This window comes from Chamaea fasciata, unplaced genomic scaffold (assembly GCF_029207755.1).
Source record: "Chamaea fasciata isolate MVZ Bird 193981 ecotype frontalis unplaced genomic scaffold, bChaFas1.0.hap1 SCAF_3, whole genome shotgun sequence".
In the NCBI taxonomy this organism is placed as follows: Eukaryota; Metazoa; Chordata; class Aves; order Passeriformes; family Sylviidae; genus Chamaea; species Chamaea fasciata.
The window spans coordinates 78771804-78915982 of NW_027094088.1; the positions used below are offsets into that span (position 1 = coordinate 78771804).

Here is a 144179-nt window from a genome sequence, read left to right on the forward strand (position 1 = left end):
CCCTGGGTTCTGGAGTCCACAGGATTCAGCAGCCAACCTTTTATCTTTAACATATATTATCCAAATACATTTTTTGGTCATTGTAGCTGTCAGAATGAGGTCAGAATGTGTTTTTTTACATTTGAAAGTAAGAGCGAAAATCCAGGCCATGGTTGAATGAGTGACAATGGTAGATCAGTGGTTCCACTTACAGTCAGGACTAGGAGAAACAATGCTGCATGTTATTAGGAAGTTAATACAGTGGACCATCATAGAGAATAAATGGGATATGAATAGGAATACTGGAAGACTATCTAGATTATATTTGTAGGAATTAAATACCGTATTTGCAGTAAAAAAGAAAAACGGGAAAAAAAGCACTATACAGTTTCCTTGCATTATAAAATGGCTGAAATAGAGGCTCAATTGGTCACATATATATTCAAGAGGGCATGGACAGACAGTGCCATAAAATCAGAAGAAAAACGAATCCCTTGTTTACACATAGCCAATGTACATCTTCTGTATTTTAGGAACAGGGTATTTGTGCATGGAGATAAAATGAAGTCTTTGTCAGTGTGGTTTATAAGTAACAATGAATCAGTCAGACTGATACTGTGGATTAAAAATGCTGAAGATCAAGCAGACTGAAGATAAAAATGATATATTTTTGCTGTCACAGTGACCTATATAAACTTACATCACCGCAGTTCTAATAACAAATTCATTCTGTGAGCAGAGGGACTAGTGAAGCTTGATTTCCTGACTATCTGTGCCATGTCTCATTGAAAATCCATTTTGCCATGTCCTCAGCAAACCCCTCTCCCTTCTGCTTGGTGGTCCCATCAGGTGCCCTCCCGAGCAGCTGCAGAGCTGTTAGCCAGAGCCAGAGCTGCTGTTTGTACATCCAGCATGTTTTCTTAGGGGTGCTACCAACTTCTTTTCAGTCAGATCTCAATTTTTATATTTTGCCATTAGTAGATGTTGATTTTCACAGAGCTGCTAAGACCTTCCAAGGGCCGAGGTCATTACCCTTTATCCAAAAATACTCAAAACTGACCAGAGGCTTAAACAGCTGCTGAGAAGTAGCTGTCAGACACCTGTGTGGATAAACAGACACTGTAGGTGCCTTGCTGCCTCCAGGTGCCAGGCAGAAAAACCTTTCAAAGATTCTTAGGTACTGTGATTTCCAGTCCACAGCTGGTGACGGCAGGAAGGGTGTCTTCTTGGCAGAAAGATAAAGCTCTTGGGCTGTAAGGATTTTAATGAATTGACATTTCAGACCAGATCTCTTACTCCTAGCAAGGCTGAGAAGCTCCTAGTGAGCAGTCCTTTTCCCTCCCTTTCACCCTGCCTAAACAGTTTTTTAATAGTGGTGCAGGGGAAAGGGGTTATCCCTGTGCTTGTTCTGGAAAAGCACAGGTTACATATCTCCCTTTTACAGCTGGGTAAAAGCTCCTTACTGACTTGGAGTTCACTTAAATATATCCATATATAGCAGGAGTCTCTTGCAGTGGAGGGCAGGGCATCCATGAAGATTTCCATGAAAAAAGATTGATTTGAAGATGACGCCAGGAAACTTGTAAACTCATTTGGTGATGAAATAAAACTAACAGTTAATCAGGTGTCTGTTATAACAGGTGACTGGAGGATTTCACCACTTGAGGGTTTTCCCTGTTGCTCTGCATTTTCCCATGTCTCTGACATATGTTAACCCAGCACCTGGCCAGTTGTCAGGTTGGAGGAAGATGCCATCTCATTATCTGCACACGTGTTAGCAGTAAGTCTAACAGTTACTGCTCTGCCAAACCATTCTGGGTCTGGGGGTATGAGAGAAACCACTATTCTTTTGGTTGAGGGAAACAAAAGGCCAGGAAATTTGCTCTGGGTGAGAACTTCAGCTCAGTGCTAATTTCTTGAGAATTTGGGGTTTATTGATTTTATAATTTGCTTTTAAAATAATCTTTCTCCACAACTTTGATGGTCTAAAAGCATAAGAAACATCTTTCAAGTCAAATCTAGCCCAAGCACTCGATTTCTGACTCTGGCAGTATCAGATGCTGTTTATGGAATCATAAGACTGGCCATTTCTAGCAGTTGCTTTCCCTGGTGCCACTCCCACAGTATCACAGAATCACACCCACATGTGCCAGTACCAACACTGATTTACTGGGGGCTGCTGGGGGTTATATCACTGCTTTGTTCTTTTTGTACCTACCCATGCACTTCTTTTGTATTAATTTATCCACTCTCTCTAGTTTGAACCTGCTGTTAATATGTGCTTTCATTGCTTCCTGTCACAATAAGTTAGAGAAGTATAAAAATTACTTATTCTAATTTAAACTAATTTTCTAGATACTCCCTTAATTATTTCACAATACTCAGCTGTTCCTGTTCTTATCATTGGCCTCTCTATCACAAAGACGCCAGCATTTTTAGGGTTTTCCTTGTAAGGCAGCTGCTTGATCATTTTGGTTGGTTTTCTCCATACCTGTTTTAACTCTACTTCACCCTTCCTGAGATGCAGAGAGCAGATCCTGACCTCTATTCCAATGTGGTAATACCAAAGTTACATGTAGCAGCAAAATAATGCCCTCTGTCTTGTTCTGGTACTCTTTTTCATGATACTGTTTTAGCTTGTATTGCTTCCCAGAGACTTGTACGACCAGAGACTTGTACATAATGACTCTTAATATCTTCTTTTTTGACATGCCACTTCCAGCTCTGCATTCAGCATCATCTGTGGTTTGGCTTATTCTTCCCTAAATGCATTAACTTTTATTTATATGCTCTGAAGTTTATCTGACACCTGTTTGACCATTTTGGTTTGTCTGGTCTTTCTGGGGCTCTTCACCTTCAGCCTAAGTGTTGGCTGTCTGAACAAGGGTTTAATACAATCTATGAATTTGGAAATGTCACAGAGGATTTCCTTCTCTAGTTTTCTGATTAATATGTTGAGTAAAACTGATTCTTGAAAGTAAAAGGTCCAAGTTAGCCTTACCCTTTGTTTCCTATCCTTTAGCTAGCTTTTACTTTGTAAAAGAAACTTTTTCTCCAATGTTGTGGCAACTTAAGCTTCTCTAAAAACACTCTTTAGACATTATTTTGGCATGTCTCCATTTTCCGCAGTATTATAATAGTAAAACACCCCAAGTCTCAGCATCCAGTTCAAGCTGTCTCAAGCTGCTGCTTGATAGAGATTGAACAATCCCCTGGTGATTGCTAAGACTGCCTTTACCCTGCCTGCAGGGTTTGGAGTCAGGCCTCCTTACTGCAGAGTCAGTTTTCATTTCTTGAAAATTTTGTTAGGGTATTTTCTTTTGGAGCAAGCCCAGCTATAGTTTGGCTCAGAGACAGCAAGGTTTGAACTTCCTACACTTCTGCATGGAGACAGCCAGGAGAAGAGTCAGTCTAGAAACAAAACCACCATTCTAATCACAGCTCCTATCCCTGTTTCTCCTACTTCCAGAAATTACTATAGTAAGTCACTGCTAGCCTGTATGAACATGGTAACTTCTACCACGCAGTCACAGCTAAGGGAATCAGTGTTCAAAGAAGAAAAGCTAACATGCTCTATTTCTCTGTTTGTTTGCTATTTTTTTTTATTTCCACTTTATCCTTCAACATTATTTTCTGCCCACTTTCTTCATTGTTATACTCTAGTGAGAGCAAAGGCCCATCAGGCGTCATCCTCAGCAGACAGGGATAGAGGATGTTATTCCTTTTTCTCACTCCTTAACAGAAGTGTACACTTATTAATTTAAGTAAGGTAAGGCCAGATGAAGGCATGAAGGGAGAATGACTTTTTTTTTCCCCTGCAGGTTTTTGAGTTAACTTGATTTGGAATAACTATGTTTTTACATGTGTTTGTCATTTCACTTCTTTTAAGTTTTTATACTAAGTGGTTCGTAATGTTCCTTTCATGTAAATATACTCCCAGAGGAGGATACAACAGCAAAGCAGGTCGGAAAAGTCACAAAATAAATAAAAGGGCAAAACACTGAGCCATGTATTATTGGAAGATGTAAGGGTGCACAGTTGCCTGAGAGCCCAGGGGAAACAGCTCCAGCTGAGAGGCCCTCCAAGCACAGAGCTGGAGGTAGAAGTCTGAAAGAGCTCTAAGTTAATGTTTAAAAGAGATGGGTAATTGCATAGCCATTAGTAACATTTACAGCCATAAATGCAAAGATAATGGGAAGCATAAACAAATCCATTGCTCAAGATATTTGCCCTGTAGGCATTAGAAGGAATTTTTTTATTGCTTTTTGGTCAGATCAAATACTTGTTTGTGATAGGTTTTATTAATTTTTTTCCCTTTCCTTGGGCATGAGGCATTAACCATTGCTGGGGCAATGATACAGGGTTTCATAATGCAACTGCATTCCTAATAAGGATCTCTTCTAGTTTTTTAGCATTACTGAGTATTTTCTGTCCCAAGCAGAAGAAAAAACCATAATTTTGCTCTAGATGTGTGGCCTAGCAGTGGGGAGACTGAAAACCAGCAGAGTGTTCAGAATAATAAACCTGGAGACAGCATGACACTACTTTCTATTTACTACAACCACTTGCCTTTCTGTGGTCTTCTTTTTCTCCATCCTTGGGCAGCATCAGCCCAAGGCTTTTTGCTGGTGCCATGCATGCAATAGATTTCTGTGAAGTGTGTGGGAAGAGAAAGCTGGTGAGAATACGAATGAGTCCGGTGGTCATGGCCTGGATCCATCCAGTGGTTGTGTTGCAGACCACCTCAAGAAGGAATTGAGTTCCTGGCTGTTGGTCTGGGTATAAGGGCTCCACAGGCATAAGATGATGACCATAGAACAACAGAACTTAGTGACTGATGTGATTCTGGGTGTCCATATGACTGTGAGCAGTAGTGTAGGTAAGACTGCTTCCTTTTCAGCTGCTTTGCATGGGGCAAACGTAGTGCTGGGATTCTTACATGAGGAATGTGTTAGATAGAACACAATGCCTTTGTTGTATACATAATCTCTGTTGAGAAATTATTATGTATTTGAACTGTGCTTTGTAGTTTCTAAAACCCAATCCACAGTCAGTGTTTTGATACTTAGAGTTAAAAGTCTGCCCTTGATGTTTCCTATTTCTTCTGTTTTACATTACACTGTACTACTGAGTGTCAAAAACATTGTTACTGTTTTCTTCCACAGGAAGAAAAAAAGTTGTTCCGCTTCTGTTATTTTAAAGCCTCATTTCAATAGGCTGGGTAGAAAATCTTGTGCACGGTTGATAGTAGTTTAAGACTGATAACCACTCCACCTGCTTCCACCTCTTCAGGTAAGATAAAATAGGCCTTACGGGAAGAGGTTTTTAGACAAGGTCTGTATCTGATAAGAATCTTCTGAGCAGACTGCTATGAAAGAAGACCAGAAGTTTGCTACCTGGAAGCCTCTCCCTGCCCTCAAGCCCTGGTTTGAACAACAGTGCTCAGGCTGGGAGAACAAGGTTGTACAGGCAAGGCTGTTGTAACTCTTCTATTTTCGTTTTAGGCCTCATTAGCTACATTAGAGAGATAATTACATGTTATCATATCAGATCCAGGGACCCACGTGAGCCTCTCCAGACAACCAGCAACCAAGCACCCCTAAAAGCTGTCTGTAGCTGGGTACTAAGACTCCACCAGGCTGTTGTTAGGACTGTACCCCACATGCTGCTGGGGATCTTCTCTGAACAAAGGACACATCCCTAGGGACATGAATATTTATATATATAACATATAATATAAAAATATATAACATCATATTTATATGCTTATTAAATACTATGTATTTATCATAAAGTATATATATATTGAATGGGATAATTGAATCCTACAGACACATTAACTGCAATAGGAAGATTAAGCCACATCAACTTCCTTTTCCTGTGAAGCGCCCTGTATAACAGCTGGAGAAGATCACATTTTAACTTAGGTATTCTCAGACCTCCCCCCTTTTTACCTGCAGGCACCTGTCCCCTGAGTTAAATCCTCACCAGAAGGAAACACATCCTGTTGCTATCATACCCCAAATGGAACTAAACCGCAGCAAAGAGTCCTGAGCACATCACCACAAACAGTGACCAGCACTCCGGGCAGCACAGCTTCAGAAACGCAAACACCTTTGGGCAAGCAAGGCCAGAACACCACCACCAGCCACACTCTCAGCAAGTGGCAGCAGCACTGGTTTCCCAAGACAGACTTAAAAAAATTAAAGAGGGAACTAAAATTCATAGCTAGACTTCATAGCAAAAACTACAGACTTGGCAGCAACACTGGCTGCCCAGAATATCACAGCTTTTCCTGATGAGTTTTTTTGTTGCTTGTACTCAAACCTTCACGCAGCAGAGGCCATGACTCTGTCATCTCTCCCCTTCCAAACTTTCCTTTGTACCACAGAAGCGCAAACTGTCTATTCCTTTAAAGCTGTTAACTGGTGAAACTCAGCGAATAGTGCCTGCCTGAAGCGTGCTGCGTTCTTTCAGACCTGCGGAGATGATACTCGTGTGCTGCCGCGCTCACCCTTCTCTCCCGGCCACACCAGCCGGTGTGGAACAGCAGTTGTCTCTCTGTAAACCCAACCCCGCTCGCACTCCCAGACCCTTACAGCTACACCCCCACAAGCACTGCTACCGCTGTGGGGGGCTCTTCTTATCTGTGAGAAATGTCAATCTGTCTTTTTTCTTAATGAGAGGCTGGAAGCGCAGGGCGGCTCAGGAGGGAAGGGGCCCCAGGTGGGCTCCAGCCCAGCCTCCTGTCAGGCGCTCAGCTGTGAGATGGGGTGGATTTAATGATACTGCCTGGCGGTAGGACGGGGCTGAGCTTTAGAGAAGGAATACAAAGGCAGAAATGCTTTAAAGAGCTTTTTGTGTGTGCAGGTGTTGCACGACCAGGGCGTCGTGTCTGTGTAGACCCAAGGTCAAATTAATACATTTCACTTTTTCTCTCCCTGGTGGGTCCATATTGGGTAGGAAAAACACAAGACTCATCGAATTGTTTCCTGCCAACCTGTGTTAATGTTGATGTGGACTGAGATGCCGAGATATGACTGTTAGATTCTCCTAATTGGAATGCTGCTTTCAGATCTCCTGTCCCACATCCTACATGCATATTCAGTTTCGTCTCAGAGGAAAGCTTCTTTCTCCTCTGAAACTGTTTTTTTTTAATCTTTCCAGATTTATTTCCTAAGAACCTTGAAAGCACGAATATATTACAGAAGCATTACCAAGAATCCAAAGGCTTTGGACGCTTTGTGTTTTAATTTTCTTTTGCTGCAGTTCCCAATGTGAGTATTTATGGCCCTTGAATGCCATCCAGTGGTGGAAAAGCAGGGCATCTCCCAGCCTGCTGAGAAACCGCCTCCAGACACGGCAACTTCACACGGAAAATTATTTTTACATTAACAGCTTATCATTCTCATGCCCTATTTGTAGTGAGATCAGAAACCATAAAAATATATTTTATATGGCAGGGCACAGCGACAGAAAAGCCATCTGGCGTTTCACAGTTCTTTAAAATGTGAGACAGAAATAGACCGTATTTATAATTTGAATTATAATTGGCTTAAAAGCTCAAACTTCAAACAACTGCAAGGGCTGACTTTTTCATCTTCATCATGATTTTTTAAGGCAGAATTTTCTCTTGGGATTTGCTTGCTCAAGAGAGCTAAAGTGTGAGCTGCCATGGAGAGAGACAGCTTTGTTAACTATTTCCATGCAGGGCTTTGGAACAGCTGGGTGTTCTGGAAACCTAACAAGCAGAGATTACAAGATACGCCTTGTTGAGAGTACTTTGTTACTTAAGTGAAAGCACTTTCTGCTTTTCCTATGATGTGGATTCAGTAAGTATTTGATTCTATGTAATTACAAAAACACAGACTGCAGATAACAACAAAGACTGGATCCATCAACAAAGACAGTTCAGCCTGCCAAATAAACACCAGGTTTGTTCGGAAATCAGAAATATATTTTAAACATATAAAATAAGTGCAAAAAACACATAGAATAGGGGCAGTTCTTCAAGCAGTCATCATGGCTCAACTCTTAAACCACAATTTAAAGTCACATTTTCACTGTTTTCTCTCCTCACACAGTTTCTGCTTTGTCCCAGCACTGCCATTTAATGAAGGCAATATAGAATGAACAAAGAGGAAATGGATGGAAAAACAGAAGAAAAAAGTTTCAAAAAGCCACTCTAAAACAACAAGAAAACCTCACCAAATCCTAATTTTCTTATTTATTCTGACATGGAAGAGCATCTTCTTTTTTCTGTCTCCACAAAACTGAATTTTCATTCCTTTAAAATTCATTACATTTTGGGGGTTTTTTTTTCCAACACTCTCTGCCCAGTCACTTCTGATTTTCAGTGATATTATTACCCAAATTTCTTGCTCTCCAGTGGGATTCCCCATTTGCACCCTGAGGTGTGACCAGTTATGGTGCCTGGTGCTAAACCACCAATTCAACAGTGAAGGTCAGCCCTTGTTCTGAAGCCTCAGGCTTTTATGTCTACCTTCCTCACAGATTGCCTTCCGAGGATTTGGGGTGCAGAGATGAGTGGATATTCATGGTCTTCCACTTAACAATTCCCTTCTCCCTGTCTACTATCAGATAGTACCAGCGCAGATTCCAGTTACTTGGACATTCATACTGCTGGCCTGTTGGGACACCCAGGACACTGTGTCAGTTTGTGCCACATAGCATGAATGCCAGATCTGGTTCAAGAGAGAACTCTTGGGACTGTTTCAGTATGGGTCCTGTTTTGGAGGGAAAGTTTGGAGATGGACAGAGAACTCCTGAGCTCACCTTAGGAGCTGGAAGCAAGGACTAGTGGTGGTAGTTGGCTGGGTGTCTGTACTTTCTGTGTACAGGTCCTGAGCTTCTAGAATATAGTACTCAAATATCTCCTGAATCCCAGACACTGTTTATAGTTATGTTTGGCATTGACCTTAATGGCTACTCAGTCCTTAGCTGTTGTAGTGAGGCACAAAATAAATTTTCATTTCATCCTGAGTGTTTAAAACGATTTGCATGTTTGTGAGGCTTGCTATGGGTTGGGGACTGTGAAATCAGAAATGCCACTGAATTCCCTAGATAAAAATTTCAGGAAAACTCTTGCAGGAACAGTGGCATACCTTTTGGGATTCAGACTCCAAGTATGCCTGTCACTAAACACTAAGCCCAGGAAAGAGGTATCACTCAGCTCTGTTGGTGTTACTCTTCTTCACTCTTTGCTCTGACAGACATATTCCCAATGCCTTTTCCATTAGGATCTTGCATATACGTCTCTTGATGAGGTAAATCACATCTCTCTTTTATCTGCCACATCTCTCAAGGAACAAAGTGCTCTTAGAAACCAGGATTCATAGCAGTTTTCCAAGCGCTGAAAAATAAGCACAGATCAAGCCTCAAAATTTAAGAATGTAGTGTAAAAGTAATTAAATTATTAACAACAATAGTTTGTAAGTTTATTTATTTGCTAGCTTTACAGCCCTTAGTGGTACCATACTTTTAAGCTTCCCTGCCTTCCTTGTACCCTTGCACCCAGGTGGAGAGAGACAAGCAGAGACTGGCAGGGCTGCCTGTGGTTCTTCCACCATCTCCCTCGGCTCCTCACTTCAGGCTGTCCAGGGGGTTCAGTATCTTACTCCAGTTTCGGGGTTAGCCACTGATTCCAAGCAGAAGGGTAAAGGAAGGTGATTCAGGAAGCAGGGAGGGAATGTGACTGCTACACTGAGTTAATTCTGACACAGGTACCATGTGTGTGGTGTTTGTGCCTGCCTGGACACTGCCCTGCAGCCATTGCCACACGTCCTGCTGGTGCTCAGGATGGTGGCAATACCAGCAGGCAGCACAGATCTCCAGTCCTTGCAGCTGGTGCCAAACATGGGTTTTTCATTCAGTCCTGCACAGTCTGAGGCTGTGGTTCTCGTGTCTGATGAGGCTGACAGATACATTGCGCAGCTGTATCAAGACCCATGCTATTCTACTGCCACACAGGTGTGTTTTCTGCCTTTCAGCTGGGCTTCAGCCTGGAGCCTCTCCTGCGATTTCTTACTCTGGGTAGTGTTGTGCTGCTTCAAGTGTTCCTCTCTATTTGCATGTAGTACAGTGAAAGTCTTGTTTTCAGCAGCACAGAAACAAGTTTGGGTGCTGGAAGGAGATAATTTCTTCACAAGACATCATGATTTTCACCAGGACTTATCCTTTCAGTTCTGTCTTTGGTTTCTGTCATGGGGGTGCACATACTCCTGTTGACAGTCTGTGTCTGTCTGCTGGCTCCTCTCTGCTTTGCAGTGGCATAGCCTGTGTCTGCCAGCAGGTGCCATCAAAACTAATCAAACATGAGAGACTGCCTAAAATCATAGAACATCCTGATTTGGAAGGGACCCACAAGAATCATCAAAGGCTGACTCCTGTCCCAGCATAGGACCATCCCGAAGAGTCACACCATGTACCTGAGAACATTCTCCAAATGTTTCTTGAACTCTGTGAGGCTTGGTGCTGTGACCACTTTCTTGAGGAGCCAGTTCTAGTGCCCAAACACCCTCTGAGTGACAAACCTTTTCCTAGTACCCAGCCTAAGCCTCCCCTGACACAGCTTGAGGCCATTCCCTCATGTCCTTGTCACTGGTCACCAGAGAGATCAGTGCCTGCCTCTCCTCTTCCCCTCATGAGGAAGGACATATTTGTGGGGGGAGGCCAGTCCCGATTCTTTTGCACTTTCTCTGCTTTTTTCCACATCAAGGTCAGAAAGGGGAAGAAGTGATCAAGGATAGACTAAAAATGATTGAAAGAATGGGTAAAGAACATGTAAGTTTGACGTCAAGCTGAACATGTCTGATTGAACAAGTATGGAAAGAACTAGTCAAAGCCACCTCTGTGTAATTAGCAACTATCTCAAATGAGAAGGGCTGTCACTATTGTACCAGTTAGCCCTAGACCTGCTGCCTGTCTGGATTGCCACCCATCTGCTAGCTGAGCAGGGAGTCACTTGTGCTCTCTTTTCCTAGTCAGTGCCTGCCAGGGATATTTGAGAATACCACCTGAGGATAAGTGGTTATTTTTTGTGCAGGGCTTATGTACTTCACCAAAAAGCAACTTTTTCATGCATATATGTGAGGCATATGAAAAACAATTGGCTGTAAAGCCTGGAGCTCAGACTTTTCTTGCTGCTAAAGGTATTTTCTTTTTTCTGATAATCACATCCTTTCTTAAGTTGTGTGCTTCCCATAATACTTATCTCCAGAAATAAGAGCTGTTGAAGAGTGCTCTGATAGTTAAGTGTAGGCTGTGTGGGGCATTTCAAACTTGTAAGTACTTCTTGTAATAGGCACCCAGCTGCAAAGGAATAATAAGAAAGCATGTCATTCTGAACTGTTTACTGAATGTAGACTGATTTATTGTCTTCTATTCCTGTTGACTTGAGGTGAAATTGATGGTCTTTTTCACTTTCAACTCATGGGCCTCAGGCTCCCTGTGCACTGCGATCCACAGAAAAGCAGGCATCTGAAGAAAATGTAATTGTCTGTGCAGTAAGGCTTTGATGCTGACATTGACCTTTCCATTGTTAGGTGTGAGACAGTAGCATTTTCTTCAAACACTGGTCCTTGTTTGAATTTTGCTAGAAACTGCGTGAAGTCCAATGACTTCGGCCCTGATGAAGGAAACTATTTCTCTTCACTAGGAGCGGAATTTTTTTAATCGCCTCTATAACCAGTACAGAGAGACATGTCCTTGTACAGGGGGTCATTTGTGCCTTCCTGTTGTGAACAAGATTACATGAGTAGCTCAGGTGCCTCTTTTCTGGGTGGCCAAAACTAGGTGAAATAAATTCCACCTGAGTGTTGATTAACTGGTGAGATGAACCTGGAAGTGTTGTCATCATTACATATCATGATGGTAGAGCAGCATCTGTTCTGCTGAGTTTGGCCTGTGCAGTGGCACTACTTGGGGCCTGAGGCACAGAGAAGGATACTGAAGAAGGTGAGGTTGTTGATGGTGCCTCAAGGAGAAGGCTGATGGGTCAGGAGATGGAGATTACTGAGAATCTCAGGAGACAGACCCAGGATGAGGGTGCAGGTAAGAAGTGACAATGAAAACTGCTGTTAAATACCTTCTTTTATAGTGTATGGTTTCCTTCAGTGAACAGCAAGTATCTGTCTACAGACAACTTTTCTGTCTTGTTTTCCATATAGTTTTGTGCAGCCAAAGTTTACTCAGCAATTATTAATATTAAGCAAATTTGAAGTTTGCTGTCAGCAAACACTCTCAGCAGAGACTGGAGTATTAGTGCCTCCTTCTGTGGCTGAGCTGAGAAGAAGGGGTCTCAGGAGGTCTGTGAAGCAAATGCAGCAGAGCAGAAGTTTGCACAGTGGAAGCTTTTAAAATGCATGACATTTTGAGGGAAGTTTTTCAGATTGTAATATTCAAATAGCTGTAATCTGCTTATGGGCAAGACATAACCAGAATATGAAGGAAGATTTGTCAGATGGTAAGGGTTCAGAGGCTGTTGCAAAGAATAGGGCATTTTTTTTTTCTCTTTATTGGTGGTAGCTGGGATGAAAAGCAACATGAGCCAGTTGTAGCAAATGAGGAGATTCAGGTTAGATAGTGAATAAAGCTTTCTGTTGCTGAAGGAAATGAAGCAGGGAAATTGGCTGTCTGAGGAAGATGAGGTATCTCCATCACTGGAGAGCTCTGAGAACAGATTGAACAAATATTTGTCAGAAGTGACACAGCTGTAGGTGACCCTGCCTTGAGGCTAGGGAACGGATGAAGCCCTTCCAGCCTTATGATCTGCTCCTTCTGAGATGGATTATCTAACTCAGACAAGTCTGTTGGAATAAACACCACAACAATGTGTTTGTCAGACTTTTGGACCACTGTGAGTACAAATAGTCAGCCTAATGGACATGAGTTAAAACTTCACATTTAAGTGAAGTTTATTTCCTAAAATGAAGGAAGGGATGGAGGAATCTATTTAGGAAGCCTATTCTAAAAAGTCTGAGTGTAACACTTGCTACTTCTAATATTACAGACTGGCTCATACAGCACTAGAGTTTTTAAAGAACTGAGCAGGAGAGGGGAGGGTTGGTTATTTTTCAAGTGTGAGTTACTCTATTCAGGACCTGAGTGGTGTACAAGAGACCTGTGTGAATTACAGCATCTTCCTGATACTGCTGGTGCACAATGCCTCTTCCCTGCATGCTGCTTGTCCTTCCCTTGCTGTCTCACCTTCTCTCACTAGATTTTTGAACAGAGCCTAAGGTGACATGATGTCTTTTTACAGAAGCCTCCTGGACCAAAGCTGTGTTCAGGGTGGTCAGCTGGCTGGGCAAGTGTCATTCCCAGTATCCAGTCAGCTTCCACCCACTCAGCATCTGCTCCCCACAGTTTCCCATGGTGTGTGTGCTGCAGTTTGGTCACAGTGATCTAGGCAGCCTCCTCAGTTCTCTGTGGTTTTGTAGTCAGTGCCAGATGGCCTTTGGCCACCAAAATCTGTGCTTGACAGCATCAGCTGGGAAGTGACAACAAGGCTGGTCTCCCAGGGAAAACGATGGTTGCTGGGATGGCAGAAATGCTGGTAAAATCGGCAAGTGTCATCATCACTACACCCTAGGTGTCAGTATAGGTACATGTGTTGGAGGAAGAGCGGGGTTCCAGACTATGCCAGCACCATATCCTGTGAAAGATTTTGTGAGTGAATTTGGCAGTGACTGGTGAGGCCTCGGCCTAAGAAGAAATTGTGATTGCAATAATCACTGCTTCACTTGGAGGGATGCCCACTCCCAACAGCTCCAAAACAGTCAGACACACCGCTTACATGGGAGGGGTGGTGGGGTATGCAAGGATCACCTGCTGCTTTTCTCTCCCTTTTTGGGTGGGTGGGGAGGCCAACAAAGCAAGATCAGGAGCCTGTGGAGATCAGAGCACAAGCTTCTGACTGGAGATGAGACAAGGATGGGAACTAACTAGAATGTTAAAAACATCTGTGAGGATGCTTCTGTGACTGACATTACCGTGTCTGTGGTAGTGCATGGTCACATCATGCATTCATGACCACATCAATGTCGATGCAGTCCTGAAGACCTGACAGAGCCAGGTGAAGCCATAGATCTGGAGACAAATCCCCAAACCCTGCTGCTCCCCAAAGTGCTGGTGTTCCTCTCTTGGGCAACTGAGGAAACTGGGCTGCCCTGGAGGGCAGCAGGCTGGAGCTCACACATGGATTCCTGGCTATTGTCAAGCTAAGGAGTTCCACCATGTTTGCATTTCCTGCCTCTGCCTATAGACCAAAAGATCGTTAACAAATATTTCAACAACACAGTCACACTGTCAGATAAAAAAATACCCTCGATAAAAACTGTGTTAGCACAGCCCCACATGTATCACATGAGCTTGTGAGCAGAAAAACTGTACTGTCTTACCTTTCAACAATTATTTTTAAGCCTCTCTTTTTGTGTGTGTGTGTGCAGAAACTCATTCTTATCTCCAAGTTTTGGAATTAGGTGACCTGAAAGATTGGCCTCGTTTGCATCCCTTTTCTCCAACATGCTCATGTATTCATTACAAAAAGGTGGCTATTTCCTTCATCTGAATGTATTTTTTCACCTTTATTTCCTTGGATAGCCTTGCTGTTTCCAGCACCCTGTTGAGTTACACGTGACAAACTTGAAAATGTGCAGTACAAAATTCTTTTATGTGATTCAAAGATAGACCAAAGCAAGTGCTTAGTTGGAAAAAGAAGAGAAATTCCCTTTCCCTAAGAAATGGTCTTTTCACAGAGACTGTGGGGTATTTTTAAAAGACTTTGTTTTTAAAAGGTCAAAATAGAAAACTTATTCTTGCATGACCGTGTTTCAGTGTTCAAATGTAGTTGATGTGCAGTTGCCTGCAGGAGTCCAAGCTTCCTTTGGAGATATTGAAAATCTAGGGCTTAACTCCACTGCCCACAGGTAGGGATCTACTGATACCTGAGGTGCCCTAAGGTATCCTGCTGTTGTTTGCAGGTCTATGAGGCCTGTGTCATGCCTGGGTGCAGGTGTGTCTTCCAGGATGAAGTGAATCACAGCCCCTGAATCCAAAGGCTGTGTTGGACAAATCCCTCTTGGATGTAAAGAGAGCAGATGAACCCAGCACACATATAGGCGTTTCTATATATCTAGAGTTTGTGTTTTCATAAGCAGCCACATCCTGTCCCATCTGTCTCCATTCCAGACAGTCTCTGATATCTCTCTTGTGCTCCCAATCTCAGCCTCATTAAGCTGGGGTTATGATGAGGCCTTGACAATTTGGTATTTCAATACATTTTGTATCACTGGTAAAGAGCAACTGAGCTTTCTTCTTTTCAGGCAGAAGGGTAAGTGAAATGATCATAACTCTCTTTTTTGTCCTTAGAAAACAAAGCGTTCATCAATTGGACACCAAAAAGCTTTGAATCCCAAGAAAGCCAAGTACTACATTTCCTGTGCTAGCAAGAAAATGAGCTTCTTGTAAGGCAAAATGTAGCAATTATGTTGGCAGGAATTTGAAAGATAAGTGGCAAAGCTACTTTGGAGCCAAAGAGAGGTCTTACATCTATGGACGTATTTGATTTTGGCTTTTAATTAACATAGGTTCTCAAGATGCTTACTTGTCAATCACCTTAAATCTAATTGTAGATAGGTTAAAAAGATCATGAAATGGTGAGTTACCAGGAAAAATGGAAAGACTTACGTGAAGAAATGTGAGACTAGCAGACCTGATGAGCTATGGAAACAACTTGTGTTTTAAGTTGGTTAAAAGCCAGAAAACTACCATTGGAAAGTATTCAGTGTAAGGTAACGGGACAATAGAGCATGGAGGCAGTCCATCAGCTTAAGTGAAAACCTGTAGGAGAGATTCATCTCTGGAACACCCCTGGCTGTTTCCTTCTACTTAGCTCAAAATTCCCTTTAAAAATAATGGTTTTCAGGATCTGTTTGTTTATTAGGCTTGTGCATGTTCATTTTTGATAACACAGTGGCAAGTTACATATCTAACAAATGAGGTTTGAAGTCTGTCTGTGAAATACACCCTCCAAACAAACAGAACTTAACTAGTTAACTTAATAAACAGTAAGTTAACTTAATAAACAGTCCTTTTTCAGACAAAACTCCCTCAGGGAGGAGGGAGTCTGTAGCTCTGACACAGACACTTGTCTGCACTACAAAGCAAGCTGGGTGTTTAAGGAGTATTTCTGAAGATGGCTGGCTCATGGCCACCCTGAGAAATGGAATTCGAGGTGCGAGTGCTGGGCATGAAGCTGCTGCCTTCCCACTGCCTGCCGCAGCTCAGAGAGGTGACATCCATGACACCAACATGTATGGGGGGCTGACAGCTGTTCTTTTGAACCTAGGGATTGTGCCTGGTGGAGTTGGTCGCTGGCTGCCTCTTCAAATCAAACTCTTCAGTGATGCTGTTAAAAATATGTGATGTCAGTTACAATTGGGAAAACAAAGTCAAACTCAGTATAGGTAAAAGTGCTTTTTCTCTACCTTATAGCACATGAGACAACTGGATGCACAGACTGTACTCAACTTCCTGGGGATCCACAGTCCCAAGGCAAAGTCCATCGCAGCTGGATGAATGTGGAACAGTCTTTGGCAGGGGGTTCACTTCCATACCTTTGTTTTCCCTGCAGCATGTTGTCTCCACCCTGCAATCACGCTCTTGTGCAGAGGAAGGCAATACTCAGCAACGGTGAATTCAATCCAGACCTGAGCTGTGTCATTGTTCAATCAGAGCATCCCCGGCGAGTGCTGTGGGGGTGGCAGTGCAGTACTCCTCTGTTCCCTGACTGCCAAGGACCAGGGCTGGGGCCAGGGCCGGGCAGCCCTCCCTGCCTTCTGCACTGAGGGTCTGTGCGGGGGCGTGACATTCCCTCTGCCCCCAGCTGCTGGCCTGCCAAGGAGGCAAGACTTTTTATTAGGAAAGCACTCCTTTTAGCTCGGATGACAGCAGCCTGTGGGTTTCATGCTGGTGATGGAAGTTGTGTCCCTCATGGTGCACATATATATGTGAAAGCGTAATACGTTTCACTTGTCGCTTCTTCAGTTTGCTTGACGTTTTCCCCTGTCATCATCATGACAGAAGGGTTGGTCTCAGAGTGCCACCAAGTGCAGAATGCCTTGCAGAGATACAAAATTGTTGAGAAATACACTGTGGACATGTAAGGAGCACATTAGAGGGCACATCACCCCTCATCCAAGGTATGCTCTACCTCTGCTGCTGTTCAACACCCTGCTTCTTAAGTTAGTTGTGGCTTTTGGTTAAAGTTTGAGGAATGCACATTCTAATCTCTCTGTTGCTGCCAAAGTCAAACTGACCCACTGGACTGAAGATAATGGTTTACAGTAAAATATTAATCCAACAGTATAATGGGGGAATGTGTGGAAGAGGGAGAACACAGAGAGGACCAAGAAAAAGCCACTCATCTAAGGTAATCAGCATCCATACATTACTGGTTATTGTAACTCCAAAATGCAGATTATAAGGCAAGTTTTCAAACAGCCTTCAAAAATATCTCAGAATTCTGCACACCAAGAGACTCATTCAAAGATAGTTGAGGACAGTACTAGAACCTCTCAGTACTTTGTCCTCTCAAAAGCATTCTCCTTCAGAAGATACCTTACAAGCTGTTCTTTTATTATGGAAATATCTGTAATCTCCAAAGAGAGTGCAGCTGGCCCATAGGACCTCCACACCTTGTGTGCTGTTAGTCATTACCATTCACTTGGGGTGTCAGTGTCAGACTGTTGTCCCAAATGTAGGCTCCTTTCCTGATGCACTGCACCAATTCACACACCAAGGTGAGGTATTTCCACTTTTCATTCTAGTTTGTGCAAAGTAGGGAGCTGGGTGGTGACCCTCAAAAGGCTGGTTCACTGGGCATCAAAACTTTGCACTATTACATTTTAATAACAAAGGCATCAGCATTCATTGGTTAGAGATTACATAATTTTTTTTAAAATTAGCACTCAAATCCCTATTTGCTATTTAAATCTCTTGTTTCTCATGCTAATTAGCCGGCCCGTGCAGTTTTCCCCACCATTTGAGTCTGGGGTCTGTTTTAAGTAGGTGGTCAATGAGTCAGTGATTGCAATCTCCCACTGCCAGAATTACCTTTCCCCCAGTTAATGCTCAGTTCTGCTGACTTCACTCCCGGTGGCTCCCAGACAGACAGCCCATTCGTCTTGGGATTGTCTTCCCTCTTCTTTAAAACAAAAGATTAGCCAAGCATACAGTGTTCACAATGCTGTTGTTTAATCACAACTGTCCCACTTTAGCTACTTAAAAAAAATTGCAAAGTTTGATTCAAACCTTGAGGGGTTTGATATTAAGACTGCCAGGCTTATGTGTCAGTGTCAGACTGTGCTGACTATCAGGATCCATCAATAATGACTGATTTTCAGAAGGGGGAGAGGAAAAGGAAAAACTTAGATGTGGAAGGAGGCAAGAGGATGTCAATCAGCCAGGAGAGTCAGTGGGAGCTGCTCAGTGCTCTCTGTGCCCCACGAGCTTTAACATGCCAGACTGTTGCTGAGTGCCAACGCTGCTCTTCGTGGTTGCCACATGGTGCATTTAAGAGTGAACTAAACTATCAGTTTTGGGTACCAAAACTACCTTATTCCATACTTGTGCCCATCCTGAGGGTAGAGAGCAGCAAAGCCACAAGTTTGTGGTTGCTCTTGGGCTGCAGTGGCTGCAGCTTGTTGTTCCCCAGCCTGGGGAAAAAAGAAAAAAAAAAGAAAAAAAAAGAAGAAAAAAAAAAAAAAAAAAAAAAAAAGAAAAAAAAAAAAAGAAAAGCATTTGGTGTCCTCCATTGCAATTCCTCAGCTGTCCAAGCTGGGCACTGAACTGAGAAGTTGCTGTCTCCTCAACAGGCTCTCAAAGACTGGTAAGGCCTTAGCAGTTGTTGCTTTTGGGATCATTGGTGGCAGCTGTGTGAGGTGTCAGGAATTCCAGCCAAGGAGCTTGGGGGTTAATGCTGTCACTGGATGGTGGGTTTTATCAGCCCTTCCTTTGGTTTTACCCACTCAACCTTTCAGTTGTCTCGATGCCAAGTAATGGCTGTCTTTGTGTGCCTTGTCTGTCTTTGTGTGCCTTGGCTGTTTTTGTGTGTGAGCTAGGTTTGGTCTCAGTAACACTGTTGGCACTTGTCAGCCAAAGCAGTCACTGCAGTATCTGTAGGAGAGACATAGCTTGTTTCCAGCCAGGATCTCTGAATGTGGAGGGCAGCAATGCTTCCTTTTACAGGAGGGTTGAATCTCCTGCTTGGGACTGTTTTGATCTGTAGACTGTCAGAACTTGTGAGTCTTCTTTAGGGAACGAGGAGGTTTAGAAACTCCCTCCTGTGACTGTTTTAGCCTGTGAATTGATTTGGTCTTGCCCTAGTGGTGTGTGCCTGCCTGCCATACAAAGGTTCAGCAGGGGAAAGCAGCCCAGCTGAGCAAGGTGGAGGCTTCCCTGTAACCTGTGATGTGTCTTTTCTGCAGTAGCTGGGGTACTGTTGATCAGCATGCTGCCTCCCAAGTTTTTGCAAGGCTGACACACAAGCATAACCCCACTGAGGGACGCTTCCTCAGCCCTGGCTGCCGTGTGCCTTGCTGTAATGTGCTAGAAGGGCTTGATGAATGTGGCAGCATGTGCTTGCTCCAGGCAGGTCTGCTCTCCTTGGAGGCCCTGCTGCAGGTCTGAATGGAGCTGCTGGTATGGAGCACATTTGGTGTGCTAGACCATGGAGAGGGACAGCGGCTGCTTTAGGGACAGTGCCTTGCTGAGAGGTGCCCAGGGTGTGGTGGTTGTGCAGGTGGTTTATTTGCAGTCTGTCACTGCCCAGATGCCTGTCCTGCTCTGGTTTGATGGTACTGGGGGACACAATTCCAGCCAAGTACTTAGTGCACAGCCCAGGAGGAAATGTGGGTCAGTCCTTCACAGTTCTCACTTTTATTTAGTCAGAGGTGCTCTGAATCCCCTGGGTGAAGGTGGAAGCCGTGGTTTGTGTGGGGGAAGACAGGACTCTGAGGAATACAGGGAACAGCAGGGATACCATGTCCCCAGTGTACAGTCTCTGCCAGCCATAAAGCCCCAGGTCTCAGCCCCCTTCCTGCCCGTGGGCTCTGCATGCAAGGTGGGAAAGGGTACAGCCTCCTACTGATCCTAATTAAAACCACAGATAACCTGCTCTTCAGCAAGTAGCAAAACTGTTGTACTGAAAAATTAAAGGATTTTGATCTGTGACTTGTGTGTATATGCAAGCAGCAGACCAAGACAACCACGCTTAATTTTGCAATCCTAGATTAACTTCTGTGAATCTAATTGGATTAATTTTTTCTTTCTGCCAGCTTCAAAATGACTGCCCAGTCATAATACAGAAATGTTCTGAAATTGGAAAAATAAGAGAGAGTATTTTCTTGTTATTCTGAATTCAAAAAGTGATTATTTTCTCATATGCAGGCTTAGCAATAAACAAATGAGGAATTGCACTAGAATATGTATGAACAAAAGGAGAACTCTAGCTGATAGACTTTATTTTAGTGGTCAATTCAATTTAAAACCCTCAAGTTGGAGGTGTTAGCCTCATTTTTTATTTATTGAAGAAATAAGCTTGTTGAGGCTTAACCCAGCAGTCTAGCAGCTTGGCAGGCTGTTCCTTCTATAAAGGACTGAGATAATATTTCTAGTGGCATTACAAAGGTGAAAGTCATTTGTGTGGAACTTTCTATTCCCTTGGAAAGGTCACTGTAGAAAGATTTGGAGAGAAACATCTTTTTATTGTAAAATCCACTGGAGGGTCACTCTGCTTGTTGCAAGTTCAGGCACGCACATGTGATTTTGTGTTTTGTTTCTTTGTGCTCTTTTAAAATTAATATCCAGAAGTCATTTCAAACTGCGTGCAAAACAATTTACAAAGGAATAGGAATTCTGTCCCACCTCTTCCCGAAAGTTATGTTTTGTATCTTAATTGACAAAACATGCTTCTTTTATAAAGTGTAGTTGCAAGGAGACAGTGCTTTATGCCTCACCTCATAGAAATGCATGCCATTTGCAGTCATGCAGTGTAAAAAATGAATATGTGAGATGCAGTGCGTTAGAAGATTTGAGTACCCCAGTGACAAGGGATCTTGCACCAGATAGAGACGAGGCTCAGAATTTGTCATGCAGGAAATTAACCCACAAAAACTTCAGAAAGCTGCTCTATATGCTAATGTGTTTTAAGTAGGCAGCGGAAGCATGTGGAAGACCGTGAAATATGAGGGGCAGTGGGAGGAGTGGGGTGGGCATATCCAGCACCACTAATTGCATCTGGAAATCAGGCTAGCTGTGGCTTTAGTTTTTATTGGTAGAAGCCCCATGGGTGAGGAGAAGAAAGGGGGAACTATTAAAAAGATATCTTCAAAAATTGTGACACATGGGAAGAAACCATGGTTTAATACAAGCATTTTTCACTTGGAAGAATCTCGATGCACATTAGAAATATGATTTTTAAATCAGTTTACAATTTGCACTGATTTTAAACTGCAGTGAAGCTGAAGTAGAGGCTGTGCAGAACAGAGCCATGGATCAGAGCCTGGAAATTTAGGAAATCAGGTTCACAACCTGATTTCCTAAAACTAAGAGCAGAGGCTTAGGTGATGTGTGTCAACATTGCACAATGTGGCCTTACTTCTTGCTACAGGTTACTAGATGCTGCTGTGGTGCTGAGGAAGGCTGCTGAGGAAAAGAGGAAGAGAAAGATAAACCGGGGGGGAAAATTAATGAACAGGATTCACAGACCAGGAAATAGTGAAATGAGGAGGAAAGAAAAGTGATTAAGAAGGTAAAAAGTTGAAATGAGTCTCTCTCCCTTAGGTCTTTAAGAAGATGTTAATATAATTTTCTAATCATGATTTTTTTTTCCCACAGCTCATTCATGGTTACATCTTCTACTCACAGCAGCAACATCAAAAATTTATATTTAAGCACTGATTCATAGAAGCATAGAAATTAGCTGAGTAGGAAGGAGTAATTTAATCATATAACATCATCTATAGGTAATCACCTGCATGGGATTAATGAGGAAGTAAAGATCCCCTGGCAGTGTAACAGAGGAAGGGAGCAATGTTTGCAAATGTACATAGAGTAAAATAGAGAATGCTGAAGAACAATTTTACAGCGGATGAACCTGCAATTTATCCAAAGTCAGATAATTAAAAAAAAAAAATTTTTTTTTGGCCCCAAGTGAAAAATAGATAGCAATTAGAAAGGGTGACTATGTATTGCATAGGATTTTTATGAAATACTACTTGAACAATAAAAGATACCACAAGATTTAATGTGTCTACTTAAGCAATAAAGCAATTTGAGATAACTCTTCATAGAAATCATTTGGGTGTGTAAAGGATGGACATAAACCAGCTTGTCTCTTATTGATATTTTCAATGGTTAAACAATACCCAGGCACCAGGGTGTCTCTGCACTTAAGCTGGAAGCTTGTATTTCCCCTCAACACTCCAATGCTCTTTACTTTTTGATAACTGGAACTCAAAAGAGAGAAGTGGAAATAAGAGTCCTTAGAAAAGATTCCTTTATTCTTTTAATATCTTGTCTTGGATAAGCCCAAAATTTTTAAGTTAGTTTTTTGTTTGGTTGGTTTTGTTGTTGCTGTTGTTTTGTTCCTTCTTGGCACATGCAAATGGCAAAGAAATAAGAAGTGCTAACTGTGGAAAACTGGACAGTTCAGGTGCACGACAGTGAAGTCTGAATAGTGACAGCCTTTTATGTAAAGTTGGTGAGGCAGGGGCTTTGTTTTAAACCGTCTGAGAAGTTCAATCCCATCATCTTTCTCTATTCAGGAAGATCAACAAAATTAACTTTGTGTTGTAAACGATTTGGTACATCATTGTGGTGAGGAACCCACAACTTTAAAGTACTGTGCATGAGCCAAATCCAAGTGGCTCAGGGCATATGCAACTCTTAATGTGTTTTTGCTGTGTCTATGTATGCTGTGCACTAGAGAGAGATAGCTCACCTCAGAAGAGGATGTAGTCTGTATGGGAAAGGTGGAGAAAAAAAGATAGGCAATGCACACACACACACAAATTCCTCCACTGCCCACAGTGATTGCTTTTCTTTCAGGAATTTTACCATATCAGAAGTGGTTTTGAGAAGGAAAAAACCCATCAGTTGCAAGGAACAGGAAAGATGTGGAAAGATCATGGAGGTGGTAAGGACGAAGCTTGCAGAGAAGAGAGTTGTGGTTGGCACAGGCAGAAGAGCAGGAGCTGAGTGAAACCTAAGTCACCTGTGCAGGGACAGGTCCCTCAAAGCAAAAACAGGTCCATAAAATGATAATACGAGGGTCAAATTTAATGTGGAAGAAAGGGAACAAAAGGATAGAGTACAGTGAAAGGCAACAAGATAAAAAAGTAGGTAAAATAGCATTTGAAGAGTCTGTCTTTTGTGGAGGACAGCTAGTTGATTGGTGCAATCTTCAGGGATGTATGAACTCACTCCAAAGCACTGGCTGCTTACAGAGAGCAAAAATCTTCTGGATATGGCCTGGACACATGTAAAATCTTGAAGACTTGAACAGCCACAATCATGGGAATTCTGATAACTGCTGAGAGGGGGAGGGAACAGGGGCGTGCTCTAGTAGGACCACAATAAATATAGGGATTAGAGAGTCAGAAACCCAAAGGCAGGACAACCTTGCAAGGGCACCATTAGACAAAATAAGGCTTTGCATTTGCAGGATGGTTTAGAGAGGTTAAAGAAGATGGAGGTAGTCTATAGGTCTTGAATACATCTCTAAGAGTTTGTTGGGAAGACCTTGTATTGCAGAACATGGTGTAGGTGGACCTGATCCAGGATAGGTGTGAATAGGGACTTGCCACAGACAGGTCAAGAAATGTCTCCAATCTCATTGTAAAAGCAGCAAAAACTTAACACAGAAAAAAAAAAAAAAAGATGTTGTCAAACAATGGTGTCAGACTAGCAAAAGTTTTTATTTTCATGAGAAGACTGGTAATTTCTGATCAAGTTGAGTTGTTTTAAGTAGCTAATCCTTTACATTGTTCCTTTGATTCTGAGCATGGGGAAAACATACATCTTCATCAATCTAGTGGCATTTGTTGGAAAACATTCTCTGTGTTTAGCTAATGACTTAATTAGAAAATCAGTAGTCAGCTGGCAGTGAATGGTGAGTCTTTATTTCACAGGAAAGCACGGAAATTAGCCATCCATCTGTTTTTTCCTGTTAATTACCTCTAAATATTAAAATTGAATACAGCCTTCAACCTGATTGGTAGTTTGAGTGGTAATAGTGGTGCTCACATACTAAAAGGAAGCCATTAGTAGAAATAAAGATGATGCAGCTCCTGTATTTTACAGCTTTCACCCATGTTTCTGAAGCACTTGCTACCTGCCTATGACAGCTGCTGTGGAGGTCACACTCAGCATTTCCAGCCCTTTAGCCACACTTATGGCTTCAAGTGAGCATCTGTCTTGGCAACAGAGTTACATGAGCTGCTGTTTTTCCATGAGAAACATGACTGCATACAGCATGTCAGAGCAGTGTTGAGCTTTGAGGCTGGTCCCACTTTGAGGTTTGTTGTTTGTAGGGGGCTTGGACTGGTTGGCCTCCAGAGATCCCATCCTACCTAAACTACTCTGTGTGCCATGTGCCCTTAGGAGCAGCAGTCAGAGCTGGAAGCATCTCTTGTTTTGTTGAAACACCTTTCACCAGCACTGTCACTCCCACCCCTTCCCTTCTCCTGTACAGCCCACCCCAAGGCTGAGCCAGAGCCCCAGAGACAGCCCCAAAGAGCCTGGCTGGGGTGCAGCTTCTGCCTTAGCTGAGTTCCTTGGTGGGGCTCAGACAGTCTGCTGGGGCAGTCTTGCACATTTACCCTTCCCTTTCTGGTTATCACCGCAGCTGGGCACCCTTGTGCACCCAAGGGACACCAAAATCTTCTCACTTCTAGCCATAACCACTTGTGTGTCCTGTTTTTTCTGCCACAGTCAACCTCTTTCAGAAATTGTGCCAAGTCCTTGTTCTTTAATAATAAGTTCTATTGCACTTTCTGAAAGAAAAAAATCTGCAGCACTTCTTACAAATACTACATTTTTATTATAACTCGCAGTTGGTTTTAATTTTCCTTTTTTTTCTTTTTTTTTTTTTTTTTCTTTTGTTTTCTTTTTTTTTTTTTTTTTTCTTCTTAATAGCACATGTACTCTAGGGACCTGCTTTGGAAGTTTTATTGATAGGCAGGGTCAGGACACACTTCCCTGATTTCAGTCAACAATTTCCACCTCCAACAAGCTGCAAAAAGGAGAAGTCATAATGGATATTTGTCCTTGCTCACTAGAAGAAATTTTCAGTGGCTGAGAAAATTTTCCTCTCTTTTTAGGTATTAATGTTTGCTAGTAGGGAACCCAACGGCCTCTGGAGGAGGCAACTGCAACAGTAGCTTCAGAAGGACAGCTGGAGATGAAGCACCCAACCTCAGGCAGGAGGTCCTGAAGGAAGAATCCCACTGCATGTGGGTAAGCAGCAGGTCGCACTTTTGTCACCTTCAGACTTGGGTTACACTCAGCTTGTGGCACTGCATCTTTCCAGCCAAATGCTTTATTTCACCAATAAGGATGTAATATCTCAGTTCCATTTGCAGTTTATAGCTCACATATTACTTACACTTCCTTGAATCTTGATAAGAAAAATGATTGTCATCTTGTAAATTTTCAAAACATTTTTAATAGATGGCTTCCAGTGCTGTTGCAACTCCTTGGCTACCTCTGGTATTTGTTTTGATGGATTTGGAGCTGCCATAGTGTAGTTTTCACTGTTACTGCATGTCAGGTTGACATATGTGGTATTTCCTCTGTTGTGTATTGGTGTAATTCAAAAAGAATTTGTCCAGAAAAAATGGACAGGGAAGAGAAGGGTGCAAGGCGAGTCATAAATATTTAAATGGTGCTAAGGATTTGCTAATGGACAATACCAAATTCTCAGCTTTGATTTTACCCCTTCCTAGACTGATTTCCACAATATTTGAATCTGAAAATTTTCACTTCCATAAGCACAAAAGGCAGGATACAAAGGACTCTTTGTCTCTTGGGACAGGAAAAGTAGGTCTGTGAAGGAGTCCCAGAGCAAGAAATCCTACCAGAGCACCAGACCATAGGTTAAGTGGGCAAGATTGCCATTGCAAATTGTGAGATGACCACAAGGCATACATGCAGACTGCTATTTAAAATAAATTATTTTACTGATTTTTTAATGATATTTAGAAATAATTAGGTTTTAGCTGATGTTTTTAAATTTCTACATATTGCTGGCCTGCTGAGAAGATATCCAGTTGTCTGAATTGGTGGGGGTAAGATCCATAGATCCTTGGGACTGTGCACCTCAAGATTCCGGTGAAGTGTGGCACAAGTGAATAATACCACCCCAGAACTGACTAAGGCACAAAGCCTGAAGAAATAGGCTTAGTGGTATTAAAAGTGTGTCCACTCAGATGTGCAGTTAGCTTCACAAGTATGACATTGCTAGCTGCATCCTCTCAATTGCCAAACAATCTGCACAGGTGTCTGCCCAACACCTTGAATGCAGATCTGGAATATTACACAAAAAGAGCCATTTAAATAACCCCTTTAGGTTATGAAACGGGGTAATTTCTAGGTGCAATGAACTGAACTTAACTTTCTGTTTTGGGAGCGTATTCCTGAAGAAAGGAATAGTTTACTCTGCCTCAACCCAAGGTGGAAATGGTGGTAATTTTCCTCCTAAATGGCTGTTACAGCTTTCTCAGAATGCCACAGTAAAGAGGTACTGTCATAACCATGAAGTGTTTATTAATTTTTGAATAGGTATTTATGGGGTTCAGATTATACAGTACATAATTTAGATGTTTGATTCTTAAATGGAAAAAGTATAAAAGTGAATATTGTTTTTTGCTTCTTGAATCATTGATTACACAAAATGTCTTAGACATGAGTACCTAATACTAGTAATATTTCTTTTGTTGTTTCATTTCTAAAAAATCTTTTTCTTTGTAGAATAAATTTATTTCAAACCCTTTACCATGAATAACACTAGAGATAAAAAAATGGCATAATGAATTACAGGCTGAAGAACAGTCAAGCAAATAGGCAAACACAAAAATCCCCTTTATCAAGGGAAACAGTGGCAGAGTCAAATAATTTTGCTCATTTTTAAGGCCAGGAGTCACGCCAGCATCATCATCTCTTAGTACTTTTAAGTATGCTCTCGACACCTGATGAGCTTTCTAAAGGCCAGTTTGAAATCCTCGTTAAAGCTCGTGTACAGCAAAGGGTTGATGAGCGAGTTGACATACCCAAGCCAGGTCAAAAAGTCTGCTACTTCTGGAGAGACAGTGCAAATGTGGAGGCCCACAAGCAGTTCCTTGATGAAAAAGGGCAACCAGGACAAAATGAAAGCACCTAAAATCAGCCCCAAAATGCGAGCAGCCTTTCGTTCTCGTGTTGTGGAGATCTGCTGCCGGTCACCAGCCGGGTCCAAGTCATTCTCGAAAGGAGGGATCCTCACGGATGCATTGATTTTATCAAACTCTGTGGTTGGGTCAGATGTGGAGAAGTCTGAGACACAGAATGTCTGTGTGAGCTTGCAGCTGGCAAAAGAGTTCTGGCTGTCGGTGCTCCTGTTGCTGAGGTGGCGGCTTGAACCCCGCTTTTGGTAAAGGCTCTTTGCAGCGTGGTAAATTCTGTAGTACAGGATCAGGATCAAAGTCAAGGGGATGTAAAATGCCCCGAATGTGGAATAAATAGTGTAGATGACATGGTCATGCTGAATGCGACATTCACTGGGAATACTGATGCTGTGGTGGTTTCTCCAGAACAAGGGGGGCATTGATATGAAAATGGAGATAGTCCACACGGTGGCTATCATCAGCCCAGCCCTTTTCGCCGTTCTTTTCCGGGCATATTCGATAGCGTCTGTGATGGCCCAGTACCTGTCCAGAGCAATGACACACAGATGAAGGATTGAACACGTGCAACAGGTCATGTCGACGCTCAGCCAGATCTCACAGATGAAGTAGCCCAAAGTCCATTTATCTATCATTATGTAAGTGATGCTCAAGGGCATGACGAGAACAGCAACAAGGAGATCTGTCACAGCCAGTGAACATATGAGATAATTTGCTGGCTGGTGGAGCTTCTTGGTTGTGGAGATTGCTGCAATTACAGCAGAATTCAGCAGCATAGTCAAGGTTGTGATTGTGGCCAAGGTCAGGGTAACGAGCATCTTTTCAGTTACTGTTTTTGGCTTTGTAGCCACACTGGCTTCAGTGGTGCAATTTGTGAAATTCATTTTCCCCCCCAGGATGCAAGAAGTTGGTAATGAAGGGTTCCAGGTTCAGAAGTTATCCATTTTAAAGAGATGCTCTGTGTGCAATTGAAAAAAATTTTTTTTTATAATCCCATATTCAACAGTGCAGCAAAAAAGCTTCCAGTTTTCTTCCTGTTCATTGTTTGTCTAGAAGATAAAAACACATCTGTTAGTCAAGCTAGGATAATCCCACCTTTTGGTAAAAAAGTTTTGCATTTCTAATATTATCATCTGAAATAAAATGCTGGTCTGTTTTTTCCTTCTCTTCTCTTGCCTTTTCTCTCGCCTTTTCTCTGCATTCATCATTCTTTTTTTTTTTTTTCCTTCTCTAAAGGGCAATTTGGGCCAGATTTCCTGCTGATGTGAAATGGTTATTCCTTCTTTGGTTTTGGAGATTTTACTTAAAGTAGGAGGCTGGACTAAGGGACCTCCAGAGGTCCCTTTTCACAAACATGTCTATGATCTTTGTGATACTGATACCAGGAGCTAGTCATTTTCCTGCTTGTTAAAATACACTCCAGCAGATGAAGAGCTGAGGGAATTTGCCTTTTCATTTTAATTGCTATACGAGAGGCATAAATTACTTTTATATATCACCTTTGGAAAAAAAGCAGCAGAGCAGCCTATCTCAGCAAAGGCATGCCAGTATTTCACAGCTTTCTATTCTGCTTTTTCATATCCATGTCTGTATTAATATGTCAGAAACTGTATTTAAAAATTACTTGGGTTACTTTTATCATGCAGGTTTTCAACAATGTTTAAAGCTTTATGGCAAATGCTTGGTTTTACACAGCACATCAGTGTTGCTAGGAGCTCATATAGTGTTGTCTAATTATTCCTGACATTTCACATATCCCACTGTGAGTGTCTTTAGAGGAGACAGACAAAAAGCTCCTGCCCTTGCTTTGAGATTTCCATCTAATTGTGCTCCCTGTCAGGGAGTCCAGTGTGATGCAAGGAGCAATAACTTAAAAAAAGTTTAATTTTGTTTCAGAATTTCACATGTCTTTTCCATACATCCCAAAAGCTAACTGAAGACAGAATTAACAGTCCATGAGATGCAGCTTGGGATAACCTCTGGGACCTTGCTTACTCATTTGTAATTTTTCTTGGCATAAAGGATGTGGAAAACTGAAAGTCTGAATCATTTTCCATTGAAATAAACAGAAAGATTCCTTCCCCTGGCTTCGTTTATTAGAGTAAAGAGGCTTCTAGGTTAGTTGTACAGGCTCCCTTTACAAGCAGGGGAAAAAGACAGTGGCTGCTGGAAACACACTTGTCCCCTCTCAAGACAAGCCTTTAAGGAAGATGCTATGAATCATATCCTGGAAATGCTGATCTTTCTCTATTCTCACTACACGTGGCTCCTCCACAGTTGCATTTAGAATACATGCCTGATTTCTAGATGGCTAAATCTGAGAGGTAAAACCCATTTTCACTGACACCAGTGGGACTTGGATTAGGTTCTGGGTTTGCACATGCAAGCTAATGAGGAATTAAGAAATTGAATGAGGAATTATGCATTTAAAGCTAGTTGGCTGCTTAGCTCTGTGTACATATGCTCTTCTTCAGAAATTGGAGTGCCATCTTCAGAATGAGCTGAATGAGGAAAAATTAAAAATAGAAACTTTAGATAAAAACTCCTATTTGTGGATAGGCTCTAGGAAAGCAGATCCTTACTGCCGTAGTCTCTGGGTTAACAAAATGTGCGTTTTAATTCTGCCCAAGGAACAGCAGAACTGCCTTCCCCCCAAAGCATACTCTACTCTTAAGAAACTACTTTAAACACCTTTAAACTACAAATAGCCTTGGAGGAAATATTAGGCCTGCTTATTGAAAATTGACTGGAGAAGTCAGATGGAAATCTATCCATCAGTCTTCATGTGGTTACTGCACATGGAAATGTCAATTTGATTGTTTAGGCCTAGAGCCAAAATATCAGCTCAAACCTTCTTCCTAAATTGTTCATGGGAGTCTTTTCTGTCAAGCCAGATTCTGATTTCCTTAGCTTGCACCCTTATTATGTCTGATGCTTTGATCAGAGGATAAAGCAAAGAGGCTTTCTCTCCCTCTCTGCACTCCTGGAGCACACACCAAAACCAATTGTAATCCATACCTTTTCTTCAGCACTATCATTTAGTGAATGTACCCCAGTCCACAAGCATACTCAAAGATACCGGAAGACACCATGGAATTCACATCTCCTCCATAACCGCTTATTGATCTGGTGCACACACAGGAGATCTTGTGATGCTTCTTGATGTAAGCTGCACTTTTTGCTGCTTGTCCTTCACTCATCTGGGGTCCTGAAGTTTCATGGCCCTGGGACATCTCCCCACCCTTTGTGGTCCCCACCATTTTCTCTGCTGAGCACTGCCTATATACATATTTAATCCAGTAAGACCTGAATTGCTGTGATTCTCCCCCCAGAAGGCCTACACTGATGTATCCTAAGGAAAATCCTTTCTCAGCTTTACCTGTTCCCTGTACCACTAGGATACTCTGAAAAATAAATCCCTGCTTTTCTTAATTAACTTGTATTTAAACAAACTTAATCAGATCCAAACATGAGGTTTCCTTCAGGACAAAGGATACTGCAGATAACACGGGAGTTTTATGAGTCTGTTACTGCTCAGGAGGGACAACTTTTTTTTGCCTGGAAAACACTGCAATAATTGAAGACAGGGAAAAATATGAACAAAGCATCATCCTTTCCTGCAGGTACCTCAGAGCCTGCATGCCCATTGTTTCATGTCCGAACCCATCAATGGAAAGTTAATTCAGTTTTAATTCCTGTGTTCCTTGTAGGAAGTGAGCCCTTAGCAATTCAGACAATATAAATACCTCATAAGAGAATTGCACAAAACCAGTATTATCAAGGAAGTATATTTAAATGCTGAAAAGTCATTTCAGCTTTTGAGAGCTGAAGGTTTCTTCTAACGGCTTACGTCTGTGCCTCTTGTCCTCCCTTACCCACATGATGAGGTTGAGTGCACGACACACCGGCATTATAACTAGTTAGTTATAATTAGTGGACTGTAGCCCAGGCTGTTCACCTCCCAGCTCACTTCCTGTGCCAGAGCAGCCTGAGACTCTCCTGAGCTGCTGGTGCCATCTCAGCACTGCCTCTGGGGGCTCAGCCAGGGCTCATGTCCACTCCCCTGCAGTGCCTTCTCCCCAGCCACTCTCCCACTGTCCTTGCTTGTCCAACTGTTTTCTCTCTACTTTTGAATTAGAAGACACAGATGGAGAGTACTTTGGCCCAGGAAAGAAATGATGTTTTAAACTGGGAAATGATTTACAAAGAGATGCCAGTGATTGACCTTGCTTATTAATACAGGGCAGGATTTAAATGCTATTTATCATCAATCTTTTAAAAATGCAGGTGTGTTTGTGGTCATAACATGAGTTAACAAGGAGAATTTTACTATGTCTAAGCAATAATAGCTGGTTTCCAGCATCTCTATCACTTGCATACAATTGCTATATATAGTATTGCTATCACTATAGTAATTGATTGTGGTTTTCTAAGTGACATCTTGGAAGGGACATTAATAACAGTTATTTAAAGTGCTCTCACTAAAAGCACTGCTGTGTTTATGTTTTGCAGCTGTATCGCTTTAGGCTGTCAGTCATTTCCTACAGAGAGAATTTTACACACACAGGCTAATTTCCTGCATTTGGTGCATGAAACTCATCTGGCTTCCACCAAATGGGAATCAATCATGTTTAATATTAGGTGATTATTGGTAATGGCTTTGAGTGCTGTTTAGGAGGAAGAAAGGGGAAAGAGACTGATTAATTGTTCCTTAAAAGGAACTGGACAACTTTAGGCTGTGAGATGGCAACGTCCATGTGTGCTCTTGCTAAAAAAATTTCTCCCTCTTCTCAACAGAGGACAACAGTGTAGCAGAATACTCTGAATTTCTGCTGGACAGATTGACTTCCACTCCTTGGCCACTGAAATTTCCACCATTCCATAACAAATGGAGCAACATCACCTGGAACAAATGTGGAACTGGCATTGCACATGTGTATGTACAAGGCAGGTTAGTTCCTTTACATCCATGGTTTTGCATTTCCTCTAAGCAATTATTGGACTGTACGACCACTACATCTTTGTGCCCTTGACAGCAATCAATCAGTTTTACTCTGTTAAACTTGAATTGGTCTCAGTGCTTTTCACTTTCAATATTTCCACAGTTGGAGCTCTGAAGGGCAAGAATCTGTGCCATGATCTGTGAGACAGTTTATGGAAAATATGACTCAGCACATTTATGATAATGCTAATATTTCAAACTATGAAAAGATGCTAAAATTCCAGTGCTCTTCCTCTTCCTTCAAAAAAGTTTTCCAAGTTTATCTACAAAGGCATGAAATTCAGGCCTTTCACTTGCAACTTTCTAGTGTTGCTTTCGTAAAGTCAATAAATCTTTGACTTCATGGCTCCTTGGCAATCAGATGATGCAGCTGAGTTAAACTGAAGACTATAGGTTTCCAGATACTAAGTATTGTACTCTGGCATGCTGCTGTTGCTTTGGGTTTCTAAGGATGCCAGTGCTGCGGAGGCCACGTTATGGATTTATATAGGCACTGATGCTGTTTGTAATATCTCATATTTGGAAAAGAAGCATGCAAAAGCTGAGAAAGTGGAGATGGTCAGAATCACACCAACCTGTGGCAAGATTGTCAGCAAAACAAATCTTGTCAACAGGTAGCTCATATTCACAGCCACAGCATGAGATTTTGATGCCAGCCGTAGGCAAAATGAAGGCAAACTATTAGAAGGTGCATTGGGGTTGCCTTACAGAAGCATAAACTGGGGTAGGACAATAAAGGGAATCACTATTTTTGTGTGAAACCCAAAATTTTATAAGAACCTGCCTGAGGAATTCCTATAGCTGCATTATGGGACCATACATATAGGGATGCAACCTTTTCCTACACAGACTGAATGAGGCCAGGAATGGCATTACTATGAAATTTGTACAAATTAACCTATAAAATTGACCTTCAGGTTAATATTTACCCTGATTTACACTGAAACAAGCAGCATGATGGAAAGACAGGTTGGAAGGACTCAGCAGTAAACAAGGTGTGTGGAGGCATAGTTGTATGTTTGCATCTGTGGGTATCCTACTAACATTCGTACATGTAGTGACCCTGTCATAAATAACCAAAGCACAGTATGTTTTAATCAAGGATATAATGGCCTGTGGCCTGTCTTTGTGTAATGTAGATTTCTAGGGACACGGGGATATCCGTGCTTCAGCTCAGTCCTGGCCAGAGAGGATGGGCTGAGTGAAAAGCACTGGAGACGCTGCTGGGCACAACAGAGAACATGGCAGATATGGCAGGTACCAGCACAGGCACCTGGCACAAGTCACAGATGATGCCCCAAAGGATGGCTGGGTTTTGCAGCTGGAGTTACATGAGAAGTGGTTGAAATTCACAGAAGAGTGGAGGGAAGCACTGGGGACTTTTTGGGAGCCCAGCCTTGCAAAACCCACAGCACCTCAGTCACTCCAGCAGTAATTGAATATAAAGCTGAGCGTGCCTGTATCAACTCTATCAGAAACCAGATTTCACTGGTTGTTGCAAAACTGGGACCGATGGGTGGCCAGAAATGTTCTTTTGGGAGGAGGCTGAGATGGAAAAAGGGAGTGTCAAGTCTGGTGAAAAGAACGAGAAGTGGAAGAAGAGATAACAAGGGAAACAGTGAGTATGCCTTGCTCATCCACAGCCAAAATCAGGGCAATAACCCAACTTGTTCAGACCAGAGCACGAGTCAAACCTGATACCACTGTTGGGAGCCTGGGAGGACTGGGTAATTCCCAGCCAGCACAGGACCCAGGGGACAGAGGGATGCAGCACTCCGGAGCTGCTGTGTCGATGCCTGCACCAGGCCTGATGGCTTTGGAAGCTAGTCATCACCTCCTCAGCGCAAAGAGGTGACTCTGTGTCCTCTTGTCCTCTTACAAGAGCAAAACCAAGTGTTTGCGCAGACAGCTGTGTGTGCGTGCAGAAACCCTCACAGTTCTGCTTATTTTCCATTGAAAACTAAATTCTGACAAGGAAGTTGCTAAAATGTCAAGCTGCGAAGCGGCGCTCAGGCACTGTTATTTGTGTCTTGTCGCATACTGTGATGTTGCTCTCTGTCTCTTTTGCTGAAGAGCCCACGATAAATGCCAGGGTGACCACAATGTTTTAACTCCCTCAGTATCAGAAAGGGGATCTCCACTTGCGTATCTGGAAGACTTTACCTTCCTTCCCAGTGAACCTTGCCAGCCCAGAGGATTTCCTTCCCAAGCTAGAAACCTGGGAGAAAACTGATGGGAGAGGGGAGGTGCTGCCTCCAAAACCGCTTGGAGCAGTTTTGCAGGTTTTTAAAAAAATAATTCCACCAGCATTACACTACAGAGGTAAGCTTTTGTGGTGCAGATCTTGGCACATGCAAATGAGAAACAATAATTAGTGATGATCTTCAAACCATGCTCCCTCCCACAAGCAGTGGTATAATTATCATTCACAGATGATTACTCATTTTTATCTACTTTCAATATGAAAGTTAGTAAATCTTAGGCAGTGAAAGCTCACAAGATGCTGCTGAGCTACAATCTGATACAAACTAGGACTCAATGCAGATTTAATCCTGGTTTTCGTCAGACATAAATAAAATTCTCTGGGGTAGTAAAACAAACAGATTTCTCATAAGAAAACTAGAGTAGCACCCTACTCAAGTTGCAGTATTTTGTAATAAATAACATTCTACATTTATAATAATTTGCTTTCAAGAGACTATCAAATGAAAAAATAACTTTAAAACTCATCCTCACATCCCTTTGGACCCTTAGCATTGTACATGTAAAAAGTCCCTTTTATTTTACACTACACAAAATACCCATGTAAACTTCAGCTCATTGCTGGTAGTTCATTTGACTGTACTCTTTTCATGCCCTACCTCATATCCTTAGATGTTTAACTGATGTACACCAGAGGCTCTAATTTCCCATACTATAGAGCCAAGAGACATGGGTAGCTGGATCTTGCAAAATCTTTTGGAATTTATAGTAATCAGTTGTACAACCCTGCACTGCCAAAATCTGTAAGTGCTGCCTCTTCCACCACATTGTGGAAGAAAGAACTTCTCCCTGTACCTATTCTTCCTTCAGAAATGACTTCTTTCACTATAAATCTGTGCCTGAAAGAACAGAAAATAAAAAGATGTTTTGATTTGTCTGTATTTGTTTTGCAGACTGCATTCATATAAGTGCTGAAAAATGGGCTAGCTTGGGTACAGAAACATCATATTACATTAGCATGGAGTGCTGAATGGGTTAATTCACCCAGCCAAGAAACTGTAAATTCTCAGTCATGGAATTCCTGATCCCCACAGCTAGACAGCCCTGTTACATGAGTTAACCTGATTAAAGTTAGCTGACATGCTTTCCACCTGGTACGTACATGACATCTGTATTAACAGAGCGAGCAAGCTTGTTTGATTGCCCCAGAGCAGCATTTAACTCCAGAGCTGTGCTTCTCACCTGATCTTTTCTCAGTGCAAAAGTGCTCTTGATCCCTGGTGATATCCTAATTTAGTAAACAGCCAAGCCCGGAAGACGCATAACCTACATGCTTAACCTCTCATCTGGAAAGAGAAATACAGTCTGTACCTGTTACTGACCCTTGCAACCTTCATGCTTAGCAGTCACTCTCACAGAGACATTATTCTCTGATTAATTTTTTGTTTTAGAAAACTTGTGCTTAAGGCAAGTTTTTGAACATTCTTGAACTTCATTTTTCTAAATGTTTTTCACTAATAAAGAAGACTTTTCCTCTGGGTTTTCGGTCCTACCTCACTTTGTACACGGATCTTTACAACATGCTGTGTCACCAAAATTCTCTCTCCTCTAAGTAAATTTTTAATGCTTTAAATTTTTTTTTAGCCTATGTTGTTTCATAAAGTTGACCATGTCACTAGTCCCTGCTATGGATGTTTTCATGCTTCAGGAGAACATAAAAACTTCAAAGACCTGGTGACAGACTCAAATCCCTTGCTATGGAACAGGTGGTTATCGCAAGGGAAGACATTTGCCCTGGGTTTTGTGCTGCTGCCAGTACTCACTGCTGCTTTTGGCTTGGCTGTTTTGCCCTGTGCTTCCCTTTTGTTCTACTGAATGGTTCAGCAAGGCGCATACAGGCACAAAAGAAAAGAGCGTCGACGCCGGGTATTGGTGGGTCCTGGAGCCCTTCCTAGTCCTTCCTCCTACTGCTCAACCTTCCATTCAGACGATTTATTCATTGACTGTATGACTAAAACCTGCAATCAGATAAAATACAGGTGGGAGGACAGCCTGGATAATGAGATACCCTATCAGACATTGGCAGCTAAACTGTGTGAGATCGCTCCCTGTAATTTGTAGGGGGAGAGGGCAGACAAGGGTGCCATCACCAGCACTTACAGCCTTCCTTAGAAAAACAACACTTGGGATGGCGCTTCACTGATGAGTGGCCCACGGACACTGGTTAGTAAGGTTTAACTGTAAAGTGAAGGCACACAACGTCTGAATGGTCCTGAACATGTGAATCCACCCCCCAAACCTGCAATTCTTCCTGCAGCCACGACTCAGTCTGCCAGGCAGCAACCAAGATGAAGATCCATCCATAACAACTCTCAGAAACATCTTGCCAAAGCAAAATAAACTGCAGTCACATTCGCCTTAAAAAACCCCAAGCAAAATGACAGTAATTCCAACTGTAGAGACCATGCTGTCATGGCACTGGAAGACTGGTGCTGAAGTGATCTCCTGTTTCTTAGCTGGGAGGAGCAGAGACAGCATCTTGATGTTTGGAGGAAATACAGAATCACATAAAAGGTGCTGAAGGACTCAGAAAGAGAGAAGTTCACTCTACTTCTGAAAAAAGTCTTACATTAAAAACTGGAACCAGGGACAAAATGTTTCAGTGTCCCCTTGGTCACTCAGAGTGTAATCTCTCTAAGTAAAAAAAAATAAATCATTGTTTCTCCTTTTGAATAGGTTTATGAAAAGAAAATCCATTATTCAAACTCATTTTGAATAATTTTTACTCTTAAAAAAAAAAATTCTTGACTTCCCTAGGTTGCATTTATGTGGAGAATGGAAGAACTGTCAACAGACCTCCAGGTAACTCCAGGTCCACAGACCTCTAGGTAACTTTCAAAATAATATGAGTTATTTTGAAATTTAGTATCCTTTGAACTAATGATGTTTTGTTTGTTTTGTAACTGCAAACAAAACTGCCTTGTTGTGACTCTCCTCCCAAGGTCTTTTGGAATAGAAATCATGCAGAGCTTTGTGAAATTATTGTAAACCGTGAGTATTTTGCTGGAGCAAAATCCCACGTGGGAAAACTATTTTTTCAAAAGAATCCTTCATTAGAAAGAAGTCTGCTTCATTTGCAAACTATTAAAGAACCTCACTGGAACATCTTAAAAATTCCTCTGAAGGAAGGAAGAGGACTGTGTCCAATATAACTTGAAAGAGTTGCTGTGGGAACAGCTGGGTTCTCTTACATGCTGATAATCCTTATTTTTACTTCTTTGAGTTGAAGATCCCAATACAGTTTGCAAGTCTAATACTTCACGTACTGTACACAGGCCTGGTGGGAGGCACAGCCCAATGCCTCATTTACTAGTACCTCCAGGGAGGAAAATGCAGTTTGTGAGTGGGAGACCATGTAAAGACAATGGGATTTACTTTTTTGCAGCTCCTGCTACCTGAATGCTGAGTCGGTTCTAGAAATTCAACAGCACTGTAAGGTGCCCATGATCTGGGTTTATCATCTCTAGACACATGCCTGAAACTCTACTTAATCTTCATTGTTTTGTGGTTTCAAGCAAACCTAAATACGATTCTAAGAGTGCAACTCTGTAGGGAAGACTCATAGGGAAGATTCCCTGTGGTGAACAGTTACTATCTAGCCGCCTTTCCTGTGTTACCTGTGGTTTTAAAGACCTCTACTATAATGATTTGGGCCCTCAGTCTTCTCTTTCCTAGCTGAAGAGCCTCAGCACTCATTCCTCATATTGATGAACTGTGCTATTGTTCCTCATACAGAGGAAAAAGCCTCTGCCTGTACTTTATACAGGTGCTGCATTGTTAAAGATGCTTAGGTCACATAAGTTGCTGCAACCCTGGTCCAGAAAATCCCTAACTCTCACATAAAGATAGTTAAAGATTATCTTCCTGGTGCATAAATCCCTTCTGAGTATCGCTGTGAGGCTCCTAAATTAATTAGCTGCTTTAGGGTTTCTTTCTGAGGAGTGTTCTCAGGCTTGGAGCCCTGCCATCTAGCACAGCATGAGGGGCAGGGTCAGGAAACTACTGACAGGAACTGAGTGTGCTATGGTCTGTTGTAGTTCTGATGTCTTGCATTTAAGTCACTAACTAGAAAGGGAAGCATCTGCTTTTCGAGGTCTCCCAAACGCATTGAGAGAGAAACTTTAAGAAAAATCTGCACTCAATTCTCACCTGTGAATGTATTTTCCATCTCAATTTCTCATCTTGGTGGTTAGAGACATGTCAAAGACACACAAATATTTACTGATGAATATCACTTATTCAGCTCTGGGGAAATGGTGCTATTTGCATTTATATGGAGACTATCACTTTATACAAGCTAAATGTCACTGTACATGCATTGTTTTTCTAGTCAATATTTGTTTCTTGCTGCTATTCTGTGTCAGGAGAGTGATGTCAATGGAGTTTATTTAATCTCCACATGACTTAGTTCTGTACACAACTGCTCTGCAATTCATAAAGGCCTCAAATGAACAAATCTGACAAACTAAAACTTAGTAATTCCTGAAGCTTGATCTGAGATCCTTTGAAATCAATGGAAATGTTTCCACTGTGAGCAAAAAGATTTCAGATTAAGCCTTAGTGAATATACACCCTATTTCTCGCTGATAAAATAAAGGTATGACTCAAACAATGGCTCTAGACTTGCTTTGAAAGGAAAATTTTATGTGACTGAACGAATAGTTTCATTGTAGCAGAAGGTGCTGTGGGTCCTTAATCATGTAGAAAAATGTCTCATGTTGGTGAGAAGCACTGGGCTGATGGCATGAGCCTGCTGCCTGGGACTGTGAGCGTGGGATTTCCATCTGGGCAGTGTGCTTGCTGCAAGCACATGAGAAATGAATTACTGACATGTGGTGTACAGCAACATAAAGGTCAAGGACAGACTCCTGTTTAGTATGAGAAAACACTTGTAAAAGCTCTAAGTGCAAAGCCTGCTGAGGCAGAGGCATTCAGATGTTAGACTGGCTGAGCTCTGACTTCCATGGTGGCCTGATGCACTCTCAGTTTGCCAGCTGAAGAGGGTCCAAAGTCGCTGCAGTACATTTATGGCAGTATGAGTTTGTATTTGAACTGAACTTATGTTACCACTGCATTCTTAGGGCAAATGCTCCAGGGGTTGGGTCCTGAGCTGTGATTTGAATCAAAACCTCCAGCTAAATGTGGCCAATATGTCCTGAAAAATCTCATGAAGGAAGAGTTCCTGTTTTGATTTCCAGAACTTTGCTGTTGGTAGTGGAAGCCATGAGCTGAGCTGACAGCACATACAAACAATTTTTTGGATTACCCAAATAAAATAGCCACTGTTGTGATACTTCTGTTACATTATTCAGGGCCTTAGCAATAATTATGTCTAGCTGTAGCTTTCACATGAAGACATACTTTTCCCCTGAAGCCCTTACAATACACACAACCAGGCCAAAATGTTTACTTTTGTCCATTGCCTGGAATAACTAAACTATGTGTCTGCTTTTGGAGACTTTTAGTTGCAACTAAGCTCCCATAACTGGCACTTTAATTACTTGTCTGGACCATCATGTAAATACAGAATAAGCAAAATACCATTATGAAAACAATTCAATATCAACTGTTTCAGACATGTCATTATATGAATTAGTGATAATTTGCTGTCAAAAACCATAGGCACACTAAAATTAAGTCACAGATACAACACACATATGGAGTAATTGCAAAATTTCACTCACTACAAAGATTGAGTTGTCCTTTAGCAGGTGCAATAAAATACCAGGAATCAAAGTCTGTTGAAAATAGTACACATTAAAATAGCAGGAGTTGGTGTGCATGATGCAGAAAGAAAAAGGGCAATGCCCCTGTTTTTCAGCTACAAACTGTATATACCAAATTTATACTTTCCCTTCTGTAGTAAATTGATTATACTGAATACAGAGAACGGTGGTTCATGCTAATAGCATCCTATGATGACTAGCACATCATAGCCCTTTTAACCCCAAAAATGCTTATGTGACAATTTGTCCTGCCCTTGGTTGGATTTTGCTGCAGCAGTTCATACTCATAACAATTAAGAGATATTAATACTATGTTAACAAGGACAGGGTCATGGGAAAAAAGATGCAACCAGAATTCCCCCTCAATGCTCCCCCAGGTGCTTCTCATATTGGTAGAAGACTGATTTTCAGGGCATAATATATTTCACACCTACTGTGTGCATTTCAAATGTATTTCTTCTCACTAAGAATAATATTAATTTCTGGATTAAACCAGAGTACTTTAATCAGCAGCATAAGCAAAGCCTCAATTCACTCTGCCTCAGAAATGAAGGGGAAGATGAGGGGACAGAAGATGTTTGTCTCTTTTGCTTTACCAAACATCTGCATCAGGAAGCTTGGGTAGATTCAATTATTGTGGGATCAAAGGTGAATACAGCAAAGTGTTTTAAAAATCATCAGTTCTATAAAATTAAAGCAGCATACATTCTCTAACTCATACAGGCACTAAAAATGTGTGCATTGTGTATGTTTTGCACATACACAATTACTGTGAAATTGTACAACCAGTATGTTATTCCTTAAATACTTAATGAAAGTCCATGAACCTGAAGATCCTCATCAGTTTGAGAATTTGAATTCTAATCATGAATGCCACAGCTGTGCTGACTCATCTGCCCTCCCAGGTAACAAGAGGAAAGGAGCTGACATTGCATGTTCTCTGTTCATGCCAGAAAGGGCTGGAACAACACTTACATGGCATTTGAGGCTTCCTCATTCCACGTGGGAAGAGTCACTGTCTCACTTCCTAGATCCTGTTAACTTTGCAGCTGATACCCAGCCCAGCATTACTTGCAGTGAGAGATGCTGGGCAGCAGCCACACAGACAACAACGCTAATCCTTTTTGAACAGGCTGCCAGGCCCAACACCCCTCCCGCTTTGTTAAATGTGCACATTGCTCACTAGGCAACACTTCTATGTCTCTAAAGCAAACATATACCAACCTGGGTGACATTAACTGGACAGAGTTAGATTCTGAACAAGATGGTTCCTACCAGATGAAAAAAAAAAATCTCTGTCAAAACTTGTGCAAGGTAAATATTCTTCCTTCACATAGCAGATTCTGTAGGCCATTGTACCAATGAAACAGAGCAGACTTTGGGTTAAGGAAAGGAGCTGCTGTGATTCTGTGTCACTGCTATCTGGGTTTATTTCTGGGTTTATATGGTACCACTTATGATACAGAATTTAGAATTCAGAAGTCACCAAAACAGAATATATCCAAACGAATGTGGAATCCTGACTGGCCTTTCCAGGAGTGCTCTACGCCTGCTGGAACATCCTATCAGCACACCTGCCCCAGAGCTCAGGGCATTCTGTTTGTCGTGTCCTGCTGAGGACTTCACCAGTGAGTCCAAGGCACTTTCTGCTGGGAGGTTGGTTCTGGCCCTGCACCACCTGCACACGCTGAGGAAGGAGACAGGAGGTTCAGAGGCAGACTCTGAGATGTAGTGGTTGTGCCCTATTATCCTCTGTCTCCAGCTGCAGCATCCTTGGTGGCATTGAATCACAAAATAATTAGGTTAGAAAAGACCTTTGAAATCAAGTCCAACTTTTGACTGGACACCACCATGTCAACTAGACCATGGAACTAAGTGTCCATGTCCAGTCTTTCCTTAAGCAGTTCAGAGACAATGATTCCACCACTTTCCTGGGCAGCCTATTCCAAAGCTGACAACCCTTTCTGTGAAGAAATTCTTTCTAATGTCCAGTCTGAACCACTCCTGGAACAGCTTGAGATTATATCCTCTTGTCCTGTTGTGGACTCCCTAGGAAAAGAAGCCATGATCCACCTGGCTACAACCTCTTTTCAGGCAGCTGTAGAGAGTGACAAGGTCACCCCCAAGCCTCCTTTTCTCCAAGCTGAACAACCCCACTCCCTCAGCTGCTCCTCACAGGACTCGACCCTTCACCAGCTTGCTCCAGTATCAATATGTCCCTTTTAAAGTGAGGGGCCCAGAACTGGGCACAGCAGACGAGATGTGACCTCACCAGTACCGACTGCAGGGGGACAGCACTGTTCTGGTCCTGCTGGCCACACTACTGGTGATCCAGGCCAGATGCCATTTGCTTTCTTGACCACCTGGGCACACAGTGGCTCATGTTCAGCTGCTATTGACCAGCACCCCAAGGTCCTTTTCTGCTGGGCAGCTTTCCAGCCATTCTTCCCCCAGCCTCTAGCACTGCATGGGGTTGTTGTGGCTGAATGGCAGAACCTGGCACTTGGCCTTGTTGAATGTCATATAATTGAATTTAGCCTATTGATCCAGCCTCTCCAGATCCTGCTGCAGAGCCTTCCTACTCTGCAGCAGATCAACACACTCACCCTCTGAGGAGATGGGTAATGTCTCAGCTGCCCCTTCCCAAAAGACCTTTAGTCTCTTGAAAAATCATTTCATGTGATCCTTCACAAGGCACAACACACTTGGATGTGACTAACCTGTCTTTTACATTACAGAAGGATGTTGGACTAGATGACCTCTGAAAGTCCAATCTACATGATTTCATGATTACAACCACTGCTGCACTTATTACAAGAAAATACAAGAGGGAAGAAGCCATCTCAGCTTCTTCTAGTTTAAATTAAAAATCCATGTCTACCTAGGAAAGTTTTTTTAGATAAGAATGAATAATATTAAATTAATGACAGCAGAATCAGTACCACACCTCATCTGGGCATCATCTAAAGTAACTGGCTTTTCTTAGGTAAGCTTCAGCTACATATGTCTGTTCCCTACATCCCAACATGCCTGTTTGGCTACAGCCACCTGCTGTGGCATGTGAGCCCATCTGACCAAACGCTGAGAGACACAGACTGCATCCTGTAATGCCCTAGCTCCTGTGAGAAGCTAGGTCCCACCATCCTGTGGGCTGGGGGTCACCAGTGAGTCACTGCTCTATGGCTAAGCACTATTACAGGGCACAGGCAGCAGGACAGGCTGCTGGGGTAGTGCATCATATTCCTCACAAACCACAAAACACAACAGGAGATAACTCTGGTTAAATTCCTGGCAAGACGCACCAAACTCCTGTGCAGCCTGAGCAACTCCAAAGCTCATGTCCCAGAAAAGGTTCTATCTGTGGGTGGCCAAAGGCTGGGTATTCCCTCTTGCATGCCCACTCTTTGTGGGGATGACCAGGCCATAGGTCACCCCTTGTGGCTCTCCCCACAGTGGTAAGGCCACTTCTTCACTTGGGACCATAATGGAAAATGAAAAGCAGTGAAATGCTCTGGAAGCACCGCACTGCCCATTGATGCAGAGGTTCTAGTGACACAGAGACTCCTCAGCTGGCCCAGCATTTCTCAGAGCACCTGATGGCTGCAAAAGGGAGGCTGAAACCTGGACATCTCCAGGTTGTTGCAGCAAATTAAATACGATGAAACATAGTAGACAGTTTTATATGCTCTATTAACTTGATTAGACCTTTGTATTAGAATAATCTATTGCTGGATTCTACACAGCGCAGATAAAGTTCCAAACATCCTCTGATTCTGTTCCTTTGCAGAGGCGTTGGCATCAAAGATACATCCAGTAAAAGCCAGTAGGAGCTGAAAGTTTATTCTGGAGGCTGTCCCAACAATGTCAAAGGAGCAGCTGTAGCCCTTACGACTAGTTGTTCTTTGTCACGCCGACACAGTTGGCACACTTGGTAGGAAATGCCATGACAAAAGAGCGTTGAAGTTCTGTGGAGACTGTCCAGCAAGTTGTGCTCTTCTCAATGACCATGTGCAAAGTACTCCATGTTTCAAATCAGTTGGATTTGCTTCTCACCCAGCAATCTGCTGGAGCAGCACTGGTTGTAGAGAAGATGACCTCCTGCATACTCATGCATGGAGTCACTGTCTGCTTCATCTGTTGCTGAAAGGTGACAAACACACCCCAGGGCTGAGGGCCTGCAGGAGGAAAGTGAGGCAGTTCAGAAGTTATTTGTAGGTGTTTCTCTGCAGTGGTTGCAAACAGGAATGCTTGTGCTGCTCCTCATGCTCCTCTGCACTGAGAAGGTGCAGGCACTCGCCTTTAATGCATGATTGCTAATGGCTCCAGTTATGTCACTCATGAAACTCATCTTCATGATTTCTGAAAGATCCCATTAACACCGCATTAGAATCCTGATGGCTTTCATTCACTGAATTATTTAATTACTTAAATTTTTTAAACACATCAGAATACCTCAAGTCAAATGTGACTTTCTGGTCTTCTTTGAGAGGGGCTGACCTTGAGCATGCTTCAGGGGCCTGTTGCAGCCTTGCTTCTGTCTTCGCACATGCTCTCACTGCAGCACTCAGCCTTGCACCTTCACAAAAAGGTGTCGTTGAGGGAAGCAGCATGCTAAGTGGTTTTCTTTTTTGTGATTTATCCAAGTGCCTGTTTGCTCCCACATGCTGTGAGTGGATAATAGCAGTTCTCAATCAAAGTTAAAATTACTAACGCTTTTGTCTGTGGAAAATTTAGTGCTGGAAAGAAAAAAAAGGTTAATGATGCTGCTATACTACCAATCTTACTATGGTTTGTCTTATCTTCATCCCTGCATCTTTGTGAGCATTATTATATTGACAGGTTATTCCAGTTGATCTCTCTGCTGAAACCAATGTGAGGCAACTGTATCTGACATTTTTTTAAGATGGTGAAACTAGTATAAAAAAAGACCATGTAAACAGAAAAACAGTGGGGGTTTTTTTTAACACTATATTCATCATCCAGTAAACACTCACAACTCAACAGTGTGCTGACAGCACAGTGATTAGCAGCGAATTACTCCAGCCTCCTCTTGAATATATGCTTACAGCAGTAAATTTTGCCTATGTATTTCCTCATAGCTGGAAGCTGTTGAGATTATTTGGCACAGGATGCTAGAGTAGCTTGAAAAAAAAATAGCAACAACAGCAGCCACTCTCACTTCAAGTTATTGACACTTTACTGTCAATCTGCAGTACCATCATTTCTCTAATTGTGTTCACCCAAGGTTCTTTTGTGGCACAAGTTATGACTACTTTTAATTGTAGTCTGCTACAACCTTTTGCCAGTGTAAAAGGGCAGAGAGTTGATCCTTTCACTTATATATTCTCAGTCTTCGACTGAACACATTTAATTTATGAGAACTGGAAAATGGGACAGCATTAGCGTTTCATATATTCATGTACAAAAGTCATTTTTAGTTGAGATAGATGAACTCTGATGGATTACACGGTGTCAAATTATACGCTTCAAATTATATGGTGCAGTGATGGAGTGGTTTGACCAAGTCACACTAGGCTCCTCATCTGAAAAGGTCTTATATCAGGCATCTGAAACCACTTTTGGGTACTTAATCAAAACCAGTCTGGTTTGTAGGGGACATCAGCATGCCTAGACCACTGCCTAAATGACTCTGTCTGTATGGTGAGAGTATCTCAGAAGACTGCTTGCTAGGTAGTCTGGGATCAAGCCACCCTTTTGTGTGCCTAGTCTCTGACACACTGAAGCCTCCAGCAGATGGATGAAGTTACCTTTTTGGATGCCTCATGCCCAGCCAGAATCCCACTGAATACTGCAAGTTCCCTGTGGTGTTTTAGAGAATAATTAGCAAATTTCAAAGTTTATCCTAAAGACATAGTTGTGTTCAAAGACTGTCCTCCCCTGCATCTTGGATGTCTTCAGTGTGCCCTTCTTACTCTCCCCTGTGCTACATGGAAGCCTTGCTCTCATGTTGGCTCATGTTCTCTAGATACACAGACACGTGCCCTTGATATCACTCCATACCTTTCTTTCATAAGACTAACACAAAGTTCTTAGCAGATAGTGGAAAAATTTCAATTTTCACACAAATTTTGGAATAATCACTCCCAAATCTTTCAATCCCAGTTTTCCCAAGACTCTATGTTTGCTGGAGTCTTGCTGCAAACCTAAATTCAGAATGCCTTCAGCACAAGCCTAATGTGAAATGTAACAGTACTTCCAGAGGCAGGTGCTGGATCTGTTGCCATGCTGAAGATGAGACACATATTTAGTTCCCAGTGAATCACCCTCCATGATTTCCTGCATAGAACCAGCACGGATGTGGCCTCAGGGACTAGGAGGTAAAATGCTGCCCCTAAGCCCTGGGTCTTTCCCAGAGACTTTGCAGTTCTGGGTGTGTTTGCCTTAGGAGGCAAAAAGGGAGGCAATTTAATGCATGTGATCAGGCACCCCTCAGACACTTTTTGCCTTAATAATATTTACATAGGACTAACAACAAATAGAAGGAAAACTGTTCTTATCAGCACAGCTTGACATTCCCAGTGCATTAGCACATGCAATGATTTGGTGACAGAGTAAATAAGACATGAATTGCTTTAAAAAAGCTTTTACAACAAATCCTAAGATGTTTCCATCTCAAAGGTGACCAGTAATTGTTAACAATTTGCAAGAACAACCCCATCAACTAAAATGAGGGTTTCAATAGAATCATTATAAATATTTCAGATTATCAAATTAAAGTATTCAGCACAACTGGATTCAAATATGCCTTTTCATTTTCATCTAAGGCCCTACAACAACTGGACTGCCTCCACACTATAGCAGCCAGGAGCAAACATCTCTTCAGGAGCACTCTGCTTTTCCAGAGGCAGAACAGCTTCCCTGCTGAACCCAAAGGTTTTTTGGGAGCCCTTAAAGAACACCCAACTTTGCAACCCTTCTGGAGGTGCCATGGACTGAAGCGGGATGTTGTCCAGTTGTGGCAGTCAGGAAATCACGGAATGGTTTAGCCCTTGGAAAATGGAAAAGCCCTTTAAAGTCATCCATTTCAACCATTAACCCAGCAGTGCCAAGTCCAACACTCAACCATGTCCCTAAGTGCCACATCTAAATGTCTTTTAAGCATTTCAAGGGACAGCAAGTCTACAGTTTCCCTGGGCAGCCCATTCCAATGCTTTACAACCCTTTCAGTGAAGAAATTGTCCCCAGTATCCAATCTAAACCTCTCCTGATGAAATGTGAGGCACTTTCCTCTTGTTCTCTAGTTTATTACTTGGGAGAAGGGACCAACATTCCCCTCGTTTCAGGTAGTTAGTTGTACAGAATGATAAGGTCTCCCCTGAGCCTCCATTTTTCTCCGGCTAAACACCCCCAGATCTTTCAACTGCTCCGTGTAAGACCCTTCACAAGACTCTTGCTCCAGACCCTTCACTGATTTCATCATGCCCTCACTACTCTTTGTCTGAGTCACAGCAGCGATTTAATGTTGTCCCACCACCTCCCAAGGTGTCATTTGGGCAAGGAGCTGGCAATCTGCCCTGGACATCTGAACGGCAATTCCAGGTAGGCAGAAATGGGCCTCATCAGGGTACAGCACTCTGTGAGACAGCTACTGTGGCCAGGTGTGTTGGCAGCAGTGCACACCACTCCCACTGTGCTCTGGATTAAGCCTTCAACATCTTGATGGGATATTAGGTACATTTTATTGCCGGCTTCATCCTATATAGCACCAAAGCTGGTATTTAATTTAGAACAGCTTTATTCTGAGATATTTAACCACAGAGTATCTCAATCTGGAGGTGTGGGAAAAGAGATCATTTAAAATTTCTTTAATTTTTTTTCTGGTTATTTTCAGCTGTCCTCTATTCAAAATAACTTGGAGCTATGCATAAAGGCTGATTATAAAACCTATCTAGGGGATTGAGTCACACAGCTGTGCATTTAAATCTCCTTAAGCATGTTTCAACAGTCTCAAATACATGATGCTAAACTGGAGATGGGATTTTCGGATCAGAGATGGTGAAATGGTAGAGGGAGCACCAAGGTTAGAAACTAAGTGAAAGTGTGATTTGAGCATAAGGCTGTGAGGTTTCATCAGGAATGCTGGCTTGGAGGAAGGATCTCCTTGGCCTGAGAAAACCAAACAGCACAAGCCGCACCAGGCTCTGTGAAACTCCCCAAGAGTTTCTGTACTAGGGCAGCAGCACCACTCTTAAAAAAGCGTATTTTGCACCTGAGGAATTCAAAGTTTGATAATTTAATACCTTTGGAAGAAGCTGCGGAAGGCATGCTCTGCTTGAAAGAACTGCTGCGACCTGCGGGAACAGAGTTGAGACCCAGAGCTTCATCATGAAGCTAAAACCAACACAGTAGAGCTACCTTTTCTCCCTGAGACCCAGGCTCATAGCTTTGCCAGATTATTTTGACATATTTTCTTCACCTTGAGGATTTTAACTTTACTTTCGACAATACCTTTTAGCTTGGAAACACTGCTGATTTTCTCTGCAGACTCTTTCCAGAAAAAAAAGAGGGAGGAAAAAAAGAGTTCATTTCCAGACACTTGAGAGTATTGGAATTGTTCAGGTGCTGAAGTCAATGCAAGGCATCAGCTGATAAGTGGGAGGCTTAAATGCTAAAAATCTCAAGGTAGCAAGACAATGATTTGAAAAGGCCTTCTTTCTTCCGATTACTACTGAGAAAGGATGATATTACAGAGAACCTTGTTAAAATGGAATATTCCCAACAGAGAATAATTGATGTTAGTGTTACTGTCAAACTGAAGATCTGAAAGGGACTAATTACGTTTTCTACTAGGAATAACTTTCTATTTTGTCACTGCTTCGATACCTGAGCAATCCCATTAATCTCAAACATCTGAATCCCGGGTCCTCTGCCTAATTTCTGCTGGGAAATAGCAAAACCAACATACCTAAGCAACAGTGGCCAAAATTGATGCCCTTAAATCAGAAGAACATGTAAAAACATTCTACAGAGTCTTTAACAGCTCATTTATGCAGGTAGAAGAAGGCAAGCATCCAAGAAACAGGGTGTGTAATAGTGGTTGCTGGTTTGGCTATTCACTGCTGGGACAGGGAGCAAGGGATCCTATCCCCACACTCCTGTGTAAGGCTTTGGGGACATGCATTGGGCTAAAAATGAGGGCTCTGCTTGCTAGCAGGAAATTTCTCTCCCCTCCTGTCTCACTGTCATTAGTTCATGACAGGGGCAATGTGCAGTCCCTCCAGCTTCATGTGGCTTCTATCCACGTTTCTGTTTGGTCCTGGCTCCCAGACTAAAAGAAAGCAGTTGACTGCATCCCTTAAGTGTCTTAGGCTAGTGAAGTCCAAGAGAGATGCATGTGCTTGGTCATCTGAGACTGCTCATCTAGAGAAACATCACCTTGTATTTCAAGAGAAAGCATCGGCTAGAAATGAAGGGCATCAGCACATCATCTACACAACTACAGCAGCTCTGAAGTGTTACAGCAATAGTCTCACTGAATTTTTAACCCATTCCTGAGTGCTTCTTTGTGGTAGTGTGTATATTCCCTGACTATGTGGCAAAGAACGAGAGAGAAACTGGATGAGCAATTTTCAGACAGAATGCCAGTCGTGTGTCTTCTCACCATGGCTGGGCTGTCAGGACCAGTTTCCTCCCCCTGGGGATGAGCAGTGTTGCTGCTTGCCTGCAATAGTGACCAGGTATCACAGGACTAGGGGAAATAGAAAAAAAACCCCAAAACAACATTTAAGGAATACTGGGGTGGTTGAAAGTCTCACCAGAGTCAGAATTCTGGAAAGGCTGAAGAAAATCAGAACTGAGCTCCCTGCTAGCTACCTGAGCATCCTGGAAAATGCATTGGGAAACCTCAAGAATAGAAGAACCAGAGGGTTGGTCCAACTGAAGTACACCAGCAGGATTTCTCCTTCAATCAAACCCACATCCTTTTCTTTTTGTAGTCCCAGAAGCAGTATATACAATAGCAATATTTTCTAGTAATTGGAGTAACAGCCATTAAAAACAACAACAAACCAAAAAACCTGATGTTAAATATATCTCACTTCTGACGACATTAACAGAGTTTGCAGGGGCCATTAAAAGAACAGAGCCCACTTTTGATCCCCCATCAAACCACAAGTCATGGTTTTCTTGTTAGCTGTGTTATGTTTAGAACACAATGTTAGAAAAATGCAAGGTCTTTTTGAGTCAGAGGAAGTAGTTTTCTTTATCTGGATGACACTGATTTTAAAAAAGAGTCTACAGTTGAAGGTGTAGAGATCTCTACATAATCAGAGGCATTCTAGTTCTTTCCAAAGGTGCTGGCTACATCCACATCCATGAGGGAATTCAGTGCAAAGGACAATGCAACCAGGGATAAACCTGGCACAAAAAGGTTAACACTGGAGGCTAACTGGAAGTAGGTGATGCATCAACAAATCTGCCCAAATTGAATATGAAGGATAGAAAGTGTGCTGGAAATGGCTTCAAGGGAAATTTATGCCTAAATAAGCTGACAAAATCAGCAATTTGGGGCACTATTTTTTAGCACATCTGACAGGCTTGTAATAGAAATTGAATACAAATTTTGAGGGACTGATGGTATTAGGTAAAGAGACACCATTTTTAGACCTATTAATAGTCAGTTGTTCAGGGACATTTCAGAAGGCAACATCGATTCTGCAAGAACTGACTATCTAGATCTCTCCAATGACTACTCAGATCTCTGTGCATTGACTCTTCAGTGTAGGAATGCAAGAAACCACCAAGGAATTTTTGGTAGTTTAACTCCATCATTTTATGCATGGCTAGATGGCCAGGGTGTGGCAATTATCAGTGGACATAACCTGCTGATGATTTTCTTACCATCATCTGGCTGGTAACCGCTGCCCAAGGTCTACTTTTACCCACGTGTACTTCAATCTCCTTTCAACCCTGTAGCATCCTTTTATTCCCTCTCCCCACCCTTGCCCTTTATCTGCCAAAAACCATTCTAGCATAAGTGAAAATTCAGATTGGTTGATTTTCAGAATCATTTTCACGATTATGCAGAATTGCTCAGCGTTTTAGTGCACACAGTTTGAACCACACATGCAGGATTTCATGCCTCATGGACCAGCTTAAAAGTACACTATCTAAAATGGCCCAGAATTAGATCAGTGTTGGTACTGCTGTACTGGATAGTGAAATTGTTTAAAGGCTGTTACATTAAAAGTTCCATTAAGATGTTGATTTTTTTCTGCCTAAAACACTAAAACTAAAATTACCATGCTTTCCTGCTGAAGACAACATTTAAAAAACATTATTTTATGAGCCAGTTCCAGAGAAAAAAGCATTTCTCTGAAAATAAACCATGGTATCATCAATCTCATGATTAAAACACACAGAGAAGAGAGATATTACATGCATCCAAAATATAATTCCTGAAAGAAAGATATCTTCCCCCCCCCCCCCCCCCCCTTCCCCTTGAATAATGCCCATTGTGTCCCTGGTTAGAAAGCAATAGCTTGGTGATGAAATAATGGAAATTTTATCCATGAACATGCTGCCCGCACATTAAAATCATCACACAGCTCACAGAGTGCTGTCTGCAAGGTTCTGGGCTATAAATCTATCAGTAAATAAGGACTATATGTGGCTCTTAATGTTAGTTGAATTTCTTATTAAATGGCTGACTAGAATGTGCTATACATGAAAAAGAGAAGATCAAATTAAGCTGTGCTGTAAAAATTAAACCACAAGATGAGACAAATGCTAGCCTCTGCATTTTTAACCTACTTTTACATTTTCCATTCTAAGTTCAAGCTTCAAAGCCTGTGTGGTAACAGCTCTACTCCTTGCTTCTGGCAGCGGTGCTGGATGTCCCAGGATACAGCTGCACATCAGGGAGAGCCATGAGCATTTTAAGGAACATGCCTATGTGTATTTAAAGGAACATTCCTGTACAGGGCTGATCAGTGGCACAGGAGCTGGTCACACCTGGAGCACTTGGAAAGCATGGGAGATGGATGCAACTCAATGTCATTCACTTGCAGGAAACTGCTTTAGTTAGGGTGGCAAACTCGGAGTTCTCTCCATCATTTGAGTTTGGCTGCTCTGGAACCACCCTTTCCATCTGTAATTTTTTCCCATTCCTTCTCTGATGCCCAAGCAGAATGACTAGCAAGGGATGGCCAGGGTGAATACAGACAGGATCAGTGAGATACTTGTCCCCTGGTCACAAGCCTTACTGAATGGTGATGAGTGTGGCCAGCAGATGGTGATGAATGCCAGCTCACTCTGTCCATGAGGAAAAGCTACAGGATCATTTTAAGTGTGACACCCTGGATCTCATATGCAGGATATGCAAAAGCTCCTTCACATATGAATAGCTTGTGGAAGAGCCCACACTTGGATCTAGTCACACCTTCTGAATTCCCAAACTATGAAGGAGCCAGGATACTTTACCTTAGAAAATTTCCTCCACAACCAAAGAATAGAGGAAATGAGCTTAAAAAAAGTTACATGTTTTAATATGTTGTGGAAGACATTTAAGTAACATTTTCTTCCCTATCTGATTATATATTAAAAATTCATTTACATGCTCAGCAGTTCCCAGACCTCTATTGGCTCCAGTGGACATCACAGTACCTAAGAGACATGGACAAAACCCCAAAGCATGTGCAGTGAATTTGTAGAGATAGCAGGGACTCAAGAAAATTGGGAGGATTTTTTTTTTTTATTCCAATACACTGCTGTGACTGCGCCAAGTCCCTACTTACTCCCCTGGCCCTGGTGTCTGGACCTGCCATACCCTAGATTTAAGCTTTCCTGGTAATGCAAAGTGATGCCTTAGCATGAGCCTCAAGCTCATCTCTCTCCCTGAGCCTGGATGTCCCTGAGGCTTGTCCAGGATGTTCTCACTTGTTCTTCTGGCTGCTCCTCATCAGCATTGGGCAAGGTTCTCTGCTAGCACTTATTAACAGGAACAGTTAGCAGAAACTGCAGGATTGTAAGTTTCCAAACATCCATGCTGTGCTTTTTGACAGCAAGTGAAAACAGTTACAAATACCTCCACCAGTAAATCCCAGTATACTTACCACCCACCCACATATCAAACTTGCCTTAAAGCAAGCCGTGCTTAAGCCTCTAGTGTATCTAGTTTTCTTTATATGTTTTTTCCTCCTCTATGAAATATGAAAAGTACTCTCCTTTTTTCTTTTTGTGTGTGTGTGTTTTTTTTTTTTTTTCTTTGTGAAGCGTCTGCAAACATTTCCATTATCAAATACCTGGGAAACAAGCAAGCTTTACTTTTGTATATGCATTTACTTCTGGCAGTTTAGTATGTATGTTTAATTGTAACTCCTCAGGACAGAGATCAACATAACTGAGAGGTTAAATGCAGGGCTCATTTCACTTCTTGAACAATAGTAATAACAAAAATTCTGCAAAGGAATATCCCTGCTTTCTTGTTTCAGACTTCTCCACAAGTAGGAGCAACTAGGACTGAGCCTCTACTGTTATGCCCAAACAGCATTTTGGACCCCTCAGAGGCTCAGTCAGGTAGCACAGTCCCATCACAGAAAGTTTTCAAGCACAAATTGTAAGGATCTTAGATAACTGCTATTTCTCATACTATAACAAGAGCTTATTACTATTTCTTACTATCTTCTTTTGGTTTGTTTTGTTCTCCCCTGTAAGAGGGAGGCTTTTTCTTCTGTGTCCACACCTGACAACTGGAAAATACCCAAAAAAGGAGACCAGAGGCTCCCTAATAGCAAAAGCCTCAAATAGCTAATGAGACCTCCCCCAGCCCTTTCTTGTGTCCAGCGGGTGAGTGTTGTGAGGAACCACGGGAGGAATTCCAACATGGACAAGATGATTGCTGTTTTTCAGAGGAACACTGTGTGTTTTAATATCCCTGAAAGCTCTCCTAAGGCTCAGCAATAGGTGCTGTGTGAAAAGCAGACCAGAGAAAGGCTCATATACACAAAGAGGAGGAAAGTTCAATTGTAACTCAGGTGAGTGTTCCTATTCATACCGGCCCCAAATGTATAATTTGTCCAATTATTCAGGAATTTCAGATCTTTGTTTCAGTCCAGTGAACAAAACCAGTGATAATCTGGGCTCTCAATTCAAGAAGATAATGCACAGCATAATTTGATTTTTAGCTGTCTTCACACTGTGAAGTCCACACTCACACCATGCAAAGCAGTTTTATCAAATATTTACCACTCTGCAAGACCACTTGCCTGCTTTATGCTGGCATATGAAAAATATGAAAATAACAGCTAGCATATGAAAAATAACAGCTAGAAAGGCATTAGTCTCACCAGGAAGAGAAAAGTGCATACTTGACTGTCACAACTCAGGGAACCATGAATTGTGTGGAAAACCACCTGAGCAAGCGACAGCTAACACAGCAAACTGTGTCAGAGCTGGGTGCAGCTTGTACCCAGCTGAACCACTTCACTCTGGTCAGACTGATCTGATCCTAACAAGTCTGGCAGAATCAGTTGGAAAACATCTAATAAACAAAACATGCAGGTGCCTGCTTGTAACTCATTTCAGAGCTCACTCACCTTCCAAACTGGATGCTAACTACTAACCTATTTCAGCAGTTTAAAAAGCACTTTGTTTTAATGTCCTTTAATGAAATGTCATTGTAAATAGATCAAAATCAAGTTATTTGCTGTAGAAACATGTGAATCATGCCTGTGTATTATGATCACCCACACCCATGACAGGGTCATGCTTGGCAGCCAACTTAGGTTTTGCACCTTTGGATATTTTGGGATATGAAGGTAAGACAACTTGGATACAGCTTTGCTAACTTCCAATTATTTCCCCTCATGCAGAACTTCACACATATGGGAAATGCTACTACTCAAAAGCATTACTGCAAGAACAGTAATGTTGATAGGAAGCTGTCCAGTTTAAAATTAAGACATTAATTTGACTGGCAGTCATTGTGTGTTCGTACGTCAGGACAACATACTTACAGCTCAACAGTCTACAAAACTCTCTCTACGAGAAAATGGAAAGATTTTCATCAACAAAACACTTGCAGCAAGGCACGGAACATTCAATTCTGTGAAACACGGAATAGTGGAATTATCCTGGCAATTTACATGTGAGCTCTGAGTCAGTGCTTTCAGGCAGGGAATAATTCCACATATGCATCCCTAATGAAACAGGATCATAAATCTTTTTGAGTGGTGCTTTTCAGTTTCTATGCTTGGCTTCAAATTTGTCTCCTACAGGAAAGACATTGGAAGACAGAAGTAGCACAGGGTCCAGCCCATGGGACGCAGTTCAAGAGAGCATTTTGCTGTGTGGGACCTCATCTGAATGCCCTTATCATAGTTTGAATTGGATATTTATATGAGTATTTGTAATGAGTATTTAAAAAAAAAAAGGAAAAAAAGGACAAAAGAGCATAACAGCAGGGCAGGTAGCAGTTGCTGTCTGGGGTAGCAGATAGCCTAGCCTGGCCTGCTTGATTATAAAAAGAAACAAAAAAAATGAACCAGAACCACTAAAACCTTAATAGGAATATCTGTCTAATTTAGCTTGTAGGGAGGAACACGTTAATCTCAAAGTAAATAAATGTAGGTCTATAACTACCTTGCCTTTTTGTGATGCTTATGCTATAAGTATAAACCAAAATCTTTCCAAACTGGTTAAAAAAAAGAGGTGGATCTGGAGCTAGTCAGTGTATTTAGGCCCTGGACTGAAAGTCAAAAATTGTGAGATACTGCCACAGCACAGGTAGCTGCAAAAACACCCAGAGGCAAAAAGAGGGTGTCTGGAGGGACAGGAAACAGCCAAGGGCTCCGGTTGTCCATGCTGGGACTGGGGGCTGTCCATCCTGGAGAGCTGGATGTGAGTTACTCCCCTCCTCTGAAAGGCTCTACCAAAGAGATGACAATTCAAGTGAAATGTGGGCTCAGGAAAAGGATTTTTCCTGGCCTTCCTTGACTTCTAGCTCTTAAAAGAGCATGAATTGGTAAATCAACCAGTAGCATAATTAGAAGCTGTCAGCATGATATTCCTCCAGGATATCTGAACTTGGAAAGTCTTGCAGGGAAAAAGGGATAATTCTGCAAGTGCGGTGCTAAAGGTCTTGGTGCAGCCTGTTCCCTGCCAGGCTGAAACCATGGCATTTGGTCAGAAGCATAAAGGAGCAGGGTTTCCAGTGGTAGCAACCAAGTAACAGTGCTGGGGACTAGCAATATGATGCCCCTCAAACATTTTAAATTGTATTTGATGAGCTGCTGATATGTTACCACTGTGTATATTTTGACAGTACCGTAGAGACTGCATGATGGTTTGGGTGCTACCAAAAATTCCATTTTTAGGATCCCAGACAGACCTCTGGGAGAACATCGGTGACCCTTAAAGGCAATTTCGTTTTGAGCTTCTGCAACAGACAAACACTTGATTTGTCTGCTCCCAAAAGAGATGTCCCTTTGTATCTTTCTTTAAAAATTGGGACTGAGCAGGAAGAAGCTGTACCCCACATCCCACAGGCCCTTTGGGAAGGGAAGTGCCCAGCAATGAGTGCTTATAGATGATGGAGAAGAAAACTCTGGCAATGTGGATGGGGTCCAGAGCAGAGGAAGGAGGGTACGTGTCCCCTGCCCCCAGCAGTCATGTGGTGAGGCATTTTCCTGCAGGTCCAGGGAGAGCAGGCAGACTGTGTATTACCAAGACACTGCCAGATGGGCAAAAGGATCCAGCCAGCAAAGATAACACAGGGAAAAATGGCATTTAGAGAGCCCCATGCAGCAGCCACAGCCTTGGCAACTGCTAGGTGTAAGATTAAGCCTTACCTTCAATAGGGTGGCCTTATTTTCAGCATTTTGACTTCTTGTTCGCATTCTGGATATGCAGAAACAGTAAGGTAAAAGGTAGTTCCATGTGAGCAGAGTTAGATGTTGGGGCTGATGAGATTGCTTATTTGGTTTCTAAATAATTTAGAGGCCCCAAACTGTTTTGCCCAAAATGACTTTGCTGTCCGTGGGACTAAAGAAAAATATCCTTTTGTAGGAATAACTCCCTGTTACAAAAGCTCCCATTGCCAAGTCCAGGATATCTAAGGATATACCCTGTGACTCTTCCAGGGTATTTCCTTGACTGGATAGGAGTACAACTGCTGCTTCCCTATGGGAAGTTTCTCAGCAGTCCAACACCACAGTTACAGGGGGGCTTGAGTCCATACTGGCTGCACAGAGAGCAGGTAGGGCCCTTTCTTTCAGAGCAGACTTATAAATCTGGAGCCTACAAGCATGTCCTGCTTCAGTTGACTCTTGAAGTTAAAGAGCCTGACTAATCTCCCTCAGACCATATTTTTAAGCCCTTCCCTACACCCTTACCAGGTAGTTCACAGCTGTCCCAAGTGGCAGACTCCTTCAGCCAAGACCCACCAACACAGAACTGTGGGACCAAATCCCATCACATATTTTGTAGGGCACAATCCCCCTTTTGCAGCACTGTGAAAGGTCTGGCTTTCTCTCAGAACTGCCTTTTTTTTTTTTTTTTCACAGGCACCAGGCAAGCTGCTTCCCATACTACATTTGTACAGCAGATTATTCCCAGCTCAGCATGATGCTCCCTACCTGGCCTTCCTGAACTCACTTCTGCAGATCAAATCTCTACTTCACCTCAGCCACATTCAAATTCTGACCTCATCAGCACCTGCTGAACTTCCCATCACAGTGACCTTCGCAGACCTCACATTTGTTACTGCCAGGACTGTCAAAAGCACAAAATTACCAGTGTAAAAAGGTTTAGAAGGGCTAGTTGACCAGCTGTTTGCAGAAGTAAAATCTTGGGCAAGTGTTTCATTTTACACAGGCCAAATGCTGTTGAGAGGGCTGTTCATAAACAGACATATTTACATGAGCACGTAGAGAAATATGTGCTTGCCTTTTTAATACAGTAGTCACTTTACAAAGGAGACACAGAGAAATACTTTCAGTCGAGTTGTGCCAGGGATTAGTTTGACAGACTTAATGTAATTAGAGGGAGATGACTTTGGCCTGGTGACCTTTTTCTTTCTCCTGATGTGCTCCATGTGTTTGACCAATGACTCTCCAAATAGCTTTCAACTGATTTAAGACTTTTTTTGCTGTTTGCCTTGAGATTTTTTTCCCCCTCCCTCTTTAATATATGAGACTGTTTCCTTTGTGTCCTGGAAGAGATCCTTACCTCTTAAACATATTCTTACAGGGAGGTTATGCTAAATCCAAACCCCTCAGTCAGAAAATGGGCTGCTGCCAGTTTCCTCTTCACTTACTAACGCAATTGCCAGCAAGGGGCACCAGGATTTCAGCAGAAATACCAGGACTAGGGAAACATGAATTTTAAAGCTGACATCCACTGTCTTTAGGTGGTCACTTGGTGAAACTGGAAGGTTTCACAGAAAAAGAAAAGAACTCCAAAAACCGCCCCTAACAACAACAAAGGCACATCATCAACAGCAACAGGTTAAAGCTCAGAACAGCAAAACCAAAACTACCTCTGTCTATACACTCCTGAAGTTGTTAAATAACAGTTCAAGCAAATATACATTTTAACTTTATTAAAGCTCTTAAGACAGGCATGTTTATCTGCATCCTGAAAAGAATGGGAAGATACCCAAGGATACAGATTATTTCAGCATGCACAGGACTTTGTCAATAGAGGAAAAATAGGGGACAGTTAAGCACAATTTTCTCTAATTTCATAGGAATCCAAGAGTACCTTGCAGAGGAATCAAGCTATTTAGAAGTGAATGCTAATCTTTGGACACCTTAATTATATAATATTGTCCTTTTTTCATGCTGGCAAGTACTCTGGTTCCTGAAATTTATCTATGCATCTGGTGCCTGATAATGTATGCTTTTGGTGCTTATAAATGAACTAGAGATCACAATTTTAACAAAGAAGAGATTTTCTGTACGCTTGTATTTTTAAAATTGGGCAGATCCCATGAAAGGTGCCCTTCCAAGTCCCAAAGTTTGAGAGATGACTGAAATGCAAAGGTAGGCTGAAGCCAATCCGTGATCATGGAGGGCTACTGGCTCTTAGGAGATTGCAATCCATGTTTCAAGACGGTCAAGCACAACTCACTCCACACTTAAGAGACCTCCTAAAAAACCCCGGGAAAAACCCACAGGGCTGGTGATTACCTAGCTCTTGTGCAGAGAGGCTGACCATGCTGTTCAGTCCACGTTTTCCCTGATTTGGTCTGCCTTGAACTTTTGAATGACTGTGATTCATGCGACTGAATACTTCAATGAACAGTACTTAAACCCTGGTTTGGGGAATCACAGAAGCACATTTGCCTTCAGCTTTGCCTTCAGCTTCTGAGTAATTCCACTGAAGCTCATGGCATGTAAGCCCTCACTCGAATTTAACAAGCACTTTGCCGGGTTGGTGCTATTTTTACATGTCTCTCTATTGGAAAGAAGTGCATCATTAGAGGTGCAGATTTGGTGGAGTTTTTTTATTTTTTCTTTCTTTTTTCGACTTAGAGCCCCAGTTTTTTGAATGTACAATCTCATGGCAATTCCAATCCTTTAAAACTGAACATTTCAGACTTTTTTTCTGTAACATTTCGAGCCACCAGGAAATAACTAAACTCAGATTAAATGCCTTATCCTGTTAATAGCAAGTTATTTAGTTGCCATGGACCCAAACTTGAAGTGTAAGGTTGGTTACAAACAATAAAATGAACTAGCCCTCTTCTCTACTCTCCATCTCTCTAGGTACTGAAGGACCGTACAGCCTGTAGCCAAATGAACATCCCCATTCCACCTGCTGCTCGTTTTGAGTAACAAGGACTATCCGGTAGATGGACAGTTCAACACCTGCATTTCATGCCCCCGGAGGTCCATTCCTGAAGCAATTAATACAGTCTACCTCGTACAGCACTGAGAATAACTATTTTCACATCCTGTGCATAATTTCACTATTCAGCCCCCACTCAGAGCTGAGAAAGCAAGGGGTGAGCACTGACCTTTTTACCTATTGAGAGGTGCTTTAGAGAGGACCTCACAGCAGCACGAATGGAGACTGGGGATGCGCGGACAACCGCAGAGCGCACGCTGCTTACCGGGACCACAGGAGCACCGGGCGCTGCGGGGAAGCCGCGCTGGGTGGGATACGCCCGCCGCTCACCCCCTCCCCGAGCTTCCCCCGGTACTACAGCCCTCGGCAGAGCCCCGCAGCCCTCGGGGAGCCCTCCGGGACCCCACCTCAAAGCTCACGAAGGAAAACTTCACGGTTCACAGAGAAGCCACAAGGCAGCATCCTGCTGCCCGCCCGCCGCTGTGCTAGTGGGGTTCCCCCTCGCAGCCGGGTCCCCTCGAGGCAGCAGCGGGGGATGCCAGACGAGGCGCCCCGCACACTCCCGCAGCTCCCCGCGACCCCCACACGGACCCGTTCCTCCTCCCGCCGCCCCCAGCCCCGGGCGCTCACCTGAGCTCCGGCGGCTGTGCCTCCTGTTGCCCCTGCCGGGGGTCTCCGCTGCGGGGAGGGAGCCGAGCTCCGCCGCCTCCCCGCAGCGCGGCAGCCGCCAAGTGCCTCGCTGCCCTCCGGCACTGGGATTTATCGGCGGCAACGGGCGGGGTGGGGGGAAACGCCGTGCGGAGCCACTTCGGGGCGCGCCGCGACCGCGGGCAGCGCCCGCTGCTTTCCCGCCCCCCTGGGCGGGGGGAGCCGGCGGGGTCGCGCCCAGGGGAGGGGAAGGGAAGGGAGGGGAGGGGGATGATGAGGTTGAAGCTAAGGTTGAGGAGGCAGCGGCTCCGGTCCGCTCCGCGGCGACGGCAACACGGCTCCGCCCCGCCGCGCCCAGCGGGGAGCACCTCCGCCGGGCACCGCCGGGCACAGCGGCGTGCGGAGCGGGCGGACCCTGCCCCGGCCCGGCTGCGCCGCTCTGGCCGAGCCGCGGGCACTCCTCCTCCCCGGCCGGCTGCTGCCGCCGCTCGGGCACCGCGGCTGCTGCTGGGCCCGTGCCGGAGGCGCTGGCGTTGCCCTGTCGGGGAGTGGGGCGGCTGCAGCTGCCGCCCTGCCTGGAGCCCAGCTGCGGCGCTGGATCAGCCCGCTCCCGGCTGGAGCTCAGGCCGCCCTGGTGCGGGAAGCCGCACGGAGAGAGGTGTGTCGGCGGGCAGAGCGCTTCTGAGGGCTTGTCCCTGATGCGGGGACTGTCTGGGAACCGGGTGAGCCAGCCCGGGGCTTGCCCGCTCTTCGCGGTCCGTTCCTGATCACCCGGTGCTGGCCGATGCCGGAGAAGCGCTCCTGGAGCAGGCGGGGCTGGAGTGAGAACCATGTGGGCTTGCGAGCGTGTTTTGGGATTGTAACGTTGCGTCCACGCTGTCTGAACACACGGGAGTGGAGTCGCTCAGTTTTGCAATGTATGCACTGTACAGTGATAGATACCCTATGGAAGTACCATAGAGAGGGTTTAGAGGCCATCGATGACTAAAAATCAAATAGGGATTCCCTCTGAGAATGACATAATTTCTACTGGTAATGTTAACTTTGTCAAATGCAACTTTGATGCTGTATTTTCTACCAAGATAGGTAGGATAGAAGCTTCCCCACATACCAAATAATATGGATAAAAATCCCACGGGAGAGTCTTAAAAGGCTTCTGCTTTTGGAAGCAAGGAAGGATGCATGGGATGCAAGGAAAACAAAAAGTGGAGAATGGAAGTAAAAGAACCTCTGCTTTGTTCTAATGAGGTTTCACTAATCAGAAATGGTATTGTTATGCACAGCTTTAGAAACTTGTGTTTTAATGTAGACTGTTGGTTTAAAAATCTGTTCATGAACTCTCTGTTCCTGTCTCTCTCACTTTACCAAAGAGACAGAAAAATTAAAGAGATCTGTCCTGGTGCTTTCTGGTGAAGTTTGTTCAAGATTGCTGGAGAGCTCCATGATCTGAGAGTGGAAGATGGCATACATAGAAAGCAATCTCTGGATCTCATTAATGATGTGCCATTATGCTTCTCAAATTTTGAACAACAAAGGAATGAGATTCCCAAGCATTTTTTATGATCATCAGTGCTGAATAAAAATTCTGTCTTGGACTTTCAATAGAGTTTCTGACATTTCTTACTTCTGTATGGGCATTAGAGGAGGATGGTAAGGATGTGTTCATATGTCAGCCATGACAGGGCCATAATCTTCAGCAGGGCCATCATCATGATTAGAATTTATTTAGATATGTTCATGGTTGTATAAAACAACTTGCTGTCTGCTCCATTCTGATGTGTGTCCCAGGCAGCGACTCTACATCTCACCTGTCTTCCCCTAACATACTGCAGCTACAGGTAAAACCAACTTACAGGGGCAGAGGTGGCTGTATCAATCCCACATGGAGAGCCCTTCACCCAGGGTACCAGACAATGAAAACACAGACTGAAAAATAAAAGCAATATTATGCAAAATTAAGCACAGAAGGAAGGATTTTAACTGAGGCGAAGTGTTCTCAATGAAAGGCACAAACATCAGTCACTCACAGCTGAATGATTTCAAGTTGATCGGAGCCTCGGTGGCATGACAGCCCAGAAAGTTTCACATTAAGTCAATTAAATCCCATTATTCTTTAGATTTTAAAAACTAATTAAATTAAATTCATGTGACTGTGAAAGGAGCTGAAATGACTGCCAAAAACTGTTCTTGTGATAGGCTACAGAGGCAGCATTAGTCAGTAATTATGGTATCAGGCTGGTACTCCAGAGTTTTGTGCCTTATCTGCCCAGCTCTGAGTGGTGATAAGAGGACTCTTCAATTTCCACAAAGTAGTACTGGGGACAAGTACTCAGCTTGCGTGGTGGGGAGGAATCACCGTAACTGGATTATCCCTTACTGCATCTCAGCAATATTCCTCCAACCTGACCAGTGATTTCCTGGGCATATTTGTAGGTAGATGAAGTAGAGCCTGCTGAGTTGCTTCCTTTCAGATATTGCAAATGTCTTGCCATGGAAAGGAACGTGCCTTTCAGACAAGATTTCATATGCATTCAGGTCTACCAAATTTCCATCATGGCGGAACTGTGGATGTACCAGGAAAAGTGCAAATATTTGAAAGTGTGAGACCATCTTGTGGGCTAACCAGTCTGCCTTACTTCAGTTCTGGGTCATTCAGATATAACTGGTCATGCTGAGCCATGATGTTTTGGGCAGGAAACAGCCATCAGGGAATTGTGGGCTGGTTGCTATCTCCATACATTTCTTTTTGTCTTTCTTTAATGTATTGCCCTTCTCCATTCCTGATCCATTCTTTCCATTGAGGTTGCTATTTTTTTCCTGGGTGGTCATTGGACATGTCACCAGGTAATCTCTGCAGCCCTAGAAGGAGCCACCAGAGCGGCTATCAACAGTGTGCTCTGTAACTCCATCCCTTCTGTCTGCAGGGCTGGCTGCTCAAATCCTGATGCACTGCACGTGGGATTCATCTGCCTTTAGCTTCTGACATTGTGAATTAATCATCAGAATGCAAGCGCATCACCTCAGGCTCTCTGTATAGCTAATGGAGAGAAATAGACACCTCCAGAAGGCAACTCATCTCATCCATCTTAGGCATCCTCTATGGGAAGATGAAATGAGCTGCCTATTGGAGGGGCCCATTTCTCTGCACCGAGTCAGAAGGGAGCCCAGGGTGACTTGCTTAGATAAAGATGATTAACGTTTAGATATGTACAGTGAAGTGAAATGAATCTCACTTCTTCTGAGTAATTCTAATAGCCATGACCTAGTGGAGATTGAGAACCTCTTGAGACTTTTCTGCATATCCTATAAAATCCTAGCTGGGGGCAAATCTGAGCTGTTTTGCAGTTTTCTAGCTAATAGAAGCAGTGCTGGTCAGTCAGGTTAATCCCAGGGCAGCAGGAGGTTGCTAATCTAGGAGGGAATAGACAAATATTGTTCAAGCAGGTTTCAGAGGCGCCGTTTTGTACTGGCAGGTGGCTGCTCCCACCCACTTGTCCATCTTTATGTGGTGGCTGGCTGCTCAGAAACAGGTGTCTACAGAACCACTCTTGCCTGTGCTAAAACAGATTCTTGTTCAGCACTAGAAGGATTCAAAACCCATTTTAAGGGCTCTTGCTGCTCTCTCTGAAGCACCTTGTGCTGGCTACGATGAGATGCTGTAAGAGAGACTCACCAGACTCACTATAGTCCTTTTCTCAAAGCTGCCTCTTTCTGAGCTCTGCATGACACTCTGTTACCTTCCTAAGGAGATAATTCCGTCTGAAATGATGATCTGTTGTGTTGTCAGTGACCAGTAATCCATAGCACTGCAATTACTTCTCGTAAGCAAATTAACAAAACAGCATCCTCATTTTGTTTGGATTAACTTCTGCACTTAACAGTTGAAAGATGATACCAAAAATACTAGTGTAAATAATGTGTAATTTAATGTTTGAGCTTCTCAGAAATATTCTCAGGCTTATGTTTTTCGTGGGTGGTCCGTGGCCATTAGTAGGACCCTGAGGTATAAACAAATGCTATTTCTGCAGGGAAAAGCAGAGCCACCCTTTTTAAAGATGTTGTCCTAATAAACCTACTGAAATTCAGAACTTGACATAATCATACTCCTCAGCAAGAAGGAGTCAATTGGTCATTAGTTTGCTGTTGTTCTCTGGTCCTTCCTTGTCTGCATGTAAGAAGGACGAGAGAACAACAGCAAACTAACAGACTAGACGAGCTGTCTACAGTACTGCAGCCTCAGACACCCTGGAGCTGTGATGTGCTCCCTGGTGCTGTCAGTGATGTCTCGCTCCAACCACAGCAACTGCAGTGTCAGCTCAGCAGCAAAGGCCAGTCTGGGAGCACGGCCCAGAGCACAGAGCACCAGCCCACTCACATCCAGCAGACAAAGTGTTAATGCCTGTTGCATGCTACGGGCACAGTGTCTTCTGGCTCTGCTGCTGTGCTGGGGCAAAGTCTGTTTCTGACTTGTTTATTTGTAGAGTGCTCAAAATAATCATGTATTATCTTCCGTGTGTGCCTTACTCGAGGTGTGTTCTTTCCATCTCTCTCAGTGGCACTGGTAAGTGTTCTGCAAATGTCCCACTTACACCATCACTCTCCCTGGGTTATTTGGCAGGCATATTTAGCAGGATGCTGTCTTGTAGCACCTCCCCAACCTTGGTAGCTCATTCTTGCACATGCAGTTCATTTACTGCTCAGAGCTTGGATGGAATCTGCTTTGGTTAGTGCTTTAGCTTAATGTGATTTATCCCAACCAATGCTCCACCAAGGCTGACATTTGTCACAGGCTCTGGACTTGATTTGAGCCAGTCTGGTTGGTACTGTGCTCTACAGCATACCAGGGTCAACTCCCCAGAATCTCACCTTCTTGAGATGTGGTTTCTGCAAGGCGTCTGTCACACCCTGCCTCAGCCCAGCTTCCCTGGGGCGCTGGTGCTGCAGCGCCTTTTTGCCAGGCACTGTGGCACTGTGCACTGCCTGAGGACTCCTCTTCTTTCAAAGGGCAGAGGGCTCAGATCACCCAGAGATGGTGCATGAAGATGCTGCATGTTGACTGAAGAAGTTGTGTTCACTTCTGCTGGCTGTTTTAGAGGGTTTCCTAGAAGAGATGGAAAGTTGATGAACCATTATATGTTTTCCTAGCATATGTATTTGCAAGAAGATGTTTAAAAAAATGTAAATGTGGTTAAGGGGCTTCAGAACTCTATAAAATGTACCTCTAATTTTGATTTTCAATGGTATACTCACTATTGGCATAGGAGTTGTGGGCTCCTGTCTGGACTGGATAAAAGACCCAGTGTTGATTAAACTGTGATCAAACACAAAACATGGACTATTCTTGACAGAGAACTAAGTACTTATTTAGATGCCACATAAGATTAATTATGGGATCTTTTTTACTCACAATAAAGTGAACAGAACAGGATGTCCCCCTTTGCTTATGACTATCCAGTCAATATTTAAACTCCAAGTTAACAAGAATTAATTCAAATTTCTTATCAAAGCTATTTCATGATTTTGTATGTATTGGGTGAGTCCAGTATGGCACTGAGTATATCTGAACACACTCAGAATTTCTCTGCTAAAACAGGAGTGCACTGAAGTATGCAATTTAGTCCCTTATTGTACAGTGACTGGATCATTTCCCCTGCTTTTATTATCTTGTGATTTAGTATTATTCTGACAAACTACAAAGAAATACACATAAATAATTTTCATATTTCTAGATAAGAAATAACTGAAACATTATCTTAAAACCTTGGAAGTCTTCTCAGCTTAATAAGCAACATTTGTGGAGACATCAAACAAATAATAGTGTTCTGTTGTGATTCAAAATATGAACACATAGAAATTACACAGAAAAGAAAAAAAGTGTGGCTTAAGTGGTGAAAAGCAAAATCAGTTTCACAGTCAGCACTCAAAGCAACTCATGTTTAAAGTTGTCTGTAGGCAATAGCTATTGTTGATAAAATCCTTATGAATAAAATCATTGTGTTACTCTTTTCCCCAAAGAACTTCCCCAAACTCTGACTTATTTTTACTATCATATCCAGCTGGGGTTGGTCAAATAAATATTCCCACCACCATCAGATAATGCAAGAAGTTACTTACCTGCTGCGATTCTGCTGTTCTTTATGATAGCACTGCCCCCCTTAGCTGAGCTGACTCTTCTCTATAAACTTTCTGACACGACAGAGCCCAGCTCAGATACATCACTGTTAGGAATAGGACTTTTTATGGATCATGTTTATATGTTTCTCAAGCACACGTGGAACGCCTGCTTTGCACTCTGTTTGTTGCTGATGGTTGCCGGATTATCTGCATGGGCTACCAGGTGCATCCCAGCTGCTGAGGGCTGTTGCTCAGTCAAAATCCCTGACAAGTTGACAGCTTTGCTTCCTTCTCATAGCCCTCATGTGACCAGTCTGTTTTACTCAAGGCTACGGCTGGGGAATACAGAGACTGTGTATGCAGGGCAATGCAGCTCTGATGTTTTGCTTCTACGCATACAGAAACAGTGAATGGGCAATGGGTCAGCCCTATTCAGTAAGGGGGTCATGGTCCTGGAGTGACAAAAGCATCTGAAGATGGTTCCCTCTGGAATCCCAGATTGCTCAGGAACAACTTCATGTGCCACTGTCTATGCCATTTCTGTCTTTCATATGCCATTGCTAGGTCTTATTGTCCAGCTCTGTGTGTGTGTGCACTTGTGAGTATTCAATACAGCACACAGGTAAGTGACACAGCCCAAGCATCCTTGTCACAAGAAACACTGTGGGATCACAGAGGGAGAGCCAAGTTTGTTTTCTGTGTAACAGCACCACAGGCTTAAATCAAACAGAATGGGTAGAACATTTCTTCATGTAATTCCAGAGACATTTCACACCCCGTCACTACCAAACAGTGTTTTCTTTGCCTAGTCTGCATTCCTTTAGGCTCATCTCATTTAGCCTGTGATTATTTAGAGGAAGCAGGTGGAGAATTCCCTGTGAGAGGAATAATATAGATGGAAATGAACTTGTCTGTGCAATCAGGCTAGCCTGTTTTAAGAGAATTCTAGCACATATGTTGCATGGAAATTCCAGTTACCTGACTCTTAATGCTCCTTGCATCTTCTACATAATTTACTTGCTCCTTCCCCAGTAGTCCATCTATCTGCAGTGGAGATCAGTAATGACAGAATATTATTGATCTGTCTGGCAGTATAGTGAACAGTATTTAAAACTGACTGTACAGTGTCCATTACATTTTAATTTTCTACATTATTAGTTCTGTTTATCCCAATCTCTGGAAATCTTATGCCAGTCTGCTCCTTCTAGAGCCTACAACCTCCTCTCATTTCATTTTAATTCACACACTTGTGGTGGATGAAAATAGCAGGGGTTCTGTCTACCAACAGAAGGACTGTAAGAAAAGCAAGATTTGTTTGGCACCTCTTTCACTAAAGTGTTGCCCTGTACATCTTTTGGGAGAAGCACTGCTCAGGCAGAGGTGAGCCACGGACAGGGACCCAGGTGCTGTTTAAAACCATAGAGGTCTTTCTCTGAATCTTTCTCTCTGAAAGCCGAATGGAGCACTTACTCAGACTGCCATCGTCCTGCAGAACATTTCCATAATGGATCTAGATGCACAGTAGCACAACCTGACATTTCATTATTTTTAATAGTGCTATTGCTGGAAGGAGCTGCTGATGTGAGTGCACATTCCAGCAGCAGACGGAGGTATTAATGTGAAATCACAGCAGCAAGTGCTGAAAGATGTGTGGCTGGGAGAAAAGGCAGTGCCACTGACAGCATACAGTACACAGAGTAAGATTCAATTACCCAATATTTATAAGCCCATGCTTTCTGTTTCAGTGGTGTGTAGCTGCAAAGAAGGGAGAACAAGCCTTCTGTATGAACAGTAGCATGTACTTGACCAAGGAGAAAAGGACTGGCTCTGTGTGTTTTGGTCATGCAGCCTGGAGTTGCTCCTGCTGTGCAAACTGCTTTTGTCAGCTTTTGCAAGTGAAGGGACTGTGCCGTTCCTTTTATGGAGCAACAGTGTTTTTCTGGATTTACATGATCTCTTTTTTCCTCCCCACCCTAAGCTTTGTTGCCCTGCAGCAGCTGGAAGGAGGATCAGCCCTGCCCCTCTCCCTGCAGTGCTGCAGGGAGCCATAGGGTTCCAGCTCAGTCCTGGCCGGAGGATGGTCTGAGTGAACAGCACTGGGGACACTGCTGGGCACAACAGGGAACGTGATGGACATGGCAGGTACCAGCACAGGCACCTGGCCCAAGTCACAGATGATGCCCCAAGGGATGGCTGAGTTTTGCTGGTGGTTGAGATGAGAGTTCCCTAGGAAGTGGTTGAAATTCAAAGGTAAGTGAAAGGGGAATTCTGTGGACTTTTTGGGAGCACAGCCTTGTAAGTCCTAGAGCACCTCAGTCACACCACCAGTAAGTGTATGTAAAACTGGGCTTGCCTACATCAGCTATATCAGAAATACTAGATATTGGGTATGGACGTTGCAGTATGGGGAATGATGGGGAGGAGGAAATTCAGGCAGGGATGTTCATCTGGGAGGAGTTTGAAGGCATCCCCAGTCCTGCGAAACAGAACTCATGCAGACATCCCCCAGAGAGTGAGAGATGTACCTAGGAGAGAACAGGGAAGCCCCTAGCAATAGGAGATTATGAAGACCTTATGATCAGCATATCTGTGTCCCAATATTAGACATCACAGGTCAGGGAGGAAATACTGAGATTTAGGAAGGATTTTATTCTATTTGCAGATCCCAGAAGCAGCACTGTAGAAGCTACCTCTTAGTGCAAAGCCTCCCTCACTTCTTTTCTCTGGGGGTCCGAAGATGCATTCCCCAGGTATACATTGTTTACCCATGCTGCTGTGAAGGAAAGGCATCCAGATGACCACCAGCATGGCTCACCTGAGTTCTCTGGGACACACAGGGCAGTGGGGAGCACCAGAAATCATGGAAGATAGAATATGTCCTCCCTTCCAAAAAGCATGTGTTCCTACCTCAAAGCTTCATCATTATTTGGTTAACAACAAAAATGATGTTAAGAACAGAGTGGCTTAAACAGATTAAATCTTGCTATAGGTACATCTTCAGTGGTGACTGACTGTCTGGGAAAAATCAGCCAGAAAAATCCTGACTCCTCATCTCTGAAATATATTTTAAATATTTTCAATACTTTTAAATGCTTTGCATTTTCCTTTACTGTCCTCTTTGGATACAGTCAGGTAATCCCTCAGCAAACTCATAACTTGACCTTCTGCTAACACCAAATATTGATTCCAATATTGAGTTTTTATAGAAACAAGAAAAGCAATTGATTAAATTTGGATACATATTTAGTAGGATTTTTTGAAACCCAACTCTTGCTAGTGCCTTTCTCATATTTAGGTGCCACCTGGGATAGACAAGTAGAAATGTCAAAACCTCTGGAATGGATTACATTACAGAAAGTTCAGTGCACTGCAAGGAAATTAGGAATATTTAATGACAATAAATTATTCTGAGAAAGGACAAGATGGGTTGTATGAACAACCCAATCTATTTGTCACAGGTAAGCAAGTCATGAATAACAAATGGACTCTAATTTAGGAATGTAAATAGGGAGATGCCTGATTTGAGGTCTAAATATTTCAGACATCATTATATGGAAAAAGCAGGCAGTATTGTACAGTTGTCTGGGCTCATAATGGGCCCTGGCTAAATCTAGTTTCCAATAGCAAGGCTTCAGGGGAGGTTTAATGATGCTGCAAATAGCAGTGCACAAAGCACTGTAACCATTTACTTTCTTTTAAGTTACGGCACCATTTTAACAACACCCCCCCCCCCCCCCCCCCCTCCACACAACTCTGCTTGTTCAGATTTTTGTTCCAGAAACACCAATTTAAGTCATCTGACTGCTCAGCTCAGACTTCCCATGTCCTGGGTGTTTGTGTGGAGCCAAATGACCCTCACTATGTCCTCTGGATGCCAGCTCTTGCATGGAGAGCAACAAGTCTGCCTTGCTGGAGTGTTGCCTCGTGGTGTCAAAGCCCAGGGGGAATGGATGGCAGCAACTGGGGTACAAACCCGCAAACTATTTCTAGAATAAAATATATCTCTCCTCATCTTCTTTGTTGCTGACAAAGGTATTGTAAACCCAAATTTATCTTCTCTGCCTGGTCAACCAGATAGGAACAATAGAGAGTCCAACTTTAGCCTTCTTTCTAGAAAAATGGTGAACAAATTACTCTTTATGTCATGGGTAAAGGTGTTTGCCCTGTGGTGTGGTGCATCTTAAAGATAAAGCTTGAAATGGAGTAAGTCCTCGGGTGAGAGCAAAGCAGTACATTTCAGGGACTGAAGCACAACAGAGGAAGAAGTCACTCTGCTCTTGTCTTTGGCCACTCTGACACTAATGCAGATGTGCTCAGTCTTCAGATCCACCCACAGATGTTTCACATGCTTGCCTAAAAAGGAGTCATTGTCAGAGAAAAGAGACTCTCTTCTCTCTCAGAGAAAAGAACAAGTAACAGAGGGAGAATGGTACTCTTAGGAAGTATTTATTTGCTAAAGGAAAACATCTAAAGGAGGTTTGTACATACACACCTATTACAGTCATCAAAAAAATAGAAATAATCCCTTCACTTCTTAGATACTTGGAGTTCAGGCTTCATTTTCTTACCTGAATGTATTTTTTATTATTCTCAGAATTTACTCCTTTCGTGCATTGTGTAAACTAGCATAGCTGATGAATAAATAAGTTGGAGTGTTAGTATGGATAATTTTCTCTAGCATTACTGATCAAGTTCTGAATCTCTTTCACTGGCATGTGGGAACACAGTTGTAAATTATTTTCACCACATACATTCCAGGTCTGTTGTTGTGGCACAAAACATCTCTCAAGGAAACAGGAAACAAGTGAAAAACCCACTCAGCCAAATCAGCTTTTCCTTCTCCTTGCTTTTAATGTGATGATTTGGTTGGAAAGACTGGCAGAAGGTGAATCAGACATAACTGAATTGCAGAGCAGTTTGGTGATCACAAGATACATGCAGAACAGTAATTTAAAATTATATTTAGTCTGGATCAAAATGTAGAGATCATAGTAGAGATCCTATATTGCAAGGGAAAAAAAGGAGTTTTGAAACAGGTCATCATATCCATGGCAACAAAAGAGGGAAGATTTCAACAAAGAGAGGAGCTGCTTGTCTAGCTGTTACTGCCTCATGAACAATAGGTACAGCACTTCTAGGGGCCTGTTGAGCAGTGAGTGAAGATGTTGTTTTGGGAGGACCTTGGTCCCCCTGATATGCTGAGTCAGCCCTCAGGAAGCAGAAAGAAAGGGGAACATCACAAATTGTGACCAGCACCCAAGCCCGCCTTGCCTGGCTGCCCCCTGCATGCTGGTTGACATTCCCAGCAAATGGTAGCTCCCCAAAATTCTGCTGACTCAGCTGCCACCACAAGAACACACTAGTGTCCAGGACTGACAAGTCTGGGAGCCTGCTCAGACAAAAATATCTTAGGTACCTGAAGTCAGTGACAGAAGAGCTGTTGTCCCAAAATAATCTATTGGACACTTCCTAGGATCACGTGTACATTACAGCTAGTGCTGGAATATGTAAGCATAGCATGGATGTGGATAATAAGTAAGGCTTGTCTCCATGACAGTCACTATAGATAAGAGAAAGCCGCTTTGCATTGGCAGTGTCACAGCTGTATCTCTGGAGTGAGATAAATTACACACAAAGTTCAGAAGTACAGAATCAGCCTTCAACTCTGTTTCTTCTGCCTGAAAGGGATGCACACAGCTCAGTAGTCAAATTTTGTTTACCTTTTGGGTTCTGTGCACACAGAAACTGTACTCAATCACCTCTTGTCTCATCTACAAGAAAAAGAGGAGGAGCTGGATAAAACCTAAGCAGAATCTCAGGAACTGGTTCAGATCTTCAGTTGAGTGTAGGCATCCCTTTTGAGTCTGTGTTGTGGGAGTTATTCCACTGCTGCCTGCAAAGAAAAGAAACTGGGACAGCTGAGCAAAATGTTTTCATTCTATGGTGTCTGATGAAAGGAGAGCTTTTGCCATAATTCCTAAGTTTTTGCTTTTCCTAATAAATATATAGAAAAAAATCTCAAACAAGGTGTTCTTTAAATACAAACTCAGAAGACACTGATTGCCAAGATGTGTGAAAGGAAGAAGAAGTATTTTTTCTGACCGGCCTGCCCTTCCTCAACCTCTCTGCTTCTTCTCCTTGAATATCACCTTCCTCAGTTCAGAAGTGTTTCTACACTGGGACAGTTGCTCTGCAAGCTCTCTTCCTGTCTTTCTGCACAAAGCTCAGCCAAGACATGGCACATGTGGTTTTACTCCATGGAGACTATTAGTTCAACTTCCCACCTGCAGCTGGCAACACCTGTGCAGCCACTACCTTTGTGCAGCAGAAATGGAGCTGCCCATCATCATGCCAACACAAAAATTTGGTCTTTAGTTCATAGGTGAGCCTGTATAGACTCTGCTCACAAGCACACTGAAGCCTGGGATGCTCCAAGCGATCTGGCACAACAGTGCTCAGAAATAGTTACAGCCTCTCGTTAGTGCTTGTAAAAAGTAAGAGATGCCTAGACAGCATGTGTGAGTGGACCAAAAAGAGCAGAATGACAGTGCCATAGGAATTATTTCATCCTTTTGGAAGGTCACTTGGAGAGCAGTGTTTCCCCAAAAAGTGTATGTGAATGCCTCCAGGGGTGAGCAGAGGACTGTGATGAGGAAGAGCACTCCTTGGTGAGGAGACTGGACTACAGCTGCTGTGGCTGGACTACAGCTGGTGGCAAATGGCCATGGGCCAGGAAAATATCTCAGTTCACAGGCAAAATTTGTGTGCAAATCTAGAGAAGAGACCCTGGGAGGACTGGTATGGAAATCATCAAGAGACACACCAGTACAAGAAGTTCTGAGGATTGAGCCCCAAATACTGTACTGAGCCATGGACTGTGGATGCAGGGAATCAGAGATACATTTTCTGACTGCATGAAAAAGAATCAGATGCTGGCATTTCCAGCTAGTTTGAGGCAATGCTAATTTTTCCACTGGTATTTGTTATTGTCAATAACTTTGGCACAATCTTGACCTCATCATAATATAGAATATAGGAAAAAACCTGACAACTCAGAAAATATTTTTCAGGACAGGAAACTCATTTGGTTAATGCTAAAAAGATTCTGTAATACAACACAGCTCTAGAGGAGGGACAATTAATGCCTCACAAAGCTGGGTTTAAATTTCTACTTACACTGAATATGTATTAAATTAGCATAAAAAACTTTAAATCCAAGCTAATACACCCTGTCAGGTTTTATCTCACCACTGCAAATGTATATTGAGATGTTATGATAAATGGCAGTCTACTTATACCAGAAATACCAGTAAACCCTTAACTAGAGCAATGCAAATGATGCCACTCTAATTAAAATTGGTCAAGGGTTGTATTCAGTTTTTAATGAATATATTCTTCCATGTATTTTCAATCTTTAGCACCATTTCATTTCGTGCATGGTGGTCAAGAAAATAATTACTTCAACAGGAGTCTAAATCTCCATGACTATACTGGTAATCAAAGACAGCTCCTATTAGCACTTAGATGAGCTATTCTGCTAGAAATGAACTGGTAGTGATCTGCACTAACTTTCACTTTGGGAGTTATATGGGATAAATGTTAGGTAGTTATGAACATTGTCCAGCTGGCTGGAGCTGTTTGTGCTGTGCAGGGAATTAGCTAAAACAGTGAGACATTTTCAATGCATGCAATTCAGCAAAGTGACAAGGTCCATTTAGAAGTGTGATTAAACAGTGTACATTTTCTCGTCTTTGCAGCCTGGAAATGACAGGTCACCTCAGGCCCAATTGAGGAGCAAATAAGAGGCCAGCTGAAGGAAAATGGGGGAAAAATATCAAGTAAAAGAACTACAGTCAACCTGAGGTGAAGTCTTTCTCATAGCTTCCCTGTCTGCTGCCACTGCTGGGTCTGTGTTAGCCACCCTGATCCCTTCTCCTGTCAGTAGTGGGAAGGTATGGACTTTCCATGGGGTACAAGTTACCATTGTCACTTGGTGGTTTCTGTGATATTTCTGGATAAGCCCAACAAAATAGAAAAAATTATGTCAGTCTTCATAGTCTTTTCTCTTACTATGTTTAATATGCTGGTGATTATTTTAGAATTCCCATTCCAGCAAAGTCCCACCCTTTCTCCACTGCTAATAGTGTTAAAGTGCAAAGGTGGAGCACCACTTGCCATCTGGGACATACAGCAGCTGGTGTTTCTATGTGCTCAAAGAGAAAACCAGTCTCTCTGCATTACTGTTTGTTAAAGGGGGTGAAAGATTACAGCATTTTAAATTAATCAGCAAATGAGCCCTTAAGATTTTAACAATGGACTGCAGAAGATGGCACGTGCTTCTTGTGCAAGCACATCACAGCAGTACCTTTATGCCAATGGCTGAGAGCCTTTGGTGCAGCTGTGCTGTCTGCATTAGTCTGGATCAAAGCAATGTCTGATTTCCACAGCTGCACAGGCGTTGGAATCCTCCATCATTCCAGTCCTGCATACAGCCAGGGTGGCACCTGCCATCATCTGTAGGGAGATTACCCTGTGTGGTGCTGGGTGGATGAGCAAAAGCAAGGCTCAGGCAGACCCAGCTCCTGAAGATCACTCCTGGGCATCCTTCTCCAATGGCACATGGCCCAGTTGTCCTCCTGAAACCCCATTTCCAGTAATCATCCCCTAGAATCTTCCTGGAGTCATGACCAATGGGAGACAAAATTCTGTGGGTTGTGCTCCAGCCTGTCAGGAGCTGCAGTACCTCCAGGGTAAAACAAAGCCCATTCAGGAAAAAAGAAGTCAGACTTTCAAAGGCTTAGTACAAAGTGGACAAGGTTTGGCATCCCCTGTGGCCAAGAGGTTCTTAATCTCTGCAACAAAATGTTTTGCTTGCCTACCTTGAAAAGTCTTGAGGAAAGATGTTTTGTTGTTTCTTCTATCAAACAAGGCCTCCCAGCAAATCAACACCCAGAAAACTGGAGGTTTTCCCTTCACTAAAGGGAAGAAAATGTCCAAATAAAATCTCATTTCTCCTAAGAAAATCTCCAAATTCCTGGGCTCAGGTTTCCACTGCTCCCTTTTTGACAGCACTCAGGCATCCTAATGGTTTTCATGGACTAGGCATTCATGTTCTTCATGGTCTTGCTCGAAGGGTTTCTCCCAGTCTCTATATTTTTCTCCACAAATGGTGCTTGTGCAGGATCCAACCTTGCTGCATCAAGTCCCTTTCTCATAACACTCAGGACAAGAGAAAACCAGAGTAAAAAAAACCTGGCAGTCGAAAGCACCTCAAGTAATTGAGTTCTTTTTTTCTTTCTCATAATATAATTTATCCCCCAAGAATCAAAATTTTCCACTTGTTCTACCCCTGCATTTAGTAAAGACAAAGCTACACATTTTGGACACGCTCTGCTGACTTCCTGTGCACACTTTGTTGCCATTGGAAAACTGGTGCTCTCTTTGAATATTTTCCTGAGTCTGAAGTGTTTTGTTTGTGTTTTTTTTTTTTCCTGTGACTTATTGTCTATTCTTTTAAACAGTATATTAAACAACTTTATTTAAGCCACAGTTAAATCCTTTTTCTTTCTGGAAGTAAACATATTACAAGCAAGTACTACTGACTCCTAAGTCTTGAAATATGAGTAATATTTGATCCAGTTTTTCCTTTGACTTTTAGAAAGTTTGTTCTCATGAGTTTTTCAAAGTCTCTGTCTGTCTGTTTTCAGCTGCATCTTTAGCCGAAAAACTTTAACAAATAACGCAGCTAGAAGAACTATGTTATTTTTCCCTGACATGATGTTTTCAGACTAGAGTTCTGGTCTTGTTAGAAAGTACAGGGATAAATGCCACCTCCTGCTTTTAGTCTTAATAGGGACATGCGGATGTATTTTCACAACATGCCCATTGCAGTTAGCAGTAGATGAAGGCTCAGAGTCACTTACAGGTACACAGAAATACAAGAGCTGCAGAAAACAGAAGTGTTTGGTACAAAGTTAAAAAAATAAGATTTGTGTTCATTACAGGATCTTCGTAATGTGTATATTGTGCATGCGCATTACAGACTAGAGAAAGATGTCAGGGTTATAAAAAACTCCTCCCATGGCAAGAAGGATCTTCTTGCAAAAGAATTACCTTAGGAGGTCTTATTAATGCCTTTTCTGGAATAACACCATCAACAATATCAATAGTTGATTCATTTCAGTAGAAATTCAGTAATTCAGAAATTCAATTCAGTAGAAAAATGCAGGTGAAAAAAACCCTGATGACCTGCTGAGAAATGCAATATCCTGAAATCCAGTGACTTCACTGAAAGTAAATTTTCTGAGCTGTGATCCAGGAGCAAACATTATACAGCCTGAAGCTTCAAGTACTTGCTTGAAGGAAATCTTAAGAAATTAATCAGAATTAAGTTATATAAAGAGGCCCATTCCGAGGCAGCACTGAGCATTTACAGAAAAATATTGACTGACTGAAGTCTAGGATCTATTGGAAAACAAGCTGTTGAGGCCATGCCTTCAATACGCAGAGAGGCCACCTGAGCAGGATGAAAAGATGCAGAATGAGTGGAGAGGCAAAGGACCGGCGTGGGGTTTACTGCTGCAACCATCAGAACCGAGCTGAAGAAGGCCAAGGGAGAAGCAAGGAGGTGATCCTACATGAGGGAAGAAATGTCCCAGGAACACATCGAGGTGAAAAAAAAAGAAGACAGCTTGAGAGAATGGAAAATTGGGTAGGTGGGTATTTTAGGGCAGTAATAGAGGGGGCAAGGGAAAAGCAAGACGCTTAGAGATAGTAGAGAGAGAACACCCTGGAATAAGGATAGAAGGGGCAATGGGATTTGAGATTGGTATCTGTCCAGAAAAATGGAAAAAAAATGGAAAAATCCAGGGAGGGCAGGAAGAGGGCCAGACCATGCAGCACTATGGTCTGGCCATGGCAGGTACAGAGAACAGTAGGTGCAAGAGCCTAGGTTAGAAAGACTTGCAGAAGTTGCAGTACAATTTGCCATTGCCAGGCAGATCCTTGCAGTTTAGAGTCACTAATATATTTTATATGAGGATGGCATGGTATCTGCTTGAAACAACCCAGCCAGAGTGCAGGAAGAAACATCAACTTGTGAAGATTTATGGATTTGCAAGAATTGTCTGTTCAAGGAGGGAGTTGAACAAGAGGCAAATCTCGATATGTCAAAGTGACCTTCCTACCTGCAAAGGGGAACATCTCCACCTTTCTCCTTCCTTCCATGTTGTTCAGTTCCCATTCCCTTCCTGGAAGAAAAAGAGAACAAAGGCATTCTTCTCAGGGCCAACCACAAAACATTCATTCAAGGGAGAGTCAAGTAAGGATAAATAAGAAAAGAAAGCAATGGAATTTGCTGGGTGACTGGAAATGTGGAAGAAGAGTTAAAGTTGAATAGTGCCTGAGAGATAATAAATCCAATAGTTTATCTGAAGATGCCATTTCACTTTTTATTGACAGAGAAATTGAATGTATACTAAAGCACTGCGGCCTTGTAGAGCAAAAAAATCTAAAAATTGTGTCTGAGAAACTCCCAAATGATCAGAGATGTATAAGTTTACTGTTAACCTGACTGTTGCAGGGTTGCCATGCGAAAATTGTCCTGCCCACACTGAGAGGCAGGCAGCACGCTGCTTTTTGGAGTAAGGGAGTCGACGTGGATCAGCTTTTCCTCCCAATGGGGCCCTGTCTGTGTGATCATGGAGCAGTTTTATTGGCACAGGGACAGCCTGGCTGGTGGGACTGGACCACAGCAGGATGCTAATAAATCCTCCAACACACTGAAATTGATGTCTGTGCATAGTCTATTGTCTCAGATGTTCCCACAGGGCTGAGTATTGCTGTTTCTGTGAGACATTGAGCTGCATTAGGTGACTCACAGACTTTGACACCTACTGAAACTTGCCAGAAGTGCCATGCTTCAGGAATGGGATTGCTGCTTGTGGTGCAGGGGCCTCCTGGCAGTGATAAACAGCCCCGTTGACAACTGTCTCCAGGTCAAAGCCACAATATTTGTCAAAATTAAGTTAAAGTAAGCCCAGGTGTAAATTTAGCCATAGGGCAAAATCTCTCAGATCTTCCTCACTGAAATAGCAGCCTGATGCTGCAGTTTTGGAAGCATGAATGTGGCTGGATACAGTATGACTGACTGGTATCATGGGATAGCAAAACAGAGCTACCTGAAGGTGGAGGGTGAATGGCTGCACTGAGGGAATGACACCAGATGTGTCACGGATTATGTGTGTGTATTTATGATTAATCATCCAGTTATTTGTAGGTGACAAAGAGAAATTTTCATAACATCCAATTCTGTGCATCTCTCCAACCAACCCAAAGAAAAACATTCAATGTATATGTCTCAGGATATGATGGAAGATTAATGCAGGATGGAAAGTAAGTGTAAATACCTGTAAGAGATGGTCTGAAGATCCCTCATCTGCCTCACGACCATAGTCAAGGACAGAGACTGAAACCCCTAAAAGGGACTTTAAAATCTCAACACAGGAGTTCTGGCCTGGCTGAGGTGGGATGTTGGCCAAGTGCTGCCTGCAGGTGTTTGATGGAAAAACTCAGCACGCATATCAGAACATCAGAACCTGAGCAGAAACAACGAGTAAGTCACGGCAAAGTGACTGCGCCTGCTGACTTGTACTGGTTGACACTGTACCTGCTGACGACCGACTTGTTCTGAGTTCTCTAAATGAACACACTGCAATGATTTCCCCCACCTGTTTGGCCAGCTGCCTGTCACTTCGGAGAGGACTATTAGAACCCCTGAGTTAACCACAGACTTTGAGATCTCCCCACTGGAGAAGATCGCATCTATAGGCATCTTCAAAAGCCTCGAGGACTCGACCCTCCATGCTATAATGCTATAGCTATAATCCCTTTCCCCTCTTTTCTGTCTTTCTTACTATTCTCTTTTCTCTCCCCACTATCGCATTTGTTGGCACTAAATAAAGGTGCATTTGTGACTGAGTAAACTGAGTTTGTCCCCCGCTGTGTCTTCTGTGCTCTGAGATCCCTAAAACGAACCATCACGAACCCCGCTTGTGTGAGCAGATCGTGACAATACCTGCTTAGCTCCATAAAGTTTGCAGCCTGCACATTTCTAGATTTTTTTCCACCAGTATTCCTTGAGGTTACTGGTTATGGCAAAAATTAATTAAGCAAAGAGGGTACTTGACCTATTGAACAGTGTTCTACAGTTATAATCATATATAGAGCAATAAAACCATAAATCAATAACATTGGGTGTTTAGTGCTCATTGCAAGATTTGCTTACGATCAGCTGAATAGTTTCAAGTGTATCTGAGTGAAAGGAGTAGGTCAAATACATTATGCAGCATAAAATTATCCTGCCCTGACATTTTCACAATAGGTGAACTTTCAGGAGTGGAGTGGATGATGACAATTGCTTGTGTTCCTCATGACTAATGTATTTTCTGTATAGACCAGAGCACCTCTGGTTCCCACTATCCCTGTTTAACATATAGTATGAAATATTTAACAAGTCCGGGGAAACACAGCAAAGAGTGTGAATGCTCTGACAAAGAATAAAACCTGAGTTTTCTCTCAGCCTGGTTGGTTTTTGCGATCCATTCATCAGGTTGCTCACATGGTGCTTGTGCAAAGCAGTGGCAGTGGATTGCAGTGTGGCTTCAGCCTCCTGGGATCCCAAATGCCAGTCTGGCTCCAGTGGTGCCTCAGAGCACTTCACTGCTCCATTGGGGGAAGCATTTGAGCAGTGTGTTTCAGTCCATGACCCTTGTGCCTTTTCCTTTCTTTTACATGTTGATGCCTGTGGGGGCTTTCAGACTGTTCCTCAGCCCCAGGAATTCTGAGGCAGATTGGTTCTGATTCAGATCCCACCCACTGAAAAGCAGACACATCTTGCACATTGTCTAAACACAAATCCACCATTTGCAACCCTGTGCCAGGCAGCCTGACAATATGCTTTTATTAAGCACCTGTGGTCAGGTATAGACCTAAAAGGATTGCAGTGATCACCTCTCCCGTTGTGCTGCACTGCACAGGCTGGAGAGCAATCCTAGATGAATCACTGTTTAAAACATTCAGCAGCACCTGGAAAGGCACTTAATTTCTTCTTAAAAAATTCTGGTCCTGGAGCACCTACCATTAACACTAGGAAAATGTTATAGTGCTTAGCTTCCCTTTGCAGTAAACTTGTAAATATTTATTTTCTATTTGACTGCAATTAGGCTAAAAATAGCTACTTATTTTGAGTGTCTCTTCTCTGTGTAGGTAAGATTAACATGTGACATAGTGTTCAACCTCTGTTTAATACCCTGGGAACTTCCAGGGGACCTCAAAGTCTTCCAAACTGCTCATAATTCATCATCGGCTGGGTCCAAATTTTCATCCTTCTCTTCCATGTGTAGATCCAAAGCTTGCATATTTGGTTTTGCCTAATCCTGAGACTTCGCACTCAGGTGGTTGATCACACCACCATCCACACGTCTTTGTCAAAGTCATGCTCACAGGAAATTTCCTGTTCATGTGCAGCTTCCCCCATGCACGCTCTAAGTGCCCTGGAGGCTATGGGGTTGGTGAATGAGTTGAAATCCCACAAGAAGCCAGGTTGTTGCAATGGACCCACCAGTGCATGTCATTTTTCACTGAAAGACCTTACCAAAACAGACTGATTTCTGCCCTCACTCGAGTGGGAAGGTGACTTTGAGAATGCTTCTTGTTCTAGCTTGTGAAGAATGAAGTCTTTGGGGGATACGTGGGGTCACCGCATCACCTGGCTTCTGTCCAGCACAACTTTCATCTAAAATAGACATGCAATGAAAGAACTTTCCCCCCTTTTTTTTCCTGGTGAAAATGCCAGAATATCAGCTCTTCACATTCTATCCTTAATTATGTTTCAAAGGAACATCCTGTTCCTACAATATTTTATATAATGGCCAGCCACCAGGATAAATTTATGCAGGAACAGACAGGGAACAAAGCTGGCCCGAAAAAGGAGAAGAATTGATGAAACAAAGAAAACCCATGCTGTGTACAACAGAAAACATGGCAAATGAAAAAGATGCCAGAAAATAGTGAATAATTAGTAGAAATACTTCAAACCACTGGGAGGAAGGATGTTGTGGAAAGGAAGAAAAACTCCAGCATGTGGAGGTGGAAAACAAAGGGAAGAACCCAGCTGTCTCCATCATCACATCTATTCCTCTATCCTCTCCCTACAGGAGTCAGTTCCTGGTCTTCCTGAGAGTTGTTCGTTGTCTTTGTGTTCATGTCCTGGTGTACCCAGTGGTTCCATCATCTTTCACCTCCCACCTTCTCAGCTGGCTGCCCATCCCATAGCCATATCCCATATGCCTGAACATCTCAGGTATAAGTCTCTGAAAGTGCTGAGATTTTAAAAAGAAATGGCTTGAATTTTTTGCTGAAGCCCTCATGCTCACTAGTGCTTCAGGTTTCTTTGTTTTATCCTTCAGGTGATGGCTTCCAAACTCTGACTGGTGTTGCACTAGTGAGGACAGGTAATAATCTCTAGGACCATTTTGACTGTTTCTTTCTCTCACAGATTAAGCAGTGTAAGTGCGGAGAGCTCTATGGGAAACTGTCCAGCTTGACATCTGTGTGTGGGCCACAGTGTCTGGAAACTGCTGTCATTGACTCCTCCAGCTCTCTATTCAGAGGGTCCCCATCCCATAGGGAATATGTGGAATCTGTATGTTTGTTTTCCTCTCCTCTGGGAGGCAAGGGGGCAGAAAAGGCAGAAAAAAACCCCAATTCCTCTAGCAATGAAACAATGTTGAGAAAATCACAACAGTGCCTCTGCATTCTCATTAAGAGGAGCTTTATCTAAAAGCATGGAAACAGAGATATTGGTTTATTTGCCTCTGCCAAGCTGAACATTTGTCTCTGAAACTTCTTAACTTCTGATGATGAATACAGCTCTCAGAGTAAAATAACAGTTGTGATTGCTGCAGTGAGTTCAGCATGGTATCACTTTCAGGGTGATGACAGTAGAAGAGATGTGACAGCAGAAACAGTGGGATGCAGGAAGAACAGAAATGCTCTAGGATCTGTGCTCTTCAGACCAAAGAAAGGAGTACACACAAATCATTCCCCCACAAGGGAGATTAGGGGCAGGGTAGAGCTGTGTGTTTTGGATGCACATGCCAGAGTCTATCATTGTCTCCAGTGCATCTGCTATTTCTCCCCTTTATTTGGATTAGGAGATTTTTTTTTCCTGCTGTCTCTGGACCACTTTTAAATGCACCTTCACGGGTTTCTGAAGCAAACGAGCTTCCAGCCACCAGTGCTTCCAGCATCACTGTAGTACCTCTTCATTTAGAGAATCCTTTGCTCATTGTAAAGCACCTGATGTCTCACACAGCTCTGCAGAGGAAAGGAGCTGAGAGCAGACCTGCAGGGCAAAGAGCCCCATGGGGTGCGGGGGAGGCAGTGAGCAGTAGTGACCAAAACAGAGGTATGGAATTGTTTTGCCTGTTTGTGTTGAATGGATCTCCTCGGATATGGGCTGATTATTTGGCTGGGCTGGGCTGCTTCAGGCACTGAATTATGCTGTGCATGGAAACCTGGGAGGGACTTTGTGTTGTCAGGATCAAGTTCTTTCTAGTGCTGACTGTGAGTTCTGATTGAGATTAGATAAAGTGTAATTGTTACATTTGCTGGATCTGGCTAATTATTGTAAAGAGCATTCCCAGCCTCACCAGGGCAGAAATTGAGGAATGGGTTTTGAATTTTTTTTTATTTTTTTTATTTTTTTTTTTTTTATGAAAAACAAACTCTTTTGAAGCTAAATCTTGTAAATGGTTTCTTATCCTCTTTGTATTTATCACCTTCTTGGCTCAGGAGAAGAAAATGGCCAGCCAACATACCAGATGTTAACCTTGAGCAAATTTCAGATATTCTTTTCTTAAATGTGCTGTTTCCTCTGCTAACTATTTAATTTACCTCTTTATTTGCTTATATTTACCAGTGCACTGAATTATTCTATTGGCTAATTCTCCAATTTCTGTTTTAGTAACAATGTCCAGGTCAGAGAGTAACTGAATGAAAACAGTTGCCCTGATCCTGTCTCTAACCAGCAATGTTAGGTCCTGATGGAACTGAAATAAGGATGTATGACACTTGTTTTAACACCAGATTTTCTGTTCTGCATATCTGTTAGTCCCTGAGAGACCAGAGATGGCAGAAGAAAGAGCTGAGCAGCAACACAAGCTTGAAAAAATGGAAACAGCCATTCTGTGTCCTTCTAAATATGTGCCTCTGCCTTGAAGGCAGAGGTTGAACGTTCTGCTTGCCTGTACCAGCTGGATTGCTGCTGCTTGGGGCTGCTGGTTTACAAAACCTTTTGACTCCTAATGTCAAATGCAGTTTTCAGAATTAGGCAAAAAATTTGATGACTATACTGAATTAGCAAGTTATTAAAAATGAGATCTAATTACTTATGGCTTATAAAGCTGTTTTCTCCTCAGAGCAAACCCAGCAAAATATAGATTTTTTAATTAGTATTCTGTTCTGTTTTACACTGATATAAAGGCATTTCAGAAAAACTGAAAAATTTGGAAACAGTTGAATACCTAGTTAGTTTTCTGAGTCTAGGTACCCCGTCACAATATTAAAATTGAATAATGCAGTAAAACTCATAAATTACAATATTTCTGTCTAGAGATTTTTGCACTCAAAAATGAGAATAGCATTAATTAATTTATTCTGTTTCCACTGTTAATGTGTTAATAAAATTTATCCCACTTCCACTGTTGCATATCAATATTATTGTAGTACACAAGTAGCAAAACCAAGTGACAGAAATGAAAGGATTCAGATTAGAACTCTCAGTAGTTTTCTGTATTTCCAATTGCCATCATTTATGCTTATTCTTTACATCAGACTAAAAAGCAGGAAAAAAGAGTTTACTGCCTGAAAAAAAGCTGGGAGCTGGAACCCTGGTGTCATATGATACTCTGAATCACTCAGATCATTGCTACTAAAACATGAATATGAAAGAATTCTTACAGTGTATTTATATGACTTCTCATTCCTAGTTAGAACAAGAAACTTTATTTAGGTTAAAAAAACCCAACAAACCAGCAGTGCATCACTGTGCTTTATTTGATCCTGAATAAAAATATTTAACTCACTGTCCTGACATTCCCCTGGTTTCTGGCACATATCACTGCCCATGGAAAGCTGCAAAGGAAATGGTTACCATGAACGATGCAATAGAAGCCTGCCTATTTTGAGTGAGTACTCTTTGTCCAGTGGCAGTGCCTTGGAAGTTGTGATGAGCCATACAGCATGATCACTCTGTCTAAAAGGCTTCATGTTGTTGTCAAGGAGACCAGCTTTTTATCAGACACAGCTTTGAAAGTGAAGCAGTCATATGAAGGAAAGCTGTGTGCATCTGTAATATTCAAAAAGACCCACTTCTCAGACTCTAATTTGAATTCTTTTCCTTGCTTACACCGAAAGAGCAGTAATGGGTTTTCAGTAATTTCTTAGTGACTTTGTACTGTGCTCTCAGTTTCAATAAAACCAAGTGGCAAATCCAGAGTTCCAGCCCCCAGGTGGATGACACTGTCTTTTCTGCACTGAGACTATGGATGGTGTAACCACCTTTGGTTCTTCTTTGATCTTTGGAGAGCACCACTGCCTCATGCCCTTGTCCCTCTCATCAGGGACAGCCTGCTCACAGGTCTGGACAAGGTTTAGTCTGGCATTTTGGCCAACAGATTTGTGAACAAGCAGATGTTCTGCCATTTGTGGTGCTCCACTTTTGTGGTACCTTAGATTTGGGGGATCTTCAGGGCTTCTTTGTCCTTACTCTTGCCTCCACCCTGCTTCACCTGCATGCATGCCAGTCCCTGGCAATGCCTGTCTACCCTCCTCTTGGGTTCTCATTGGTATCTGAACTGTGTTTGGTACCACAGTTCCCATCTTTCTTCAATTCGTTGTTCTAAATCTTAAAAAAACAGGTTTCTGGACCTTCTGCCATACTCACTGGTATCTTCTTGGCTTTTTTCAAGTCACACATGCCTTTGCTGGGCACAGGGTCCCATGCCAAGTCTGATACATCCAATGGGAGCATACCGGTGCCAAGCAGAGCTTAAGACTATCTCATGTGCTGAACCTGGGTCTGTGCGTTCAGTGATGTTACTGCCTTTTATGGTAACAAGAAGTGACAGAGGGCTTGTGATTGATTATCTGTCTGTTCTTTGTGTCCTGCCTGCTTTCCCACCAGCTCAGTAAATTCAGCAGCGGTGGAGACAGAGCAGTAAATTCCCAACCTTTCATTTTGATGGTAAATTTTGGGTTGCAGGCCCCCTGGATCAGGGTCTGCACCTAGGTTTGCGTCCTTCCTTTAACAGTCTTAAGCAAACTTTCCTTAGGTTCTTTCTGAGAAAGCAATTGAAGCAACACAAGAAACTTTAATAAGATCAAGCCACGGCACCTTCTCCTTCACCTTTATTAACAAGGACTGCTACTGAGATGCAGGAGGTTTTTTAGTTGATTTGAAACAGTTTTTTTTTTTTTTTGTTTTAGCATACAAAGCTTGGCCATGTGTCTGAATCAGAGGAAGTTGTTTGATGCTCTTCTGAGGACTTAATCAGTTTAATATCCTATGTAACAAAGAAAAATTCTGAAAATCCCACCAAACCTTCAAAAATTCAAGTTTCTAAAGTACATTTTGCTTTATAACACTTTACATTCTGATTTTGTTTAGTACTCATTTTATTTCATCAATATTCAGGATTCATAAAAATGAAAATGTGTTCTATTAGAGTACTGAATATGTCTTTATACTGCATGAATTTACAGTCTGAACTGTCACTGATGAACGTTCTGGGATTTCAGAAAGTGTTTCCCTGCTGTGCTGAGCATTAGCAATTTTCCCACAATAGATTTTATCTATTGACACTCTTCAGTCATTTCAAGCTCATTAGGCTATTGCAGCTATGACAGCTCCTAGTGAGGCTGCAACTGCACTTTACTGTATCATTATTTCATTTTATGAGGCATGGGAAGGACAGGAACTGGAATGGCAATTCACCCAACCCTGCTCTCCTTTGACCTTTCCCTCACGGCTCTTTTACAGCTGGCTACAAAGTCACAAGCTGATCTAAAGAAAAACATCATCAATTTTTATAAGTGCATCTCTCTTTTATCTGTCCCATGTTTTCAGCTTTGCCACAGAAATTATAACGACAGGTGGGCATCAAGTGCAAGGACTTTTTTTTATGTTATTCAAAGGTGGCAGTTACGGTGTGTTATTTACCTCCCACTTTGTGAGTTCATGGGCCTGGGGTGGGGAGGCTGAGCTCCAGTCTGAGCCTCCTCCAGCCACGGGGCAGGAATCGTCCCTGTCCACAGGGTCTCTGCAGCAAGGCAAGCAGCTGGCAGAGCAAGCAGGAAGAGTGTAGAAGGGAAAAGAATGTCAACAGCAATGGAAAACTCCGCCTATGGAGTGTAGAGGATATGCAGAGCTCAGATCTTCCTTTTGAGGCTGCAAGCCAGCGAGTGCTATTTAATGATGTTGCTATTCCTGGAGGTCCTGTTGCCTGCCCATTAGCAATTCACACTTTTCCTGGCAGTTCCTAAGGAGTGTTGGGCTCTGGGAGAACTGCTGGGCTGTGGACCAGTCGGAGTAATCAGACCCAGCCCTGAAAAAGCACAGGAAAGGGAGCTTTACAGCTCCTTACACTGGCAGCTGGACATTGAGGGTGAGGGCTGGTGCTGGTGTGGGAACAGGGAGGGCAGGCCAGGAGGATGCAGGAGGAGGTCAGAAGTGAGGCTGCACAACCAAGTCAGTGAACTGAACTTCAGACAGCTCACCAAGAGTTTGCTTTCCTCTGACTTTCCTCATGGTGTATTTTAGCATCTGCCCACACTGGGATAAACAAGAACTATATAACTCTTCCAACTGTGATATGGCCCTGATGCTTCCAGCTATGTAAAATGCCTCCATCTTCTCTGGCTTCTCTCATTTCTGGTGCAGGGCTTTCCATTCCTCAGCAGAGGGAACATCCTGGAGGGTAAATAGAAGATCCTTGTGACAAGGGGGCCAGGAATTACAGCTTATTAAGGTGAGATTGCGTTTGGAAACTGCAAAGAAAATGTCTCACAGAAAAAGTTGTTTCACGTTTGTTATTCAGGGAAGAAAAAAAACCCAAATCACTGAACTTTTCAGCATCCCCATTAAACTTTGCACTGCTTTCTCCTGGGGTTTTAGAAGACCTCACAGAGTGGAATGCGAACATGATTTGGATTTTACAAAACTTACAGGGGTAGAAATGATTACTTTTCATAATAGAAGGTGAAAAACACCCTATGCTTGGAAGTTAAAATTGCCTGACGATCAAAAACTGCTTAAATGTTACTGTTGCTGGAAGGAAGACCCTGCTGCAGCTCTTACAGGTGTTTTTGCTGCCAGTCTCTAAAATGGAGCTGCCTGTCAGATGCACTCCTTGGAAATGCTTGTTTCCCAGAGGGCAAATGTTTGACAAGATTAGACAGCTCTGATTACGTGCAAAGCATGACTAAAACTCTGAATTTATGTAAAGTTCTCTTTGAGGCAGTAGAAATGTTTATTGTTTTCAAGACATCAGTTTTATTTTTTGCACCAGGATGCACTGAATCAGCTCTTTCTTTCTGCTGTGATGAGCAACCCAACTTGGGTCTCTTTCTGAGTTCAGTATGTCTGCTTCATGAAAAAACTAAATGTGATTTTAGTCTTTTATTTTCTCTCTCTCTTTTCCCATCCCTTTATCTTTCCAAAGATTAGTCACTCTTTCCTCCAGGAAGTTTACTTGAGGTGAAGAATATATCTAACATGGAGTTTCACTCGTAGCTAATTTCAGGTAAGTGCTCCTCACCCACAAAAAAGCACAATCAGCCTCATCAGTCAGAGGAACAAATACCACGAATAAAACCATGTTCTCAAGAAAGGATCATATTTTCCTGGAATGAAGGAGAAATGAGCAAAGAAAAGAATGAATTAGTGTAGAGTCTTTATACTAAAAATATCTAGCTTTACATATCATTTTAGTTAAAATAAAGGCAATACATATTCCAGAGAGAAATATATAGTGCTCAGAGTACTCTAGAGGAATGAATTGTAACTCAGGGTAGCATTCAGGGGACTTCAGCAGAAGCAGAGGCATTATTAATGTTCTTTTTAAATCTCTTCCCTTTTATAAATGACTCTACAATTATTTAATAGAGCATAATTTTTAGAACCTGGAGTTGCCTTTCTAGAAATGACGTTATTGAAGTGCCAGCTTATCCTGGAGGGACCCAGGAAGTACAGAGTGTCGTTTTTTCATCATTGTTGAATTTGAGTAGCTTCTACTTTCTGCATCACTGAATGTATCTCCACCACAAGATAGTGGCTAGGCATCTGTCCTGGATTGAAGTATATTCTATCACCATCTTCATGAACTGTTGAAACCAGGTGAGGCAGTGCTCCCTGCCTCCTCCACTCTGGCTTATCTTCTGTTAATGGGCCATCAGCACCTTTGCTACACAGCTCACAGATAACCCCCTCCTGGACTACCTACTGTTAATGGGCCCATCAGGCCTTATCACATGACTCACCATCCCATTGTGGGATGCTCCGCCCAGAGGGAGAAACCAAGCATTCCAGCCTGGATATAAGCTGAGACTCTGAACACCAGAGGGGGCTTACCCACTGGATTCCCAGAGGACCCGAGCTACCAGACCTTTCTACAGGATCACTGCTTCAGGAAGACCCTGCTTCAGGAAGACCACCTCATCTGGACTGCTTCCATCACTACGCTCAGGTTGTATTCTGACTCTGTCAGTGGTCTTTTGTATTATTGCATCGATTTTATTTTACTTTCTTTCCTTTTTTTTTTCTATTAAATTGTATCTCTGACTTGGAGCCTCTCATTTGTTTTGCCTTCAAACTACTACAGCATCCAGTGACTATGGCAGTCCCACCAGCAGCCCTTTATTGTCTTCTGCACCTCCTGATATAAAACCCAATCCTGCAGTAAAGTTGCAATGATGGTGAGGAAGGCTGGAGATACCAGGTGGAAATAGCAGAGGAGGGTAGTGGTGGGGAGTTGTGTAGGATTTATTTCTTCTTTCACAGCTGCTATGTTGTTGTCATAGGTAAAATTTTATTTTTTTGTGATTGTCTCTTCTCATTTTTAGTAATAATACCAAGAAATAACAAGTCAGGATGGGGTTTAATTCCTCTTACCTTCTTTCAATGGTACCAGGCAGCATGTCTATTTGGGCACAGATCAGTCCCTGTTTTTTGACTGTCTTGGGATGCATTTAGCTCTGCAGAGCCAACTGGATAAAGAAGTGGTTGTCCTACTATTCTCAGCATTGGTGCAGCCTCACCTCAAGTACTGTGCACACTTTGGGGCTCCACAGTGTAAGAAGAATGTTTTAATATTAGAACGTGTCCAAAGGAGGGAGAAGAATTCAGTGAAAGGACTAGAGAGCATGACTTATGATGAATGGCTGAGTATATTTAGTTTGTTCAGCTTAGATAGGAGTAAACAGAGGGATGACTTCAGGAGGCTGTCTACCTCAAAAGAGGAATGCAGAGGAGTGTGCCAATCTCCTCTTTCTGGTGTCTGATAGGATGTGAGGGAATGGCTTACAGCTGCACCAGAGGAAGTTCAGATTGGACATTATGAGAAAGGTCTTCACTGAGGGATGGTCAAGCACTAGAACAAGATCTCTGGGGAAAAGGTCAACCCTGTTGATGTTCAACAAGTGTTTGCATAACGCTCTCAGATGCAGGGTTTAACTTCCATGTTGCCTTGTGTGGGGTCAGGATTCTATGATCCTCCTGGATCCAGGATATTCTATGATTCTAGACTATCATGTTAGGGGCACTGCATGTTTGTGAGATGGTTAGAAGTTAATACCATGATTGGTGTCTGGAATGAGCTGTGGAAATCAGACAATGGGTGTACTCTCTTACTTCAGTGGGGGTAGTGCTCAATTCTGCAAGATTCAGTGGAGGAAAGAAACAGCAATGGGGGTTCTCCAAACCTTAATTGCTCCCTCCCTGGCTCACAGGGAACCACAGCACTTTGTCTGTGGTTTAAAGAAGTTTCACTTCTGCAAAATTGTGTCTGAAGAAGCTCATGGTGTAAACAGACCTCTAGTACACATTGTTTGATTCAACTAGTTTACAGTGGTGACAGTTCTAATGGTGATTTTTTACTGGCTTAGAATAATATGTGACATGCACATGAAGTGCTATTGGGCTCTGCCATTGCTGTTACTGTACCCACAGAGAATCATGAAGCCCTGGTGCTGCAGAGCAGAAACTCTGGGGATCTGTGTTCTTCTGCCAGTCAAGGAAGCAGCAGGGTCATCTGAAGGATCCTCAGTTAGGAAGAGAAAATTATTCCGTGTAAAGGTTTAAAACCTCATTTCATAAAATTGGCTTAATCTTTTGCATTTGAAGTCACATCCTGAGAAGAAGGCTCAAGGCTGCTGGGTCTGCTGCACTGACAAAACTCCAGACTAATATTTGCATACAATTACATCTTCATAGGGGAATCTAGGTATCATCTGATGCTTGTTTCTGAAAAAAGAATAACTTGTTTGTCTCCCTTGGTCACTGCCAGCCTGCATTGATTGTTAGTCCTGGGTTTATGTCAGTATCCTCTCAGAAAGACAGCAATCTGAACTTGTATACATTTGAGGAGAATTATAATCAGTTATTAAAACCTTGTACAGTCAGAAATACTAACTCATTACATAGAATTCCTGAGCCCCTGCTCATCTTTAATTTAGTTTTGAGCAAGTGCTCAGTCATGCAAACTGCCATGAATCAAACTCCTTGTGCTGCAGCAGCAGGGCACCTACACCCCAGAATGGTGGTCAATAGAATAGTGTTTGACAGGGTCAAACTGACTTTTGCACTAGGTAAATTTCTTGAAAACTCCATTTATGAGACTGTATGCATTCAATTAGTTCTGTTTATCTTTGCACGCTGCCAGCACTCTTTGAATCTGCTTTGATAATGGATGTGAGATAGATATGGCTGCAAAGTTTAAAACAATTACTGGTAATGCGCTGTTCAAAAAATGATAATGGAACTATATAATAGCAGTTTTATAAGCACTGATATTAAAATGCTTCAATGATAACAGAAGTCCCATTCTTCCCCTACATGTATTTCTGTTTAAAGAAAAAAAACTCCAAAACACTTAAGGCTCTCAACCTTTAACCTAGAGATATATATGTTGAAGGCAAGATCTACAGTTCCTTTTGAGACAATGATGTAAATGAACAATGCTGAAAACTCCAGTGAAACACAGTAATTGCCCAAAAATACACTCATTCCCAAGAGTAGAGAAGTTATTGTTGCCTAATATTTGTTATTTGTTTATATATTATTTTGCAATATGCACCTGCCTTGCCAGGCATGGCTCAGACTGTTTTACAGGGTTTTTCTAGCCCTGAAATAGACTATAATTGAAAGACAGGGATTTTGTTTTCTCTGCACCATAATTTGCAGCCTTCAGTGAAAAACTTACTAAGATACGTGGCAGCACCAACTGAAATAAATGTTCTGAGTAACAGTTTAGGGCAATTTCTTATTTCTGCTTCCCTATAGAACACTGATGACGAATGCTATCCCTGCAGATGTAGGAACTCTTATGGGAGCATCCATGAAAGAAAGTACACAGAGTTCAGAAGAGTGTTTCTGCAATTCTTCATTAAAGCCTCAAATAGGGGTCATTCGGGGGGATTTAGGCAATTACGGCAAATCTAATCACTTGGAAAACAAATTAATGCAATATATTAAACCTAGTTGTTTTGCACCAGGAAAGAACTGGCACGTCCTCAGTGCAAAACACAATTATAAGAAACACAATTACCATTAAGCAAAAGTAAGCTCTGGAAGGTGAATACACAAATGTACAGGTAGGATGAAAATAAAGAATCTGAAAGTCATAGGAGGAAAGAAAGGTGTAGTGTGGTGAAGTGTGTTGATTCCTATGCAGCATCTCCAAGATGCAACCCAGCAGGTAGGACCCAAAAGGGAGCCAGAAAGGGCTTTGTGCCACTCTACATGGCAATGCCTGAAAGTCAGGGATCCAGCTGTGTGAGCAACATCTATGCTCAGGACAGGAGTGTTGACAGCATGCTAAACTGAGCCAACCTGCCATGCTCCAGGGAGAAGTGTATGGTACTAGTGCGGGATGGCTGGAAATGGAGACACAGCCCCAGGGAGGGGCAATGAGCAACCTTGTGCTGATAATTCATCTCTCGTTAATGCCATACACTGACTTGAGCTGAGGATTGGGGTGCATACAACCCAGTGAAAAGCCATATCTGAAATGCAAAGCTAGCCCAAGGCAGGTTGTGTTGGGCTCAGGTTTGACTTAGATATACCAGATCATCCAAGACTGTCAATATACAGGAGAAAACCTAGTATTTCAAACAGAATTCTGTTCTCAAACATCACTTTCATAGCACTCTTGAACATTATTTAAACTGAAAACTGCAGAAGAATATGAAAAAGTCATAATAATGGTAGAAAATTTCATATTAGTCACACATTTCTGTGTCAGGCTGGGTCACCCTTCTGATGACTTGGTTTCAGAACACCCATGGGCAGACCCAGGTCAGCAAGAATCACTGAGAGAAGAATGTGTTGGTTAAAGGAGTCACCAGTTCTAGGAAAGTGCCAGTTGCTGAAGGGAATCTGGCATTTGGAGGGCCAGCATCTAAAATGTGGAAGCTCCAACCCTTGACAGAGAGGCTACAACCTCCTCCTGCAAGCGGATCACTCAGCCTTGGTGGAGGCACTGCAGCTTTTGGGTCACTGTGCTTGACTGGGCCAGGGAAAATGTCCACAGGCACTTCTGACTCATGGCAAATGCAAAGTGCTCCATTCACCATGGGAAAGGAGCACAGGCATAGGCTGTGACCGTGACTTGGGTGACATCCAGTAACTCATTATGCCTTGGTAATTTGGTTACATGTCTCGCCTGAAGATGCATCTGTTACCACTCAATGACTTGCATTTAAGATGAGGTGATTGACACGTCCCCTCAGGCAGACAATTGCCTGGAAGAGTAATGAATAATCATCTGGAACACAGTTTTGTCCCCCTGATGGTGTAAGTGGTCCCTTGGGTAGGTTTGATGCATGGAACAAACACTCGGCATGAACTCGGATGTCAGAAGCTGTCTGTATGACCACCAGCTCTCATCCAAGCAGATCTCAGACTGAGAATTTCCCGATTCTTCCTTGCTTGAATGCTAAAACTTTCCAATGACCTGGAGGCTTCTACCTCATTTGTTCTTATTATTCAAGTGCCAAAAAGGCAGAGTAACCTCTAACCTTTTCAGAGCCTGATGTCATGCCATGACAACACTGGGACCAACATTTAGAACATGGTTTCTGCCTGTCTCACAGGACTAAATCACACCTGCTCTGGAGAACAGGGCAAGTGAGCTGGAGGCTTGAGAGAACCTCACCTTCAGACTCTTCCATGCAGATTGTTGACTTAAATACTAGCTTTATTTGGACTTACTGGTTTGGTATATGTCAATACATACAAGAGTTCAAACACAGGAACTAACACCCCACCCACAGCAGGCAAGAGGAATGAAGAGGCTGGCAGATTTTAAACTAGCATTGATGTCTTAATAATCTCACTCAAGTGTACTGAAACAAATGTTCAAGAGAATCGAAGGGAAAGACTCAGTGAATGGAAACATGAAAGGGGTCCCAGAGAAGCTGGGAAGACAGGATCTGGAGTGACAGTGGTGGCAGAGCACTGAGGCTCAGGCTGGAGCAAATCTCCCACCAATACTCATGGCACAAAGCAATGTGACCAAGCCCAAAGCATTATCCCCACAGGCTGACCCCAGCGGGAATTTTGGGGGGCTGTGCAGGCTGGGCATACCCTGTCAAGTCAGTGGATTGCTGTGCTGGTACCACACACAGTGGAAAAGCACCATGGCAAGGTGATTCTGACGTGTCTCTTCAGCTGGGAAGCAGCAGTTCAAGTCCATGCAAGGGACTATCAGTGGGACCAAATGTCCTTTCTATACAAAAACTGTCCCCTTGTTTCTTTCACTTATTGTAGCAGAATTGTTCCGATCCGAATGGTGTCTTTGGAAATGCAGGAGGACTTATTGGCTCAGCAAACTAAACACCAGTAAAACTGGAATAATGAGCCATTATTTATGCAGTGGAGCCATTATGCTTTTATTTATTGCACTCACTGTAATTACAGTTTCATCAGACCTGACAGTAACACATCGTTTAATGATATACCCAAAGCAAGGATTTATTTGAAAAAGAAAAATCCCACAAATGTTAGTCATAAGTTAACTTTCTACTGGAAATTTTTAGGAAGGGAGACAAAAATCTAAATAATGGATTAGGTAAGGAAATATGTTTGTTTTTTTAATCTTTGTCATGTTTCCAATCCCCACATCACTCTAGAAGGTCACACAGTGAAACCTCCTGTGGTACTGCTCAGCCCTGACAGTGCTGGTTCTTGCTTTATAGCATGGGATCAAATAAGCTAGCACATCCAGAGATTCTTGTGGTAAAGTAAATGATGGTAAGCAGAGAAGCCCTATCAGACAACAAAACTTGCCTTGTGGCAGCTTCATCAAGTCTCACATGTTCAGCATCCCCAGATCTCTCACATCTCTCAGGTTTTCAGATGACTTGTCTTTCCTGAGTTCTGTTCTGTCATCAAAGTGTCAGCCTCCTATTCAGTTGTTGTCTAATCCACTCTGCTTAAAAAAAAAAAAAAAAAGAAAAAAAAAAGTGAGACATCACTTGTTCATTTGCTGCAACCTGTTATTTGTTTGGCATGTTTCACCAATTTGGTACCTCTGTGTTGACTAGCCTCTTCATAAATATTAAAATAAAGGCAATACCTTACCTGGCAGAAGAATGCATAAATGGCTAATGATGAGGTCTGCTCCAGCTAACTTCCAGGCATCCTCTCTGAATCAAAATCTACCCTCAGCCTGAGTAATTTTCATTCTCTTGTTCACAGCAGGAACAGCTTTCTGTACTACTAACTGCAAACAAACACAGAACCCTCAGTCCCTCTCTGCTAAGACCTACAACTTTGAAGTATTACTATCTGAATTTCTCCCTCTTTTAAGCTGGAGTTCAGAGGCCCCAGCCAAAACCAAGACCCTGCTGAGTCAGCCACGCAACAATGACTTAGGAAACCTAGTCACCTGTGAGATCTACTACAGCCATACTTGACACCAGCTCCATTATTTTCTAGTATATAGATTCAAATGAAGACCCATGGACTGGATAAACCATGTAGCTCAGTCCTGCCTGTAGATTTGTGCTGACTGACAGCAGAGCTCATTGTCCCAGGTAGGAGTGTGTCTCAGGAGGGCCACTCTTAGATCTGACTGCATTTGCACTGAAGTCATGTGTTACTCCTGAACGTGGGGGGAGTTCAAGTGGCTTGAAATTCCCTTCAGCACATTTTCCCAGACTGATCTGTTATGTTGTAAATTGCTGTTTGGGTTGGGCACTGGGGGCACCCACCCTGGTGCATGTGCCGAGTGTTCTCAGCCTCTGAGACTGTGACTGGCACAGAGCTTGAAGAGCTCTTAGCTCCTCACAGCAACTTAAACAATAGCACCACTCACAAATGATGGAGGGAAAAAAAGCATAGCTTCAGTGTGGTGAAAAATGTAAGTCCCACCAAGAATGAGGAAAGTATGCTAAGTTTCTGATTTTTAATTATTTTTGCGTGTTTAAAATTTTGCTGTCTTTAGTGCTACTCCTGTCCCTCATGGGGCTGTGTGGAAATAACATATCTGCTGCTCCTTCTGCCATCAGAGCAACAATTTCTTTGCTTGCTCCTGTTTCTGCTTTCTTCAAATGGAAGTCTGTCCCCATGTTAAGCTCTGAAGTCACCCCTTGTTTCTTCATGACTGTCTTTGAGATCCATGTTGACTGTGTTAGTGAAGAAAAGTACCAGCTGCTCATAGCCAGGGGAACATGCCTGCATTTATTTACATCTGAAAACATGCAAGCAAAAATTTGAATGACTTGTGGCTTTACAAACTTTTTCTGAAACTGTGCAGCATTTATCACAGCCAACCCTGGCATCCTTACTCCTGTGTGCTTTGTTGCTGTGATGCTGTGACTTGTCAAGCCTTTATCTCAGATTAGGTCCTTAACTCTTCAGGACTAAGATGCTAACCTTGGTGGTTCAATGTCATTCACTGGGTCACATACACCAGAACTGTTTACTAAAAGCTCCACGTGTACCCTTTCTTGTGATGAAAGCAATTAGGGACTCAGAATTTGTTTTCTGCTCCTGTTCAGCCAGAATTCCCAGCTGTGCTGAACATTCATGCCAGAAGGCATTAAATACATTAGATCACTTGCAGAAAAGGATGGGAACAACAATGAAGCAGGGGATACCAAATAAGCAACCATGGAAAAGCTGCTTATAAAATTCAATCAGCCCTATGAAGACTTTATTAAATGATTCCTTGGGCAGTAAAAAAAGGGCAAAAGGAATACTTGGGCCTATAGTTTTTCCAGCTGCAAAGGCAATAAGCAGCAGATTGATCTAAAATCCCAGTGTGGTAGAGTTTCTCCAGGAAGAGTATGTTAGGATTTCAGAGTTAACCCCTCAATGAGGTCACTAAATCTTTTGGAGCCTGTAGTCTTCACCAGGTTTGCAGGAACGGATTTTGTGGCTATCTGGAAAGACATCAAAGCCAAAGTTACTGTCATGGTGTGACCAAATTCAAGTGACTGGCAGAGAAGACCTCACCACCATTAAAACAGAAATCAGTTCTCAGCACAAGAATGAGGATGCATTGGATGAAAGAGGTGGGTGCCAGCTTCCCCAACAGCAAAGCAGTAACTGACAATTTCCCACAGATGCAGGTTGGCTCCAGAACACCTCTGCACAAGATGTCCTAGATCTTGAAAATTCTAGAGATGAAGAGAGCTCAGTGAAAGAGTCTGACATCAGAAATACCATTGGGTCCAATCAGGATAGGAAAAATGTCTGGCTCAGGAAGTCCTTGAATGTTAAGAAGCAGAAAACAAGGAGAGTATGTCAGCGAAATGTCATACATGTTTGGTCTGGTCTTACTTATTTACCTAGGCATTCATTTAGGACACACTAAGAGACCTGATGTCAGTCCAGACAGACCTTTTGTTTGATGCAGCAGTCTTATGTTTTATGTACACTTGCACATGCATGTGTATAGAAAAGGTAGCAGAAATATTAGTTTGTTTTCTTTTGTTTGTTTGTGGGGTTTTTTGAGGGTTTTTTTGGTTTTTTTTGTCTTTTTTTTTTTTTTTTTTAAACGTGTATAGCATAAGTACTGCTGAAAGATTTATTCTCCAGGTATCTTGACCCCAAATTTCAGCTGTTATGTTGAAAGTCTGAGCCTTGGGAGAAGGGAACAAATCCATCCATTGAGGTCTTCAAATCTTGATGCTCCAGTGCCCCTAGTCAAGGTGTGATTTAGCCAAGCATAATATAGAGACATCAGATTGAAACATTAGGGACTAGCATTTTCAGGTGTGGATCATCCAACTGATCCTTCCACCCTCACCTGACCTAGAGAGTCTACAAGGCACAAACCTCTTCATGTGAACAAGACATTTGAGACTCCTTCCATAGTCTCCTGAGAGGAATTGGTTTGTTCAGGATATAACTCACGTGACCTATTCCAGGTACTTGCTTTATAATTGGTGAATCCTGCTCTAGAGGTATCTATCCTCTTCAGGGACTATACAGGGAACCTTAGGGAAGTGGGTCAGACATGTACATTTACAGGAGTTAGATCCGCTTCACCCTCCAAGTCATTTGCAGGTCTAAAATCTCCTGGATATTCACAGCTCGACCAATACCTTCTGTTCAAATTATAACTTCCACAGGTGCTCTATTATTATTGAAGAAAAATTCTGTGCCATATTCAGTCATGCAATCAAAACTCTGTGAATTCAATGGAATTTCATGACAGATTAATTTAGTATTCTGGCAGATGTTTTGATGAGATTAACTTACTGTAAAGCTATATGTAAATGTATTTCCTATCTTGGTAAGCATACTGGCTTAAACTGGCTATAAATTCATTGCAAAGTAAAACAGGAACACAGAATTTTTCAAAGATGCTCTGAGTGTTAATCTTGTCTGCCTGTTCAGTAGAACTTCATGGAAATTCATAAGAATTACAGAATTATTTTCAAGTCAGTCAGAAGATAGATACTGTGTACTTCTGTTGGTTCCTTATGCTTGTATTGAATTCAAGACCAAGAAAAAAAAATATCAAGAACTGATTTCTTTCTCAAAGTTGTGTGTTTTTTGTAGAGTGAGACAAAAAAAGGTCACTCTCCTTCTCTCCTCAAGTATGACCCCTCAAGAGGAGTAAAATCAGACAGACATAATAACACAAATATACTCCTGTTACCCTTTTTTTTTTCTTCCCAGAGGTCAATGTGACTTGTTTAGCTTCCCACATGGCATTTGAACTAAGTATTTCCAAAGGGTCTCAATGAATACAAATAAATCTTTACCCTGTGGGTCACTTGAACTTTAAGCAATGCAAATTTAAGGCAGTGTCATGCTTGTGGACCAAAGTTTAAGATAGACTGTTTTACTTAGTCTCTTTTCAATGCTGAAGACTCTAACGAAGGTGAAATGAAGGTGAAACAATTTGGTCTGCCAGAGAGCCGTTTATGAGATGTTCTCACCAGTATTTTCTGCTTTCACATTTAAGCACACCATTTAGACCAGTTCGATTTTACAGGTAGATCTTTTGCGACCTTCTGCAGCTCATTTTGGGGTAGAAAACCTGCCTAAACATCCTGTCCGGACTGAGGTGTGTGAAGGGGTATATGTTTGGAAGGGGGAAGGGGGAAGAGGGAAGGTGAGTGCTGCTGTATATTTATGTCCCACTTACACAAGCACATTTGATCTGTGTGGCTGATCAGGGGTTAAAAAGCTCTCTGAGTCCCTGGTTGAAGATACCCATGACAGGCTGCTGGAGGTCTCACTGCTGAGTTTATCTCAGCCCCATGGCAACAGCAGTAACAGCAGCACACTGATGCAGAGAAGTTGTGATTTAACCTGAACTTTCTAAATCCTGGTGTCAAGCACAGAGATAAATTTGAGAATTTTTAATGCCTGGAACATTCTCTTGTTCAACTATAACTCTGCTAGGTAATGTTAGAAATTTGATAGCTGTTTCTTGGGGTTTTTTGTTCATTTTTTCTTTCCCCAGAATAAAAACTCTATTCCACACATTCAACTTCAGTGCTTGTAAGTCAACCAGGAGCAAAGGGAAGCACTGAATTTCTCAAGAGGAAGACAGAAGGATGTGATGATTTCCTCCATTGGACAAAGATGCCAGCATAAATTTGGCGCTTTTTTTTTAATCTGGATGGAAGACTGAAAGATGATTTTTCTCACTGTAAGTTACAGTGCTTAAGGCACAAACTTTTTAGTATCCAAAGTCATTAAGATTGAGATGTAAATGACAATGAAGGAATATATCTAAAAACTTCTTAGATACAAAATAGTTGATAAACCATCCTATAATTCGCTCCATTGCATGGTGTGTGGACCTCCTACTATGAAGGTATCTATTGTTCATGAGGAACCTCTGCCTGCTCCAAGAAAGGGGGAATAATAAAAATTGCATTTACATAAGAAATAAAGTACTTTATAAAATTCATTTTGTCAAAGCTCTGGAGGAAACTGTCTTTGCTATCAGTGGATTGTTTTGGACAGAAACATCTAAATCTCAAAAGCTGCTAAAGTAAAGTAAAGATGGTTATCTTGGCTGTCTTCCCACAGATTAAGCAGCTGGTTGCAGAGCCTGTGTTAACATTATCAGACATTTGCCTCTCACTTGTGAATATCCCTTAATCACTTTCCCCGAAATGTGATTTTATGAAGATGTGAATTGATGAAGTTTCATGCTGAGTATTTTCTTCTTGTGAGATCATTCAGGGGTTTCTCAGGAGATGTGTTTGGGAAGTTCTGGCCTTGTAATTAGGATGAAAGTAATTTGACGATAGAAGGCAGAGACATACTTTGTTAGCAGAAGAATGTATGAAAATTGCTCTACTGCTTTTTCCTGCCTTTCCTTGCTATTGTTGAAACACTGAAATAAATACCTCAGAAATTAGTTGTGTACCTAAAAGGAGCCCTACACATAAGCATGAAGTCCTGTACATAGGCAATATTCTTTTTGAATAACTCTTCCAAAAAAAGGCTCTCAGAACACTTGACCTTGTGTTTGATCAGACTGTGGTAATTTTCCTGAATTAAAAAACACAGCTTTGCTTCTATTTGAGATAGAATGGCTCTACCAGCATCTCTTTCTGTTGCCTGCCATTCTCTGCAGCATGCATGTCTTTGAGTACATGTGCATGTACAGTTAGTATATATTTTGTGACTATTTTCTTTACCTTTTAGTCCTCCAAAAGAAAGAAAAGTGGTAGAAAGGAGTTACGGCTTTTGGGTGTGCTCTATGTTTTTCCACATATGTAGGAGGGAACTATGCATCTAGAAGACCCAGAGAGAAAAACAGACATCTCACTCTGTTTGCTTATACTGTCTTTTTTTTTTTATTGTCTTAATATGTCAGCTTTAGTCAACAGGGCAAAAATTACAACAGGAAAATGCTAAGGTGAAAGCAAGAGAATACTGCAATTCTTCGGGCTCAGTCAAAAGTCTTGAGGTGGAAGAAGAGTTTAATAAAGAATACATGCTGTTTAATGGCTTCCAGGAAACTGAGCTTCACTCCATTCATCAGGATTAAACCAGATTTGTGTTAAAACCAGCCTGCAGAATACATCATGTCTCTAGAAGAGAAACTCCATTTACATGCAGATTAACAGCAGCCGGCACTGGGAGCTGAGTAACAAAAAGTCACTCTTCCTCTCTGTTTGGAAGAGATTTAATTATCAGAGACTATCCTACTCCCACGGAATTCGCCTGGAAGAGGAGCAGGAGAGGATGCCTTGGGCATCCATGGAATGAGACATATGAAAAGAAGACCAGTACTGGGGGGTTCTGGCTGTATGGTAGCCAAGGAACATTACACATGCACGAAAAAGTCCAATACTCTGTAGCTAGGTAGCACCTGATTGCTTTTCCTTTTAGAGTTGCACATTTCTCCAAGTTTCTTAAGATCCACCACCTGTAGAGTAAATAAATTTATTGCTCTAAAGGGCTGATTAAATAATGGAAATCATTGTCTAAGGGCAACTTTTACTAATGATTTCATAAAGCAGTTGGAATTTTAGTTCACAAAATTTCACTAAATTATTAATATTTTCAGGTTATATTTTGAACTGAAGCTATTATTCAAGAATATTTTCACTAAGCTGATCACTCTCTTCTTAAAGGAATAATGTGAAAGTGTCTGAGGCACCAGTTTAGCTGTAGATATTATAATTAGTCATTTAATGTCAATTGGCATTTTCTGGTGGCTATTAACCAGTGGCTACAAATCAAATCTGCCACTTCTTCACGATCCTTCCCCTCTTCAAAATAACAAACCAATTTATCACCTTATTATACAAATTTCATGCCAGTATATTTTGTCTCAGTTCTCTGAAATTGCAGAATGAAGGCAAAGACTTGCAATAGCATATAAATGTCCCAAAGTTTTCGGAATTCACATTTTCCTAGCCCCTCTAGCTACTGAAAGTGCTATTAATTCCAGGTGAATGGTATTCTCTACTTTGACCTTGATTTCCGTTCCACTCATTAGTTCTTGAAATAGACAAAAATCAGAATATCCTCCTAGATCAGCCCAGAACTCTTCAGGCATTTTGCTTTCTTGACTTCACAGCTGCTACATCTTTCCAAATGCTTTTCTATAGTGGTTAGAGAAGACCTTCTTTTCCCATTTGCCCCTGTTAGAATGCCTCACAAGGAGCTTTTCTTTGCCTCTCTTCCCTCACTTTTATTCCTCCTTCTAAGCTTACATTTCTGTAAGTCTTGAAGACATTTCTGAGTAGGAACTAAAACTTTGCTATTTTTATCTTCCCCATACAGAATTCACCAAGGTTTCATAAACTGTTAACTTGGCTTTTTAGTCTTACACCTCACACCTTTCCAGAATCTTTTACCTTGCACCTGCCCCAGGTGAGATGAGAGAAGGAGATAAAGCACGTGTGGCAAGTCTGACATAACTCCACTTAACTTCTTGTACTAACAAGATAATAAATCTCTTTAAAAATCAATACTATTCATGTGATTCTACTTCCAAAGAACATTTTCTTCTTCTCTTCTTAAGGACAGTATTCCCAACCTGGATTTTTTTTCCAAAGCCAGGGACAATGTGTTTCCTTCATATATTACAAATTTATGAAAGTTTCACCTTCAGAGAAGTTTGTTAGTGGACTGAAAAAAACCCGGAACTTCTATAAGAATCATGGAATCGGATATGGAGCTCTATATGTATAAGGCAAATGAGAAAATGTGTTTCAGTGACATCTCCCATTTCAGCCTTTCAGAATTTGTTGTGATGGGTTTCAAGCACAAAGAAGCCTTGGTTTCACCATCAGGCATTGTGAAGTATTAGACCCAAACTTCATCTGAGTTGCTTAAACGCGTCATGATTTTAGAAGATTTAGGGCTTTTTTCAATTTTCAGCAGGGAATCTGTGATAGTTTTGATAGGGAAGTGCTATGGCATAAAGAAAAAGAACACCAGCAGCATCAACTGCCTGAGGTTATTTTCAGAAACACATTATTCCAAGAGGAGTTAGCACATGCAGCCCTGTGGCTGCCACACATCTCTAGATCTGATTTACAAATCTGTGAGAAGACACCACCTTCACTTCAATTAGTTCACCATAGATCAAATCCAACAACAGATCACCACATGCTCCTGTGGGCTACAAGAAAATAATCTTAAAACACACTTCATAGCTGTGCAAGGTAAACCATTCCACTTCTACTCTAGCAACAATACTCATGGCAAAATATGAGTGAAGACAGGCCTGGGAAGTCACCGTGACATGTAAATCCATTACAATAACAAGACATCTGTTAAAACTTGCCGATGAATCAGATCACTGAAACAATTGAAATAATTTTTCCACATCTTTGATAAATTCATTTTCATATCTGAAGCACGGACCATATCTTGGGCACAACTTTAGGCACCAAAATAACTCCACTAATTCTTTCACCTTTTCATGAACAATGTGAAGGATGCTAAATGGATTAGGGACTACTTTTGCTACACAGATGGATTGAAAATATGAACTTGTGCAAAAAGAAGTTTGCAGAACACATGCCAAATAGTTGGCTGCTGTAAGTGTAATCAAGACATGAAATGACAAATCAGCTCAGATCAGGCAGATTGCAATACTTGAGCCAGGTTCTGTTCCCCACCCAAGGTCTCATTGCATTGGAGCACCATGGAAAGACAACCAACTGTGAATACACCTTAACCTGATGGTTTGGGGGGCAGGAGAAACTCTATCCAGCTTCACCCTTATGAAGAAGTAAAAGTGACAGATCCACAGTTTCTGGTGTGTTCATAGGCAGATAAAAATAAGGTTTCACCCAAAATTTTATGTGATCTTCCTCATTGCTTCTTTTCAAGGCAGTTTTCCTAGTTTATCTCTGTTTCACAAGCATATTAAATAGTAAATCAAGTATTTCCATCACTTGGGAACTGAACAATTTGCAGCATATTTACTTACAAGTAACAAAATCACAATGTAATATATTTATAGCTCAAATAAAAAAAGATGAGGAAAACATGAAAGCCTTGCTTTTGTCTGTCAGTTTAAATATGAAAAACAAAACCCAAACAAAACAACAAAAGCTGACTGCTAGCTTGTTTTTGCTTCTGGGACAGGGATTTTTCATTTTTATCTCGATAGATCAGTCCAAAAGCTGAACTTTTATTTGACAGCGATAAAGGTGAAGAGATGAATATAGATATATATTCATATTGATACAGGTCTATTGCTATAGATCATTAGATATAGATAATGATAGAGACAGAAATGAGAGAGATAAATTGTCCTTGCTAAAACCCATCCAAATCTGAGGAAAAGATGATGCAGTAATGCCTGCTTTAGGCTTGCAGATACTCTGATTTCTTTTGAAGTTTTGAAGTCAATTGAGTCAGTTTTGAAGCTTAATGAGAGTAGAGGTACAAACATCTTTCACGGTTTCCCTGAGGGCAAGAGCTGCCACCAGGAGAGTGAGAAGCTGGGCTGCAACTTGCATCAATGCCCTCGATGCTTGGGTAGCACTCACAGTTTGGCAATTTATCAGTCCCCTCTTTCTTTCTATTTGATTTCAGATTATAACATCTTTTTCACTCAGCAGATGAAGGAAGATGGTTTCTCACACTGTGTCAGTGAGCCTTAACAGACAGATATGTGAGTCCGGGTTTTTAATTTATACTTGCTTATCTTATAAAACTAACTTAATTTACACAACAGTTTTGATATTTGCATAAACTTCAGATTTTTCATGTTGTCTTTTGTCTCCTTTCCCTGACCCTAAAAAGGAAAAAGCCTAAAAAGAAGAAATGCCTTCAGACTTATAATGGCAAAAGAAAGCCTTGTGCTGGGAGGGTTTTTTCCTCTTTTCTGTGACTTGTTGACTGAATGTTTCAGCTGAAAGATGTTTCTCTTTCACTCTGTTCTTCACTCTGCCTCATGACAAACAAGAACTGCCAGCACTAATTCAAAAATTGGAGGGGAGTTGGAATGTTTCCTTCCTGAGGAGTTCACAGATTTAGGGAAAGTTATTCTGAACAATATAGATTGGAAAGATATTCTAAATGTCTTATGACATAAAATTACCATAATAATTCTCAAAATATGGAAACTATTCAATGGTTGTTTAAATTTTAAAACTTTTCAGCTAAAAAACCTGAAAAGTTAGTTATAACCAAGTAAACTAATTTTGAAACTCAAAATGTTGGCATAAGGCAAAAGCAATAGACAAGTCATTACCAAGAACTTCGTTTCTCATGTTTTCTGATGTATAATGATATGCATAATAAAATTAGCTTGCTGTCACAGCCTTTGTCACAGAAAAAGCATCAAATAGTATAAACAGTTTTCCACTGACAGAATCCTTAATTACTGCTAATGATGCTGAGTAACTTTTAATATCTTATGAAGCAAAGAAGGTCACCAAAGGCTGGGCACATCCTTGGTGGAGATCTGGCTTGTTGCATTCTTTTCCTAACAACTGGAGTCCACCAAACACTACAAGTGTGCAAGGCTGTTGGAAACTCAATGCATGACAACCACAGCTGGACAGTCAGAGCAAGAAAAATTGCTCTTCTGTCTTCACTGCTCCATCCAACTGTTTTGGAGATTTAATCTTTAAATACAGCATACCCTTGTAAATTTTCATTAGCGTTCAGGCATGGGATTGAATTATCTAAATGCAGAGTGTGGTTTAACAAATTCAGGAAGAATAGAAATGGTCGAAGTGATAGAACCCAATGAGGCACACAGCCTAAACCATCTCTTCATGCACACTGAACATGCCAGATAAAGTCACATACTCTTTTAATGGCATCTTCTTGAGATCAAAAACAGCAAAAATTATTAGGCAATACAAGTGGCATTAAAACCAATGATGAGCATCTGTTATGACTTAGTTTCCCTGGAGATCCTGGGGGAGGTTCTGCAGCATCAAAAGAAGCAGGGGGACAGCCTCACAGGCAGCAGCAGCAGTCCCAGTATTAAATTACAGCCTTGATCGATCGCTACGTCTTGCAGGGCCTTGTGAGGGTGTCACAAGCTGTTGTGGCCAGAGCTGCTGCAACCCTTCTGGAAAAAGAGAGTTGCTAATTGCTCTGTGTACACTGTCAGAAGGCCCTTCCAGAAAATTTACAGTCATTTGCCAAATGGACTGTGGGATCCTTTTTCCTCAAGCACATTAAAGAGAGCCCTGGCTGAAGTAGAATCGGAGTTCAGGGTTTATATTGCACATAGAAAGGGGTTTTTTTTGGTTTGAAAAATGAAAGAAATGTTTCTCATGCTGAGGGACAGCTAATGAACTCCAGAGCCTTTAACCTTCACATCACAAAAGGCAGTAGTGTGCTACCCCTCACACATGTGGTACAAGACATATGCAATGGCAAATAAGATTCTTTAGGACCAAGATATCTAGGAGAAGATTTAAACAGTTATTTTGCTGCTGTGTTCCCAAAGAATTGTTTGTGTGTCTGCAGGGAGCACAGGCAGAGCTGCAGAGGAGAAAACATGGGCTAGAGCAGAAACGTCTCTCACTGCCCACTCCCTCCCTTGGCACTTGCACATAGGCTGATTTAGAGCTGCTGTGTTTTGCTTTGACTGTGTGAAGTTCTGCTATGGGAAAATCTGAGCCCAGGAGGTTGTAGTTGTAATGTGAAAAAGTTTGAAATATTTTAAAACATTTAAAATACTAAATCCTTCACATATGAAGGCCCCAGCTCCTGATCTGGATAATTTATTCAGTACAAAGGAAAACAAAAAAGGATCGATAACTGAAAATACTTTCTTTTTAAACATGGTGAGAGAGATGAAAGGTAATCTAATGATCTTCAGAGTGAGATGTTGCATTTGGACCAAAGAAAAGGAGGCAAAAAAGGAAAGAAGAATATTAGAATTTGAATGTAAAATAGTATCCTAAAACTTAGCTTGTTTCAGTAACTAGGATATTTTTACTATCACAGGAAGCTGAATTAAAGTGAGTTCTTACAGTTCAGAGGAGAGGAATTGATAGTTTGAATCAGCTCCAACGTTTTTCGATCACCTGAATCAGAACTGTAAGAGGAAATCTCTCAGGATCACTCTCCATGTTCAGGTAATGCTTCTACTTCACCCAGGTTTAAATATTAGAATAGAAAGATGACAACCATGTATTCTAAAATATATTCTACTGAGGAATAAGCATTGAAAAACAGTGGTCAGTGATTTTATGCAAGTACTTCCAAGGCAGGGAACTATTTTGGGTAAATGCCCACACAGCTTCAGCAATTCAGGCAGTTCCTAAGGCATCTGTAGACCACACTTGCCCAGTTTTCTGAGAAGAGACAGCCTGAAATGGGCCAAGGCATAGGTGTTGAGCATAGCAGTGGAAGGACAGTGTGGGATAAGCATTGCTAAGAAGATACTATTATCACACAGTACACCTCCCACAAAACCTTCCCAGCAGCAGCCTGAGGACAGCAAAGTCTAGTTTGAAGCACACTTACACACATCAATAGTGAGCACAGAGATGAGAGGGATGGAGGAATGGTGAGGACAGCTCCAAGCCAGAAAGAGATGAGATGGGACCCATCTGATGAGATGCACCCAGGGTTGTGGTAGGTATTTGGGGTACGGTAGCCAAAGGTGGGGACACGGGCACTGAGGCATATCCATGTTCATTCCTATATTCAGCGTGTACTTTGGGGACTGTCCAGCTACTCTTGGATCTGTGTATGCCAGGCTTTAATAAGGGCCCCTAAGGAGCACCCAAATTGTTCTGCCCTCTTTCTGGGAGGCTGAAGGGTTTGATGGTCTAATACCACACAGAATTTCACTTTCAAGCACTTGTTTTGTATGTTTAGGCTGCAGCAATCCATGTAAGAGCCTTGCTACCATACTAGGAGACAACTATCAGAATTGGTTGAACAGATGGAACATAAGTGTTTTATGAGAACATTAAATTCAGTTTTATAAAATGATGCATCAGTGTAACAGTACCACACAAGATGCCTTCTTTTGTGGTAGAAAACCCAAGCAACATGAACATCTGCCACAATATTAGCTGAAGTCACTTTGTTTTGGCAGGTAAGTGCAAATAACACTTTGAAATCTATGCATTGACCCAACATGAATGTGGTAGGAAAAATGCCTTGGACTGACAATAGCAGAATATCTTCTCCCACTGTAATTGATGAATAGTTCCACTAATGAGTGGAATGTGTAATAGTGGAAAAAAGAAATGTAGTAATGAAAAAGATAAAAAAATAGAGGCTGAGGGACAAGCTCATTGCTCTCTACAGCTTCCTGAGGATGGGAAGCAAAGAGGGAGGTGCTGATCTCCTCCCTCTGGTGTCCAGGGATTCGATACATGGGTCTGGTTCAAAGCTGTTCCAGGAGAGCCATTATATCAAAGCAAGAGCAACACATGGGACATGATGGACAGGAAAATATAGAGGTCACACAGCTGTTGTCACCTGCAGCTCTTGTCCTTTCTTGGTCAATGCCTGTCTGTTCCTTCAGAATCCACTAATTTAGAGAAATGGTACAGACCAAATGTGCAAGGTGAGAGGGACATGTCAGCTCACTCAAGAAGCTTCTGAAGGAGATCCAAGAGCAGCCAGAATGCTGAGGTTTTCATGCTTCCAGGTGCGATAGAGAGGACACCCACAACTTGATGGAGGAGGAAGTGTAAGCACCTTCACCATCAGCCAGGTAACCATTTTGCTCATAGGTCCAGGGGTTATGAATTACAGATGATGAAACATTCTGAATTAAGAAACCAATTATGAATTTATGTGTTTGGCCACTGTTTGATGTGTTTGTTTTCTTTCCTAATGAACACATAGAAGTTTAATTAAGGAAGTATATTGTCCTGTAAAATGGAGAAATCCAAATGGACTGTGACATTAGGCCATGTGAAGCCAAAGACACAATGTGAAGTGCAAATTTTCCACTTAGGTTTATTAATATCATTAAGTTCTGTGGAAGGATTACAGGGACAAAACAGTGTTTAGTGTGACAGTTCCATATCATGCCTCAAATTGAATGCCTCTGCTTGAATCATCTGCCACTAATGTTTTAAAGTTTACCTCCACAGAATTCTCCATAACAAATGGGGAAGGCATTGTTAGAAACAAGAGAGAAAGACAGGTGGGCTGAATACCTAGGCTCCAAGGAAATATTTGGCCAACAGCAACCTGTTACTACACAGAACAGCCTTTGGAAAATTGTGCTCCTTTAATGCTCCTGTAATGTTTATCTGGAACTTCCAATGAAGCTTCCAACATCTATCTTTCAAAAGCAAATTTTCATGTCATGCTTCTTTTTTTGTTGGTGTCCTTATAGACGAACTGCTTCAATTCCTTCATCTTCAGTTTTGGAAGAAAACGAAGCAAAGATGAACAGAAAGGAGCACAGAGAAACAAGGTTAGAGTAGGAAAATAGGGAATAAGAGGGACCAGAACTTGAAATGAATAGAGAGAATATAATGGTAGGGAAAATAACAGATGAATGTTAACATACAGATCAGTTAGATTAACACTGGGGTAAAACATCCATTAAAAAGTGCATTGAACTTCTTGGAAGATTTACCTCAAACTGTCCCAGTAACTTCTCTTTTTTGCTTCTTCAGAAATTCCTGCTCCAAGAGAGAGCAAAGGTATCCTTTCTCTCCGTATTTTAGACTGAACTTTGAGGCTTCCTTTCCTACACTTGCATAGGGGAAGACACTGCCCAGGCTTGAGCCAGCCACGGTTGGAAATGTAGCATACTTTGTTATGTGCAGGAATTGCATGTTGATTTTTTCTTAATATTCGCTACTGAACTGAAAGCTATTAAAACCCAGAAGATGAGTTTTTTACTGAAATTGTACAACTGCATTGAAACACAGCATGCTACTCATAGCATCCTTGCTGAACTCAAAAGTCTGTTCACATTTAATAAAGACAGGCAAACTTGATGGAAAATCAGTATGATTGGCATACTCACATTTTTGGATGTATGCAGCATTAAAGTAGAAATACATGAATCCTCCACATAATGAACAGGTAATCCCCCAGGACATACTGCTGGGAAACTAAGTCTTGAAAACTAAAAGGATAACTCCATAGGAAGATCCACCTGGAGGAAGAAAGGTGTGGCTAGCAGAAATGTGATTCATCTAAGGGATGTAATTATTCTCCCAGAAGGGATTCTTGCAACTTGAAACTGTTCATGATTCAGGCAAACTTTCCTCATCAGAAGTGGGAGAATTCTCCAAGCACCTGGACAGCCTCCTCTGCTCACTCAGGCTGCCTGACCATTCAGCTCTAGCTTGTTGTGTCACCTCTTTCCAGTGGAAGCAGAGACAACTGCTCATCCATGCTTCCCTCTCAACAAGGCATTTCTTTCAAGTATTGAATCCCTGCAATGCCACTGACACAAACTTCCAGAACCAACCCAATGTTTGCAGAAACATCTCTCCAAACTGGGGTGCCACATTCCTCTGAATAGCTCAGCAGCAAACAAGAAAATCGCTCTTCCATTTCACTCATGTATTGCAATGTTCTCTCGTGCGAAAAAAGTGTATCCATGGTCCTACAAAAACACTTGCATGCTACCTACTTATTATGCTCATGACAACTTCAAATGTGTGTGACATTCTAGAGAAAAGAAATTTTGACTACAAACAAACCAAAACAAAAGCTCAATCAATAGTTTGCAACTATTGCATCATTTACATCTTTCCTCAGTCTTAGCATCATAAAATCATGATCGTTTATCTCCTATATCCAATCATCTCCCAAAATTGATATAACTGGAAGAGAACTGTTCTGATAGGCAGCCTTTCCTGGAAGTCCATGCTTGAACTGAGGCAGGTGGAGTCAAGGGGCAGTAGTCAAAGGAGCTTCTCACTAGAAAATCCAGATGAGGGCTAGAGCAGAACTGCTGGAGCAGCTGGAACACTCTGCAGTATCTTAGTACAAGTGAAGCCCCAGGTAATGAGCTTCGATACCTGGAATGGGAGCACAGACCATGCTTGACCACAGCCCTCATTACTAGCATCAATTGCAGCTCTAAAGAGGAAAAGAGTCATCAGTCATTTTTGTTTGGGAAATCACTTCAAATATTTATTTTCAGTTTATAATTGTTTTTGTTTAATTCTTCAGTGCACAATTGCACCTGAAAGATTTGAACGTCTAAAGTGAAGGAAGACTAATTACTCATGCCACAGTGTAATGTATTGTAAAAATATGATATCCATGGAGAAATCAAATTAATGAAAGATTAATGTTGTTACAGGCAGTTCTATTATATATCTACTTGCTTTTATTGAAGGTCTACAAATGTCTGAAATAAAAGTCTGATGAATCATTAATTAATTTTTTAAGAGATGAGACTATAACCTGTGTTGAGGGTCTATGTTCTTATTTTCAGATATTTCCTCTTTACAAATTTTAATGGTCAGGGTGATTGTGAAGGGCAGTATCTGTTTCTCCCACTTATTTTTACCAGTGAGATATAGACAGGTTAATAGGACAAAAAAGGTGGGGAAAATAATAAAAATAATGATAAAAGAACACACAAAACAGATAATGAACAATGCAATTGTTCCCCACACGCTGACTTATGCCCAGTCAGTCCCAAAGCAGTGGCCTGGTACCCCTCATCCAGCTCCCACTAATTTTATCGTTCATCATGATGTTATATGGCGTGGAATATCCCTTTGGCCAGTTAGGGTCACCTGTCCTGGCTGTGCTCCCTCTCACCTTCTTGATCCCCCCCTCCTCAGCCTCATCTCTAGGATAAAGAGAAGCTGAAAATATCCTTGATTTAGATTTAGCACTGCTCAGCAACAACTCAAACAGTGTGATATCAACATTATTCTCACCCACTACACCAGATATCTGGAAAAGAAATTAATTTTATCCCAACCAAAACCAGAACACTGAGGTTTGCAGTTTTTAATACTCTTGCACTACTTGATGTGTTACTGAGGGAGATAGAACTGAAAGAGCTACACCTTGCATCCAAAGGGATCTTGCAGGAAGAGGATATGAAAGTAGAGGAGAGAGAACAGACAAGGAGAAAATTCAGGGTAATCAAAGAACATGACTAAGAGTCATGTGTACAGTGTATTTCAGCATGACATACATCCACCACTACCTTTTGCCCACATTCCAGCTACAAGTTATGTTTCTCCCTTCGTTTGCACAACAGGAAGTAAAAAAGCACATATTCTTATTGCCTGGAATGTGCTCACTAAAAACCTATGAATTATTTGTAGATGAAACAAGGCATGGTGTTTGTATTCAGATCCAGATTTCCGTTAGAGGCTTACAGTGCCAGCTCCTGATGTGTTTTCATGTCCACACCGGCCCATAAGCAGAGATCATTAACAACATGCAGCAAGCCCCAAGATATAAGGAATGGGATTCATAAAAATTTTATACAATACATTTTCTTAAACCTCTGGGCAAAATGCTGTGTATTGTAAACAGACAAAGCTACTGAAGTGCATCTCCTCCTGTGGCAGGGACTCTCAGTCAGCCGGCAGAGTGGCACGGCACAGCAGCAGGGGATGGTGTTTTGCTGCTTAGCCAAGGACACAGAAATAACCTCTGATGTATTAGAAATCTCACTCCATTTTAAACATCTTTGTGGGCGAGATTAAAAGATTCAGCTGAGAAACTCACAATGCAGTAAACAGCATGAAAAGCCTTTGAATTCAGAGAAGGAATTCCTGAGTCAACGTGCCGTGAATTGAACTGGGTGTTCCCAGGAGGGCAGGTTTTAAAGGAAAGAAGGGACTTCAGAACCTGTTATCCTCATTTGTTCTAGTCTTGCGTGTTGAAATTGAGGCAGGTTTACACGGTATTTTAGCAACAATCATCAGTGTCTTTTGAACCACTTGTAAGGCTTGGAATCAGGTGAGATTTTTGTTTGCATTCCCCCCCCCCCTTTTTTTTTTTTCTTTTCTTCTGTTGTTTGTTTGTTTGGGGTTTTGGGGTTTGGGGTTTGTTGGTTTGGTTTGATAGCTTTGTTTGTTTGTTTTTTGTTTGTTTGGGGGTTTTGTTTTTTTAATTGTTGTTTCTGCTCCTAACAGAGTTTTGGGAAAATACTGTATTTAAGAAAGACAAAATTTGTCATGAAATCCCAGGATTTGGGCCCTATTACACTAGGGAAACCAGTAAAATAGCATCTGGATTTTATTCCTCTCCAAGAGCAGTTGTTGTCCAGTGTGATTGATACAAACATATCGGGGACCAGAATTGCTTCATCCAAGCACCAAACAGAAAGGGTGCAAGAGAGAAGAAAATCAAACCTACAGAAGCTCTGGAGGCCTATGCCCACTACCACAAAACAGGTCTAATTTGTATCAAATTCACCCAGCTCTTTCACTTGGGTTTCCTTTAGTGGCAAAAGTATTGGGGTTTTTGCCTGTGTTGTGCCACCCAAGAAGTGGGTGCTTTTTCCTTGCTCCTCTGTTTGCCCTTTTGGGACAAATAAGCAGGAGGGCAATCTGAAGCTATTACACTCCATTTGCAAATATATGAATGAAACTTCATCTGAATTACCTTCTCATAAACCAGTAGCAAGTGTGTTCAGAACCAGGTGGGGCATATCCCATCACAGAATGTTACAGGGAGCTCACAAATGTTGGATGAAGGGCCAGGCCCAAGCCTAATCATTCTGTTATGTTCTCCAAGATGTCATATGAATTCATCAGTCCTTTTATTGCAAGTCATTAACTCAATCACAGAAAATTATGAACTGCATTTATTTAGAACACTTTTGGAATAGACAGTGATGTTTATCACCTGCACTATTAACTTCTTTATGTTTATTGAATTATGGTTGAATTCAGATCAATCATCTGAGTGAAACTTTACTTTTCAAAAAACCCTTTTGTTTCCTATAAACTCATAAATTTAATTGTTTGATGTAAAATTTGTCTTCCATTAATACATAATGAGAATACATGGTCTCTCCTTCTATTTCTGTAAAAATGAAGGCATTAGTAAATTTGTAACTGGCTGGAAATTGACTGGAAAAATTTTATGGGATGTTCTGGAAGAGATTAGATTACAGATTACTTAATGAAGGCCTTGCAATTTTATGTGCAGAGAGAAATATAAACTTGGTGCTCTTTAATCAGGAAAGAACTTGAGTTTATCAGAAGTAATGGCTGTTTGACATTCCTCATACATTATATAAATTTAAACTGGGACTGCATGTATCTATTTGTCTGTCTGTCAACCTATCTTCAGAGGACAAAATGAATGTAGCAGAGGACACCCACACTTACACTGCACACAAATGTCTGAGATCCCACTCAAATAGTGAAGGATTTCCACTTTATGGGATAGATCCTGCCAACTAATCCACTCAGTTATAAACAGATAAGGAACTGATGCAGCCTCACACCTTTCAGGGTACAGGCGGCACATCCAGCTGCACCTCCTCACAGTTTTTGTTTGGCTTCCAGCAAAAGAGGCTGAAGAGGACTTCAACATGGACTTCTTGATTCTTGTTTAAGCAGATCCTCTTTGGGGATCCCTAAAGCTTTGGATCTTCCCCAAGGAGCAGAGATGCTGTGGATCCTCACCTGCTGGGTGGTTTCTCCAGCTTCATAGAACTGAGGACCCTTAGGGGTTCCTCAGGTGACCAAAAATGACTTTTGTCAGTTTGGGGGGGTTCCAGAAGCTGCTGAGCATGGACCTATGCCCTGTCTTTTCCTCTGCCATCGGGGTCACCAAGTGTTGAGTGCTGGCAGAGAACCCATGGAAAGGAAAACCTGTTGAGCTCTCAGGAGTGACACCTGTGTGGAAAATAGCAACCAAGTAGCAGGCTCTGGTCTCTTATTTCTCCTGAGACAAAAATACAAGCTACTAATGGGGTATGCAGAAACTTTCTATTACTTTGGTTGCAGCGGAACAAACCTGGCTTTATTATGTAATGCAGAGAACATGTTAGAGGGGAAGCTGGCTTCAGAGGAGTTTATCAAAATTATGAGGTAGAAAATTGGCGTGTTTATTAATAATTTATGATTGTAAACATTTTCTTCCCTTGATGCAGCATTTCTCTGCTGCCTATAAAACTCCTCTCTGAGTCATTGTTATTCTGGATATATCTCTCCCCTACTGCCAACTGCCCTGAGTACTTTATTTGATATGTCTTTTATGCTCCTTTCTAGTAGATGGCTTTCCATCTGGTTTCTCAAGGGACCATGGCATGTGTTTTGGCCTTGAGAAGTGGATGGAAATGGCAGGCACCAAAGAGAAAATACTCCATGAACTGACCCAAGCAAAAGGAAGGGAGTATCCGTCCTAAATAGCCACTGCAGAAATCAAGCAAGATTTCTTTTTTGTTTGAAGAAAGCAAATCAAGCTAGATATGAGTATCTGTTCCCTAAAAGGTGGCAGCTCTGACATCCTCTGTGGTTTCAGAGGCAATGGAATGACCACCCTTTGCCCACCCAACAGAAGCTTCTGGATGTCCTGTCAGTTTGCATTTGCCCTTGATTTAGCTGCTAGTGGCCATGCACATTCTGCAGTAACTTTATCATTTCCTTCCTGGAAGCAACACAACGGCAGGAAGAGCAGCCCTAAGGCCATCCAAGTGCCTCTCCTGGCTCTGGTGGGAAGAACAGCTCATGGGCAATGTGGTCAGCCATGTGCTGCAGACATATCTCTATGATCTCTTGCAACTAGAAGAACTCTGTGACCTGATATTAGTGCTCCCGACAGAGACAAACATCTATCTCTATAAAAGAAAATTTGTATCCTCTTGGGTTACCCAAAGCCAGAAGATTTGAGCATTTCTGGTGTTCAAAGTTTGTAAAACTTTCTCTTGGTACTAAGACAGAAAACATTACTGCAGTGCAAGGTATTATTTTTCTCTCCATGGTTCTTGCCAGAAAGCATAAAACTGTCAATAAAGAGCCCACACAGATTCATTAGCTTGTTCTTTTCATTTTAATACAATTTTTGGCCTCCCTCTAACAAATCTGTCTTAACTTTACAATTTGAAATAATTGCTGTGTACAGAAATTCAGGTAAATGTTCTTGTAGACTTTAAATCCTGCAGGGATGACAGCATATGAAAGGCCTAATCTGTTAGCATCTTGTTAAGAAATGTGTTTGGGGAAAGTAAATAGAAAAGCTGACTAAAGCAATATTCTCAAGTTTATTCATTACTATTTTCTAAAAAGAGGTAAAAAACCCCAAGGTCTCCCTGGAAATTCAACTGGCACCATTTCAGCAAGAGGTGTCAAAGAGTGGGTCTGCTTTCAACTGAAGAACTAGAAGCTGGAGAAAAATTGACAACTGTTGTTTTACGGTTTTTTTTTTTACAAGAAACCGTGATTTCTTTTGTTCTCTGTCCAAAATACAAATGAGCTCCACACCTTTGCTATTACCCAGGGAAAGGAGAGTGAAGACACTAGACAGAGTTTAGAGGCTAAAACACACAATTTCTTGTGCAGAAGGATTTGGAACATAATCTGATATCCATCAGCAACAGGGTTGGTGTTGCCTGACAAACAGTAATAGAAATTAAGAGAAGAAAACCTTCTTAGCTGAGGTTTTCCTGAAGTACCAGCAGAAAGGTAAAATTACATGTGAAGAGCCTAAAGTTCTTTCTTCATTAAAAAAAAACCCAAACAAACAAACAAACAAACAAACAAACACCTTAAAAAACATTTGTTTTTGTTTTTGTTTTTGTTTTTGGTTTTTTTGGGGTTTTTTGTTTTGTTTTTGTTTTTTGTTTTTTTTTTTTTTAAGAATAAGGGACAAAATATGTCCTGACAGTAGAACTGCCCTTGCTAGTGAGCTTCTATTTAATACATGTACTAGCCCTGTGTGGTGTTCAGCTTGCACAAAGATAAGTCCTAGGAAGAATTATTCAAGAAAGTTCACCAGTTAAAAAATTTAGAAGAACAGGGAATATCAAAAGATGTGGCATAGAATTGCAAGTAAAATTCACTTCCCACAGTTATAGCTTTGCTATTCTATTCATTTAGAAAACAACCCATCTGTGGCTATTCCAAAAGAAATATTTGATAATCGAATTCCACTTTTTGTATTTCCAAAATATTGGGATTCCATCTTTATTTAATAAAAAAATTTGCATCTTTGTATATATTTTCCTGTTTTCTTCTCAGAAGACAAGTGTATTACCATTTCTACATCTAAGAGATACAGAGGCATGAAGGTAGAAATAGTAACCTGGTGATAACTTACACATCTCTTACAGATTCAAACACTCCTAAATACTGGAACAAAAAATGCTGCTTCTACAGACAGTGGATTATGTGGAAATTATGTAAAATTCGGTATTTAACCAGATAACCAGTCAGAGTTACACTGCTTTTTTTGTATAAGTAGCATGGTTTTTTTCAGTTGTTTTTCTCTGTGCCTGTAAAATAATGCAGTGCCAGAATGTCATAGATCTTTACTTTCTATTAAATTCAGAGGGTCTGGATAGACAAAGTGTTCTCACCATCACTCAAAGCAACTTTTGTGTCTGATTAAATGTGTGATTCAAATTACTGACTGTTCTTATCCTAGATTTCCCATCTAGCTAGCAGAGAAAGGTAAATGCTTCCAAGGAACTAATTAGAGCAACTAAGTAAACAGTGTGGTGGTTACTCAATGAAAACAGCTCAGTTAATGAAGAAAAATTGCTTTTGTAGAAATAAGTTTCTGGACTGATTTATAAACTTGACATTAAATGCTGCCACTTGGTAGTTATTTGTGATGTAAAGTATTTGCACCTTGGCATATGCTGGAGGTAGGATAAGAGAGTCAAAGCAAGTTGATATACAGAAAAGCACTCAGGGGGAGGAAATCCTGCCTGAAATTATTTAAAAGCACAGTATTAGAACTGTGACCTTATTCTGTTCATGATGAATCCAAGACTGCTTTATTACCCACAAATCACTAGCTGCAGGTATTTCAGAGAGGAAAATTTGGCAGTACTGCTTTAAACTGAAAATACTGAATTACTTCATTAGGGAGTGCTTGGTAGCTTTCTCCTGGTTCATTAATTAGGGAAAAGAACCTCTCTCAAATGGGTCCGTGTAAAATCAGAAATGTAATCTCCTATGAGGTGCACTGCAGGTGCAGGGGTAAAAGCTCAAGAAAACAGAGGCAGAGCACCTGATGGAGCACAGCCTGCTTAAAAACATTTGGATAGAATGTAACCTTTTGAGTAATAGTCATATCAGTTTAATTTCTTTGTTAAAGTTTGAAATCAATCACTAATGGGAGCTTATAAAGACAACCACAGGTAATGCAGGGAGAGCAAATGAAATAAAAATACCGGGAGTCGTTGCTGATCCACCAGAGGGTTTCATTGCCATCCCGAGGGACGTCAATAGGCTGGAGAAATGGATTGACAGGAATCCATTTCTCAATCATTCATGAGACAGGAGCCTCATGAAACTCAGCAAAGGGAAATGCAAAGTCCTGTACCATGTGGAGGATAATCCCATGAAGAAGTACAGTCAGAAGGCTGTCTGACCAGAAATCAGCTCTACAGAGAAGAACCTGGGTGTTCTAGGGCTCACCAAGCTGACTATGAGCCTGAAATGCACCCTCATGCCGAAAATGATCATCAGTATGCTGGGGTGCAGCAGGTAGAACATCACCAGCAGGCTGAGGGAGGTGATCCTTGTTTTCTTCTCAGCTCTGCTGAGGCACATCTGAAATAATGGGTCCAGGTCAGGACTCCCCAGCACCTGGGAGACAGGGACATACAAGACTGAATCCAGGAAAAAATGAAAACAGTGCTGAGGGACTGGAGGACCTTTCATGACTGTGGAGCTGGAATTGTTCAGCCTGACACGAGAAGGAATGAAGAGAAGTTCTTGGTGGTGCCCACTGGCAGGACAAGAGGTAGTAGGTGCAAATTTAAACCCGTGAAATTTCATCTTAACTTCAGGAAAATAATTATTACCTGTTACCAAACACTGGCACACATTGCCCAGAGAGGTTTTGGAGTGTACATCCCTGGAGTTGTTCAGACCTTGACAGGACACAGTCCTCTAGCTGACCCTGCATTAGCATTGATGTTGGACTACACCATATTCAGAGACATCCCTTACAACCTCAACTATTCTGTGCTCCATTTGTCCTCCTATGTGATGACGGTGAGTTTAGGAAAATGACAGGCTCTCTTTTGAATGCAGAGCATTTTGTCTCGTTTAAAGTGACAGATGTGCTGGACACTATGTGCCAGTCTGTGTGAGATACCAACTTCCATGAACAAGGTTTAAAAACAATATTGCAGATTATGAATGTACTAGATGATCTAATAGAAGAAATTACTTCTACACACAAACATGGTCTAGCTCAGCTCTGCGCAGACACTATTCAAAATTAAATCATAGTTCTGGAGCAGGAGTTTTTTATTTGGGGATAAAGCTTTTTAATTGTTCCTTGCCTATTATTGTTTTTGTATGTCTGGTAATGTCTTTATAGAATGGTAAGTAGATGAGAGATGCTGTTCTTTATTAGTAACAAAATGTATTACAAGGGATGTACATCTGCAAAGAGCTGTGCTGAGAACCGGGTGTTCCTCAGCTGTAAAGTACGAATTCCTCAAACTACAGACTTTGGGGCATTGCAGAAATCACAACTGTTCTCCTGGGTATAATTTACATAAATTATAAAATCGAAATGGAAGGCTGAAATAAAAAGGGTAACTCATATGAAGAAGAGAGATAGCACTGTTTTGTTATGACAGTAACTTTTTATTTCTCAAACCAGCGTGTGACTTGGTATTTTCTTAAATTGTTTGCAAACCATTTGCAAGATATATAGATAAGGGAGCAAACCATTGCATTTAGGATTGTAAGATAACCAGCACTCTTACAGGAGAAATGTTTTTTCTTTTTGCACCTCCAGCCCTTTGCACCACCTCCAGGAGTTGGAGGCACTGAATAATTTCAGTGCCAGGGGGAGCTATGTGTGTTTAGCCTTGAAAAGAGAAGGCTTAGGGGCAGCCAGCTGCTGTCATCCACTACCAGCATCGAGATTTTGAAGAAAACAGGACCAGGCTTTTCTCAGAATGCACAGCAGGAAAGCAGGAGACAATGGTCTCAGGTTGAAGCAAAGGCAATTGTAAACAAATGTAAGAAAAATACGTCCCCTGTGAGGGCAGTGAAACACAAGTCTGGGCTGCCCAGAAGGCTGCAGGACCTCCATCCTCAGAAACTCAAAACTCAGGCAAAGGTTCCAAACAGTCTGATGTAACTTTGAAATGAACTCTGCTTCGAGTAGAGAATTGGACTAAATGATCCCCAAATGTCCCTTCCAACCCGAACTATTGGTTCTGCTATGTGATTTCAACTCCAATGTTTATTATAGGCCCCAATCCAATATATCTCTTAAAATAAATCTACTACATACATAATAGGAATATAATTTATTTCCTTGCTCAATCTAGTCATGAAAGAGATAAATAAAAATTATTGATGAGAGGAAAAAAAGAAGAGAATAGCTATAGTTGTAGCTCTGCTCTCTGGGAGATATATTTTAATGTTCTTTCTTTGCCCTTTTTCAGATGCAAGCTCCTGGTATTTAGACACTGGTATTTAAAACAACCATTTAGTGGGTTTTTTATTCAGTTGCCTTATATCAAGACAAGACTATCAAGCCAAGAACTATTTACCACAAAATACATGTCAAGAGAAGGTGGTGTACTCTATGTTCCTTACTTAGGTCTTTTATCCCTTTCTTCAAAACGCTATTGAAACTATAAGACAAGCATGCTGGATAATGATAAAATATAGAAATGGCAAGAAGGCATTGGATCTGAAATTTTATGGGGAAAAAATCCTTTGTAATCCAGAGGCTCCTGGATAGATCAAGGCTGGAGAAATCACTTGGGAAACAATGTTTCAAAAAACACCCCCCTGGTAATACTTGCTCACTTGAAATCAGAGAGAAAAAATGTCCTTTACTGAAAAAACAGTCCTTTTTCTGAGAAGATGGACGATTGAAAGTACCTCTTCTATGGCTGAGGAAAAAATGAATGCAGAAAAATGTAGTTACAGAACCTATTAGAAGATGACATCAATAGTATTAACCGTAGTCTGGAGTCAGTCTGGTAAATGAGAGAAATACACTGAGAGGAAAAGCACAATAAGCTCCCAAAAGTGATGAACTTCACTTGACACTGGTGAGTATTTCTGTCAGTTTTTTAAGGCCTGTGGTAACTCGTGTGGAACCAAATGGAAAATTAAGCAGCGACTATTTGTTCCTTGCATTATTCAAAAACTAATAGTAATCTCCTCTGGTGTTTTATTATTACCATAGATTAGGTTGTCTGTAGTACTAATTGAGCAGAGTCCTGCTGACTACAGAGAAAAATCAAAACAGCTTAACTGAATATCTGATTAATAAAAAAAATAAATCTCCTTTTATGTGAAAGCTTTGCCTAACTTCTAAAATTGAAATGAAAAACTTGAATTTCATGCCTTGGAGTTGTTCATATCAACAGTTGGTACTGCTTACAGGTCCACCATGGGCGAAGTGGAACAACATGAAGGAGGATTCATCTTGGCAATAATTTTTTTCTGTCAGTGATTCAAGCCCTGTGAGCAGAAGGAGATATTCTTACTAGTCCTTCTTCAAAGTATCCCTGTTTTCAAGGGAGTATATGTCCAGCATATTCCCTAAAAAGTGGGTGAAATTTTCCACCCCAGACCTGTGGTCCCTCCAGCCACAGACCCGCCCTACTCATTGGCTTGTCTGGCTTGCAGCTTGCTGGCAGATTGCACACACGGAAGAGAGCGCACTCATAGCAGATAGCTATGGACAAAGTTTAATAAGGAAATGGGAGAGACTACAGTGCTCAGGCACAAAGCCTGTCCAGGTGAGCATATTGATCAGCACCTAATAATACATGATTTTCCTTTGGTTATTCCCATAACCCTTTTTCCCCACACTTGTCCCTTCCATGTTCACCTTGATGCGTCCTTTATGTTTTTCCCCTAAATCTTATGTAATAAGTTTTAAAAAGTCACACATCTCCCCTCAACTTATAATAGGATCTCTCTTTTACACAACACACTTTGTAATCTTGTTTGCTTTCTTCTTACCTTTACAAAGCTGAGTCTGAATATCTGACTCTTCAAGGTTGTACTTGAGCGACCCATTAAGTGGCCCATCAAGTGACTCATCAATTAGTTTTATCCAGTTTTCTGTATACTTATGTGTTTGATTTATTTTCCTTTTTCTTGTCCTTGTCTTTCATGCTGAATAGCCATTAACCAGTTATCCTTAGAAATAAACACTAAGACAACAGAGTGTTTAAAAAAAGTGAGCTACAGACTGCTTAGTAGCTAGTAGACTGCCAGATTTCTCTCAACTAACTCAGAGGCATGGTTTGGGAGATAATTTTTTTAAAGAAGTTCACCTCCAGCATCTCCTTCTGGCTTGAACCCCTGATAGGGATGCTGAACACTGAAGGAGTCAGGATCTTTGTCTTCAAATATGATTGCACACCAAATTTTCTGAATACAGTTGTTGGAGGGCCCCAGCTCCTCCAGTAAGGATCTGGTTTGCCACAGGTACCCTGAGTGTGACTTATCTCATGCAATTCACAAGGTTGGACCTTGTGATAACTCATCACTGAACTTCCTCCATAGTGAATAAAGACAGAGGTGCAAACCCAGAAGATGAGTCATTCCTCCTTTCCTATCCACCCACCTCAGGATGAAACTAAACCCACTCTGGAGATGTTTTTCTCTCTGTTGACAACAGAGAAGACAAGGCAATCAACCTTGTCTAATCACTTCACTTGCCAGTAGCATGGTTGGGTATGGTAACTTTAACCTCTCTGTGGGGAGGTAAAACATATCTACATGATCCGGTACTACTTTTGTGACTGTAATCAAACCTTCCACCTGTCTGTGCCTAATGGCCTCTCTGCAGCCCCTTTTTTCTCAAAGCACTGCCACGCACAGTACTAGGCACAGTGAGAGACACCAGCAAGAAAACCTACCTGCTTTCTCCTCCTTTCAAGATGTTGCTGGTCAACGACAGGTAAGGCAACCAACTGTTCAATGTGCTAAAAGCTACAGGAACATTTCTGATTTCTACACAAATACTGCTGTAATTGTTGATATTATTGTGCAAATAGTTGGTCTATTAGCAATATATTTTCATCCTGGAAAATGCACACATTCAAATATCTTTAAAAGCACCAAGTGAAAGAACAAGACTAATGAAATGGAGAAAACAATATTCTGTAACATGTGGTGCACTTGCATCCCAGCAAATGGCATGCTCCTCCTGGGAACCTCCCACGCTCTGGTGTGTCAGTGCTCCAAGCTCCCTCTTCAGTGGGTGGAATTCCACCAAGCTCTTCCATGAGGGGTGAGCACAAGCCAAAATATCCTGAAAGGAACTACGGTTGAGAAGTTGCTCCCACTACATGTAGCCATGAAGCTGAACATTGTTGGACATTCAGGGAGAAGGCGCCGCTTAACTGTTTGTTCTCTTCTCACAGAAAAAGGAAAAAAAAATATTCATTTTGTTGTTTTACACACAAAATTTTGTGCACTTGATTATTGTTTAAATCATTGAAGAACATTGCTACACTAAAGACTCTATTTAGTTATGAGCTGAGACATCACAAGCACACACTTAGACACTTGAAGCACCCTTAGAAGAAAATGCAAATAAGTGCAAAAGGTCAGTGTTAGACCCTGTCATGGATGGAGGAGCAGAGAAGTGTAGGACCACCTGTGCTGGAGAAACTGATAGAAAATGTCAACAAGGGCAATTTAGACAGGATGTAGAAATCAAGGTAGAGGCAATAGTGGGAATTGCCTTTGTAAAGGGAAATGCTGAAACTGGATGAAGATTTTTTTGGGTTGAAAATGGCAGGAACCAGCCGGGTAAGAAGAAAAGGGGTGGGACTAAAGCATGGAAGAGAAACAGTCTCTTCATGTAGCTAATGTCTGGGAGGAGTGATAAATGCAGAAACTGAAAACCTGAACCACAGCGAGAAGGCACAGAGGGAGAGAGGGCATGAGGGGCTGGAAGGCTGGAGTGTCCAATGGCAGTTTAGAGATGGTTGGAGTGGACGGGACTGCAACACAGAGCAAGTGCTGCCACATTATGAAAGCCCAGTGGTTAATGAACATTGATCATTGATTCTTATTTTTGCTTTCTTTTTCAATACTAGAATTTTAAAAAAAGAATTTTTATCACCTCTCCCCCCAAAAAAAGACAAAAATATAGAGCCTTCTGAGCAGGTTCCATGAATTTGGCATAATTGCTGTTGCTGAGATTAGAGCATTTTCTTTTTCTTCTGAGATTTAATTGTTCATTTTTTAATCTGTTTATTTGTTTTGTTCACGTGTTTTAGGCTTCCAATACAAGCATTCTCTGTTTGTAATTCACAAGATAGAATTTGTTGTAGTTTCCTCCTGCTAGACTGGGTAAAGCCTAACTTTGGTAGAAGGTAGGATTTGAGCAGAGCGTGTAATTTTGCAAGTCTCAAGTAAAGCGTGAGAGCTTTGGGGTTTTCTATACCACTGAAACTCTTTCTTTTGTGGATACTATTTCTAAATGTTCGTGCTTTTTTTTTTTTTTTTTTTTTTTTTTTTTTTTTAAACGTGTTGTTCCAAGGGAAAGAAGCTGCCATTTACAGAAGTGGAAGCAAATGGGATTTTGGAGATCACTGTAACATCAATTTTTGCATGAGCACTCCTCATGGCTAAAGCTGTTTGTTACACCCCTTCCGGGACCCTGAGAGAGCTCTTAGTACCAGCTTTTGAAAAAGATCCATTCTCTGTTCACCGTGCTGAGCATTGTCCTATATTGTACAATATCCACTGGAAAACTGGATATTCAGCTCCAGGTTTTGTCAGAGCTACAGACACCAACACAAACCAATTATACTTGCAGGCACCCTCCTTGCAAAAGGTGCACATACGTCATCATGCTAAAGGAGCCTTGGCTGAAGATTTTGGGAATTCAGCCCTTCTGCTGTAAAATACTATCACATCTCACATCAAATGTAACACTCCTGGCAGAGCAGCTTTTGTGCTTGAGCTTAAAACTAGCTCTACAAATGTTTCATCAAGTTCAATTTGACAGCACAAATGCTCATATACAATGAGCACTCTAGAAGCAGAGGTTAAGGGAAGGGGAATTCAATTCATCCAGAACTGCACTCTCTTTGAAGAAAACACTTGTGCTCCTTCTGCCAAAATGTAGGGTGGGAGTCCCACATTCCATGGGTGCCACCTGTTGCTTGGCCAACATTCCTCTGAGCACCAGGGAAGGAGGACTTTTATTTTAATTCATCAACAGAGCAGGTATTTTCTGAGATCTGCATCCCATGAGAACTCCTTCACAGGAGTGGAGCTCCATCCCTCTGATCAGGTTGGTATCCTCCTCCGAACTTGGTCCAACAGGGGTATGTCCTTCTTGTGCTGGGTACCCCAGGGCTGGATGCACTACTTTAGGTGAGGTTTTGTGAGGGGCAGAATAGAGAGGCAGGATCTCCTCCTTTGCACTGCTGGCCCCACTGCTTTGGATGCAGCTCAGGATACATTTGGGTTTCTGGGCTGTGAGTGCACATGGCTGGATCACGCCCAGCCTCTCATCCGCCAGCACCTTCAAGTCCTTCCCTGCAGGGCTGCTCTCACTTTTCTTCCCCCAGCCTGTGTCCATACTGGGGGTTCCCTGGCCCAGGTGCAGAGTACTCTTCACATGCTCTTATTAAACCTCATGAGATTCACATGGACCCATTTCTCCAGCTTGTCCAGATCCCTATGGATGGTGTCCCATCCTTCAGCTGTGTCAACTGTGCCACTCAGCTGCGTGTCAGCTAATCTGACATCAGCATATCTGTCTGCAGGTAAAACCTATAATGCAAAGCCAATTGCAGATGAGCCCCACACATTACCGAGAAATAAAACAAAATGGCTTAGCCATGCCACTGAGGTGCTGCAGTGCATCACAGAGTATGCGGACCCTGCAAACATTCATTTTGGATCTACACTAATTAATTTCCACCATTTCAGAGGCAATTTTTTTTTTCATAAATCCTTTCTGAGTTAGTCAGTGAGATAAGTCTTGTCCTTCCAGAATACTGAGCTCAGCAACACTCAGAATGTTGGAAAACCGAGAAATATAGCACTGCAGTGCACAGCCACACTGCCTTTACTCTGCTTCCTTCCTGTTCCATTAAGGCCAGCTATAATCAGTGACAATGTTTGAAAGCACTTTATGGGTTTACAGATGGGAAATAGAGTTATGATGTAATACACACAAGATGGTTTAGTGTGTGGTTTACCATAAGCATACTTTTGAAAGACTAAATTATTGAACATAAGGCAAACAGAGGTAGATCCTGCTCAACACCATGCAAGGGGAAGCATAAATGTGTCTTCTATGGATATACTGAGTACAGTGGCTGAGTTAGGCTTATAGCAATGGTTGAGGCCATGATTTTATTTCTGGAACAGTGGATGTATGAATTGTTCTTAAAAAAACCAAACCACCACAGAAGGACATACACAATCACAGCACAATCATACCACTGCATTAAAACATTTTGTTGTGCAATTTCTTAGAACAATTCTTTTCAACACAAAATAAATATTTTCCTGAAGGGATGAATATGCTCATGCACAGATATTCTAGTGCAAAGATTAGAGATGCTACACTAACAGGGTAATTATAAAAAGTACTTCTGTGCTGTCTTCTCCTAAATTTTGTTTCTGTGAGATAAATAGCAGAAGGAAATAAAGTAATGATATTAAAAACCACATTAAACTATGTTGTCAGCTAGTCCTTAGAGCATCCAAGGATATATGTTTTTGCAGTTGTTTATATAATTCAAGAAAAAACTCAACTCACTGACTGCAGAAAAAGTTGCTTCAAGTTACCTGGCACTTGAAACTTTTGTACTGGGGCCATAATTTCAGCACAAGTTTCAGGCTTCTGCATTCTTTCTAGCTCCAATGCCTTTTGTTCTCTCCGAGAGCATCCTGCCTGCAGGTGCAGGAGGCTCTGAACTTGTGCAGCCTCAGGGATGGTGAATGGCAAAGGCTGGCACCCCCTCTCCCCATTGGCACCTGTCGTTTATAGTTCCCCCCGCCACCTGCATCATTAATGTGCCTCCCGGTACCTTTGAAGAAAAAAAGATGAGCTGAGGTATTGAATGTACATAAATATTCATGTATCAATTGTATCAATTCAACTGTTCCATGGAGGGGTTCTGCACACTTTGGAGGCCTGGGGTGGTGGGGATAACTGCATGCATCTAAAAATGTCCAATACCTGGGCAGCCAGTGTGCACCTTCTCCTTTTTCTCATTGACAGGCACCTATTTCTTTCTTGGTTTCCTGGAGCAATGTGAGGCAGTGAAATGGGAAGCCTGGAGAAGATAGTAGGGATAGAGACACATAGCAGATTGTTTGGAGGGGGAACCTGATGAAAGCAGCAGAAAGGGAGGACAGCTGTAGAAAAGTCAGTCAGCAGAAGACTCCTGGGTTCATTGCAGTCTGCTTTGAGACAGGATTGAATTTACATTTGCCAACCCTGAGTACATATTTTAACTAACACATTCTTAAAAAACTATGGAGCAGGACTTTCTGTAGCTTCTCTAGTTAGCTGGTACCCAATTCCTCACCATCCTGCTTGTAGGTTTTTCCCAATACCTATCCTAAATCATCTTTCTGAACAGTGAATAGATTTCTTCTGTGCTGGAAAGGAGAGCACTGAGCATAGCTTTACCATTTCAGCAGCTTATAAATCACTGTGTCCTGTTTTCTCAATTATCAGTCTGCTCATATTCCCATTTTCCAGACAAAGTATTAGTTTTCTCTTTCCCACATAAATTTCTTGTGTAAACCACTTCAAATTTTTGGAGCTCACTTCTGGACTCCCTCATTTCCCTATCATTCTATTAAATAACACCCTTCAGATGTCATGTACTATGTATGACTCCAAGAAGTCAGTGACCCCCACTTTAGAATTCTACAGTTATAAATGTGATCCCGTCTTGCTAATTTTTAAAAACATATTCCTGAATAAAATTTCTTTTTTTTTATCATTTCATCCTACAATTCTGTGTGGGTCCTTCCTGAAGTGGTGACACTTAGCCAGATACGTCCCATTACACATGGGAGGCTTCTGCCTAAACTTAGCATTTTGTACTTGACTTTATTGAGTTTCATCTCACTGAGAACCACTTGACATTCCTGTTCTTCCTTGTGATTTGTCTTTACTCAGGTTGGTGTCATCCTCAAATCTGAGGTTCGTGTGCTTTGTTCCATCATCTCAGCTATTAAACACAATTTTGAAACTGCTAATGACTCTGACCCCCATATAACTACACTTCAATGCCCTGAAAGAGTGACAGAGAATCTTTGATTAACTCCTGTTAAGAGGACTTCATCACATTGCCATACACCCACTTTTAATGATTGTGTCCGCGGGATCATTAAATAATTGCATCTGCAGGATATTTGTCTACTGCAGTTAGAAGAACCTCACTAAAACAAGAATGAATCATATCAACCCTCTAAAGTCACAAGGCTGGCTACTCTGCCAAAGAAAAGAAGTAGGCTGGTTCAGTGGGATGCATTATTTACAGGTCTGTGCTGGCTGTTTTTATTCCATCTCATCCTCTAGATCCATGCTTTCTGTGGATTGAAGTTGAACTGATGGGTATGTGATTTCGTGGGTTCAATTTTTTTTGCTTTTTAAAGGTAAGTCAGTTGTTTTCCCTCTTACAGTCCTCTTCATCAGACAGCTTGAATATATCTCTCGTAGGAACTCTCGCTCTTTCCTTTCTTTCTTCTCCTCTATCACTACCTTAGATGAAAGTTAGTAATTCAATGATTAGAGTTAGCTCTTCTTATGCCAAGAAAGCACACCATATCTCTCCATTTTTGCGTAAATTAATTTTCATTTTCTTTTTCGAAGTGGTAGCTCTAGACCTGCTTTTAATACAGTTAACACATCTCTCTCTTGGTTCCATTAATTTTGCTGTAGTCTTCACCTCGCTTTTAACCTTATCCTCAGATTTAAAGACTGCTCTTTTCCCCCATATTTTTCAGAACATCTGTTTGATTTTCAACTCCCTAAGAAACTCCTGGGATAATTCTATTTGGTCTAATTATCTTATTTTTTTCCTTTGCAGTGGTCCAGCTTTCCTTTTTGCTTTTCACATAATCTCCTTTAATTATTGTCAGTCTTTGGTACATCTTTGTATTTAGATCAGCTGACTTGTTTAGAAATTCTTCCCACCAATTTCCTACTTTTTTAGCTTGCTTTTTGCACTCCATAACTAATTCTGCTACTTTTTCTCTGCCAATTCTGTAGACTAATGAATTTTATTATGCAAAGTCACTTTCGTGGAAATCATCATCCACTCTTACAAAATTCTCATCTATTCTCAATTCCTCCCACTCAAAACTAAACTGAAACAACTGAAAACCTGAGATCCTCCCCTGGCAGCAGACTCTGCCTTACAGCATGTTTTAGTTAGGTATCTGCCCGTGGCAGGGGAGGTTGGTCTAGGTGGCCTTTGAAGGTTCCTTCCAGCCCAATTAGCCTGTGACAAGACTGACTAGGACAAGCAGTGGACCCTATTTCTGAAAAAAAAGGTGTGTTGTTCCATCAGTCTTGTTCCTTCTCTTGAAAAAAATTACATCTAACATACACAGAGATCAGATACAGTGTTAAATATGAATGTTACAATTCACAATTTTTTCATGTCTCTTTCAAAGGTCAATACCCAGAAAACATTGTTCAGGACTGGAAAGAACACTCCATGATGGTCACATGGAAACAAGTTGTTTAGTACTGTACATAAACTGAATGGTCTCCACCTCAAAAAAACAAACAAAAATAAAATAGCTCCAAAACATAATTTTTCATTTCCATATTATACTAAATTGATACAGTTTTAAAGTACTTGATTTTTTTTCTTTGCCTTTCAGAAGAAAGTGTTCTAGGTGGGATAAAGACACAAATTGATTGACTTTTACAATCACATGTTCATTATTTCAGCTCCTTGCACAGGATTTAAAAATGCTTTTATGGTCTGATTGCAGTGTATTTCCTTTCAAAAACAGTGAGATTATGCTTTTGTTAAAAACATACACACAGAGATATACAGAGATAGAAATTGTGCTCACACCTGCAACTTCAATACCTTTGAAAAATAATCAAGCCTTTAAGTTTCTCTTGTTTAGAAAGAAAATAGCGCAATGATTTATAAAAAAAAACCCAGCACACAACATTTTAGTAACTGCTTCTACAGGTAAGTATGACATTTTATCCTTTCACCATTTATTTCTGCTGTGATACCAACTTCTTTTGTTTTCAGCTTTTACTGAGACACACTGGTATCCACTGTGTCTTTGTGATGGCTGTGATTGAGCTGCTGCTTATGCACTGCTTTCAGCTCTCAGATATCTCACACATCTGCCAGCTGCAGGAATTGATACCAGAATCTCTGAAAATGCAATGGAAAACAGTTATGCAGCTTTGCAAGGAACACAAGTCTTCAGTGTTCCTTCTCCCAGTCCCAGGTTTCTCAAAGTGTTCTCAAAGTTTCAGAAGCATGTGGACTGAAGTCCAATACTTTTTAGCTACTAAAGTGGGCAAATTTAAATGCCTACTGCCTGTAAAATGGCCTTTGTTGGAGAACACATTTCTATAGGAATGTCATTTGAGTTGATCTTAACAGCATGAAATTTATTCTTCTAAGAGTACAATATTTTCCAAATTACTACAGATTTTGAAAATTACTGTGCAAAAACATTCCAGCTTCTCCACTTGAGGTGTAGGCTCTTGGACGAATCAGACCCTGGGCTATTCAGAGATAGAGTTCTCTTTGTCTTCCCATCCAACCCTGCACCCTCACCTGCCTTCAGGCAGAGATGACATTTTCCCTTGAACCTCCTAAGTGACTTGCTCCCTCTCTGGAGTTTTCTGGATGCTTTTGTGTTCTTGTTCATTTTCTTCCTTTCTTTTTTGTTTTATGCTTTTCCATACTATCATTTTTGATGTTTCATATATAAAAAATATTGTTTCATTTCTAAGAATGAAACATTCTGTGGGGGACAGAAGTCGTGGTTCTGCACTGGTGTTAGTAACAAGCCTTTTTAGTTGTTATCCTCTTCAGTCTTACATTAAAAGCTACTAGAAGAAAAAGCATATAAAGAAAGGAGAGGGTCACATGTCTAATTCTGCAAGAAGGCTGACAGTATGTGTCAAATAACCATTGTCCTAGGGAGAAGCTTTCATGTCAACACCAGCCCACAGAAGGCTGCTTGCCTTTGCTCAGCTCGTCCTGCATGCCTCCCTGTGTCATCTGCCCATGTCCCTGTCAGCTTCCCATTGTCACCTTGAAGCATCCTCTCCCACATCTCCTGACCCAAACTGCCAATCCACCAGTTCTCTCCTGGCCAGCCCCAGCCTGTCTCCTTTGCTCCCCACTCCTTCCTTGTGAAGCCACTCCTTTGCTGGTGCACACATTCTTTATGCAACACACATCCTCACCCCAACTCCACGGATCTCTTTCCCCCTCAATGTTTCACACTCCCTGCTGCCAAGTCTCCAATCCTGGTGCTACTGCTTCTACACAGTTCTGTTTTACAGACCTATCAAGTTCTTTCTTAGTCTACACACAGGATTAGTCCACTAGCAATGTAACATTAATACTGCATCTCATATTAGAGGTTGAGTCTCAGCTGTCCCCTTGAACTCTTCCTTTGGAGTCTTCAGGGAAACTGGAGCTGTATGCAGGCTTTTGATGCTCTGCATTTTAACAGTTCCTCATTCTTAATTCCAATGTTCTTGGAGACAGCTAAGAAGAGAAAAAACACACAAGAACACATTAATCACATCCACCTCTCTATGTCCAGTGAAGGAGCCAAGGTTTTAGAAATGCTAATAAAAATCCCAGTGGGTGAATTATCTTTTTCAACTGACAAATAGTACACTCTTTCAAGACTCATGACTATGGTATTAAGGGGTAATAATCCCCCATTTCTCAGGCTTTCGTTTCTGCCAAGTCTCTCATTATTGGCCCAGCAAATGGGTCTGATGGAGGATGCCTTCTATAGGAGCAGTGAAGACCACCTGTCTGCTGCTTCCTTTGGCTGCAGAAGGGTCATTTTGAAGTGGTTGGGGAATAGGCTGAAAGAAATGGGGAATCCCCTACTCTTAACGTGGCTCTGGTAAACTTTTACTTTGAAAGAAAGCTGAGCTGTTTTTCTGGTTACAGATAACTGTGACAGTTGCTCCATGTGTCTTAGGGATATGAAATTTATTATCAGGAGATCACAAGTAACTCACATTAATTCTTGTAAAGGGTTGTCAGTGCTCAGGCATGGTTGAAAGGGCAGCCTGATGTTAGGGGACCATTTCTGTCAGGAGAAAGAGCATCAGCCTCAGAGCATTTATTGTAGTCACTTGCAATGTCCCCTCAGTGGCACTGGCATGACTAAAGTCTTCAGTGCAACAGATAGCAGAAGCATTTGCAGCCCAGTGCAATGCTTTTCTGAGGCTATGGGAAGAGATCCTGCTCCAGCCACCACATGCAGAATAGGAAGTTCATTTCCAGCATGGAAAAGGAGTGGAGAACTTCTGCAGGAATGCTGGCAGCTGGGGCAAGGTGGCATGAAGTGTCCTTTGGGACATGAGTGTGAAGAGAGCAGCAAATGGGGAAGGCAAACAGCACCACAAAAGCTAGAGCTGTAATTTCTTTGCAAGAAACTCAAATTGACTGTCCAAACTGTGAAATGTATGAAAAATGTGCAGAAAAAGACAGTAGAAAATTGCTGTCCAGTGTTATCCAGTAGTTTTAATTCTATTTTTAGAGTAATCTCCAATTATTTTGATTTTTGACCTATGGCTTTTGAAATTGTGAGAGCAGATGCTCTGACGCTATTGTTAGGTTTGCACAAAGGTCCCAGGTGAACAGAACGGCCCATGCACTGGAGATGGAAAGCTGGAGTTCAATATCCAGTGGTCTGAGTTGAGAGGTACAGTTACTGTATGAATGACAGAAAAATGCCATTGGCTTCCACAGCTTTCTTCTTTTTGCATGCCTCTATGGAAATGTAGTACTAATCACTCTTCATAGATTGAGAGTAGTTAGGTCATTAAGCAGAGTTGCAAGAAAGCTAGAATTACCTGAGAAGCCTAAGTGTGTTTGATCAGCAGATCCAAAGAAACATGAACAGAAATTTTATCTTCTTCATCACTTTTGAAAAACCCAGCCAATATTAAGATGCTGAAGATAGTCCAGCATCTTGCCATTAGAGACAGATGGTTAGAAGAACCTGTACCCTGCTAACAACGTCATCATCTTCTGTGTAAAACAGCCAGTCCAGCTGGAACAGTTGCCTCCAATTAAAGTGGGATAGAAGATCAGCATCTCACAACTGGCAAATGTCTCATTTAACCAGGCTCAGACAGGAGGTTGTTAATGTGATGAAAATATACATGTTTACATTTAGCCATTTGAAAATTACCTACACCTCAACCTACTATAAGGAAATCAGTGCAAAAATCCCTGGGATTTACAAGAAAAGGGGAAAAAAAAAAAAAAAGAACTGGTTTTACTGCATATAACACAAAACAACAATTACCTAAGCATTGATTTTGTTTAATTGCATACAGACTGACTTGAAATATTAAATCCTTATGGGCTTGACTTGAAAATGAAATAGATACATAAGATAGCATGGCAAAAATGGACTACAGTTACCTTAGCAAATAATTAACTGTAGATTCTGTTATGAATAAATTTACAAGGATAACTGGACTAGAAAACGTTTTCACTAAAATTTAAAGCACATATGCTGGAGTAGAATTGAGACACCTGCATGTTGCATTAATGCAGTTTTTCTGCTTCCAGGTAAGTAATTTGTACTAAGTGTTGTACTATAATATTGCTAGATCACAAAGTTGAATTCTAAGCTTAAATGGACCTTGGGCAGAATGTCAACAGAAATGACATCTGGAGAGCTTGATTGCTGTTCTTAAAATGCAATATTTCACAGCTCTGACAAATGAACTGCCACAGTACACAAAGTCAAGTATTACACTGATTTAGTGTGATAGATTTTACTCTGTGGGGGGGAAAAGTTTGATTTCCATAAACTTTAAAGAAGGAAGAGGTGCTGGATTTATATAAATCCCTTGAGATTGTTAAAGACAAACAGTTTCTGTCCATGAAACACACATTAAGAAATTGCCAAGGAGAAAAGGAGGAAGAGCTATTTAATATATTGCTCTAGGAAGGAGTTGTGCCAATACTCTTCTGCAAAAGCCTTGAATTTCCTTTCAATAATATTTGGCAGTGCTATATGTAATGTTGTTCATAAGTTTTAGCTGGTTTACATGAACCTTGGATCCTAATGTCTATGCACAGATCTTAAAAATTGCTTTTCTTCTCCCTCCTTCTCCCTCGAGGTGAATATATTGGTGAAGAAGGGAGTAGTTTAGAAGGTGAGGAAAGCTGAGAAGGAAATATAGTCCAAAACTTATTTTAATATCAGTGCACACTGAGTAGGAGACAGTGGGTTGCTCAGAGAAGCTGTGGATGCCCCACCCCTGGGAGAATTCAATGCACAGTTGGATAGGGCTCTGAGCATCCTGCTCTAGTAAAATGTATCCCTGCCCATGGCCAGGAGTTTGGGACTACATGATCTCTAAGATCCTTTCCAACCCAAGCCTTCCTATGATTCTATCAATATATGAGTCACATCATAGCCAAAATAAGAATAGTATGTATTGTTCCTTGTCTGTTATTTTAGCTTTTGTTTCTAGCAATATCAACCTGATGTCTACACTAACCTCAACGCATTGATTTTTCTTTTCGATTTTAGTTCAAAAAATTGAAATCTTTGTTTAGAACAATTGAAAATGGGATGTATCTAATAAGACAATGAAGAGAATATCAGGTTTTATATGTAAAAAGGATTTACATGTAAATCCTTCTTTTCCTATTCACATATAAGACCCTGCTAAGAGTGATGAAGAATAATAATAATAATAATACATATATATACATATATATATATATATATATATATATATATATATATATATAATGACTTGAAGTATTATAATAAGGGAAGGGTGAAGAAGACTAAAAACCCCCACTGATCTTTCATCCAGGTCATGAATATGACCTCAGGAGATGCTGTGTACGACATAGAATAGTTGTACATGGAGTGGGTGCCATTCCTCAGTAACTGCCCTAAGTCCAGCAGCAGCACTTGGAGGATTTGGCAGAGGGCAAAGCATCAAATAAAGTTTGATCAGAGCCTGTACAGGATGGGGCAGAGATGGTCTGGGCCTAACACATGGTGATCTTTCCAATCTGTATAAACACCTGATGAGAGAAGAGTGAGCCAGGATCTTTTCAGTGGTACACAATGAAGTGAGTGGGGGCAATGTGCACAAAACTGAAACAAAATTTAAAATAGTGTTGTTATTGTGAAGTTGATCAGGCACCAGCACAGGCTGTCTGGAGAGGTTGTGTAGTCTCTGTCCTTGGACATAATCAAAATTCACCTGGATATGGTCCTGGGCAACCAGGTCTAGTTGACCCTGCTGGAGACAGGGATGGACCAGAGGTGCCTGTCAGCTCCAACTGCTCTGTGGTACAGTATGTGTCACCCACATTCAGGGAGTCAGAGATAGGGATGCATCCATATCCCCAGCATTTGCCTGTGGCTGCTCTGTGCAGTGTGTTCTGCTCCCAAGTCCCCAGGATACAATTATTGGTTTACATGTGGGATGGGGGAGAGATTTATATTAAAGAGTCCACAATATTATGAGGGCTGCCTGCTACTGGATTAAAGTGTGATCAGACAAGCTGTGAAGTGCTGTCTTTTGGGTTAGAGCTCCACACACAGCAAGACACTGTTGCTCTCAACCCTGCAGCAAGTTTTGGGCAAACACCTAAGGAAGAGGTGGTGACATTTTCTGTTCTTTCAAGGAAAAAGTGATCCCAGGTGTGCTGACAGGTCTGGTCAAAAAGGAAGGCTGTGCTTGTCACCAAGCACAGTCTTACAGAGGATTTATGGGAAATTCTCCCAGGGAACAGCACCAAAGCAGAGACTGTATTACCTCAGAAACTCACTGCAAATTTGCTGAGCAGAAATTGTTCAGGTAGCTGCATTATAGCGTTGCTGTAAAACGGGATGAAATGGGTATCTAAAATCAGTTAGAAATCAGTACATTCAAAATGTCTACGTTTTTATTTCTACCTTTGATCATCTTCACCTGTTTATCATGGGCTACCTGCACTTTGAAAGCTGGTTTGGACTAGAAGAAAAATTAGAAACTATTAAAGCAAAACATCCTGAAACTTCTTTTCCTAAATGTTCAGAAATGGCTTTATTTATCAAAGAAAGAACCTCTCCTGTTCACACTTTCCCACTCAATAACCTGGCATTTTCAGTGGAGAGCATTTAATCACGAAACTCATGACAGAGAAAGAGCCTTTTCAAATGGAGAGAACCCCTGACAGTGACAGGAGCTGGTGAGTTAACGGGAGACCATATGGGGGTCAGTGTTGCAATTTTGCAATTGATGCATGTTTGATTTTTTAGGCTGGAAAAATTGAGCAGATGCTAAGATGGTTTTGCACATTTTTTGCCAGCCTCCTTGGGAGAAACAATGAGAGCCTTGTGGACTCCTAGCAGGGCAATGATAGTGTTGCAGAAAATACAAATATAAAGGCAGATATAAAGGCAGAAATCTTTTCCTTTAACATCCTCACTCTACCCTTTCAAGGCTAGAGATGGATGGTGCACATCTTTTAACTGCTAGTAAACAGATTTGCTTTGTTGGTTACCATTTAGCAGTATTAGAATTCAAACGTGCTGCGTGCTTCCCAGACGTGACCCTGAAGACCCTTAGAATGATATTGCAGCTGCAGATATAATTTGTGTCTAGTAGACAATGGCTTAAGATCACAAATTTAAGTACTGCTGTATAGTGCATATCACTGTACAGATGTCATTATCCACCTGAACCAGATGGCCAGCTAAAAGAGAGCCTCCTATTTATTAGATTCTTGATTTTTTTTTTTCTTAATGTTTAATGAGCACAATAGGAGAAGAAGTGGTAAAATGAAAAGGTCTGAGAGAATCAAGGCTTTCTGGTTATGGAAAGTCCTCTGGCTTGGTTTTGTAATGAGTCTGTTCTTTCCCAGAGGTACACATTAGGATCACTTCTGTAAGATTAGGCTGATGAATAAGATTATGTTTTTGTTTTGCACTTGGGTTTGAATTAATCTCCTGTGCCATGCAGAGAGCTGTCAGAGTTTCCACAGTTAAGAGCTACTTCCAGCATGGCATAAGCCAAGGCAATCTCACATTGCTAAAGGGAAACTGTGACTCTGAAATGCTTGTGGCACCTTGTGATGTCAATGCCTACTTTCTTCCTGTTCTCTGTTCAAAACAAACGTAACATCTGATGGAAGTTTTCCTGATTTTGGAGTAATCCACTTCTGGTGTGAAGAAACCAAATTTCTTTTCAAGCAAGAGCATATTATTCACCATGTACACCCAGGAAACACAGTTTTGTATCTGAAGGAAAGACAGGAGATTTAACTATGAGTAAAGCCTCAATGCAATAGCAGTGAATGTAAGAATAGAGAGAAAAATACAGCTTTTTCACTGTACTATTCTTGTTTGTTTAAAAATTTGAAGCAGTATATCTGGACTTACACATTAAGAACAGTAAATTAAAATTTCATGGTAAAAATGCAGAACCTATTCAATAAGTGCCAGTCCAAGTGATATGTAAGCCACAAATCTAATAATAATGAATATTTTACAGACACTGGTCATTAAAACCCCAGGTGTTTGCATATCTCAAATGCCAGAAAGAACAGAGCATTTGATGTTACTGAGCAGGGCTGCAGAAGCTAATCCTGTTCACACCGAGGAGCTGTTAGGGAATGATTGCAAGGGTATCTAAAAGCATATCAAATAATGCTAAGGCCTCTCAGCTGAATCTGCTTCTTTATAACATTAAGCAGAGACAGCTCTGTTGTCCTCATTAGTGAAGGAGATACTGATTAGCCTGATAGATTGGCCCCCAAGAGGGCCAATGGCATCCTGGCCTGGATCAGGAATAGTGTGGCCAGCAGGAGCAGGGAGGTCATTCTCCCCCTGTACTGGGCACTGGTGAGGCCACACCTTGAGTGCTGTGTCCAGTTCTGGGCCCCTCAGTTTAGGAAGGACATTGAGATGTTGAACGTGTCCAGAGGAGGCAACAAAGCTGGTGAGGGGCTTGGAACACAAGCCACATGAAGAATGACTGAGGCAGCTGGGGTTGTTTAGCCTGGAGAAAAGGAGACTCAAAAGTGACCTTATCACTCTCTACAACTTCCTGAAGGGTGGTTGTAGGCAGATGGGGGTTGGTCTCTTTCTCCAGGCAGCAACTGACAGAACGAGAGGACACAGTCTTAAGCTGCATCAAGGGAAATACAGGTTGGATATTAGGAAGAAGTTTTTCACTGGAAGAGTGATAAAATACTGGAATAGTCTGCCCGGGGAGGTGGTGGAGTCACCGTCCCTGGATGTGCTTAAAAAGAGACTGGATGTGGCACTTGATGCCATGGTCTTGTTGAGGTGTTAGGGCTGGGTTGGACTCGATGATCTTGAAAGTCTCTTCCAACCTACACATTCTGTGATACCATGTCTGAATATGCTGCTGGAAACCTGAGAGTCTCACAATTTTAGAAAGCCTATTTGCAAGGGCTGTAATCATGTGACATGAAGAGAGTTGTCAGTCATTCACAACATCCTCCATCTACTCACAGCTTTCTTTATGATAATTTTTGACGGTTTTTTTACACCTACTGTAGTAAAGTTCTCATTTTTCTAGTTCAGAAGGATATTTAGAACTTGCAAATTAAGCATCACCTCAAAAAACAGAAAAGAAATGAGAGCACTACTAAATGCTTAGGCTTAACATGATGAGATTTTCCTTTTTTTTCACTCATTTAAATAGTGAAGTGAGCTTCTATAATGGAAATTTGTCATTTTACCCTAGCATCACAACTGTAAACTCTGACATATTTTTGTTTGGTCCAAGAACAAGAATTTTCAGAAGCGGCTGGTCCAGAGGTGACAGCTACTTTTTAAGGAGCTCTCCAGTTTTCTGACAGGATCAGATGTATGTTCCCCTGAAAAAAGGAACTTAGAATCAAGGTGTTATTCACCTGCTCCTGACACTTGCAGTACTGCCCCATGGTGGGAGTTTCCTCTGGTGGGGGCAGAGAAGTGATGGGAGAAGTAAAGAAGTGCTGACAGTTGAAGTATCTCATTATTTACCTTTCCCTACAAATAAGGTGTGACTCTGCTACATTTCATGCCCTGAAAGACATGGGATAGACATTGAAATATAAGCACTTGTTGCTGTGGGGCTTAAGATAGGGGTGCTGTGGCACCCTACATCTCCTGATCTCCTGAAAACCCTGCATGGGCACCTCTGCTGAGTTGTTACACTCCTAATGGCCCCTGGATGTTTATCAAAGTAAAACCCTTTCCCTGAATACTGTCATATATGACCAGCATCAATCCAGAGCCACCTTACCAGCACCTGCAGCTCCCTCTGATGACAGAAAGAGGAATGCTAGGATGAAATTTTATTGAGCCTCTCAAACCACAGCTGGTTTTAGGGAATTATGGAATGTTTTGAGTTGGAAGGCACCATGATGGTCATTTAGTTCCCACTCCTGGGAACTAAATGTGCCAAGGATCCCTTCCACTAGATCAAGCTGGACAAAGTGCTATCCAGGCTGGCCTTGAACACTTCTAAAGGTGGGACATCCACAACTTCTCTGGGCAATCTGTTCCAGTGCCTCACCAACTGTATAGTAAGGAATTCCTTCCTAATATCTAACACAAAACTGCCCACTTTCAGTTTAAAGCCATTACCCATCGTCCTATCACTGCATGCCCTTGTAAAAAGTTCCTCTCCAGCAGTCTTGCAGGATACCCCAAGGCACTGGAAAGTGTTATAAGGTGTCCCCAGTGCCTCCTCTTTTCCGGGGTGAACAACCCCAGCACTTTCAGCCTGTCCCTGTAAGAGAGATGCTCTGATCATCTTTGTGGCTCTCCTCTGGATCCGCTCCAGCATGATCATGTCCTTGTGTTGTCATGACCCCAGAGCTGGACTCAGTGCTTCAGGTGGGCTGTCACAAGAGTGAAGTAAAGGGGGAGAATCCCATCCCTGACCTGCTGGTCACAATCCTTTTGATGCAGCCCAGGATATGGTTGCCTTTCTGGGCTGCAAACCCACACTGCAGGGGTATGTTCAGATTCTCATCAACAAACAACCCCGAGTCTTTCTCCTCAGGTGTGCTCTCAGCATAGTTTCTGCCCAGCCTGTGTCTGTGCTTGTGCTCTAGCAAGAGCTACTGTTCCAGGAGAGATTAATGGCCTCATGTGATGAAAAGATAAGTGTATACTTTCCTCAGCTGGAATTAAATCTGGAGGAAATAAGGTTCTACAAAGAGCAGAGAAATCACAGGTGCCAGAGATAATAGGAACAAAAGAAGAAGAAAACGTAATAAAATCTGGGGCCATTTATCAGTTGGTAGTGAAGGGGTTGCAGCTTGCAGCAGAGAGAGAGACAAATTCTTTTCTCCTCAATGCAGGAAGAAACCATAGAAAAATCCTCCAGTGGATTTGGAGACTGTCAGACCAGGCTGAAAAATTAATTTCTGAAGTGCTCGATTCCCACACGTTATGATGCCTAATGATATGGACATTTGACAACACAGTCTTGTCTGATCTCAAAACTGTGTGTGTGAGCTGGAAAAAGAAAATACCTATTCCTCTTTCTTGACTGCTGGAGTTTATGTCAGAACACAGTGTAGTAAGCGCTTACTGAATACTTTTTGCTCTACATATATAAAATTTTATTCCCCAGCATCATTATGTGTAGAGAAAGAATAAACTCTTCATGATCATTTCATTGAGCAAGAAAACAGTGAGAAGTGCCTAGTTGCTCTATCAGTGCACACTTGACATGGTGTGGATATTGATATTTAAATTAATTAACATGTCAGACTGGCCTCCTCCTCTGTGGCATCCCATGTGGATATCTTCAGTCATACCTGTATCAGCTGCAAAGTGTCTGTCACTCACACTCTCTTTACTTCATTCAACTCATCTATCTGAATATAGGGGGTTGAGGCAGCTACCAACCCATTGACCGCTGCTGTCAATGGACTGAAGGACAGGACTTCTCAACATCTTGTGGATTTTTAGCCAAGCAGTTGAAATTCATCCAATTTTTGGGGGTTTAATCTTGGTTTCATCATCAAAGATGGGAAAAAACCTTATTGGCTTGTGTGCAACTACAAAGAGATATATAACTGAGCTGGGAGCAGGGTTTGCCTTTGGAGGGGGAGGAGAGCTGCACAGTGGCAGAAGCCTTCCCCCAAAATCGCCAGAAGTGCTCCAGAGGGACAGAAGGAGCAGAACTTGCTGGTGCGTGTCTGTTCTCTCACGCGATGTGTCAGGAAGAGTTATCTGCCCGCAGCTCCGTTGGCTCCTGACAATGAAATGATTTAATTTGGGAGTCATTCGGTACAGGCCCTGCAACAGCAAGAAAATGGCATGCATTCAGATATGTAAATTGAATTACTTCATTTTGCACACAGAATTTCAGTCATTAGAGGGAGAGATAATGACTCGCAATATGTTTTTGAGGAGAAACACACAATGATAATCTTATTTACTTTACACTTTAATTTCCTAATGTGCACATGTGCATGTAGGACTTGTTTGTGCAAATGTCAGTTATCAAAGAAATGTCAGGCTATGATTAATTTAATATTGCTGCCCCTTAGGCTCGAGCAGATGGGCAAAGTTCAGGAACTAGCAGGGTTGCCTGCATTAAGAAGAGAAATCCATGATGTGCACAAGGTAGATTCTTGCTGCAAAGTTGCTTACATACATACAGACATGCAGACACACATACAGTTATGTGAAAAGTAGAGAGAATAAGAAAAAATGAAAAAAAGTTCAAAAATTATTTTATTCAACTTATTATTTTCTTTCCAGAATAAAAATATTTTATTTGCAATCACTTAAAAATGATTGGCATGGTCTGGCTGAGCTGAAATATTGTCACAATTCTACGATTCTGTGTAACACTACATAATGAGTTTCTCTGTTTTGATGTAGTCTCACAGGAGCTGCACTTTCAGAGCTCTTATTCTTAAAAGAGCTGTAAGTCCCCTGACAGCCATTCTCTGATGAAGCACTGTTGTAAAAGGTAGGAGATATACATTGGAGCTGCAAAGGGGTTTATCCCACCTCAGGCACTCCAGTGCCCTGTGGAGGACCAGTTCCCACACCCCAGGACATACCACCTTCGACAGGGAAACACCACCTCTTGCAGGATGACCTGAAGCACTGAAGACCTGAAGTTTCCAGCCAGTTCAGTATCAGACACTTCAGTGTGGCACTGTTGTGTCTTAATCATAAAGTCCAAACTTAAAGGATTTTATGGTGGCTCTTTAAAATATCTTTCAGGTAAGAGTCCCTCCTGAAATACATCAGTGTGTAGTACTTTTGTCCCATTGGGACAAAAGGGGATTAAAGTAAATGCATCAATACAAGAATTCCTCAGGAAACAAAATATCTTCTTTTTCTCTACTAAAAGGAATTGAAGTTTTGTTCTCCCTGCCCCCTAAGCAGAAACTATTTCTTTCATTTTGAAATGTGGCACTCTGGGGAATGCTGTACGCAGAAGGGACTGCAGAAAGTGATGGGACTTCTCCCTTGCTTGAGCCTGGAGCCAGGTCCTTGAGAGTGGGCTGCCACTGTCAAAGGCTGTACCTGCCACTTCCTTCTAATCCATGACTGGTAGAAGCCCTTCTTCTTGCTTCAGCTGCCGCACAGGGATTAGAGCCATCACTCAACTAGCTCAAGGTCAGCTTTTTTCTCTCTCCTGGAGTGCTGCAAAAGGATTGGCTGCTGCTATTTCAAAGCCAGGTGACATTTTGAAGCTTGGTGGCATTTGGGCCCTTTTGTAGATCTAACATTAGAGTTTTCTCACGTGTACAGAAGCTGCAAATCATCTTGTCCTCCCAGGGATTTGTTCTCACACTGGCTGCAGTTATTTAGGATGAAGTAAGAATACTTCATTTTATCCTTCTCAGGAAGGCCAGTCACAATGTAGTGCTGAGAGCAGCAGAAAATGCCCTTCAGAATAACAACATAAAATCTTATTAATGGCTTCTAAAATGTTCTGGTGCAGCCTGCCCTCGTTTCCTTTTTGCCACTACTACAAACATCTGCACAGCTCTGTAGCAGAGCAATGACAGAAGCTGAACCACTATTTCAAGAACTTCTAAAATACCATTTTTGCTTGGATTCACAATCAGGCTTTAAAATTACTTTTAGTGATACAATTTGAGGCTTTTCCTTACACATTCTTGG

General features: G+C 41.8%; 1 protein-coding gene and 1 long non-coding RNA gene across 3 annotated transcripts; one reads left to right on the plus strand and one right to left on the minus strand.

The window, feature by feature from the left end:
• The first annotated feature begins 11847 nt into the window (after positions 1–11847).
• On the plus strand, positions 11848–22342 carry LOC136287147 (uncharacterized). The gene is made up of 3 exons (XR_010720079.1): positions 11848–12051; positions 21671–21811; positions 21898–22342. It is a non-coding gene; the product is annotated as an uncharacterized lncRNA (long non-coding RNA).
• A 4467-nt stretch (positions 22343–26809) lies between these two features.
• HTR1E (5-hydroxytryptamine receptor 1E) lies at positions 26810–60950 on the minus strand. 2 transcript variants are annotated; one of them, XR_010720078.1, is made up of 4 exons: positions 60870–60950; positions 57239–57287; positions 44883–45166; positions 42935–44789 (listed from the first exon to the last, which is right to left on the minus strand). XR_010720078.1 is itself a non-coding variant. In XM_066179588.1 (2 exons), the coding sequence occupies exon 2, from the start codon at positions 28322–28324 to the stop codon at positions 27230–27232; it is 1095 nt and encodes a 364-aa protein (XP_066035685.1). In that variant the 5' UTR covers positions 28325–28489; positions 60870–60946; the 3' UTR covers positions 26810–27229. The 2 variants fall into 2 exon arrangements, 1 of the variants encoding a protein (XP_066035685.1); XM_066179588.1 differs by lacking the exons at positions 42935–44789; positions 44883–45166; positions 57239–57287 and adding an exon at positions 26810–28489 and having other exon boundaries at positions 60870–60946.
• Between the last annotated feature and the right edge of the window lie 83229 nt (positions 60951–144179).

Excerpts from the sequence above, each read along its gene's own strand:
- HTR1E (XM_066179588.1), bottom strand. The coding sequence starts at position 28,324 with ATGAATTTCACAAATTGCACCACTGAAGCCAGTGTGGCTACAAAGCCA.